This window comes from Abramis brama (assembly GCF_963993115.1).
Source record: "Abramis brama genome assembly, chromosome: 19".
Lineage (NCBI taxonomy): Eukaryota > Metazoa > Chordata > Actinopteri > Cypriniformes > Leuciscidae > Abramis > Abramis brama.
The window spans coordinates 9,708,706-9,852,884 of NC_139981.1; the positions used below are offsets into that span (position 1 = coordinate 9,708,706).

Genomic DNA, 144,179 nt, shown 5'->3' on the forward strand with positions numbered 1-144,179 from the left:
GATATTTTTTGAAAAATGTTTTTCTGCTTCATACAGTGTTGTTTTGGATATTTTTCTTTTGTGTTCCACAGAGGTAACAACTGTGTTTCATCACTTCAAATGATGAAATGGAAATTATTCAGTAAGCCTATTTTTTTTTATATAAAATGTATAAAAAATGCAATACGTCAGGTCAGAAGTCACTCTTCAGCTGGGACTCGACTTGTGTACGGCCGCTACCGAAAGAAAGTCAATGATTATAGTCGATAAAGTTATAAATATGGACATTGTTCTTACAAAAACACTTTGCAGAAAGCCTTTATTAACCCCTTAGAGCCATATGGATTAGGCTACTTTTATTATGGATGGATGTGCTTTTTCTGGGCTTCAAAATCTCAGGTGCTACTCACTATATATTATTATTATAAAGCTTGGAAGAGCCAAGATATGTTTTAATATAACTCCGATTGTGTTTGGCTGACTGAAGAAAGCACATAGGATGGCTTGAGGGTGAGTAGCCTAAATTATGGGATAATTTTTATTTTTGGGTGAATTGAGAGATTAAATCAGTTACAGCACATCTTATGAAGGATATCAAGTACCAGAGCAATAGATAAAGGTAGGATGGAGGATGGTGCACAGTGGTTTTTATTGTTTAAATTTTTAAATCATTTTGAAAATCTCTAAATCATTCGTATGTCCTTTCTGGAGTGAGGATTGGGTCAAACCATCCATGTGCAATGACTTGAAAGCTGACGGCCACAATAAGGGAATCTACTTTCAGAGCAAATTCTTTCTGCTGGTGGGATAAGTTGCAATTGACATTTTGCACAGACTTCAGAAACAGACCTGGCTTTCATGCTGCTGTTTGAACACAGGGGAAATTGGCTGCAAAGGTCACTGAGCCCATTTCCTCTCCCCCTTGCTCACAGAGACTCAGACCTTTACTGCACCCACTGCTTTTTACCTGCACTGTATTTTAATAGTTACCATTCTAAAACGCTCAGTGCGTGTGCTCTCCTTAGGTCAAGGTTATCCGAGGTCAGTGTTCGGTGTCTCTGGTGGTGTGATGATGCCTTCCCAAAAACTGATGTCACAGTTGAGACTCATGACTAAGAAGAAAGCGACGATTACTGAAATTAGCAGAAGTGGACCTTGCCTTTATTTCCTGTAAACTACTTGTGCAAAATCAGTTAGGTTTATGCGGTAGCGGAAATTCTCTTTTTTAATTTTACTAGTGGTCAGCCCATAACTCATATTAGCATCCTCTTTTAAAATTCTTTCATGAGTTCTTACAATTTCTAATGCCATTTGTAGCAAGAATGATGTACGATGTTCAATACTTCAGTTTACTTTATTTGCCCATTTTATATTTTATTGTAATTCTTAATTTTATGTACATACTCTATTTTCACTATAATCATACTTATTTTTGGCAAATTTCCAATTACACAATGCGTTTGGAAATGCCAGTATGCTGTCTTAATTTAAAAATAATACAACTGAAATTAAAAAATTGGGGAACATTGGAAATGTTAAGGTGACAATAAGGACAACTTCACAAGGGTTTTAGCAAATTATTAGATGTAAATTAATATACGCTGTCTTCAGTTGTTGGTTGAAAGAATAAAAGTGATGTGTAGATGAATGATTGAATAGTTTTTTTAAGCCTTTAAATATTTGCTTGGTTATGACTAAAGCTCTCATGAATTTGTTCTAGACCATTACACATGGCACTATGGCGCTTAAAAATGCAGGCAGTGCAGTAGATAAATGAAACAATGTTACAGCAGACAATAGTACACGCAGACTCCAGTTCTACCAGTCAGAAACAAATGAGGATATACTGTTGAAAATTCTTAAATAAGCCAAATTATATTTATATATGTATATTACATCAAAGAAATGTAGACGAATGTTTTTTGTGCTTTACATTTCATGTGAGTGGAGGGGAATGAGGAAGCAGACGTTGCAAAACAAGTATAGTTGACATTTCATAAATATCACATAGCAGATCATGATCTCTGCAGAGATTAAATCAATAATTTAAAAAAATACATTAGAATCAGAGGATTATTGGAACAAAGAAAAAATGGTAGATATTTATATTCAATACAACCAAAAGTTAATAAATGAAGGCTTTATGATGGGAGCAGGAGAGATTAAATGAAATGGGTTCTAAACAGTGCTATATTTGGATTCTTCAGCTTTTAACAGTAGCAGAACCCTTTTCACGCCAAATAGAATCCTTTCATAAGGTTCTAAAGAACCATGCTTTGAAAGTGCTATAGAATAGTGTTTTAAATTATACCTTTTAAATTATAGTTTATGTTCATTAATATTAGAATTTTTGTTATTTATTAATATTATGCTTTTTACCGCTGTCTTATAATAACCTCTATTAGGGTTTTAATAACTTTTATTTTTTATTGACACTGGAAACTGTAGCAAAAATCACAGTGCCTAACAGTTGAATAGCTACATTAATAAATGATAAATAACATTGAACATTAATAATTGCATAAAGAAATATAACACAAAAAAAGATGTAAAATATATTCACAATCCTGATGCATACTACTTTCATTGTTATGTGTGTATTTTGATGTAATTAAGTAGCAATTTCTCTCTGCAGATGATGAGCGTTTTTAAATAGTAATTTAAAAGCAAGTACGTTTGTGAAGGCTAAAATGGACAGCCATTCACAATGCTAAAAGGAAAAAGTGATACAAAGTCATGGGACAGCTTTAATGTTTTTGTGGCTGGCCTAATAGGCTAATTGAAGACTCTGATATAATATGATTTGGATCAGTATAAAATACAATTTGAAAGTTACATTTATAGGCTTTTTAAGAAGGATATTATAAGTAGGCCTACATATTGTGAGTGTGACAGTCTGTGGAGTTAGATGGTTGGGCTCAGAAAATAAATAGGATGAGGTGGTTTTGGATTTTTTGACAGTTAGATAAAAAAAGGTGAGATATGAGTATGAGAATATGACATATATGGAGGTATGGATGATGCATCTATATAAATGTAGATTTTCTGGGCTGTGACGGACTCAAAGTGGTCTCTGGTCTCTGGTCGGCGGCGGTATTGTAAACAGTAGATGGCGGTAATGCAATAGTGTAGTTTTTCATCCACTGTTTAAAAAATAAAGAAGAAGGGAAAGGGGGAAAGGAAGTCGTATATTTGCAGTTGACGGTACAACCAGTGTGTGGTTGTGACAGGTGTGGGAACTGTTTATTTTTCGAGGATGAATTGTGTCGAAGCTCTTTTGTTTTGAGACGAAAGACCGCGAGCTGCCATGCTGCTATAACACACACACTGGAGGTGGGAGGCAACCGTCTTTAAAAATACATTGAAATATGAAAAAAGTGACAGTTTGTGTTATTTCCCATCAGATTACTTTAAAGCATGATTGAATAACACCATGTATTAAGAAGTTTTGCTAGTTTAAGATGGTGTCCTGGCTGCTAGTCTTGTCTTCAGCTGTTCTAGATTGTCTCCCTGCCTGGCTATAGCTGTAAACTTCCCAATACCCATTTAAACCCGTCCGAGTAGGCCCTGGAGAGCAGCTAAGACTGGTTTAAGATGTTTTTGTATCAGCATTTTGCATGAAGTCTTTTTGCTGAGCTCAGAAAATAACCCGGAAGGATTGTTGTGTCTTGCGAGCAATCAAAGACGCTGTGTCTTATATGTCATCGTTTCTCTTCCCACAGTTTTCACATGGGATCTACTGATTAACCACACTGAGAGATGGCTTTAACGTTTTCAAGAGTTCAGCCAAACCGAAGCAGAATACAAGATCTGGATCTTATGAAAACGTCATAATGTGACAGTCTTCCTACATGGTGCAGGTGGTTATTTTGTCAGTGTTAAGATGCCACGACTAGAAGAGGTAGCTAATGTTGTCCTCAGGGTGCCCAGTATCTTGGTGTTGGACATGCTGTATAAATGTGACATTGACAGCTTCACGGATCATCTCAAAGCGAGGACTGAAGACATGCTCTTCAAGTACAAATATGTCATCTGGAACATATATTACTTGGGTAAATATTATGTGATAATTATGAGTCAACATTATTGCAGTATTAGCTTAAAATGCAATGTATTGTTGGGTTTGTCCTGCAGGTCACATAGTAAGTGCTGTGGTTCTGCTGTTGCCACTTGGACATATTATCCAGCTCTATCTGCATGTTCTCTGTGCCCTGCTACTTTACATGGGTCATCAGATTGTCAGGTAAAAATATGAACGTGATTTTGGTCATTGCACATTTCTGAAGGGTTGAAATAAATATGGTAGAGTTATTTGTTTGACGATTTTCAAAGGGTTTTATTTTGTTGACAGAGATTATGTAAGAGGTGAAGCTCAGTATGGGTATGATGGGGCAATCTTTTTGGACTCTCCAGCATTGAACCGTTTCGTGACTGCACTCACCAGTAAGTTACGAGTATCACAACCCTTACGGTGATGCCTTAAAGCACTTGGACCTTTAAACTACTCTTAAATATGTATTAGTTCAGTTGCATTAGATTACACAATATGATACAGTGAGACTCAATAAAGTTTGGACACTTAAGTTACGCTTAAAAATGTCTGAATTTTATTGCATTAAATACAAAATATCAGACCAAGTAGCATTTGAAAACAAATTATGCTAGATCCCTTCTCAAAACAAATTTTTCTTGGCTGTGTAAAGTCAGTGAATAAACATATTTATATTTAAACATATACGTTTGACAACCAGAAATCGTCTAAGACTTTCTGTTTTTGTCTTCATTTTGAACAGTTTCTCTATTGCTTATTATGGAACCTTGAAACATGACAAACTTTATTTTGTGAAATATTTTGATTAAAAAGTGTGTTTGTGCTATGTAATATGTAATAAATGCCCCTGATTTCTAACATTCTTAATTGTGGCTTAAGTGTCCAAATACTATTTTGTTTATAGCCACTACATATAACCATTTTTTAAATTACTTGCTGTAATAACCAACCAGACCACAAATCGCAATTAATCACATCTAACATAAAAGTTTGTAAATATGTGTGTGTACACATATATATGCGTGTGTATATATGTAATATATAATATATATATATATATATATATATATATATATATATATATATATATATATATATATATATGTGTGTATATGTATTTTTGTGTGGTTTGTGCAATGGCCCAGTTATCTTTGAAATATTTGTGGATATCAGTATTGATTATTGTCTTTTACTGTATGCATCTGTGTGTGATCACCTGCAGGTCAGATAATTATCAGTACGCTGTGCGCGTTCCTTATGCGGACTCAACGTGTGTGGCTGTTCTCAGCACACTTGCTCCCTCTTCTGGCACGTGTGGTTTCTGTCCCTCTGGACTGGCTCCTCACGCTCTCCTCTGTGTCCATGATGATCACAGGGGCCGAGGTTGCCGTCTTTCTCCTCGCCAACCTCTTTGTGCCATACAGACTGGCCAGAGCCACTTACAGAGAAATAATGGAAATAGAGGTAAAACACTAACACACCTGCATCTCTGCACATGCATCGTCTCGGCTCTTCTTTTCTCAAACTCTGTTGTTTCTGTAGGTGACTGAGTTATACAGACTGATGGCAGTCGGAGTGTCTCTCTGGCATGGCTTTGCTGTGCCTGTATTGTTTAGTGTCTTCTGGTTTGTGCTGTTCGGAGTGCAACTTATCACCAATTTTGGCAGTATCGCTACTGTCCAACAGGGGCCGCTTCTCTACCTCCTGACCAGGTAAACTGCAGGGTGCTCAATCTGCCATATGTAATGTGAATTGAATCTGACGTGTGTGTGTTTTACAGTGTATCTGAATGCTGTGCTAGCCCATACTCCCTGCTTGGCCTAACATTCGTGGTGTCTTATACGGCTCTGGGACTCCTGAGTCTCTGTAAGTTCTACCTCGGAGGATTCAACGCTCTCCAGAACCATAATGTCATGCACAGGTAAGAGAAGATAGTGTACATTTATTGTGTGCATGTGTTTGCTCAGTTCAAATGTGTATGTTTCTAATATATTATAGGGGTGTGACAGAGGGGGTGACTCTGCTGCTGCTGGCCCTGCAGACTGGGTTGTTGGACATGGCAGCTCTACAGCGCTGCTTTCTGCTCTTCATCATCCTCTTCATCGTTCTCACATCTACTTTACAAAGCATGAGTGAGATCACAGAGCCTGTTGTGTTGGGGCTTGGAGCCAGTAGAAACAGGTATGTAATTAGGGCCCAAGCCCTAACGGGCGGTAAAAAAAAAAATTCTACCTTTCGTGCGCTTTTGGGGCCCTTAACATGCTCATAAAACTCTTGAAACTTTGCACACACGTTGGAATCGTCCATTTAATTCATGTATTTAATTCACTGGAGTATCAAAATACGTAGCTATAACTTTGTTATACATTGTGATTTGTGAAATATTACTTCAATGAATTTTCAGCAGCCATTACTCCAGTCTTCAATGTCACATGATCTTCAGAAATGCTGATTTTATGCTCAAGAAACACCAAATGTTATATCAATGTTGAGTGATTTTGCTGTCTAATATTTTTGTTTGATGAATAGAAAGTACAGCATTTATTTTAAATAGAAATATTTTGCAACCATATAAATATCAGTCACTTTACATTCACTTTTAAGCAATTTAATGCATATTTTTTATGTATATCTTACTGACCCCAAACTTTTAAACCGTATTATATAAAACACTTTGGGTTTTTTTTCTTTCTGTGATTTTAACATTTCTTGTCCAGTATTATACTGTATATTATTTATTGATTGATTAATTTAGTTATTTTAGTACTATTCTGTGTTTATTTTGAGTGTCTGTTTTATTTGAGAATTTAACATTGTTTTTTTGTGATTTCAGGTTTTTCAATGCTTGATCAAATCTAAATCGTTCAATATGGTCTTTCTCTCTCCACAGGAGTGTGTGGAAGCACTTGCGTGGTTTATCTATGTGTGGGTTTCTGCTGCTGTTTCCAGGATTCATGGCCTATAAGATCTCCCAGTTTTTCAACATGGATTTCTGGCTGCTGATTTTGGTCTCTAGCTGTATGCTCACATCACTGCAGGTATGCTCTGTTTTATGAATTTGTGATTCAAATTAAAAAATTAATTTAATTTTCAATTCATTTTATTTTAGTGAGATCCCAGCATGCATTGCTGGATAATGATCTTTTATATGTCTCTTAGGTGACAGGCACTCTGCTGATCTACAGCCTGTTCATGGTGGAAGTGTGGCGCGGTTCAGCCCTGCCCGGTTTGGATGAGATTGTTTATTACGTGAACGGAGTGTGTCGAGTGCTGGAGTTTGTGGTGGCTGTGTGTGTGGTGGCTTATGGGGCGTGGGAGTCACTGTGGGGAGAATGGAGCTGGATGGGAGCGTCGGTCATTATCATCCACTCCTACTGCAATGTGTGGCTACGCGCCCAGGCTGGCTGGAAAAGCTTCTTGCTTAGACAGGAAGCCGCTCGCAAAATCAATGTATTGCCAAGGGCCAGCGCAGAGCAGCTACGGGATCACAATGATGTCTGTGCCATCTGCTTCCAGGTCAGAACAAGCATAAGGCAGGCTTTCTGCATGCATCAAGTTTTGTCCTCATGGTTGACTTGCAACATATTCAAATGTGCTAGTAGAAGTTGTGAGAATATATTGTTACACCCCTAACAAAAACATCGCAATACAAAAATCCAACATTATGTATTGTGGATAGCGACAATATGCATCATGTATCGTTTAGACATTTTATTTAGCATCAGATGCAATACAATGCAAGCACATGTTTAACATAATTCTGCAGAATCATGAATATTCTGGTGTCACCATTGCCCTTTGCTTGGTGTTGAAGGACCAAATCTAAGGTTATTCAAGTCCATTTCTGATGTAATGCCTTTCTGATGTAATACCAAATTTAGCATTTTAATAAACAGTACTTTTTAAGTGCCCCTATTATTCTATTTTAAACTTCCTTATTTTGTTTTGTAGGTCACCTATAATAGGTTTACATGCATCCAAGGTCAAGAAACACTCTAATTTTCTCATAATATACATAGCATCACCTCATTTCTCAGTGTCTGAAACGAATCGATCAAGTATTCTGTCTCTCTAAACCCCTCCTTTCACAGGCTCTGTTTACACCTGTTATTAAGATGCATCTTAGTCGATCGGATCACAAGTGGACGACGCTTCCAGAGGTGGTCGAAAACTAAATGCATTCGAACAACCACAAAAGACGCCTACTCTCCAACTACTGACCTGAGGCATAAACATTATGGGAAGCGTGGTTGCCATTTAACCTTCATCGACTGAAGACCTAAGTTTGAAAATTACGTGAGCTTTTTTCGTCCATTAGATCGATAGATCTGAAAAAGCATGTACATTTTCCCACCCATAGATCCTCCCCTTGAAGAAATCAGGACAGAAGTAGTTGAAAGTGGACAAAAGAGACCAGGTGTAATCGGGAATGTGTCTCCCTCGTCTTCTTGTGATCCGATTGACCAAAACACATTTTAATACCAGGTTTAAACGGCCTTAGAGCCTACTTTGCTCTGATTGGTCAGATGGCCCAGTCTGTTGTGATTGGTCTACCACTTACAGCGCATGTCTGAAACGAAATCTGAATTTCAGCTCCGGAGGCTTCCTCCACGCTTGTAAACGCAGTGATACAAACAGTTAGCATGGCATTGTTATCTGCAGCGACCAATGAAGACCATAGGCTGGAATTATGCAAATTTGTTACAAACTTAAGTAGGTTTGAGCAGGATGTAAGACTGGAATTACTGACGACTCGTTTCAGGCAGTTTAGAATCGCTTCTTTCTTTTGGGAGACAATAACTCCATTTGTCGTGCACTGATAGTTAAAACTATCAGAACTTTTACACTCACAAACAGCCAAATAACACACTGCATGAAAGGTAATATCTTAAAAAGCATAATAGGGGCTCTTTAATGGCTTACCATATGTGTTAGAAGTAATAATTTTAAAAACTAACCACTTTAACTTTATTTTGGCTGTGTTCAAAGTATTGTGAGAGTGTTGGACTGTGAGATCTGTAGCGTGTATGAAACTGAATCGTGACATGAGTGTATTGTTGCATACCTAGTTTTTATACTTTAAAGGTAGCATAACATAAATGATAACAGAATAGGATCCTAGGGAATATCTTCTAAGTAATCGACTTAAACTTTGCATCATAATGATGATAAAATCCATTTTAACCTTTTTTTTCCCCTTTTTGTCCCTGCAGGACATGACATCAGCAGTGATAACATACTGTGGTCATTTCTTCCATGGCAACTGTTTGAGAAAGTGGCTTTATGTGCAAGAGACATGTCCCATGTGCCATGCCTCCATCAAACCGACGGCTACGGCAGGTGAAGCTCAGCCGACACACCAAAACCCACCTCCATCAGAGCAACACCCTCGTCCTGAGGAGGAGGAGGAGGAGGAGCAGGAGGAGCAGGGAGATGATGTTTGCTCTCCAGAGAGGAACTGTGACGAGTCTGACAGGAAATACCCTAACTCTGAGAGGAATTGTAGCACAGAGAGTCTCCAACACTTGCACTGTGGTGCTAATGGTGATTCCCAAAGCGTGGCAAATCCTGTACCAGGCTGCTCATCAGATGGGGATCCTAAAGTGGCTTCGCAGGAGCTGAGGGAAGCGGACTGAAACATAAGCTCAGCCGGAGAAGCGTAACACAGAGAAACTGCCGTTGGAACAAGACAGACTGACAGTGGCAGAAATCATCATCCTTAGGAAAGCTCAAAGAAAGTGGGACATAGCAAAGGAAGCCATAACAGCAGAGGGTTACAAATAACTGACAGAAATGCAGGAAAAAACTGCAGGTATATGATTTACTCAGAAGACGTCCTGCTGATTGTGTGCTTGGACTGATCCTATCACAGCACCTCAGCAGTGTTAGTTTAATAGATACCAAATGATATTCATTTTGAAAAATCTTTTCTTGACATTTGTTAAGATGTGTAATGTTGGATGATTCAATGATGATTGTCCAATCAGGGGAAGACTTGAAAGATGTTACACACACAAACAAATTCATGTTGCAGTTAACTAAGTCTTTGGTTTGTATGTGGTGTTTGGGCATCTAAAGGACTTTTCTGTTTGAGTTATTTCAGAGACCGATTATGGTACGTGAGTGATGCAGAACTGTTAATATCTGTGCCTCTGACTTTTCTGAATCACTCCATTGTGTGTTTTTATTTGAACTGAAATTATGTGGTTGTAATGAAGGTGTCCAAGTCATGGTGACTATTCTCTCAATTACAATATGGTTTGTGGATGAGTTCTGCCAGAATGAAGGGAGACAATAGTAGACAGAAAATAATAGACAGTCAGTAAAGTTGTGTTCACTGCATAAAGCAAAGGTCATTGTTAATTGGGAGATTCCAGTTGAGACTACGTTTCACAGAGCAGAGAATAAAGATGAAATGCTTATACAATCGCACTCATTAAAAAATTGTTTCCGTTTAAAACCAGTATCAGTGTGATTTGGAGACTGTTCTATGTCCAGTTTAGCATTTCTTCAATTGCCTTAATGGTTATGATGATTAAAACTATTGAAGTTATTGCTAGATGTTTCTTTTTGGATTTTTTTTTAAAGAACTCACAGTGACTTGCAGATTCTTGAAAGTTCATATATTGCATTGCCTTCTTTTATGGAAGCTTGTTTCTGCTACAGAATAAATAAAAGAAATGTCCTCACAATTCAAGCTTTAAAACACAATTGCGAATTTATATCTCACATTTTTGAGAAGTAATGTCAGAGTTGCGAGTTGTGAGAACTAAAGTCAGAAGTGTGAGATAAAAAGTCACAATTACCTTTTTTATTTTTAATTCTGTGGCATAAACGAGCATCAATAATTCTTAACACTTCACAATATTGGGAATAATTTATCAATCTGGCAAACATGGTGTTTAAAATCTGGTAATATGTTATTTTTTGTGTAAATTCATCATTGTAATACTATATTTTTTGTACCTTGAGGTAGCATGTGATTACCATGAATATGGTGTTCGTTGAATACCAGTACATCATCAACAACAAAAAATCGCATAGAGCAGTGGTTCTCAACCAAAGGACCCCAACATGATTTAAAACCAGCACTAAAAAGTCAAAACAACTAAAAAATTAAGACTTCTTATTGTAATTTTATATTTCTTAATATAGATTATTTTAATTCACCCCCTCAAAACTAAATAAGGCTGAGCCTAATTCAATTGTAAATTAATAAAATCATAAAACTACATGGGCATTTTTATAATGAATACACATTATAAAAATAATAATTTTGTAGTTATGCCTAGGCTAGCTAAAATATTTTATGGGGTAGAAATTGTAATTATTGTAAAAAATCCTCATCCTTAATCATTATCCAGTTAATCAAGAACAACTAGAAAATATTGAAATCAAAATGCCATGGAGAACCTTAGTAATCTCCCTTCATCCCAAATGACCACAGGCCTTCCATGATATCACAAATACAATGTAATTTTTATTTCATACCACAGTTGTAATTTAAGTATTTTTTCTTCAAAGCTCAATGGTGAAGTCACCTCCCTTTCACAAATTTCCTCTCTGTGTGTTTTAACCATAGACTGTAAAAAAAGAAGGTTTGAACCTATAATTGTCTAGGTTCAACTGTGCCAGGACCATTATCTTTGCATTTCATATAGAAATATTTAAGTTCCAAGGAATAACATACACATGATTCAGGATAATCCCTTTACAATTCTCCTTGACAATAACAGTTGAAAACCTTGGCACCGTTAAAAATTGTTTATATTTAACGCTGCCAAGTTTTTCATCCAGCGCTCACGGTGGCGCTCGGCTCATAATTGCGCTTTGATTCGCCATTTAATCCGCACGATTAGAAGAAGCAGCTAGAAGTGCTAACAACAAGCTCACGGACATCTTGTGTCAGCACTGACAAACTGAAAGAGAACGAAGTGTACACACATCAGCATTACAGTCATCGACAGGGATCAGGGCCTGTCTGTATTCACACGTTTGATTGCCTTATGATTTTTAGACATTGAATGTAAGCTAGATTCTTGACATCCTGCCATATTTAATGTTAGTTTGAATCTAGTTAGCTGGCTAGCTCTCAGGTTAGCTCACATATTGAGAAAGAGAGCGAGATTTAGGGCGCTAGTTATTCAGGAGCCACTACACCCAGTGGGAAGATGGCGCTTAAACGAATCCAAAAGGTAAGTGAGAAATTATATGGAGTAAGTTATAAATATATATGCCAGATATATTATAAACCAGTGTATCTTTAATTATTTCAGTCATCTAGCAGCGTGTTGTGTTGGCGTATTGCTTATAAAGCGAGTGTGTGCTTATTATTAGTACAAACGATGAACGAGTTATTTGTATGAGTATTTATAAGGATATCAAATATGTTGTTTTATTTATTATCCCCCCCTGAAGTCTGTATATATACAATTATAACATGCCACTGTCAGGGAGTGTGAATACAGGGCTTGACGGCTAATAGTCTCGAAGTCGTACGTCGTATTATAAAATATTTAATTAATAGTACAGATGACAAATCTCACACAATATTGATATTGAAACAAATAACAATTATACAAATTATTATTATTATCGCGCTTTGTCTCGTGATGTTACCATAGGTTGTCTATACGAAACAAAAACTAAACGTCAAACTGCCCCTTTTTATTTGACCTTTAGGGACTGCAAGGTTTCATTTGGGATCCTAAACCGTTTTGAATCCATATTATGAAGTAAACCTATCATGTTCCTGTGTTTCAGTGTGTTGGGAAATTCAAACCTGTCTGTGGTTGTGCAATTGAAAAGCTCTAGAATGATGACCGTTAGCAACCCTCCTGTCATTAAAAAACCCTTAGGTGTCTTCCCACCCAACAGACATGTTGAAATAAAAATAAACGTAGTGCTCTTAAAGTGGAGAGCGCAGACGGACATGCCTGTGGGCTCGCTCAGGTTGTGTTCCAGCTCTTCTCCCTCATGACCCCTTCTCTAGAACTATAAATACACTGTGCTGCTAAACATTCTATCTGCTGGTTTCATCTTGCTGTCACTATAGTGATAAAAGAGGCCAGCGCCATTATTGACCCTTCATTATGGAGAGTCTACATCTTTTCAGCAGTTCTGCATGCTTGTTTCACTCATTCTGACTCTTCCCTGTAGGAATTGACTGATTTGGCACGTGATCCTCCTGCACAGTGTTCAGCAGGTCCAGTGGGGGATGATGGTGAGATCCTGGACTTTACATATATTGTGGTGTTTATGGTTGTAATGTATTTGCTGTAAACTGACGTTGTACGTGTGATCTCTTCTGTAGTGTTCCACTGGCAGGCAACAATCATGGGACCGGTGAGTACAATAAAAAGCATTGCTGTAAAAGCATGTTACTAAATAGCATAATACTGGCAGAAAATGTACACTACCATTCAAAGGTTTGGGGTTCGAGAGATTTTTTTTATGTTTTTGAAAGTCTCTTATGCTCGCCAATCTTACCAGTTATTTGATCAAGAATACAGGGGGGAAAAAAAGTGATTTTGTGAAATAAAAATAAATCATTTTCTATTTGAATATGTTTTGAAATGTAATTTTATTCATGTGATGCAAAGATGAATTTTCAGCATTATTAATCCAGTCTTCAGTGTCACATGATCCTTCAGAAATCATTCTAATATGATGATTTGGTGCTCAAGAAACTTTGTTGAAAACAGTTGTTCTGCTTAATATTTTTTGAGTAAACATGATACATTTTTTTCAGGATTCTTTAATGACTAGAACGTTCAAGAGTTCAGCATTTATTTAAAAAGGAATCTTTTGTAACATTTAAATATCTTCACTGTAAAAATTTTTTTGTTATCAATTTAATGCGTCCTTTCTGTGATTTCTGTGAAAACAAAAAAGAAAATCTGACCCCAAACTTTTGAACAGAATTGTATTTTTTTTTCCTTTTTTATATAAATACAGAATGAAAGTCCATATCAGGGTGGCGTTTTTTTCCTAACCATACACTTCCCAACAGATTACCCCTTTAAACCACCTAAGGTGAGAACTTTGGTAAAAATGTTTTTTTCCCCTTTATGTATTTGTTTGTAGGTGTGTATAACATTGTTTTCTCTTTGTTAGGTTGCTTTTACTACAAGAATCTACCATCCTAACATAAACAGTAATGGCAGCATCTGTCTGGATATCCTCAGGTCCCAGTGGTCACCTGCACTTACTATTTCTAAAGGTACATGCACAATAATAGATGATGCTTTATTAGAAAATGGTCAGATAGGTTCGAATGAAATATTAACGCAACACGGACTAAAGGCATGTAAACAAACCAAAAACAGGACATGATGTCACAAGATGCGACCCTAAAAAGGAAATGCTTCGTTCAAGCATACTGTTTTATCTCATCATAGTTGCGATGTTGCCTATCACAGTTCGTTACAGACATCAGAACCGCGTCTCCTCGCAGCAGATCTTCGTTTGTGTGTGTGACGGAATGATTCCTGCCGCTGTTTTGATTCCTTTACACATTTTATAAGCTCTTCACGAGTTGTCAGTGCCATCATATACCATCATATGTACGCACATACAGCAAGCACATTTAGCTCGGCACACAGCATTGCTTTGGATGTTCGACAAGTTCCATCGCTAATTATGTATATTTTTTTTTTTTTTTTTTTTATCTTTAAAAAATTACAGTGTGAATGCTAAACGAACCAGGACTAAATGTATAATTTTCACAGGACAGAGACCATCTCTTGTCTCTTGTCCCTTTGTCTTTTCCCGAAGTTCCAAAGCAACTGACACTTGTTGTAAAAGGTCTACAGAGCAAATTTTATCTAGACATTTAGCCTATATTTGATGTTACACTACCAGCGAAAGTGAAACTAAATTACCGGCGTGTACAAAATGCACTATACAAATAAACTTGATGTGCCTTAGCAAGTCTAACAAGCACAAACTCTGTTAAATGGAATTTGATGTGCAAGTAAAAAGGTATTTGTCCTACAGCATTTTTCTACTTTACCACAGTAAAGGGTGCAAATATAGTAATTAAAAGTGAACAAAAGGAGGAAACTTTATTATCTCCTGCTAAAGTGACTTGAGTGAAGATTTGGGAAAAGAAACAAGATTCCAAGATTCCTTGTCAAGTAGAGCAACTCATGGAATATTGTGTTCTATGTGTCCTCTCTGTAGTTCTCCTGTCCATCTGCTCACTCTTATGTGACCCCAATCCAGACGACCCTCTTGTGCCAGAGATTGCCAGAATCTATAAAACAGACACAGAGAAGTACGTACAGACTGAAGCACACAAGTATTTTTACACGCATGCGCATATATTGTTTTTAAATTGTACAGTATTTGCTATTTTTAACATTTTGTTCTTAAATATTTTTTTCATGTTTTTTCTTAACTTTTTTTAAAATTGTTTTATCATTTTTTACTGTTTATTTGTTATCTCCCATCTCCCATTATTTCATTTAAACTGAAAACTGATTTGACTGTCAGAAAAACAAATTTTGTATGCAGTCAGATGAGCTTGCTACACAAACTACAGCAGTTTATCACATTTAATATCAGCATCAAACCTTCATTTAACAACATTTTGCAGTTGTAAAAGAAAAAAGGGCACCTTATGTCAGTCTTTTCTTCGAAGTGACATAGCTGTGGGTATCATTTTAAGACACTACTAGGTTTATTTTAAAAGAAAAGGCTGTAAGAACAGCAAGGACTACAACAGTCATTCAAACAGTTCGACAAAAAGCATGTAAATATAATAGAAGTGAATAGACCTCTCCTTCTCTAACACACCATGCTCTATCAGGTATAATAGAATGGCAAGGGAATGGACAGAGAAATATGCCATGCTGTAGGTGAAGGGCAACTCTGCACAGTGAACATTAGAGGTACTGTAGAGAGAGTGAAGCACTCCGCTTCCGGTGTGGTGCAGCATGAGCGTGTGGCTACAGCAGGTGTGCATCACTAATACATGCTATCACGTCTCTTCTGAAATGACTGAAAAATGCACAAGAAAGTCAGATTTGCTTTATCTTTCTCAAATGCAGCAGTGTCTTCTGATTTGTTAGGGTTTATTCAGTCCTGCATTAAACCTTACTGTAAGCATGGCTTTTAATCAGCCATAAAGTCTTACAGTAGCATGATGTTTTTGTTAGATATGTAAAAAATTGTTAGCTGTAAATTGTAGTGGCTGAGCATTTTTGGTTTGTGACAGCATGCAAAGCTTCAGAATGCTAGCAGAAATATAGTATACATTTAAACTATAAGCATCTGAAAAATAAGATTTTGTTAATGAAAATGGGCAAGTAAAAAAGTGATAAACTGAAATACATCATTATTAAAGGTGCAGTAAGCGATTTCTGAGAAACGCTGTTAAAAATGTAAATCAATGCCTAAACAAACGTTTTTGCCAATATTTTCTAGATAATATTCTCTGTTCTGTGAGTGTACTGAAAAAATCATGAAACGTGTTCATTTTGTGAATTTTTTTTTTTCTTCCAATTTAACTCACTAAAAATATTAAACGCAGTTTGTGCAACAACCATTTTTTCGGTCATCCTTTGGCTGCACTACAGTATATGATCATGCTATAATTAATTCAAGTGCTATTAAAACATTCAAGTACGATGAACAAACACCCGTAATGCATTCAAGAATGCCGCTTTAGACAACGTGCCAGCAGCCCAATAAACCTGCTCATTAATGTTAATAAAACAAAAAATCACTACTCTTTACTGAATAACTTTTGTAGCTTTAATAAGGATTAACTTTATTCAATTTATAACTTATGCAGTGAATACTATGCAGTGTTTGATTATTCAATTTCTGTATTTTTACCTGTTAGACCTACAAGTTTATATAGGTCAAAAACAATGAAAACAATAACTTTTTTTTGGTGCATTTTAGCAGGGCAGGTAAAAGTACTGGTATCAGTGATACTGGACTTCATTCATAGTGCATAGTAAAAGATGCCATTAAACAAGTATTTAAAATATGCCATCTTTAATATGTTGTTTCTACATTATTTTGCAGATTCAATGTGTAAGTATTACAATATAAAATCTATTAAAAACTTTAATGTTAGATGCGATTAATCACGATTAATTGCAGAAAAATGTGAGATTAATACATTTTTATATTGATTGGCAGCACTACTTTGTACATAGTCCTGTCTGTGTAAATAGGAGAAAAAAGTGGATTGCACGGATTCATCTAGACTTGCGTGAGCTGTCTGATGTGCCAGTTGTTAGTGGTTGCCTGTGTTGCATAGCGTATTCGTTATTTTGGCTGTCGACGGTGTTTCTAAAGAAATCGCTTACAGCACCTTTAAAGGGGCAATTACATACATACTTGAGTCATCAGAAAACTGCTTTTTGGAAGCAATGGCTGCATGAAGGATCACTGGATTTCAAATGCTTAATGTTTTTTTTCCCTTTTTGCAGATACAACAGAATAGCACGGGAATGGACTCAGAAATATGCCATGTGATGTTGGCTGGACACATTAACAAACTGTTTGTTCTCTCATGTTTTGGACACTGTTGCAAGACCATTTTTCTCCATCTGTCTCTTATGGAGGCATAACCCCAGTTTTATGCTCAAACATGAATGCAGGCCTGCTTCTGGCCTTTCCACACTACAAAGTCTTGAGATGGACCTCGTCAATCTGACGGAAGCTCATCCACACTCAGCTCTGCCTATCTTTGAGCTCTACCAATCAACTCCTCACTTCACAACACGTCATGCCTGTATGACCACAGTGTATTTTCTCTGAGCCGCTCGGAGAGAGAATGTCTTTAGGTTGTTCTGCTTTTTTTGGGGCCTTACTCCTGGAGTGCATGCAATCACAGGAGAAAAGGTCAGATGTTGTACATCAGTGGGAGATTGGGACCGATTCCTATATTGTGCTTGATTGTAAAGATTTGCAACATTCGGATCAGCTCTTGGCCCAACCTTACACAGCTGTGATACTGAAATACAACTCACTCGATTGGCTTAAATATCTATTTAAAGTCCCACTACTTTTTCCCTTCAATAAAGATGAATAACTCGTTATACTGTGTGGCTCTGTTTTTCTGGTAGAAATTTTTACTTTTCACTATTTGTATTTAAATTAATGTAGATGAATGTGTTTTTCCACATGAAAGTGGCTATGGTTTATCACTTGAAGGGTCATGAATCATTCAGAATTAAAAGCAACTGATGATTTGGTGTTCTTGATAAGGTTTGGTATGGACAAAAATATTTTTTATATTTATCTTGGATGCCAAGAAATTTAGTATTGTAAGATATAAAAAATAATCTTAATTGTCTTTTTCATTTTTGCAAGCCAGTGATATAATTCAGAAATATTTTATAATGAAACGTGCTCTTAAATGAGCGATTTTTAAACTGCATTTCTATTGGTGTTTCGTTACTGAACGAATTGGTGTTTTTGAAGATATTTAAGTGATTGAATCTTTTCACTTCCTCTGACAGACTCATCATTTTTGTTGTAAAGCGTTTTGTGAATGCTTTTTCACCTTCAAATACACAAAAAAGCCACTTACTGGTGTAACGATGTAAGTAGCAACAAGAAGACCTGAACCAATCATTGAATGAATCTTGTGAACGGATTTAAGATTCTTGTTATACAAAGATGAACCAAAATCCAAACCACGTAGCAGTGCAGGCATAATAAAATCCCTCATAATTTCACTTCGAATATATATAAATATATATGTATTTTTTATACACTTTTACAACCACATACCTTTAACTTAAAGGTATAGTTCACCCAAAAATGAAAATTCTGTCATTAATTACTCACCCCCAATTACTCGTTCCAAACCTGCAAGACTTTCGTTCATTTTCGGAATCTTTTTGATGAAATCTGAGAACTTTATGTCCATTCTTTGGCAGCTATGCAACTACCACTTTGATGTAAGTATGATGATGAACACTGCTAAAAGCTGAGCCACTTTCATTATGCCTAAAACATGCCTTGGCACAAACTAAACTGAAACATACCTGGCTATCCACCTAAACCTGCTTCATGGTATAGGCCCCAGTTGTGGTAAAGGGAAGCTCAAGCATGTTCGCTTGGTGTGCGAGAACCAATGAGGTTCCTTCTCGTGTTACGCTACAGTTTGAGCTTCCACAAGAACCAATGAGGTTCCTTCTCGTGTTACGCTACAGTTTGAGCTTCCGCAAGAACCAATGAGGTTCCTTCTCGTGTTACGCTGCAGTTTGAGCTTCCGCAAGAACCAATGAGGTTTGTTCTCGCGGATCAAGCAGGTTCGGTTGAGCTTTTGTTTAGGTTCGCTGATCAATGTTTAAATGTGAATAAAAGCCTAAATTAAATCTGTTCATCATATAAAGTGATTGTGGTTTTTTTTTTAGAAAATTTGGACTAAACCGCATATAGATTAGTTTTACGATCTCTTTATGAACTTTTTGAAGCGTCAAATTGGTAGTTGCGGAGCTGCCAATGGAGGGAAAGAAAGCTCTCAGATTTCATCAAAAAGATCTTCATTTGGGTTCCGATGATGAACGAATGCGTATGGCAAGCCGTTTTAGCTTAAATTGTACCCAGTGTTACTCGTCGTAATTGCATTTTTACTAGTAAGAATTAAATTTGAGAGGTCTACAATTCAATTCTTACTAGTAGCAATTACAATTAGAGAGCTCTCTAATTGAATTATTACTAGTAAAAATTACAATTAGAGAGCTCTCTAATTCAATTATTACTAGTAAGAATTACATTTACAGAGCTCTCTAATTCAATTCTTACTAGTAACAATTCCAATTAGAGAGCTCTACAAATGAATTTTTACTAGTCATATGTCTCCATTGACTTCCATTCATTTTTAATTACGGAGCTCTACAATTGAATTGTTACTAGTAAATATTCCAATTACAGAGCTCTCTATTTCAAATGTTACTAGTAAGAATGCAATTGCAGAGCTCTTTAATTCAATTCTTACTAGTAAAAATTCCAATTAGAGAGCTCTCTAATTGTAATTGCTACTAGTAAGAATTGAATTGTAGAGCTCTCTAATTGAATTCTTACTAGTAAAAATGCAATTACGACGAGTAACGCTGGGTACAATTTAAGCTAAAATGCGGATTTGAAACGACATGAGGGTGAGTTATTAATGACAGATTGTTCATTTTTGGGTGAACTATCCCTTTAAACGCTACCGGATGTTTTGCTTTCACGTGAGAGAGCAGCTGATCGTCCTTGTGCTTTTGATTTCAACCGGGAAGTGCAGCAGAAAACACCAAGAGGGTGGTGTGTTTATGACTTTACGTCCCGTGGTTCAACAACGTAATATAAAGATGACTTTGGTAGTGTACATTTTGCCATGATCAATAGACATGAATCATGCGGTATGGTCTTTTGCGTACTTTTATCTTTTAGAGGCCCTTTTTCTTGACAGCGCATTTGCGTCTGAAGTGAAAAGTCCCAGTCTGGGAGTTGATCTCATCTCTCTGAACGGGAAATGGCAGTTGCTGAACTCAAACTCATCTGTTTCTCTCAGTGCCGAGGTACCAGGATGTGTTCATACTGCTCTGCAGCGTCAGGGATTCATCTCGGTACATTTCAGACAGACACATACATTGTTTCATTCAAAGTCAATATTAAGATTCCAAACACTGTGAAATTAATGTTCATAAAAACTTTATTCTGTGTCAACAGGATCCATATTATAGGTTTAATGACCTGGCCTACAGATGGATTTCACTTGACAACTGGACTTACACTACATCATTCTCAGCACCTACTCATGTTAGGCAAGTCAGAAAACCTCCAGGTTCAACTAAACCTGCCCTCTGATTTGTACCATACACCTAGAGCTAGAATGTCAAGAATACTATAATTATGGTTATATTTAGACAAGACCACAAATACTACATGCTCTTTACAGAGAGAAAGAGAAAGCCGTCCTGGTGTTTGAAGGAGTCGACACAATCTCTACCATTTCACTCAATGGAGTCACCATCGGAAAGACAGACAACATGTTTCGCAGATATGTAAATGAATAACTAACTATTTGTGTGCAAGCACAAGTTTTTACAATTGTTCTTTGTATGTATGTTTATAGACTCTAATAATAATGGCTCACCTTAAAAAGTGCTTTATAATAAATCATATTTTGTCTTCAGGATTTTGAAGTTACTGGATTGCTCAAGGATCAAGAGAATATTCTTCAAGTGTGGATTATGTCAGCTGTGACATATGCATCTCAGAAGAGTCATGCCCACACTGAATACAGGGTACCACCTGATTGTCCTCCTCCTGTACAGAAAGGAGAGTGTCATGTTAACTTTATCCGAAAGGTAAGAACCATGTCACATTCACAAACACAAATGGACCATTAGATACAGTATGTACCATGTGATACATTTGCATAATGCTACCTGCTGGATAGTCTGGCTCATCCTCAAACAAAAGCACTTGTAAGGCCAGGAAGAGTTTATAGCTATGTCAAGGATTTTTTTTTTTCACTGCAAAGAAAAAACATTACATGGAGTAATTGAAGAATCAGTGGTTAAAATTTATTCTTCACACTATTCACACATTATACACACAACCTTTTGTTGAGTTCTTATCATTTTTCCAACAACTGCTTCCTGAACTGTGCTGTTTGATGCAGGTCGGTTATATGGACATATAGTTTTTGCCGTGATGCAGAGAAATGACACGACTGTTATAACATCACATCTGAAATGTGAGATTTGTAATAACCTTTTTGTTATTGATTTCCTGATTGTGATTAAGTTTTTGGTCTTTTGGTGTTTTGAGGCTCAAAGCTCATTTAGCTGGGACTGGGGTCCATCTTTCCCCACTCTGGGCATCTGGAAGGGAGTTCAGCTGGAAGTCTTCAACACTTTAAGGGTTCTAAGTTTTACCACAGTTCCAAAATATGGTACACACATATTTCGCATATAAATGAGAAGGGGTTTTAGACATTAATATAATAGCAAAACAAATCAACATAGAAAGCAAATTCCCTCTTTTTCCCAATATTCTTCTCCATATGTCTTTCTGTCTATCCCTGTATCCAGACTCTGCACATTCAAGCTGGAATGTTGAAGTGGAATTGTTCTTCGATGTTGTTGTTGCATCTAAGGGTCTTGTCCTTCTGTCCATACCGTTATTACATTCAGAGGAATTTCAACTGTCTCTTACACCTGGGCAGAGTAGAAAGTCCTTTGTCTTCCAGGTCAACCAGGTAAAATCAGTTCTAGTTTGCTTGATGATGACCATCATATGTCATATCATCCCTTATTCCTCATTTCAGAGGTGATGTTGATAAATAATGTGTTCACTTCAAGAGTGTCAGTTTGTGGTGGCCATTTGGACATGGAGAGCAGCCTCTCTATGACCTGAAGATGGATATCAACTTGGAGGGTGGAGAGACATTTAATGCACAGCGAAAGGTAACATCTTTCACTGTTCTTCTCATTTTCGAAGTCTTGCTTCAGTCTGCATCGTTTCACTCTTGCGTTGTGGTGTTCTGTTTCAGGTTGCTTTCCGCACAGTGGAGTTGATCCAGGAGCCCATACCCTCCTCCCCTGGCCTCAGCTTCTACTTCCGGATTAATGGGAAACCAATTTTCCTGAAAGGTTCAAACTGGATTCCTGTACATGCATTTCAGGACCAGGTTACCACTGACATGTGAGAAGATTAACAGCCTAACTACACTAAAACAAACTAGTTCAGTGACCAGATTAATTGTGTTTAATGTGGAATCACTTTCAAACTTTAACCGTCTTGTCATGTTTCTGGATTGGCATTTCAGGATCACAATCCTGCTCCGGTCTGCACAGAAGGCGAATATGAATGCTTTAAGGGTCTGGGGTGGTGGAGTTTATGAGCAAGGCATCTTCTACAGCCTGTGTGATATGTATGGAATCATGGTAAGCTTGTCATTTGAAATCCTCCACCTGCGATATGATTTAAATGCAATTGATTTGGTTATTTGTTTGCCCTTATGTCAGATTTGGCAGGACTTCATGTTTGCCTGTGCGCTGTACCCTACAGAGAAGGATTTTATACAGACAGTGAGGGAGGAGGTCACACAGCAGGTTTGCATACACAGTACTCTCATAAATTCTGTGTTCACCTCAAATAAATGACCAATAAAAGGGCCAATGACCTATAAGAGTGTTTGGAAAAACTTTAATAACATTTTTTAAGAAAAGTTCAAATGGAATGATTCTAAAATATCATAATACAATATATTTTCCTTACATCTTGAATACATTTGAGTGTACAAAAAAAGTTTTTTTATTACAAATATGAATTATTAATTCATGAATATCATGCCGTTTCTGGTGTGTCGCACCACATGACATTTTACAACCTGAGGTAACCTTGCATTTTCAAAAAGTCTTGACATAGTCATGAAGGTCTTGTTAACTAAAAAATTTTTTTTTTAAATTTAAAAATGTTAAATAAAAATAAATCTGAAACTACATAAAATATGACCATTTATTTATTATATAAATAAAAAAGAAATAAGTTAAAAAACTTAAATGTTGCCTTGTCAAGTAACTGTAATAAAATACCTTGTAACGTAATAATTTGAAGTACTAAAATGACTGACTAAAACTAAATGAAAGGTAAATAGAAATATTTATTCATTATGATAGCATGACAGTTTGATTGTTATTCCCTTCAAAAATATATAAAAATTTAATTTAGTTCAGGAGTTTAAAAGAAGCTCATCGTAGAAGAAATTCTTAATGCTCGTCATAGAAGAGGTTTATCATAAATTAGCCTTAAATTAGACCTACCAGTCATTGTTTGTACTTTTATGGACATTTATTGTTGTTCAGGTGCGGCGGTTGAAATCGCACCCCTCTGTGGTCATCTGGAGCGGGAACAATGAGAATGAAGCTGCCATAGCAACTGACTGGTTCAAAATACCTGTTGCTGAGCGCCCACTGTACGTGAAAGATTATGTCAAACTGTATGTTGAGAACATCAGAGACATTGTGCTGCAGGTGAGACTGAGATACATGCACACAGACTTACATCAAAGTACTATCTTAAGTCTTATTAATGGATGATGTGCTTTAATTAAGGAGGACAGCACTCGTCCTTTTCTAGTGTCCAGCCCAACCAATGGGGTTGAGTCTGAGAAGGAAGGCGGGGTGGCTCAGGACCCCTATGACCCCCACTATGGAGACACTCACTATTATAGCTATTACAACGATTGCTGGGACTGGACTGCTTTCCCTCGCACACGCTTTGCCTCAGAGTATGGCTTCCAGTCCTGGCCTTCATTGTCCACACTTAGTAAGGTACTACACTTAATACAAGTCTACCTGCTTTCTGAGATTTTTAGAATGTGTAGTTTGGAACACCAAGTACCAAGTTAGGCCTGACTAATGTCTCTACTGAACTGAATTGCGCAAGTAATGACTTTCCACCTTCAATTGTTTGGACAAACAGGTAGTCCCACCCCAAACGCATGTCATTGGTTGAGCCAATTTCAACAATTTATCAGAGCACATAAGTGCAGTAAAAAATGGCCTTCGTAATCTTTCATTGAAACCTTTGTAAAAAAAGAAAAACACTTTTTTTTTAAAGAATACTTATGGAAATAATATACTTAAAACGTATATACTTTAAGTGCAAACTGATTATAATGTTTTCAGACATTTGCATGTTAATTGGAATTAAATGAAAATATATTATAGCTTAAATTTATATCAAATGCCAGTAGCTGAACTTTAGAGTGTTTTCCCCCCAGTTAAGTAGGATGTAAGTACATCTTTATAATAATTTCAGTAATTACTTACAATTACTACTAATTACCTTTTTTAATTCTATTGTCTTTGAAATATGGTAATTATACATTAATGTAATTTCTATTGAAACTTGTGTCATGTATTTAAATATATTTGTAATCACACATTTGAATTGAAGTTGCAATGTAGTACATTTAAAATATATTGACTTTTAAATATCAAATTTCGCAATACATTTAAAAATATAATAAAGTTCTTGTACATGTTTTTTATGCAAAATAAGTGTATTTCTTTAACACACAGCAAAAGATTACTTAACATGATGGTTTAAAATGTACAGTAAAACTTTTAATTTGTACACTTTTTAAAAGTGTACTTGAGTGTGTTAAGAAACATAGTCGGGCAAATGTACTCTTTAAGTACACTAAAATGGCCCTTTATTTCATTAATATATTATCTGCAAGTACAGTTTTTTTTTTTATGTACAATTAAAGATTTGAAGTACACTAGAAGTGCACATTCAATAAAATTAAGCGCACTTCATTCTTAACAAGGGAATGAACCTGAAAAATAAGCCCTCTTATTTTTCAACTTCTCCCCTCCAACCAGGTTTCAGTGTCTTCAGACTGGGATTTCAGCAGCAATTTCTCATCTCATCGGCAGCATCATGAAGACGGAAACCAGCAGATGCTAAAGCAAGCAGAACTACATTACATTCTCCCCAACAGCACAGACCCAGTGCAGAAATACAGAGACACTATTTACATCACTCAGGTGAACATTCTATAAATGCACTACAAGTTTTGCCATCTTGGCAATAAATGACATTTTAAAATACAATAACACAGAAAACAGTTATTTTAAATTGTAATAACATTTCACAATTTTACTGTTTCACTGCATTTTTGATCAAATAAATGCAGCTTTGGTGAGAGACTTTTTTCAAAAACATTTAAAAAAATTGTACAGACCCCAAACTTTTGAATGGTAATGTACAGTATATGTCAAATGTATTTTTTTTGGACATGTGCCTGATATCACTCTCTTTGGTTTGAACAGGTAATGCAGGCACAGTGTGTGAAGATTCAAACAGAATTCTACCGCCGTAGCTGTAGTGACATTGTCGAGGGCAAAGGTCATACAATGGGCACTCTTTACTGGCAGCTCAATGATATCTGGCAGGGGCCATCCTGGTCCTCTGTAGGTAAATGAATAATGAATAAGGACTATTGCTGTTCATCACTATATAGAGGAAAGCCTTAATGGTAATTTATTTGTTACTGTGAGTGTGCAAAGTTAAAGTATGCTTCTTGACTGGGAAATCTCTCACACATTCAGAGTTTGGTGGTAAATGGAAAATGCTGCACTACTGGGCTACAGATTTTTATGCTCCTATACTGTCAGTGGGGGTTGAGGATAAGGGAGACCTGCTGATGTATGCCGTCTCTGACAGTCACTCTGAGCTGCAGAATGTCAAAGCCAAGGTAGGAGAACAGTGCTTTGTGGTTATTTTACAATATCATTGAAACAAAATTGTGACATATTAATTTATACTTGCAATATAGAAGCTGGGTTAGCACCACTTTTTACCCGGACTTATGAAACCCTGCTCTGGAGCAGAGTTAGCACTGTTTTTTTTTTTTTTTGTAAACGATCCAGTGTTAAGGGGCGTTCACACTACACTTTTCTTTCCATTGACTTCCATTTATACGCATGTGAATGAGTCAGACCAGAAACGCAAGCTTGTGTGAAATGTTTTGCATTTTGCTGCATTTCTAAGTTCAAGTTTGGTGAACTCTGACCTGCGAATTCGCATTACGTGAAGACGTGTGACCAGCAGAAGATTGATACGTCACGGTGTGACCTCTTTTTGACACATTTTGTGTGCCAAGTCTAGTGTGACTTGTCTAGCTTTAGAATGTTATGTCTCAGTGCTTCGCAAACCGATACCCAATGGCGTGCCTCATATTCACATGTTTTGGACAGTCATAAAAACACAGTGTGATGTATAAACGGTATATTCAGCGTTTGAAGGCAATATTTATTGAGTGGTGATGGAAAACGTGTCAACTGGAGTGAGGAACAGACCAGAAAGTCCATTCAGGAAAAACTTAATTGTACAGTCAGCAATATATAATATGAGGATGTGCAATGCCACAGCCCTTATGTTAACATATTGCATGCAGAATTCATCCAGTCAATGACATTGACAAGATGTCATTGAATAAGAACGTTTACCCAGGGTTTAGGAATGTACAGAGTGAAACCTCGGTTTATATTTAACCAGGATTAATCTGTTAATTCATTGTTAACCTCATGATTGTTAATTATGAGCAGTGTGAAACGCAAGAAAACCCAGGATTCTTTTTACCAAGGGTTTGGAATGACTATTTCAAGTGTGAAAAACCCTATACTTCATCCTTGAGTTTTAAGAAAGTAAAATAGTAAATCATTCATATTTTTAAAATAGCATGTTTCCAGTTCTTTGTTTTGGGCAAACCACATCTAGTACTAAAAGGCTTACTAGTGCTATAGCGTGAACATGCTTTTATTTTTGTCATATTTGTCATGTTCTATGTACTGTATGTTTATGTTTGCACAGGTGAAATTATACAGCTGGAGCAGCTTTGATGCTGTGTGTTCTTTAGAGTCTAATGTGACTACAGTAAAAGCAGGAGGGAGCACCCTTGTGTTTCAGCGTCCTATATCTGCTCTCCTGACGCAATGTGGGAACTGCACACGGCGCTCCTGCATCGTCACCTTTCATCTCAGTAGCCCGGAAGGTCAAATGATCAGCCCTCACAATCACATCTTCCTCAGCTCTCCACGACATGCAGAAGGTTTGCAGAAACCCAACATCACGGTGAGAAAGACACATTCTCAACACACACCGTTTACTAATGCACTCACTTCAGCTTTGCTAAAATGGGTTTCTTTACAAACGGAGGTGTTACTGAAAGTAAATAACATTTGGTGCTTTTTCTTAGGAAACAAATCCCTCAAATGACTGACAGGTTGTTGTTTTTGTGTGTGTGTGTTTGTGTATTGCAGTTTACTGTAAAGGATGCTGGAATTATGCAGAACTTTGTCGTGACTTTGTACTGCTCCTTTCCTGCTGTGTATGTTTGGCTGGATGTAGATGACATTCCTGGTGACTTTAATGTCAATGGCTTCCTGATGCTGTCTAAAAACTCCACAGTTACTTTTGGAGCATGGAGACCCACCACTGCCAAAGAAATCACTGCAAATCTTCATATCACGTCTCTCAGAGATGTCTACTGATTTTATGATGCATCTAGTTGTCTGACTGACAGCTTCTTTACAATCTTCTATACAAATGAAATTCATAAAAATATTGTGGGGCCCTTTGTTCTCTACCCAGGATGGCCTTGTTAATTACTACTTAAATGTTTTGGTAACAATTTACAACAAGGTTCTATTTGTTAACGTTAGTTACCTGCATTAGTTAATGATTAATTGTAATGTTAATTTCAACATTTACATTATTAAAATCAAAAGTAGTATCTGTTAATATTATTTCATTGATTTGAGCTTACATGACAAACAATGAATAGTTATTTTTATTAACTCATTTTTAAATGGGATTAATAAATGCTTTAACAAATGTTTTGCTCATTGTTCATTTTTGTTAATGAATTAACTAATGGAACCTTATTGTAAAGTGTTTCCTTCTTTACTTTTAATGTCATATGTGACCCTGGACCACAAAACCAGTCATAAGTCGCACGGGTATATTTGTGGCAATAGCCAACAATACATTGTATGGGTCAAAATTATTGATTTTTCTTTTATGCCAAAAATCATTAGGATATTAAGTAAAGATCATGGTCCATGAAGATATTTTGTACATTTCCTTACGTAAATATATAAAACATTTATTTTTGTGAGTGAATGCAGCACAGTCGTGGACATAAATGAACAACTTTAAAGGTGATTTTCTCAATGTTTCGATTTTTTTGCACCCTCAGATTCCAGATTTTCAATAGTTGTATCTCGACCAAATATTGTCCTATCTTAACAAACCATACATCAACGGTAAGTTTATTTCAGCTTTCAGATGATGTATAAATCTCAGTTTCAAAAATTGAATGACCATGTGACTGGTTTTGTGGTCACGGGTCACATTGTTTCTAACAATATAAAAACAAAGTGCATAGTTCATTTTTGTGGAATACTTGAATCGATTGAAATAAATGGGTTGCAATAATATAAAGTGTGTGTGTGTGTGCATTTCTTTTTACTTAATGTGACTGTTTTTGAAAACACAAAGTCATGGTTGATCAGTAAAATAGGCTTCATTGAGAAATGTGTGCAAATATTGGGATTCTTTTCAATGGTTGTAACTTCCTTCTACCATGAGATTGCAGACCTGAACACGTTGCAAGAGAGTCTGGAAAATGATAAACAAAGACTTCATTGACACAGGGAGCGAGTGAGGGCCGCTCGCAGGCTGGTAGAAGCAGTGTTTGGGCAGCAGTTGCTGTTCTGTGACCTTCGGTGCAGAGGAGCTCTGGCGAGGAATGGAAGAAGGCGTGTCAGGTGTGTATTCCACTATCACTGATTGCCTCTGATTAGTAAAGCTGAAGAAATATTTGTTACTCCCACGTCCACGAGATTGCAAATCATTTCTGAAAAGGAAATGAAAGAATTGGGATTCTCCTTTATTAACCTGCTGCTTCTGTTATTAGCTCTTGTCTGGTTTCCCTCCGTCTTGGCCGTCGACTGCATTAAACTTGCTCTCGGTAATATTATTCATATCGAAAGGATATAAATATGGAGGAAAGTTTTCTTCGAAATGTTTTGCGCTTCTACAGTGAAGAAAACACGCTGTCCACGGGGAACCTGGAGAACTTTCTGCACCTCATTACCAGCCGCCGCGCGGCATCTGTCGATGGTGACGCCAATCCGCTGAAGGACACAGAGGTGAGAATGTGTCCCATCTCAGACATTTACCTCTTCATTTCACTGTTTCGGCTACGTTTCCCCCCCATTATAATAATAACAAGACAAGTGCAATTTTTTTTTTGCCATACAATACATTTTTACTAGAACAAGCAACAAAAGTGAAAAGGAGTATCCTAGTAAAAGGAATATTTTAGATGAATCAAAACGTGTTTAGTTGTCACCTGTTTAGTGCGTCTTCTGCTTCCATTGTGATTTAGTACCTGACAGCATAGGCTGGTCGGGTTTTTTGGAGAGCATCAGCCCGAATGGACAGTTTACTATTTAATATGGAATTCAAGCTGAGAAAATTATTTTTAGTTTGTTGAAGAAGAGTACAAGGCCTCTAATTTCTGCTTGGTTTTTATTTTTTAAACTTTTTGTGTGTGTGAAAATAAGAATAAAAACATTTAAAAATATATTTATTAGAATGTTGTAAAATATAGCATCCATTTCATAGCATCCAAAGAGTATGACTATGAAGAGAAGAACATGTATAAGCGAACTAGGCTATGTATAATGTTTAACTTTGGGATAATTAATTATCTGTTAAGCCTTATTTTATGTAATTTATTCATTATTTATACATTATTATAATTATAATAATAATGTTCTTATTGAAAGTAGGGGTTCCCTGTTTCTATAGAGGTTGAAAACCCTCAATAAATGATCTGAAACTCTGATTGTTTTTAATGATTTTCAGATATGGAATACCAAATCATTTACTGAACTTTGCATATCAGACTTTATACTTGTTTATCTGGCGTTGCTAACTAGTAATAGGAGCTACTTAGAATGAGACCTGTTTTGTCTTATGTCCTTTTGCTCTTTTCTTGGTAGTGCTCATCTTTGTCAGAGCTGTTGTCTGTCTTTGGATTGGGTAATGCTTCTGTGGTCAGTCTCAATGATCTGGAGATGATGTGTCCAGCTATTCTCAATCAGGTCCTGCTCCCAGCCTGTCCTTACACCTTCCCCTCAAACCTTAATGAATCTACTTCTTTATCTGATCTTAAAGGTGAGTCTGATTACCACAAACCCCTTCAGTTTAGTGATAGTGCCAAAATCCTGGAAAATGTTTTGAGCAATGAGGAAATATGCGATATGAGAAAATAGTCTGTTATCATCCGTTGGGAGTTACAGATTGATTTTGTAATGTTTATTGTGGGATTAAAGTGTATTTATAGTACAGTACATTTTCTTGTCTGTGGTTTGAAACTACCAAGTATTACACACTTTTGTGTAATCTTGGGTTTTTAACTTTTTTGTTTATGAATCATGATGGTTAAAGTTAATATTCTTATCACATACATCTGATCACATGCAAAGATTCTTTTAGAGAGGAAGTAGGATATCCATGACCCATCATCACATTATTGATTCACTCAATGTGAATCAGACCTTATTTTGTTAAAGGATCTGAACTTTACAGCATCAGTTTCTCATTTCATGTCCTCACTAATAAATTGTACAAGAGATAGTATTTTACCAATAGATAAATAATTCACTTCCCACTTTAGGTTTCCGTATTGGGATGCAGCAAAGTAGAACAAGTACAATTGTTTTTTCTCACTTCTTGAATTGACCTGATAAAAAAAAAAAAAAAATCAGTATGCCTTAATATGTGTGTAAATTAATTCTTCAACTCTTTTTCCACTTTCCTGTAGTTTGGGGTTATGGGTTCCTGGCTGTGACCGTGATAAACTTGGCAGCTCTGATGGGTTTATTTCTGGTGCCTTTGACGAAAAAAACATATTTTCCAAAAGTCTTGACGTACTTTATTGGACTGGCCATTGGGACACTGTTTTCAAATGCTGTACTGCAACTTATCCCAGAGGTAAGAATGAGTAACAGTGAGATTATTAAATGATATATGACCAGTACGATGGCTTACAAAGGTTACAAAAACAGTCATAAAACAATTACTCATAATCTTCATGCATGCTGTCCTAATTCACTACTTTTTTGCCAGGCCCTTGGCTTAGATCCCAGAGATGATAACTATTTGCTCGACGTAGTTGGTATTTTTGGTGGATTTTACATTTTGTTCTTCACTGAACGAGTTTTAAAGATAGTACTGAAAGCAGATACAGAGGTAAGAGCTTAGACGTGTTTGGACATTGTTCACTGGAACAGATTGAGCTGGTTTCTGGCCTAACCCAATGGTTCACCTCCCCTGCAGCTCGGACACAGTCATTTCCCTCCTCTGCAGTCATCAGATGTCACCATCTCCACCTTCAGCAATGACATCGTCATAAGCAACATCAGCGGTGACATCATTACAAATGACACTAATCTTGAAATGAACTCTATTAATGAAAAGTCCAACAATTCAAGTGAGAGTCCAGCTGTTGAACAGGTAACACAAAATTCATACATTTATAATTATAACATACATAATTAACTTGTACTGTGATGAAAATCCTTTACCTAATTGGGTGATTCTGGCCAAAATTATCTGCCTTTCTAATTGCTTGTAAATCTCTCATCATGCTATATTATCACCAAATATTGGATTCAGTCTTTAGTTAGCTTGTTTTCATTTCAGGTGTTGCATTTCAGGTTTTGTATTTCTTTTTTTGGTCAGTCATTTTTTTTAGTCCAGTGCGATAACATTAACTAGCATTTTCAGGAAAAAGAAAATCCTCTCCAGGTCAAAATGACTGGAACACAACATGATGAGGGTTAAACAAAAATAAACATGTACAATTATAAATCATTATTGCTACACTAGTATTTCCCTGTTAGTACTTAGAGATGTTTACCAGATTCTCCAGATAATGTGCATGATTTTCTGATGCTGTAAAAGTACAACAAATATTAGACTATAAAGGTTATTGATTTGCAGAAGCACATTATTGATCTGGCAAGCAGGAATGCTCACATAGAGTTTTTGCATTTAAAAAGTGAGCACAGTGGAATGAAAAAAACAGCACTGGCCAAATACGCCCATGAAAAAGCAGCTCTTGCGTCTTTTGCAGCGTCCCACGCATGACGCAGCGCTCCAAAATGCAATTCCAAGTTTAGATATAAACTTGCTATTTTGAGAAAAAAAAAAGTCAGAATTGTTAGATAAAAAGTCGTAAAACACGTTCTGTGTGAATAGCTTCTAAGTATGTATTTTGTGTGAATGGCCTCTAACAAAGTCTATTTTGTGTTACTTTTGTTCAGAATGCTTGCGCTTTGCTAGCTTGTCGCTGGCTTAAAGGCGATGGAATGTCTAATATAAAGACTGTGGCGTGGATGATCACTGTCAGTGACGCCGTACATAACTTCATAGACGGTCTGGCCATCGGAGCGTCCTTCACAGTCTCCCTACTCACCGGCTTTAGCACCTCTATTGCCATCTTCTGTGAAGAGTTTCCTCATGAGCTGGGTAAAACACAGGCATAGAGACCTATCATCAAAAGATCATTTCAATTAGATTTTTTAAGTCTCTCTTTTCATTTTCTTCCTGTCTCTCTGTAGGTGATTTTGTGATTCTGTTGAACTCGGGCATGAGTGTTGGTCAGGCTCTGTGTTTTAACTTGCTGTCATCGATGAGCTGTTATCTGGGTCTTGCATTAGGGATCCTGCTGGGTACGAGATTTGCTCCAAATGCTATCTTTGCTATTGCTGGAGGAATGTTCCTCTACATCTCCCTTGCAGACATGGTGAGACATCTTACTTCTAACTGTGGAAAATGTTCAAATGAATTACAATAACGACTGCCCGACTGTACATCATCCCACTTATTAAAACTCAGCATAAAACATGGCCATGAAGTATTGATTTGAATTGAAATCATTTTATAATCTTATCCCCAACTACAATATACAAAACAGCTTGGCTGCGTCTGAAATCGCATACTCTCATCAGAAGGTACTTATTTTGAATACTTGATTCACAACCGCTAAAAAAAGTATGTTCTTTCATAGTATGAATGTACTCTGGGTGGTACTACATTTGTCATGTTGTCATTATCATGTGACCACTTAATGTCACTCGCATTGCTTCACTGCCATTCACAAATCCTCTCCCATGGCCTCATGTGATAGTTAAGTGTCCATCAAATGCACACTTCAGAATCTCGCCAGAAGTAGTAGGTCATCCGGGTACTTTTTGCCTACCCTTTTATGAGTACTGTGAATTCAGACATGCTTCTTTTGTCACATACTGCTTTTCGCTTACTATATAGTAGGGAAGTATGCGATTTCAGAAGCAGCCCTGGAGTCAGGACAAATCAGGTGTCCACTAGGGGAGCATGTCTATGTTCCCACAGCCCTATGTTCCCACAGGGAATTGGGCTTGATTGTTTGACATACCTAAAACCTACCCCTCACAGGAGGGAGACTTGTAACTGGGCTATCCCTGTAGCAGCACAAGCACTAAAACTTCATAGGGGACATAGTTAAATGAGAGAACATAGGACTGTGGGAACATAGGGCCTAATTTTCAAAATTTTCAGTAAAAAAAAAATTCTTCGAAATGTGGGAACATAGGGCCGTGAGAACATAGGGCTGTGGGAACATAGGGCTGACCCCTCCACGGGGACCAAACTCAAAGAACTTTTAATGGGAACTCTCTTTAGTGCCTAATTACAATTCCTACAAAATCACGTTATGATATATGTAGTTTGAACTGTTATAATGACCATTAAATGTCAGTTTTAGTTAGCTTTACTACTACCATAAATACCCGATTAGCCTTTGAACTTAGCTTACACTGCAACAATATTATGGTGATATTAATACTTAAGTCCTCTGAGATAATTTTCACTACAGACAATAACTGAAATGCAAGATGGTTCCAAGAGTGAGCAAGTCTGTGGTGTGATACAAGAGACATGAAAGTGAACAAATAGTGTTAAAAATTGCCCAAAAATGCTCCGATTGATCAGAATCAAGTATTCCAGAAAGTCTAATCACAGTGTTGTTTTTCCAGTTCCCAGAGATGAACAGTATCATGGCAGCACATACCAAAGGCTATCGAGGAAAGGTCGTGTTCTTCCTGATCCAAAATGCTGGGCTGCTCACCGGATTCGCTATAATTCTGCTCATTACCCTGTTTGCTGGAGATATCAATCTGGGGTAGAAAGAAAGAATCGAATGAAAACAAAGCAAAACAAAGAACAATTGTTTTCAGTGCCAGAAACCAAAAACTTGAAACAGACACTGTTGGTTGTTTTGTTTGTATATTAGACTTGTACTGTATATGCTGTTGGGACAAATGTAACACAATCTTCCTGGAAGACATGATTTTTGTAATATTGTTTAAAGAGATTTTTTGTCGATGTGAGTGTTAGTGTCTGATGTGAGCTGGCAACAATACCCCGCTGTGTGTGGAGGAATTCCTCAGTGGCAGTGGCAGCCTAGCACAGGGTATCTGAGCAGCTTTGTAGTCCAAATGCCAATGCTGCAGCACCTTTTGACTGAGACTCTGTATCATGTTAATCACAGTCTTTAACTAAAGGATATGAAGGGGAAGATTGTTGATGTTTGTCTTTTCTACAGCTTGTTTCAGTAGGGGAAAAAGTGGTTATGTATGTATTTAAACCTTGTTTCCATCTACTGTATGTGTATGAGTTAGAACAGGGGCTTTCAAACTGGGTTCAGGGGTAGAAAATGTATTTTGCTAATTATATTTTAAATATAAAAATTAAAAGCCACATATTTTTTTGAAAAAAGTATTTTTATAAATACTAAAAATATTTCTCTTAAATTGTAATATTGTGTCAAAAGTTTAGCTGTTAACACAAAGGGCATATTTTTTCCAGATAATATTTCAATATTTTTGATATATTCATATATTATTGTTTATATAATATGTGTGTACACACACACACAAATATATGTATGCATGTATGTATACGTATATATACTGTATAAGTATAAATATATTTGTGTGTATGTATACAAAAGGGATTGACAATCATTTAAATATAGAACAATAGTGTGCTGAAAGTAAAACTAATTGATACAGATCACAAAATCAATAATTAATACCAAATGTGATGGGGCTTTTTCTGTAACTGCCCCCACATTGTGGAATTACTTTCCATTATATATTAGATGATCTTTCTTATTGTTTAATCTAATCTGAGACCCATTTTTATTCTTTGGCTTTTGATATTATTTGAAATATAAAGTGATGTTGTGTAACTATTATATTTTCTTATTATTGTAGCCTACTATATGTTGGCAAAAAAAAAAAGTTGCATCAATCAGTTATGACAACTTCGAAAGAAATTATGTTCAACCAACAAATTATATTGAGTTAGAGGAACTTAATTTTTAACATTAACACAAATCTTTGAGTTGATTACTTTAAAAAAAAAAAATCCATCTAAAGCCCTGGAACTAATTAATCTTATGTTAAAATCCACAGCTATCATAGCACACTTATTTAGCATATATATTTAATGAAGAAATAAGATATAACTTGTCGCTGAAATTGGGATTATCGTTGCTTATTGAATCAGTAGTGTTTATATTCATGAAGTATCCTCAGCAGAATGGTAACCACAAAAACCTCACCATAACAGAAACTTTTAAATGTCAAACATAACAGCAATAAACACTAACAGGTCTTTCAGTTCACTGAAAAACAAATAATTTTTTCTTGAGATGCGTTTTTTACCATTAAAAAGTATCATTTGAAATATACAAATATACTTTTTTGTAAGACTTTAAATTTGAGAGCAATTCAGATTTGTTTTTTGTTTTTATCTATTACATATCTCCCATATTTTTTTTTGTGTCCAGTAAATGGCGCTAGTGTTCATATTATCAGAGACTGCAGACTTTCGACGCTGTCATCTAGTGAATTTGTGACTGATTTAAAAAAATGGATAAGGTGTTTTATATTTGACAGGCCTACACAATCGGGTTTTGATTACAAAACGAACCAAGATGTGCTATATCACACTGACTGAACACTGGCTCGAAAATTTCCATTTATTTAATTGGACTTTTAATCAAAACCTATAAGAAAGAAAGGACAGTAATTAATTAGTGGAAGGGTAATTACAGGGATAGTTCACCCACAAAGTTAAAATTCTGTCAAAAAGATATTTTGAAGGTAACTAAACAGTTGTTGGACCCCAATGATTGTATGAAAAAAATAATAATAAATCCAAATGTTATGAGAAAAAAAGGACTGAAAATGTTTAGAATATAAAAAAAAATATTATAGATTCTCGATTTGAGCTATAATGCACATATGTGCTCTTTTTTATGTTTATTAGAGGTTGAAATCAAATCAAATACTGCCAAAACACCCATACTATTTCTGAATAGGATGTATACTTAATAAATTGTATGAAATTATTGAAAGACATGGTTCAGATCTCCATCTAGTGAAAAAGTTTGGTACTGTGCCCAAATAAAATCTTACTGAAAGCTCATTTTTTGAGATATCAACCTAAAATTTGGAACACAACTTGTTTAGATCTTTGGCTTTAATTTTCTAGCAGTTTTAGAGTAAAATATATTTTATAATATATATTTTTTATATAAAATATAAATAATTATATTTTTACATTCTATATTTTCATAAACTCAAACTTATATAACTTTTTTCTGTTTCACTTTCATAATTTATTTCACTTATACAATAATCTTCTTAAAAACAAGACCAACCATATGTCTATATTCCAAAGCATTCTTGAATTACAACCATTTAAGTTTGTTTTTTGATTGCTAGTACTATGTCCTCACATGAGGACATCATATGGTAAATCATAGACCCACTGTCCTCACATGAGGACATCATTTTCTGCAAAAACTACTTCCTGTACAAAAACAAATTTTAGTTATTATACTTATTAGGTCCTACTTATCCCAAATAGCAAGAACAATTATAAAATGCACACCAGGCAAACTCTCGGGTCTCAAATGTTGGGTATACTGTCCCTTTAATAACCCTTTATCGTACTTATAATTCCTTCTCTCCAGTAGATGGCGGTAGTGCTACTCCCTCTCAAGTTCCCATCGAAAGAGAAGAAGAACCGTTGGAACAAAGTAAAGCCTCTGGTAAAGCATTAATTTCTGTAGGATCATTTACAGTACAGGTATGTCTCTATAATTTCTATAAAAAAATACGAAAATCCAGAAGGAATGTCACTTTCGTTTCCCATAATTGAATTGCATGTTGTTACAGTTAATATTCATTGCAACTGACATTGTAAATCTCTCTGAACACTTCCGTAAACACACAAATGCCTTATATTTCTTCACTAGCTGCCGACAGTCATCGAGTAAAGGTCAATAACCTGGAAATCTCATCTTATCAGGATCAAGGCATTCTTTTGATCGAGTAATTTGTGAGTATCTGTGCCACTATATAATGCTGTGTCTTATGATGTTGATACAAATACAAACACTTAAGGCTGGAAAAGTGATATTAAATGCTGTTTTTTTTAAATGTTTTTTAATGAAAAAAATTCTTGAATCATTTATCAATTATCGATATCTAGATGACATGTAGCTGTGAAATGTTGTTCACTTACAAGACAAGATTATAATAAGACAGGTGTAATAGGATTTGATATACCCAGTCTTAAGCTTTCTGTGTTATTATTTCTGGCGTCATGCTTGATTTGAAGGTCATGGCTGAGGTGCAGTATCGTCGCTACCGAGAAGAAGATCATGAAGAAGTAAAGGAGGTTTTTAGTGTTGGAATGAGTGAGCACATCCCACCTTCCTGCATGCACATTCTCAAACAGCCCCTAGCGCAGATGTTTCTGGGATGCGTGTTTTGCGCTTTACTGACCAGCTCAAAGTCCATCCTTTTGCCTGTGCTAGCAGTCACGCTGCTTTTGGCCGCAGGCCGTCAGTGTGTAAGTTACATGTTCACCAAGTACATTCAGACTTCCCTTGATCAAGATCTCAACCACATTCAGCAGACCTACCTGGATCCACCTAACGCCTGCTTCTGGGTGGCTGAGAGTCAAGGTCGTGTTGTGGGTACAGTAGCGTGTTTACCGGCAGGGAAAGATGAGAACTTCCTGGAACTCAAGCGGATGTCGGTTAAAAAGAGTCACCGTGGACAAGGCATTGCCAAAGCGCTGTGCCGTATGGTGGCAGACTTCGCTCGCGAACGAGGTTATCTAGGAGTGATGCTTCACACCTCTGTGGTCCAGACAGATGCACAGAAGCTCTATGAGCACATGGGCTACCAGAAGGTCAGTGAATTTAATGCTCCAGATGTGATTGCCAAGCTGACTAATTTCACATTGATAGAGTACCAACTCATCATAAAACACCATCACAACTGAGACTGAGAGCTGCAGTTTCACTAAGACCAGCATTTTATTAATGAACAGGCTTGTTAACACTGGTTCAGACCACTAAAGAAGCACACCACAATCAGCATTTGTCTATTTCTTAATCATTAAAAAGGGAATTCTTCTTTTATAAGAAACTGTTCATATAGGGGGAAAATCAATTTCTTATACGAGTTCAAATTATTGTTTTAAAAATCTGAATAGAAGCAAAACACAATGTTCAGATCTTGTCTAAGCATCATTAATGTACCTGTGCCAATGAATGAGAATGAATATTTGAACATTCGGATGTAGCTTGTGTTGCTTAAGATAATTTCAATTTCATTTATACTGTACATAGCCTGTTCTCTTCTATGAAAAAAAAAATACAGTGCAGTTTTCTATAAATTTAAGTATATGTATTTGGTCAATGAGAGGCATGAGATGTAAATGCCTTGAAACTGACAGATGCTGTTCAACAGAAGCTGCGTGCAATGCAAATTATGTCACATTTCCACCTCCGTAGCATTGATGTTGATTACAATGGCAGTTAGAATGTGACAATTACATATCTGTATTAATAGTTTATGCTTATTAACATAATAACATAATCATCTCTCCAATATTATCAGATGACCTATATAGTTGACTTTTTACTGTTTTGTATTTTTAATTTACGAAAGAATGGAAAAACTGTGATTGTCCTGTGACTGAATGATTAAATGACTCTAAACATGCAATGCAACATTAATTTGGATAAAGTGATTTGTTCTATTGAGACCAAATGTAATTTCTTATAACAACATGAATCAATAAAAACTTTTTGAAATGTACTGTTTTAACATTTTTATTTGAAATGTCAGTAATGCAAAGAACAGCTATTTTCAGTTGAATTTATCATCCTGACCTGATTTTTATTTAGGTTTGATTAGCTCTGTGAGCAACATCAGTGGTCTAAAGTTGCAAAGATCATGTGATTTCTTAGAGGAAGTTTTACTCCCAATCGTCTGAAATGAAAAAAGCACAGAGCTCAAATGTTTAATTGTACATCTCATGTAATACTATAATAACCGTTTTAATTGAATCAGCAACATTTTTGGACAATATTTTGCATAGATACCATCTATTTGTAATTGCACCTATAACGTTTGGTCGCTTTAACGTCTGATAGGTCGGATCTATGAATGGAGAAGCTTAACTAGTACTCATGACATTTACACACTCTAGGCTACTTGACAAAAAGTTGTGCTTTATCATGCATTTAGGGTGATTTAAAAAAAGCTAATACCTTTTTAAAACCTTCACAGACTGAGAAGGCACATGCCTTTCTTGTAATATTTTGTCTTTTCCACTGATCTCACTCCTAAAGTCTAGATGTTGTGGTATCAGATCCGTGAGTTTTGGGATGCAGATTACTCAGCTGTGAGGACCTTATACTCCACTGGGTTCAGAGAGCATGTTGGAACTGTGTATCTTCTGTCCCTGAAGCAGCCATGGACTCAAGCTGTGCTGTGTGGGGTCTTCCTTCTCATCTATATCCTCTCCAGCTCATTTCTGACCTGCATTATGGGTGTCTGTAGGGTCATGCTTGCTGGTCGGATGACAGTACAGTATATTTTTGAGCTGGGTATTCTGCTTGGGCTCAGTGAGGATCTGTTGGACATCAGGAACTCCTACATGCAGATTGACAACAGGAGCTGCTTTTGGGTGGCAGAACTAAAAGGGTCTATTGTCGGGACTGTGGGCATTTTGCCCTGTGTGGAGGAGACAGAAGGGAGTTTCGGGGTCGTGGCCTTGCAAAAGCTCTTTGTAAAACAGCCCTGTTGATGTGGATAAGAGGGTGGTGCTTTTCACCTCTATGGTCCAAACTGATGCTCATAAGCTGTATGACAGCATTGGGTTTAAAAAGGGAGTTTGCGTGGCCATCACTTCCTGGCAGGTTGTTCAATTTCATGGTGTTTAAATACGCACACAGCAGGACTGGTGGTTTCATGTCATGCTAAAATAAGAAAAGAAGACAAAAAAAAGAAAAGTTGTATTCATATCTGTCAAGATCTCTTCGGTGGAAAAAAACATTTGCCTAAAATGTTTAATTTGATATCAAATAAGCATAATAAAAAAAAATAATAAAAAAAGATTCACAAAACAGCAGAATCTGTTTAATTATAAAAATAAATTACAAGAATACAGTGCACGTTGATATCCCATTATTTATCAAATTTAAGTATTAGAGGCACAAATCCCACGTGTCTGATAAATCATCTAACTTAAAATGAATCATTAAGTCCAAGGCTCATTCCAAACAGGATATCAACAATAGCTTTACTCCCAAATTTATTTAGACTAAATTAACTACAAACCAATATTAACTTAATATAGGGTAAATGTAATAAATTGAAACCCTGTTGCCTTTCTAGCGTTTTTTTTTTTTTTTTTGTCTATTTAATCGGGATTTTAAACTGTATTTATATGTCCGTATGTTCAAGCAATTTCTTTCACTGAGCCTGTTAAAAAAAAAGAAAAAAAAGCGGATGTCATTAGAATGGATTTTCGACCATTTGAATGAGCTTCAGACCCTATTTTGTACCTTTTGTCGAGGTAAGTGCCAAAACTCCCATTCGAAGCAGTGGCGCTCCGCTCCCGCTGTGTGTGACGTAGCGCTCCTCAGGAAGTAGCTGTCACATCCACATTGTACGGGAATAGACACAACACGCTTAGTAAGAACAGCACCACAAACATCACGGTAAGTTCAAATGCATGGTTAGAAATAAAGAACATGAAAGAACCGTTTAATGGCCACACATCCTCCATCTGTTTTTGCGATTGTAACTACTAATCATTCTCAGTTGCGGGATGTAGCGGCTGTAGTATATTATAAATAGGCGGTGGCTGATCGATGGAAGAATTGATGGGCTGCTGGCGATGCGTTCAACCTACCATTCAATTTACTGTTGTTACTATTCACTGCTACAGCTTTTACGTAAATTACAATTAAGATTGTAGTATTCTGTAATATTTATTTATTTATTTGTTTGTTTATTAATGGGGGAGGGAACAGACGGACCAGGCAGGTTCTTGATCAGTTTATCATGACTGCACAGCACAGAAAATAAGCCAAGTGTACGCAATCACACTGCTTTCATACTTATTTTATACAATAGTTTCAATAAATTTAATTCCAAATAGTCATTAAGAGAATCTTAAGAGAATGCTATTTAAGAAATGATATAATCTATTGATATAATAATACTATTTATCTGTGAAATGTATACACCTTTATGAATAAATGTGTGTGTGTGTGTGTATAGCCTGTATAAATATATTATACATACACACACACTGTATAATTGTATAATTACAACAATTAGTTTTAATTTTTATCGTAAGATTTTATTTATTTATTAATCATCAAAGTATAGTAAATCTCCATACACATTATAATAATACCATGCACAGTCATGTTAATACATGACATTTATGTTCTTATCAGACACATTTTTACAATAAAATGTTCCAGAAAGTCTCACGCCATTGTTAAGGGATAATTAAAGGGATAGTTCACGCAAAAATGAAAATTCTCTCATCATTTACTCACCTGAATGCTGGTAACCAAAAAGTTGACGGTAGGCATTGACGTCCATAGTATGGAAAAAAATACTAGGGCAGTCAATTGCTATACCGTCAACTGTATTATTCAAAATATATTATTTTGTCTTCAACAGAAGAAACTCATACAGGTTTGGAACAACTTGAGGCAAGGCAAGTTTATTTATATAGCACATTTCATACACTATGGCAATTCAAAGTGCTTTACAGAAAGGAATTAAAATAATCACAAAATAAAAGCTAGGAAAATTAAAAGAGTTATAAAAGAAATTAAAAGAGATATACAGTTATAAAATGAATTAAAAGAGTAAAAAGATGATACATGGATAAACTTCTCATCTGGCAAAACACCGGCGGTGTATCATTTTTCACAACTCATAGGGGGAGTAAATGATGACAGAATTTATTTTTTTTGATGAACTATCCCTTTAAGCTGTTTATAAGTGAACGCTCTCGTGTCAGATGCAGTTTTTTCGTTGTCCTCCTTATATTGTTATTCTTTATATCCTCTCTGTCCCTATGTAGTGTATCTTCTGCTTTTCCTATCAATCAAACCTCATTCCCACCCCTGCTTATAGAGTGCAACAGTGCCTGCCCACTTTTTCGTTGGTTTGAGAAGTATTTTTTCTATACTAAAAAGTTTGCAATAAAGCATTATAAGCCATGAACCAACCAGCTACAATGTGAATCACAACATTACAAACTTTTATTTGAAGCAAAAAATATTTGAAAATTGGACAAAAAGACAAAGGTACAAGACTGCGTACACGGCTTTAATGAGGGAAAGAACTACAATCCCATAAAGCATTGCGAATGGCATAATCAGATTAAAAACGATGATGGAATATAAAACTATTCATTTTTGATCTTATATATATTTAGAAAGAATATATTTGAACCTTACCTGATTAACTCGAGTATGTCATTTGCGGTGCTTCGTGAGAGTGCAGCATTTGTAGTGTGATTTGTTCCCCACGACTCCCTGATTTGTGGAATTTTTTGTACAGCATCATGGGTAATGTAGTTTTTCACCAGGAATTCCACTGTTAAACTTTCTTTTCTTTTTTTTAAGTAGAAATAATGCAAACAGATGGCTTTAACAAAAGCATATACCATTGACTGACTCACAGTAGCTGTCTTTAAATGTAGTTAAGTTTTTGTTATAAATCAATCTCCCTATGGAGAAACAAATAGTTTTCACTTCCAGAACTCGACTGTTGCACTCAATTCCTATAACCTGATAGAGCACTGTCTGTCACTGATACAGATGAGAGGCTCTGTTTCATAGAGTGTTCAGAGAAGAGAAGCTCTCATTGTGTGATTTATGCATTGTTTGCATTTCTCCAATTGCTGTTTGGACTCACAATTGCTTACTGGTTTTTGTGAGCACAATGTTTTCAGCTGTGCACCTGTCCCTTCTAACTGTATAACATGTTGCGAACATCAGCATTTGCTTTCTGTGCAGAATGTGTAATACAGAAATAAGCCCACAGGGATTCAGTGCAGTTGTCGTTCATAAAGAGCATTAATCCTGTCAGTGTGCGTTTGTGTGTTGTTTGTCAGTCTGCTGAGGTTGTGCACACCTCTCCTGACTGAACTCACTCTTCTGTGTTTGGCTTTATATCGGATGCTGCCTGCGTCACATTTGAATAGGGCTGGAGAGGAACAGAGAGGCTGAATAGAGAGCCGGTCTTAAAGAGACCTGCTGCCTTAAACAGTCTTATTTGCTAAGTGTGTGAACAGTTGTGTATGAATGGATTCCATAGTAGAGAACCATAGTAGAAAAGAGTGCCGTTAAAGCCAGTGATCACCTCCGTACAAAGTCATGCATGACCTTTAGTAATCCAGTGATTAATATGTAAAGGATAATGTACCGTCAGCTAGTCATTATCACAAAATAAATTCCAATAGAGTAATCAGGACTTTTGTATCACCCTGAAGGAGCTTATTTTGCATGAATGAAGTACATTATCCTAGGTTTTACATTGTTACTTACCAAATAAATAAACTGACATAAATATTTAAGTTTAAGTTATTCAGTCTGTCGTGGCGCCCACGACGTGACGAGATTCTTGACGTGGAGGCCATGATGGCTGGAGGCTCTGGCGTGGCAGCCATGACGGCTGGAGACTCTGCGGCGTGGCGGCCATGACGGCTGGAGACTCTGGCGTGGCGGCCATGACGGCTGGAGACTCTGGCGTGGCGGCCATGACGGCTGGAGACTCTGGCGTGGCGGCCATGACGGCTGGAGACTCTGGCGTGGCGGCCATGACGGCTGGAGGCTCTGGCGTGGCGGCCATGACGGCTGGAGACTCTGGCGTGGCGGCCATGACAGCTGGAGACTCTGGCGTGGCGGCCATGACGGCTGGAGACTCTGGCGTGGCGGCCATGATGGCTGGGTCCCAGCTGTGAATCTCAATGAATCAATGAATCTCCCTCGAGGATCATAAATGGAAAAAGGAATCTTGATTTTAAAGGGTTAGTTCACCCAAAAATTCAGTCATTATTTACTCACCCTCATGTCGTTCCAAATCCGTAAGACTTTTGTTCATCTTCGGAACACAAATGAAGATATTTTTAATGAAATCTGAGAGCTTTATGTTCCTCTATTGACAGCCAACGCAACTTCCACTTTCAAGGCTCAGAAAGGTAGTAAAGACATCAGAAAAGTAATCCATGTGACTCATTTACACTGTACATTTACATTTATGCATTTGGCAGACGCTTTTATCCAAAGCGACTTACATTGCATTTCAAGGTACACATTAACATTCTTATCAGTTCTTGCTTTCCCTGGGAATCAAACCCATGACCTCGGTGGTGCAAGCAGGAAAGCATGCTCCAGTGATTTAACCAAAAAATTTTATGAAGCAACGTGAGTGCTTTGCGCAAAAAAAATGTATTTACCATTTTATTTAAAAAATATCATGAGAGCACTACGACGCATGCGTGTTGTGTTGACGTGAGAGCAGACATTGCATGCGTGTTGGAGATAAATATTTTGCAAATAAGGAGGTAAATTATTTTTTGCACAAACAAAGCAATCGTGTCGCTTCATAGAATTGGGGTTAAACCACTGGAGTCACATGGATTACTTTCATGATTGGGGCTTAGAAGTGGTAGTTAGGTTGTCAATAGAGGGACAGGAAATACTCTAATTTCATTAAAAAGATCTTCATTTGAGTTCCAAAGATGAACGAATCTTTCGGGTTTGGAACGACATGAGGGTAAGTAATTGACAGAATTTACATTTTTGGGTGAACTATCCCTTTAACTGGTCATTGAGTCTAGCATAATAAAAGGAAATGAAAGCACTGTCATGGTAGGGAGTCTGATGAGCAAGGTCCAAAACCTCACTAGAATGGTCCTCGAGGGAGCAATCATCCGGAGTAAGGAGGGGGAGGTATTTTGCTGCTAGATCCATACTAATGGTTGGTTGGTCGTTCTGTCACTGGTGTAGCAGGGACAAGGAGAGGTGAGGATATTTAACAAGCAGTCTTTTTTCAAGAACGCATAACACAAAGGTAGTCCAAACCAGCCGATGGCAATAATCCAAACAAGATAACATAAGCAACACAGGAGACTCATCAGCTTTACATTGAGGTTTAAAGACAACAACCGACAACTACAGACTGAAACACAAGGGTATAAATATACTGCGTAACAAGATAATGAGGAACAGGTGTGTGTGATGAGTAACCATAGAGACTGATAAGACCAAGGGTAACTATAGAAACAAGGTACTACAGAAATTAAACACATGAAAACCAGACACAGTTAGACAGAAGATAATAAAATAAAAGTCCTAGAATAAAAGAAGCAGGGGAATGGTGAACCTGTTCTTTTTAGTTTGCATTTTACAACACTTTTTGAATAGCTGCACCAGTGTTATTTTAGTATCATTTATATAGTATTTAATAATATTTTGAATTAGCATTTATTCAGTTGTCATTTTAATTTTAGTTTGTCAGTTTGTCTTTTTTAAATATTTTATTTAGCTTTATTTATTATTTTAGATTTAGTTTGAGTTATCAGTAATAACACTACACTGTAAATCATACACTATAAATAATAACTTTGGTCATCCTCTGTTATTAGGCCTCATTGTAAAGTATGTAAAGTGAGAAGACCGGTGGAATGGGTTCTCTGTTTTTTGATCACTCAAAAGAGTACATTTACATATTAAATATGTAAGTTTGATCATTATTTGGTGTCGGAGGGCTTTAGGACCCAGTTCTGCCTCTTTTGCTCTCCTGCAGAAGGCAGCACAGACATTAGCGCAGTTGCACTGCTCTCACACACTCACCTAGCAGCACAGATCAGTCAGCCAGACTTACACACACACACCTCACATTCTAACTCAGTTTAATGCTGGGATCATTCTGACATTTCACATGCTAGCTGGATCATCTGAGCTCAGACATCCAGCTGGACCTCCACTGGTGTCTCTCCTGTGTCCTCTCTGGGGTTCAGTCTGTGTCTCTGCTGGAGCTGAACCAAACCCTCTCAGACACTCATCGTATGGACAAAGGTTTGAGTGATGAGAGTTAGGTGGAGATAGAAAGGCAGACAGAGAGATAGGGAGACAGTGGGTTGGGGGATTGAATAGACTGCGCTGGTTGCTGAAGCAAGGAACCGTTGTCAACAGCGACGCAGGAGCAGCATGTCTCAGATGAAAAGATACCCTTACAGCAGGGTGAGTGACATACAGTGGACACTCTTTTTGTCAACACATACTGTCTGCCTCAAAAACCTACTAATTGTATTAAAGTAGAATTAGTATGTGCTGTGCAGTGATGAGCAGGTGTACAGTATATATTTGCTCTCAATGTGGACATGCAGGTGTTTTAGCATGTGTCAGACAAGAGCATGCGTGGGCTCAGTCAGTGTTCTGGAATTTGTAAGGCTCAGCTTTTAGCTAAAATGCATTTGCTTGTGTACAAAATGCTATGCAATCAATTGCAGTGTGTTTGTTTTAATGTATGAGGCAGTGTTTACTGCAGGCCATTAATGGAGCAGTGCAATTTTTGGCACATTTGCTGAGTAACACAGCAACAACATAAAAAATACTTTTTTGGCAAAAAAAAAAGAGCATTTTGTCATCATATTTAATTAGATTATTTTAACTTGATTCCAGCCCAAATCCTAATATTAAAACTGAACCAAAGCCTTTACTGTAGCTCAACTTCATTATCTCAAGCTGACATGGTTAAATGTAGTAATAACTTCCGGTCTAGATCTCCAGACATAAATCTTATGCCCTTTTCCTGTATAAAACATTAGACAGCACTATGAACATTAAACCCCAGTTTAAATGGATTGTTAGGGAATAGTAATGCATCCCCACAAAGATAGGAAAACCTGAAATCATTTACATTATGGGGAGCAGCCAGCGAACACATTAATAAACTTACCAGACATCTTAATTACAACCTAAAAATGCAAAAAGGTTTGCGTGAGGAATGGTTTAGGTTTAAGGTTAGAAGATAGAAAATCATTAGTTCAATATAAAAACAATAGAGGTCAATAAGTCCCCACCATGATAGAAAGGCAAATGTGCGTGTTTATTTATTCCTGTGAATTTATTCTCTGAAACCTTGCTGTGGATTATTAGAGGTTCTATAATACAAGAGGTTAGTTACTCAAATATAGGCCTATATTTAATATTTACACACTTTCACATTTTAATAAATACATGTGGAGAAAGAATTGATGGACAACATATAACTGATTCAGAAACAGAAAATGACACTTATCTTAAACACTTACATATGGAAAAGCTCCACTGCTTAAGCTTCATAAGGAACTTAAAATTCAAATTCTTTGGCTTTTACTTAAAGCTTTTTTTTAACAAGCTTCACAAGATCTATTCCAAAAATTACATTCCTTAACCCATAGTTTTCAACCCTTACTGACACAGTTAGTGACTTATTTCTGCTGAGTCACAAGTCAGTTTTCCGTAACTCCTGTCCTGTGCCCACAATGTATTATTCAGCTTAACCTTTCAACATTAGTCAGCAACGTCATTATATTAAATCTGTCTGTGTCATGAATGAATATGTCACCTTGCAGTGATCTGCTGCCAGTCCTTGCACAGGTCTGAGTTTTCAAGTTACGAAGAGGTCACATCTATCATTTGTGTTCTCTTTCTATTGTTACATTGTAACCTAATGTCCCCACCTCTTTAGAGTTTACAATTAGAGTCAGCAAGAATAATAAAACACTGCAAATATTGTGCCTTAGCTTGTTACCTTTATGTGTCTGGTGCTTATTTCTAGTTTCTGAAATCAAACTAATTTTGGACCCCAGCCTCTGTGTGATTAGAGGGAGTTGAAATGACTTAATAGAAGTGAAATGGAGCAGGTCTCTCAGGATCAGCTGGTGTTTGTGTGTGTGTGTGTGTGTGTGTGTGTGTGTGTGTGTGTGTGTGTGTGTGTGTGTGTGTGTGTGTGTGTGTGTGTGTGTGTGTGTGTGTGTGTGTGCACTGTGACTGCAGGTAACAGTGCTTCTGCTTCATCTGGATTCTTCTGCAGTAAAGATAAAGGCTGCGTCACAAACGTTTTTTCAGCCATGAGCTCGGGTCTGAGTGCTCCTAAATAACCACCAATTGTCCTCTCAGACATGCAATCTGGAGGGCATGAGAGACTAGTTCAGATACCTAGGAGTTTGCAAATGGACTCAACTCCCCCAGATCATCTATTCAGTTGAATCTGATTGGCTGAGCTGCCATTTTACAAATCTGATTGGCTGGAGGAGTGCCAATATACGTTCCAACAGCACTGTGACTTTACACTGTGTGTGTCACTCCACTTGTCTGTGTTTGTGCGTTCAAGAATCCAGACGGACTGTCGAGTTTTAGTGATGGTTTTTTTTTTTTGACTGCATGCTACATTGTTACACCAGTAATTCATTCGTTCATTCAAACGATTAATTAAAAAATGCTGATTCATTCTAGAACGAAACAAATAAATTGCCTTTATTAGTCATTGAATGATTAATTCAACTAATTTGTTTGTTTTTTTAAAAACACAATATCAAAAAGGATCTGCTGTGACTTCGTTTGGAACTATTTTCATTGGCACAGCAAAAACAGTCAAAGAAACTGACAGTGTTGTGTATTAAAGGTAGGGCAGACAATGTTTTACATAAACACCTTTTGTTATACTGGTTAAAACTCTCTTCACATCCTGATAGCAATCAATAATAGAATTGGTCTAAATATTAAAACATTTACATATATCTTCTATGAAAGTCTCAGGGCCAAAAATGTTTTTCCAATCATTGCATTAGGTCCAAACGCAGTGATAGGATGTCCTATCTGCCTGTCAGCCTATGTATTTCCATACCTCCGCACAGTCTGCTCTCGCATACATCACACGTCATCAGTGTGTTCTATGAGGCTGTGCAGAGTTATAGATAGACAGTCACAGAGCGCCGCAAACAAACAGCCGCATTTTACAGTTCCTCCTGAACCAAAACAACAAGCTTTCGCTGCTTTCACGCCATGTTGTCGTAATTACCGTAATTTAGAGTTGGCAACCCGTGGCTCTCTACCCAGAGCTGTTCACGCCCTCAGACTTGGAAGTATGTGTTTCTATGGCAACACTATCAATGCCGAAATTAATCTGCAGCAGTCAGGTGGTACAAGTCAGTGGTGTGGTCTTTAGCCTCCTTGTTAGAGCGTCCACCTCCTACACCGGAGACCCCGGCTCGAATCCCGCTCAAAGCGGGTTGAGTAGGCCCGGTTACACGTTGAGACATGAGGTAATTTAACGCTGTCTCTCTTGACGCTTTGCAGACTCTGCTGTGTGCGTTGCGTTCATGTGTTTTGAACGAGGCGTGGCTTTGGAGACACTCTGAAGGGAGGGTGGGATCTTATGCTTTCAAACTAAGCTATACAGCTTTACTGCTAGCCTCTCCAAAGCTGCCTACCCTACTTTTAAATGTACATTTCTGAACATGAACTTCTTGTTTATTGATCTGTTGTATAAAAGCAGTATCACACAGTTTATGTTGCTTCCTACTCTAATGACTTCTCAGAAATGTCCCAGCCATCGTTCCTAGTTTGTGACGTTAAGTAACAGAATTAGTAATGGACGCTTGGATACATCTTATCAATGGCCACCCTTTGGTATGCTTTAATATTACTTTAATATCAAACCAAGTGACAAAAATATCAAACAAAGTTATAGTTTCAAATAAAAAAAATGATGTTAGAGATGTTCTCAGAACTAATGCCCTTTTCCCTAGCCATTTTTGCACTGATTTTTAACTGGCTGGTCTCAAAGGGGATTTTTAGTGGATGTACAGTATGAAGTCAGTTCTCCTCATGTGTCCTGGCAAAGTGAACATGATCCACTAATGTTTGACAACCAGAAAGAGTCCAAATTCTTTTAAAACCTAAAAACTTCCTTTAAAAAATCCCATAGGTTTAATATATTGGATCTAATGCAATGGCATTCAGACATTTTAAGTGTGACTAAAGTGTTCAAATATACCCTAACCCTAACCTAACAGTCTACTATTACTCTACTGAGAGTTAGTTGACATGAAGTTGCAAATAAATGAGAGTTAGTTGACATGTAGCCGCAAAGTTACTTATAGTTTTCAAAGCATAATGTCTATAGGGGTCTATCAAAATAAAGTGTAGCCAAATGTATTTTAGGGGCACTGTAAGCAAGAACATCTGGTCAGTTCTGGTCATCTGGTCTACCATTTTCTTTGATTTAATCAAAATCTCTTTTTGTCATTCAAGGTTTTTTCTCTCTCTCATCTTCAGACCACCAGCAGCGGCAGCAGCAGAATGAGTTCAGATGGAGGCGGGCGGCCTGTTAAGGTGGGCTCTCTAGTTGAGGTCATCGGTAAAGGTCATCGAGGTACCGTGGCATATATTGGAAACACCCTCTTTGCCTCTGGAAAATGGGTGGGAGTCATTCTAGAGGAACCTAAAGGGAAGAATGATGGGACTGTGCAGGGCAAACGATATTTCACCTGTCAGGAGAACCATGGTATATTTGTACGCCAATCACAGGTACTCCCACACATGCTTGCTGCATATAAACACTAACGGGTGTGACGGGTGAAAACATGTACAGTAAATGTTCTTGGAAACTGCTGTGACCTCTTGCAGATTCAGTTAGTTGAAGATTTGGCTGACACAACATCTCCTGACACGCCAGAAGCTGCCACCTCCAAAATGCTGAAACGAGGTAGGAAATCAGTTTCATGCACATCTGCTTTTTTTTTTTACCATGAAATTGTAATCATCTCATTTTATCTTTTCTTCTCAGAGATAATTGAAGGTCCAAGGTCAAACAAAATGGTGAGTGAGGAAAGGGATCTAAACATATGTTCATATATTGTTTCTCATACAAACTCCAGTGGTCTTTTGAACAGGTGTTTAGTCTTGCTTAGCCAGACTTTTACAGTTTATTCTGGCCAAGAACTGCCCACTCAGACAGGAAAGGACTACCTGACCCATCTCAAAAAGCCACCAATTATAGTCTGACTTTTTAAATGCCAGGCGAGTTTAACTGAAATTGTTGATACCACAATAATAGTCTAGTCTGTCACTGGCTCTACCAAAAGGAAATCAGCAGAAATTTTCATAGTTACCTCTGATGACCTTGAAAGTTGCATATAGTGCCAACCAATCAGATTAGAGCTCACCATTTCAGGTACTGTAGCTCTTGCCATGTTTATGTGTAATATACATTAGATGGTCTGTGAATAGCCTGTGGTGTGTCATTGTCTGAGGCGGACTACTTTATGTTAAAAGCAGTACGAATGACCTGTTCTCTCCAGCAGAGGGGGATATAGTAACACTCTCTGGCCACAAACTATTGCTCATCCTGTATCTGTGTCTGTAAAAGTGAACCATGTTTCTGAGTCCCTTCTTATTTTCACGGGCCACGGCTAACATTAATTTAACAAGCATGTCTTTGCACATTGTAACTCTTCCCAGTCCCAGCCAAAAAAATACACAAACACATATATAGTCCTTCTCTTTATCTCATCTCTTGTTAAAAAGAAGTGTGCTTAATTCTACTGAATGTAGTGCATTTCAAATCTTACTATGACATACTACAACACAAGTGTAGTACTTGATTTTAATTTTAACTGTGTTATTCGATATTACATTTAAAATGAATATATTTTAAATGTAACAAACTGCAACTTAATCATTACAAATTTGTGATTACAAATATATTTAAATACATGACATACAAGTTTCAATAGAAATGACATTAAAGTAAATTTTAGTTTACCATAAATGTTTGTCACTACATTCGGCAGTACACTTTAATCATATTTCATAGATAGAATAAAATAAATACTACATTTTCATTTAATTGTGAATAATATGAAATCAAGTGTTTGGAAACATTACATTCAGTTCACACTTAAAGTCCGCGTGAACCGGAAGTTGCAAACGACTTTTCTCCAGTGTTGTGACGTATTTCCCAGTGAAAAGGAATATTGAACAGAGGGCAGGGTTTTACTCTAGCGCTCCTCCTCTCCATCTCTCGCTCATAACAGACTAACGGTTTGAGGGGAGTGGTTAAGCGTTTCCCAACCCAAGTCCTCAAACCTACGTCATCAGGGAAGGTCCTCCAATGCAAAGGGGAGGGGCATTTTCAGATTTTGATTAAAGATTACGAAGCCAAAAAATTTTTTTGTGTGGATTGACTTGCATGGATGAATTGTTCACCACAAAACGATCAATTTAGGCAAACAAAGTAAATATTCTCAATTTTGATTTCATGTGGACTTTAAGCATATTATTTATCCTTTTTTTTATTTAAATATGCTAAATACTTCTTTTTCACAAAGGGTCCTAAACCTGACCTCACTAATACAAACATGCATGAACGCAACCTGTCTATTTTTTTTTCATAGACTTTTTACAAGGTTTCTGTCTAAGATACAAAAAGATTATTGCACTGTTTGTGTGGAAATCTTGGTGTGTTTGTATGTGAGAGACATTCATGCTCATTACAAACACACTGACTGATCAAACTTTAATCTGTCACCTCTTCCTCCTCCATCTGAGTGTGCAGAGAGGAACCAAACCAAAAAAGGTGCTGCATGTTTCTCTAACCTCTGTTTCAGCAATGATAATACAGCTCTGCAGTGTGTGTGTGTGTGTGTATGTGTGATGCGTCATGCGTGTTTGTTACTACATTGTTTATACTCATTTTATGTACATTTATTCATGTGTGCAAGTGCTTTGCTAGCTGGATGGCAGTGTTATTTGGCAAATGGATGGTTTTGAATGGATTATATGAATAAGCATGCTGAGTACAATGTGTTTATGTGTGTGAGACAGACCTAGTGATCATGTCAGTGAACAAATTTAACTTGCTTTTGGTGTGTTAGTGCAGATATTCACAATTACTTTGTCGCTGAGACTGCACACTTCTTAAAAGTAATTTTAAGAATGAGTTGTGTCAGTGTGAATTTAAATAATATGCATTATTTTCTACATACTTAAAGTTTTTAATGCACACTTAATGTGAAAGCTGCACATCTACATGTACCATAAAAGACCTCTACATAAATTTAACCTCGACATACATATTTATCTTGATTCATCCTCACTTAAACACATTTCAAAACAAATATGAACAGCAGTATTTTCTATCGATATATTATCATTAAAAAATAGTCAAATATATGCAAATAAAATGCATAAAAAACATAAAGCTCACAGGAAAAGGCATATATTTACTACAATATAATCGTTTGTTCTTTCTTGTTTTTGCATGTATTCAGAAAATTATGTCAGCACAATTTGGCATGTTTCATTGCGTTATCATAAATTAAACAATTGACTCCAAGCACAACTACGCAATATGCTTACAAAATAAAAAAATAAATTAATAAAGGGTGAAGATCACCACGAAATTATGCTAAAATATATTTTTTTACTGTATTTTTTGTTTTATTTTTTACTGTCATTTTTTAAGGATTGTGTTCTTTGTAGAAGAATCATTTTGGGTTCCCCAAAGAAATTCAGCAAACAGTTCTTGAATAACCATTTTTAGTGTGAAGAACAATTTTATAATCTAAAGAACCTTTTTCCACTAAAAAGCTTATTTAAGAGTGTATGATATAAACTATGTTTGTTGAAAGACCGAGAGATTGATTCCCCCTGAGCCAAACCTTGTACGGCATCCTGGCTTGGCATTAGCTGTCTTGTCATTAGGCCACCAATGAAACATTGAACTTGAAAGCCCTGTGTGCGCATCCCTGCGTTTTCAATGTTTGAGGGTAATGGTATTTAGGAGGATATCTGGTTCAGGCTGTCAGGATTGTTTGGAGCTCTTGCTATGAGGACATTAATAGAGAAAAGGGCCTGTACTTAACTGGCTTATAACCTTCACTTCTTTAAAGGGTTAGTTCACCCAAAAATGAAAATTCTGTCAGTAATTACTCACCCTCATGTTGTTCCAACCGCGTAAGACCTTCGTTCATCTTCGGAACATAAATTAAGATATTTTTGATGAAATCTGAGAGCTGATCACTTCTCCATTGGCTGCTAGGTGACCGAAACTTGCTGGCCCAGAAAAGTTATAAAAGAGATCGTTAATATAGTCCAAGTGACTACAGTGGCTTAATCTTAAGTATATCAAGTGACGAGAATACTTTTTGTGCGCAAAAACAAACAAAAATAACGACTTTATTCCACTATTCATTTCCTTCTCTCTGGGCCTCGTAGTGTTTTTGCGCAGCGCGTCTGTGTTACACGTCATCACGCATCACACACATGACCAGCGTCGGCCAATAGTGAGCCTACGTGGTGACGTGTAACACAGACGCGCAGCGCAAAAACACTACGTGAACCAACTAGAGGCCCAGAGAGAAGGAAATGAATAGTGGAATAAAGTCGTTATTTTTGTTTGTTTGTGCGCACAAAAAGTATTTTCGTCGCTTGATATACTTAAGATTGAGCCACTGTAGTCACTTGGACTATATTAACGATCTCTTTAATAACTTTTCTGGGCCAGCAAGTTTCGGTCACCTAGCAGCCTATGGAGAAGTGATCAGCACTCAGATTTCATCAAAAATATCTTAATTTGTGTTCCGAAGATGAACGAAGGTCTTACGCGGTTGGAACAACATGAGGGTGAGTAATTACTGACAGAATTTTCATTTTTGGGTGAACTAACCCTTTAACATTAGAAAACAGTGGTAACATCAATGAATACAGCATGACTTATGTAATAGAAACAAAGCTTGTTCAATATGGGGTTTATTTGTTTATATTCGTAATTAAAGCTAAACCACGGTGTTAACCTTTAGTGATTTTCTTTACCAATTTTACAGCACCCACCAAAGTTACTTGATCTTAAGGATAGTCAGTGATAGTGAAATGGTCATCTTGGTGGAATTATAAATGACTAAAGAAACTCACAAAAGCTGTGTAAGTGTTTTGAAACCCCATCCAAAAGCAAACAATAGTGCAGGAGTTGGCATCACCAGTTTCATTATATTGTGTTAACATTATATATAAAATTATTATATCATATTATTATATCATTATATTATGATATCATTATATTACATATATATACAAGAATATCTTGAGTACGGTGAATAAACAAATTAACTACACACTGTAAGTAGACAGGTTCTGTGATGTATTCAAAATTTTGCAACAATTACTTTATTACAGGAAATCTGGAATGTTGTTAAGTGTTTTTAGTTTTAGTTAGTACTAACTTACAACTAGTAAGTATCATGTAAGTAGAGATGCAGGCCTTATATATGGCACGACAAATGAATGGAATGGGATGCAGAGAGGAAACAGTGAAAGGCCTATTATTCACTTTTGTTCATCCCCCTCTCTGTTTTCTACTACACATCACTTTTCTCTCTTGCAGAGCTGTAATGTGATACATCAATCTGTCTCCATCCTTCTCTACTCTGTTCCTTAATGGATCTGCAAATCATGCTCTAACAAACCACAGTAATGCATTTTTAAACATATAGAAACACATTTCAAATCTTTGTTTTATATTGAATTAGGGGTAACACTTTACAATAAGGTTTAATTTTTTAACAGTTAACTATATTAGTTAACATGAACTAACAATGAACAATACTTTTACAGCATTTATTAAACTTAGTAAAATGTGAACAAATAGAACTTGGGATTTTAAAAAATGTATTAGTAAATGCTGAAATTGCCATTAACTAAGAATAAAAAAAATGTAGAAGTATTTTTCAATAGTTCATGTTGCGTAAACAAAACCAACAAAGACCTCCGATGACTTTTTTCTTTTTCTGGCTAACCAAACTCAAGCCGGAAAAAAAGATGCCTTTTGTTTCTTTTTGTAGGCCAGACAAAAGCCAGAGCTCAGACTAATTCTGTTTTACACAAGACACTAATTGTGTTTGACACCAGAATCAAGCCAGAAGTGCAGAATGTAAGCCAGATTTGGCACAGACTCTGTTGCTATCTGGGTACCTCGTTAACTGTAGTTAACTGTTTGGTGGCTGGGTACCTGTAGCTAACTAATGGATACCTGTATTTAACTAATGGGAGGCTGGGTACCTGTAGTAAACTAATGGTTACCTGTAGTTTACTAATGGGTGGCTGGGTACCTGTAGTTGACTAATTGGTACCTGTAGTTAACTAATGGGTGGCTGGGTACCTGTAGTTAACTAATGGGTGGCTGGGTACCTGTAGTTAACTAATGGGTGGTTGGGTACCTGTAGTAGTTAACTAATGGCTGGTTGGGTACACGTAGTTAACTAATGGGTACCTGTAGTAGTTAACTAATGGGTGGCTGGGTACCTGTAGTTTACTAATGGGTGGCTGGGTACCTGTAGTTAACTAATTGGTACCTGTAGTTAACTAATGGGTGGCTGGGTACCTGTAGTTAACTAATGGGTGGTTGGGTACCTGTAGTAGTTAACTAATGGGTGGTTGGGTACACGTAGTTAACTAATGGGTACCTGTAGTAGTTAACTAATGGGTGGCTGGGTACCTGTAGTTTACTAATGGGTGGCTGGGTACCTGTAGTTAACTAATTGGTACCTGTAGTTAACTAATGGGTGGCTGGGTATCTGTAGTTAACTAATGGGTGGTTGGGTACCTGTAGTTAACTAATGGGTGGCTGGGTACCTGTAGTTAACTAATGGGTACCTGTAGTAGTTAACTAATGTGTGGTTGGGTACCTGTAGTTAACTAATGGGTGGCTGGGTACCTGTAGTTAACTAATTGGTACCTGTAGTTAACTAATGGGTGTATGGGTACCTGTAGTTAACTAATGGGTGTATGGGTACCTGTAGTTAACTACTGGGTGGCTAGGTACCTGTAGTTCACTAATGGGTACCTGTATTTAACTAATGGAGGCTGGGTACCTGTAGTTAACTAATAGGTGGCTCGGTACCTGTAGTAAACAAATAGAACCTTATTGTAGATTGTTTCTGAATTAGGATTAGACAGTGTTTTTGGGTGTGCATAACTGTTGAACTTGTGTAGATATATCATCAATTTAAACCATTACTTGGTAAAACAGGTAGAGTAAAACATGGTCTGCCTGCACTTATACTCAGACATGTTCCTGCCGCTACACTGGCCTGAAGAGCCCATAGAGATACTAATGGAGTGTTGCTAGGATACAGGCTAGACTCCCATCAGTCCCTTCCTTTCTCCCTCTTTCCCCTTTTGTTACAGGCTGTCTCTCTCTCTCTCTCTGTCTGTCTGGAGGGAGGGGTGTATGTGTAGTGATGTAATGTACTTGCTAAGCAGCCGTTGGCACAGCCGAGCGGCACTGAGAGCTTATGAGTGGAAAGAGCAGGAGAGCGAGAGATGGATGCAGACAGAGAGAGACGGCTACTGTTTAGCAGAACCTCAAGGACAGCATTATAATCAGTGCTTAGTGCTTAGAAAAGGGCTCGGTTCTGTTCTTGTTGGAGAAAAAGGATTAAAATTGCTGCAGTGCAAGAGAGGAGAGTCATTTCAGCTGCAGCAGAGACAACCTGCAACACCGTCGCTGTGTGTGTGTGTGTGTGTTTGTGTGTCTAGCACTTGCCAACTGCTGTATGAGTGTTTGTGGCTTTGCTGTGGGCTTGGCCTGCTCTCATCTCGATCTGCTGCTAATGTGACTCAATCCTTTTTCCTGCTCTTTTTCTGCACCTGGTGTGTGTGTGTGTGCACCTGTCTGTGTCTTTTTTCTCTTCAATCGCCAATATGATGAGACAGGCACCTACGACTCGTAAGGTACAGATTGTTTACTACCTCTGTGGCATGCAAAACTCTCAGTGGTTTATTGCCTTACTAGGGTGTTTGTGATTCTGGAGACAATTTTCCTTTTGTTTTTCTCTGATCATTGGTATGTTAGCGCAGGTTCTTATTCTCAGCATTGTATTCATTGCTAAAAAGTTCATTTTAATTCATTTGTTTGATTAGTACATTTTGTTCTCTTAATAGACAAGCATAACTAAAAAGATCTGATGATATACAATGGCCAATAAAAGTATTTAACTTGAAAATGTATGAATGTTTTTGCATTTTAAAACAAAATAACAAAACGTGTGGTATTAATTTAAATGAATAAAGTTTGGGGTCAGTGAGATGTTTTTTTTTTAAAAAGAAATTAATACTTTTTTCAAGGATGCATTGAATTGATCAAATTTGACAGTCGACATTTATAATGTTACAAATGATTTCTATTTCAAATAGATCTTTTTATTAATCAAAGAATCCTAAAAAAAGTATCAGTTTCCACAAAAATATTAAGCAGCACAACTGATAATAAAAAGAAATGTTTCTTCAGCATCAAATCAGCATATTAGAATGATTTCTGAAGGATCATGTGACACTGAGGAAGGATGCTGAAAATTCAGCTTTGCCATGAATAAATTACATTTTTAAAATATATTAAAAATAGTAAACAGGTATGTTAAATTGTAATAATACTTCATAATATTATTATTTTCACTTTGTTTTTGATCAAATAAATGCAGCCTTGGTGAGCATAAGAGACTTCTTTTAAAAACATTAAAACATCTTAATGACCACAAATATTTGTACGGTAGTGTAAACTTATGTAACTGGCATATAGATTTAGAATATTTCAATATTATGTGTATGTACAACAGGTTTGTCTGAGTTGTAACTATCAGATGATCTGTATAACAATACAAACATGTGCTGACCATCTGTGTGTGTGCATGCTTGTATGTAAACGAGTGTACTTGTTTGACCCAGTTGGTGCCAGGCACTCTGCTTTGTGGGCAGACAGACAGCTTCATAGAGTGGGTTAGTGTTTGACTCTTTATGTGCTAAAAGAGTATTTTTGATGTTAGGGATACGAGACAGACAGCAGAGCTTGTCAACATGTGATGAGATAAACGTGTGAAGGTTACTGAGGCTCACACAGACACTTGGAGTTCTTGTTTAATGCATGTGCCTTACTAATCTTTACTATATGTGTGTTTTCTCCTATTTTTTCTTTGATTCTCCTTTCTTCATCTTTCTACTAACCCGTGGTTGTTTGTCCTCTCCTCAGACCACGGCCAGAAGGCCCAAGGTGAGCTCAGTCCTGCAGGTCACATGCATAATTTGAGAGTTATTGTTAGAAGTTGAGCGTCAGTGATCTCTGCGTCTCTCTTTCAGCAAACGCGGGCTGGAGTGGGTGTGAAGGTGGGCTCTGGATCAGCGTCTGCTGGAGAGATGAGCAGCAGTGAACCCAGCACACCTGCCCAAACACCACTGGCTGCTCCAGTTATACCTTCACCTGTGGGAAAACTGCCCTCTCCTGGTGCTCCTCCCTTCCCGGGCCCCAGCAAGGTCAGATGCTTTTAGTCACACATGGTTACAGACACAAATTAACCACTGTTTTTTTTTTGTTTTTTTTTGTTTTTTTTACTAGAATTTGCCAGTGTGTTGCCAACTTGCCATGTATTCACTTTTGCATTATTTGCAATGTGAAAATGTCTGTAAAGGTTTTCAGTTGTCAAGGTCACAGATGTTGTGAAAGATGTTGTGTCACTCAAAGGCTACTGATCGGTTGTCACGCGTTGCTGCAATGAAGAGCACGACTCAGGAGAATATGACAAAAACTTTGATAGTCTTTAATCCAATAATCCAAAACAAGAATACTCAGGAGATCTAGTAACAATGTAAAACTCAGATGATGAATAATGAACAGAGAGAAATCAAGGCTTAAATACTCAGGGATGTAATCAACTGAACAGAAACAGGTGCATGAAACTAATTAACAACAAAGGAAACTAACTAAGAAACACAGGCAGGCGAATCAGGGACAGAAGGCTTTCATTTTCACTGGCCCTGTTTTGCCTGCCTGTGAGACATGTGATGTGGGAGAAACACCAAATGAGGGGAAAATAATTGTAAAACAAAATATGACATGTTAGCAAAATACTTTTATTGTGTCATTTCCAATCAAGCTGTAAATTTACATTTATAAAAAGTTGGCTATGAAATTTTCCAAATGCTATTAAACATATTTTGAGATGTGATGGAAATGAATGAATTCTCCTGTGATGTATCATGTATGTACTGTATGTACAAATCAAATATACTAGTTACTAGAGTGAAAAAAGTGTGTTGTAGGAGATTTATTTTCTAAAAGTACACAGGGCCAAAAGTGACAGTAGTTGAATAAACACCTAAATCATTTAGAAGGTTCTTAACTATTGAGCAACAAAATACAGAACATAGCATTTCTCCTCCATTCATGTAAATGTGAGAGTTCTTCTTGTTTCTCTCACAATCTCTGCACTCTGCTTGCAGGAAGAGGAGTCACTGCGTGCCCAGGTGAAGGATCTGGAGGAGAAGTTGGAGACACTGAAGATGAAGAGGATGGAGGACAAGATAAAGCTGAAGGAGCTTGAGAAGCACAAGATTCAGCTGGAGCAGCTGCAGGAGTGGAAGAGTAAGATGCAGGAACAACAAAACGAATTGCAGAAACAACTCAAAGAGGCCAAGAAGGTATCGACTATATTTTTACTACACATTAATAGTCCAGAATACTGTATATCGTGATAAGTGTCATTGTGTGGATAATGAAGCTAACTCATATTAATGTAGGAAGCTAAGGAAGCTCTTGAAGCTAAAGAGCACTACATGGAAGAGATGGCAGATACAGCAGATGCCATTGAGATGGCCACCCTGGATAAGGAAATGGCTGAAGAACGGGCCGAATCACTGCAACTGGAGGCTGACGCTCTAAAAGAGAGAGTGGATGAACTGACCATGGACTTGGAGATACTCAAACATGAGATTGAGGAAAAAGGTACAAATACATTCTCTTATGCTCACCAAGGCTGCATTTATTTGATTTAAAATACAGTAAAAACAGTTATATTGTGAAATATTATTACAAATTAAAAGAACTGTTTATCATCTTAATATATTTTAAAGTGCAATTTATTCCTTAGATCCAGAGTTGAATTTTCAGCATCATTACTCCAGTCTTCAGTGTCACATGATCCTTAAGGAATTCTTCTAATATGCTGATTTGGTGCTTTAAGAAACAATTTTGAAAACAAAATAGTGCGGTTTCATATTTTTATACATATGGTTTCATATTTGAGGTTTTTTTTCAGAATTCTTTGATGAATAGACATTTCAAAAGAACAGCATCTATTTGGAATTGAAATCTTGTAAATAATAAATGTCTGTACTGTCTGTATTGATCAATTTAATGAACCCTTGCTAAAATAAAAAAGTAAATCACCACACATATTAATCTATGAAAATTCAGGTTCGGATGGAGCAGCGTCTAGTTACCATGTAAAGCAGTTAGAGGAGCAGAATGCTCGACTGAAGGAGGCTTTGGTGAGGTGAGTCTGTGTTCAGTCCCATTGTTCAATGATGTTGTTTGATTTGATGTTGCTCTGTGAAGATTATAATATCAATTGCTCTGTGCATTAGGATGCGTGACTTGTCAGCATCAGAGAAACAAGAGTATGGAAAGCAACAGAAACAAATGGAGAAGAAAAATTTTGAGCTGGATACACTTAGATGCCAGAAAGAAAAACAACAGGAGGAAATGAAGATGGCTGAGAAAACTATTGATGAGCTCAAAGAGCAAGTGAGTTGTGCCAGTACTAAAACTATGATGTAGTGACAGCTTGGTAACACTTTACTTGAAGGGGTGTGCATAAGACTGACATGACACCTTCATAATCATGACATGGCAAATGTCATAAATATGAAGGAGGTCTTATGCATGTTTATAACAACTGTCATTAAGTGTCATTCGCTCAATTATGACATTTTTAATGCAAATATGACATTGTTTGAGATGTCTTTGTTATGACAACTTGACATAAACCAATACATCATAACCTGTCAGTGTCTTTGTCATGACAACTTGACATTACCAAGACAACATAAATATGTCATAAACAATGACATAGCAGATTAACTATCAAACTTAAGAAACCACTTAGCTTTATGGGTTAACATTTCATTAAACTGTCAGGTGGTTGGTTTTGACATTGGCTGTCATGAGGCCATTATAACTGTGTCATGAATGTTTTTCTTGACCTCAACTACAGTGGTACAAATTTAATTTGTCATTAAAATGTTATAATGGCTTCATGACAGCCAATGTCAAAACCAACCACATGACAGTATAACGTTGTGTTGTCTTAGTAAAGTCAAGTTGCCATAACAAAGACATCTCACACAATGTCATATTTGCATTAAAAATGTCATAATTGAGCGAATGACACTTAATGACATTTGTCATAAACATGCATAAAACCTCCTTCATATTCATGACATGTGTCATGTCATGATTATGACGGTGTCATGTCAGTCTTATGCACACCCCTTCAAGTAAAGTGTTACCCAGCTTTTTATATCTCTGTGTGTTCTTCAAAACTTTTATAACTTTGGACACTCAACTTTGCTATATGTATGGTACTAAATTAATATCATATTCATATACCAAGGTACCATTTCCAAAAATGCATGGCAATACCATAAGGTACTCCAAATTTAACCGTTCCTACTTGGTCCTACTCTGAGTGGGATTCGAACTGTTGTGCTAGCGCGCCTCTTGAGGCCAGGGGATTGAGGTTTACACGCACAGCTCTTACTGGCCTGTATTACACTCACTCCCCTAAACCTCACTCCCATCTGGGTCACGGCACCAAATTAAACCTAAAGTCTTATTTGACCGCCTTCGAGTGGGATTCGAACTGTGGTCTCCGGCCTGAGAGGTGGCCACGCTAACAAGGATGCTAAAGGCTGTGGTTGCAAGCATGCCTCTTGAGCCTAGGGGAGTGAGGTTTACACGCACAGCTCTTACTTCAAACACAATGGTCCAAATGTACATAATTTACATAACTATATTGTTTTGCCAAAAATCATGTCCAAAAATCAACTTTATGTACCGTGGTAGTGAATGAATATCATATTTATGTACCATGGTACCATATCCAATAAAATGTGGTAATATCATATGGTACTTCAAGCCATTTCAAAGAATACTATGGTACATGTTTTTTTCCATTGCATGTTCAAAGGAAAATAATAAAAAGTAATGTAATATATTTATATTTAATCTAAAAAATAATGTAAAGTTATTGTCAGCGTAATACCATGGTACATTTTTGGTGCTTTTCCTTATTGTGGGTATATGGTAATAGTCTCTATAATATGTATGTGCTCGTGTGTGTCAGGTGGATGCTGCTCTCGGGGCAGAGGAGATGGTGGAGATGTTGACGGAGCGTAATCTGGACCTGGAGGAGAAAGTACGGGAGCTCAAAGAAACTGTTGCAGATCTGGTGAGTCATCGAAGAGAGTGTGATGTACAGGATTTTGAGGATGGGATGTGTATGTGTATGTGGTTCAGTTGAGTATGTTGAGCAGTATTTGTGTGTATGTGCTGATGTAGGAAGCCATAAATGAGATGAATGACGAGCTGCAGGAGAACGCCAGAGAGACGGAGCTGGAGTTGAGAGAGCAGTTGGATCTGGGTGGTGCCAGCGTCAGGGAGGCGGAGAAGCGTGTGGAAGCGGCACAAGAAACAGTGGCAGACTACCAGCAGACCATCCAGAAATACAGAGAGCTCACTGCACACCTACAGGTTCTGCTGTACTTCACAACATACAAACTACACCACATTAATGCTGATTAAAATATCACATAATTTGTGTGTGTGTGGAGCAGGAGGTGAACAGGGAGCTGATGAGCCAACAGGAAGCCAACGCTGAGCAGCAGCAACAGCCTGCGGAGATCTTCGATTTCAAGATTAAATTTGCTGAAACCAAAGCCTATGCCAAGGTCAATCCAGAGAACACATAAACAGTCTTTCTAACACTGCTATTCAGAATCCAATTCACAAATGAATGAATTAGTCAAACTGATTGGTAAATCAGACTTGAACACAGAAGTCATTGGTTTGAATTATGAACTGAATTGTCAGATGATTCATTTCTTCATTGAACTGCAGATTGTGTCAAACTCAAAAATGGGCAATGCGTCTCTCATATGAAAATGTATGTCTATTTGTAATTCTAGACCATAGAAATGGAGCTGCGTAAAATGGAGGTCACTCAGGCTAACAGACAGGTGTCACTGTTGATTTCCTTCATGCCTGACTCCTTCCTGAAACACGGAGGAGACCATGACTGCATCCTGGCTCTACTGCTCATCCCACGACTCATCTGCAAGGTGAATGCTCTGAAGTGTGTGTGTTTTACATTCCAGGGAGTGTACACAGCATTTGCAAATGACTAATGTGTGTCATATCAATAGCTTTTACTATTTTCATAACATGTTATTGCATTGCTGTTGGCGATTAGTAGAGGGGAGTAAGGGGTCAGTGGTTTGGCTGGTTAGCTTAGCCCCAGCTGGTATATGTCATAACTACACCATTCTGCTGTCAAAACATGTATATAATTTTCCCTGTTTTCACGTTTGAAAACTCAAATGTTAACACCAAGGCTTAACCCAGGCCTTTTCAGATGCCATTGACTCCCAAATATGATCACCTTTGTGTGAGGAACCCCATCCTAAAATTTAAAAGACATATATATATATATATTATATATATATATATATATATATATATATATATATATATATATATATATATATATATATAGTTTCTTGCATAAAGACTCAATTTATTTCAAATCAATATTTTTTTTTTTTTTTTTTTAATCTTATTGTTTTTATTTATGTATTGTTTATTTATTTACGTATTTATAAAAAATAAATAGATTTTTTTAACTGAAAAAATATGGCTTAACTTGTTTTCAGCATGTGCACTAACCACTAAGCCACAGTTCCCATTCAAGATTCCTTTTTGCGAGTTTTGGTTGAATGTGTTTGTGTGTGTATATGTTGCAGGCAGAGCTGATCAGTAAGCAGGCTCAGGAGAAGTTTGAGTTGACTGAGACGTGCTCTCAGAGGGCCGGGATGAGAGGAGCCGTCGGAGAGCGGCTGAGCTTTGCTGCTGGACTCATCTATTCTCTCACACTGCTACAGGCAGCACTGCACAAATATGAACAGTAGGTCTACCTGAACTTGCACTTTCTGAAGCATTAACATCCTCAACACCACATGAAATGTCAATAAGTTATTTTTTATGGTGGCATTATTTCCTGTTGAAGCAGGAAGTTAGGGTAGAGCACCTCAAAAGGCTTGTTTTTTTTTTTAAATGTCTCCCTCTATCTCTCTCATGCAGTGCTCTGAGTCAGTGCAGTGTGGACGTGTACAAGCGTGTGGGTTCTCTGTACTCTGAGATGAGCGTCCATGAGCGTTCCCTGGATTTCCTCATAGACCTCTTGTACAAAGACCTGCTGGATGAAACTGTCAATGTGGAACCTCTAACCAAAGCTATTAAATACTATCAGGTATCATAGCATAATGTCATTTTTTAACACGTGAGTAACACATACACATTTATATATATATATATATATATATATATATATATATATATATATATATGTGTGTGTGTGTGTGTGTGTGTGTGTGTGTGTGTGTGTGTGTGTGTGTGTGTTTGTTTGTGTGATTATGTGTGTGTGTGTGTGTGTGTATATGTATATGTATATATATACAGTATGTTACTGACCCCAAACTGTTATGTGTTGATTCTCATTCCCAACTGAAGCGTATCATGATAGCAGCAAAGCATCTCAAATGCCACATTTACAAACCTAAACCTGAAGCCTAAACTTACCTAAGACACTACTATTGTTCGCCTGGTGTTTTTTTCAGAAAGTGCAAGTCTAATTAACTATTGACATATATTTCTTTTTATTGCAGCACCTTTACAGTATTCACCTCGCTGAACAGTCTGAGGACTGTACTGTGCAGCTAGCGGACCACATCAAAGTAAGAACATCACTTAGGCCTCGTTTACACTGTCAGTGAAATGTGACCCAATTCCGATTTTTTGCTCATATGCGATACAGATCGGATGTGCTGTAAACAGGAAAAAAACGCATGCATTCGGATATTTCGAGATCGGTATCAGGCCTCATCCATATGTGGAAATAAATCAGCTATAAATCAGATATGTGCCAATGCGACTGTCATGTAAACAGGCAGATCGGATTTTCCGAGGCATTAGGCAACGTCTCCGCAGTTTAATTACGAGAGAAACCCCGATGCGATTCTGCAAAGGGACGGATGGCCCGACGAAACTTTTGTGTTGTCGTAGGAGAGGAATGTGGACAAACGTTGACACAACATATCAAAGGTTGGCTTGCTCATCCTAAAATTTCGGACCCACTGCTCCTCGTTAAAGCCCGTCACAATACGCTCCCACCAGTCCTGAGATATGCACAGGCTGCAATGATTAGCCTACTGCTGATTAAATTAACAGGACACTGCACCTAACCTTATTTTATTTCATTTTTATTTGATAGACTCGATTTAGTCTTTAATGCAAAATAATAAAAATAAATAAATAAAACATTTTATTTTGAAATTTGGTATTTCATTATTTTGATTAGGGTTACACATACTGACCCTGTTAAGCTGTTAACTAAATGACATTTGAATAGCACTATAACATCATAAATAAATTTTAAAAAGATAATATTTTATACCTAACATTGTGTGTGCAAAGAATCTTTTATATGCAAACAAAGGAGGTCATAATTTAGCAAATTGTTTAGAATAGCACAGCAACACAATCATAAGACATTAATTTCAGCTGCTCATGACAGCTGAAAAAGAAAGGCAGGCCAAAAAGGCAAGAATGCTGAAAGCAAGGGTGCGATTGATCTGGCACTGATCGTTATCAGCCGATGGGAGTTAAAAGCAAAAAAAAATCCACATTCCACAGCCTGTCACACACCCAGTTTAAGAGCAGTTTTTTCTTCTTGTAATTAGGAGTATAGTGAGTACATGCTTTACCTTCACAAATGAAATACTCAAAAAACATTTGCATTTAAAGAAAGCACTTTTCGTCCTCCTCCGCCTCATAATCATGGTGATGTTTGGCGAACTTCGCATATATTGCAGAGCTAGCATCAATCATATTTTGCATTTGTCCATCTGTGCAAGATAATTTAACCCTTTAAACATGCGTGATGTTTCAGATAGTATGGCAAGTGTAAACGCATGAATCGGATATGGGTCACAATTGAAAGAACGTGTAAACGGACGGTCAAAAAAATCAGATATAGGCAACAAATCAGAATTGGGCATCAAGACCTGCAGTGTAAACGAGGCCTTAGACACACACGCCGAGTCTGTTGCACACATCTATAACACATGTGTCTGTAGTTTACCCAGAGTGCCCTGGACTGTATGGCAGTGGAGGTGGGGCGTCTGAGGGCCTTCATACAAACGGGACAGGACGAGGAAGGGTTTTGTGTGCTGCTGAAAGATCTGGACACTTCCTGTAGTGACATACGACAGTTCTGCAAGAAGATCCGCCGTCGTATGCCAGGCACAGATGCACCGGGCATCCCAGCTGCCCTCAGCTTCGGGCCACAGGTGCTCTTATTCATGTACTTGATATGTTAAATTCTAGACATATCTTGGATATCTCAGCCTTCCATTGATGGGGTTTATGTGTGTGTGTAGGTGTGTGAGACCCTGGCAGAGAGCAGAAGGCAGCTGGCCTGGGTGAATGCTGTGCTCCAGGAAGTGGCAGCAGCAGCCGCTCAGCTCATCGCCCCTCTCAGCGAACATGAGGGACTTCCAGCCCTCAAACTGGAAGACATGGCCTTTAAAGCAGCTGAACAGGTATGTTTGGGTGAATCCTGTGAAAACATGGCTGGGTCACCACAAAATCAAAATAATAATAACATACACTACTGGGGTCAGTAAGATTTTTTTAAGAGGTCTCTTATGCTCACCAAGGCTGCATTATTTGGTCAAAAATACAATACAAACAGCAATGTTGTGAAATATTATTACGATTTAGAATAGCTGTTTCGAATAAATATAATACATATTTAATAATGTACTTTATTCTTAAGATGTAAAGCGGAATTTTCAGCAGTAATTAATCCAGTCTTCAGTGTCACTCAATCCTTCATAAATCATTCTCTTATGCTGACTCGCTGCTCAAGAAACATTTCTTATTATTATCAATGTTGACAACAGTTGCTGCTTAATATTTTTGAAGAAACTGATACTTTTTTTCAGGATTCTTTGAAATCTTTCAAAACATAAATCTCTTTCCTGTAACATTTGATCAATTTAATGCATCCTTGCTGAATAAAAGTATTAATTTCTTAAATATAATAATAATTAAATATATAAATATATATGCTTAATACTTTATGCTAGATGCGATTACTTGCAATCACGATTAATCAAGTTGACAGCACTAATTATATTATATATTATATATTACTAATCAAATCTAACATAAAAGTTTGCAAATATACACACACACACACACATACAGTATACTGTATATATATATATATTTACAAACTTTTATGTTAGATGCTATTAATCGATTTGACAGCACTAAATATAATATAATATCATATAATATCATATAAATGACAATGTGGGGATGTAATTTAATCTCTTTGGATCTTTTTTTCAGATCTATGGGTCACAGGGTATAAACGCCCAAGAGTGTCTGCGGCAGTCATGCAGTGTTGTCATAGCAACCATGAACAAGATGGCTACCGCTATGCAGGAGGGAGAATATGACTCTGACAGACCACAGAATGGAGTGAGTCTGGGCCCTCTTTTAGTGTGTCCATCTGCCTGTATAACAATGGCTATGAATGTTTGTTGTGTATCTATTGTATAGATATCTCCTGTTGAAGTCCGAGGAGCGGCGCTAAGGGCAGAAATCACTGATGCTGAAGGACTCGGTCTTAAACTTGAGGACAGAGAAACTGTCATTAAAGAGCTTAAGAAATCCCTTAAAATAAAGGTAGAAACACTCACACTCAGACATACTATTATTTACACAAGATGACAAAATATCAAAATGTGAGAATGCTGAGTGAAAACTGGTGTCGTTCATAGGGAGAGGAACTGAGTGAGGCCAGTGTGCGTCTCAGTTTGCTGGAGAAAAAGCTGGACAGTTCGTCTAAAGATGCGGATGAGCGAGTGGAAAAGATTCAGACGATCCTAGATGAGACGCATTCACTCCTGAAAAAGAAAGAGAAGTAAGAGATGATGGGGTTTCTTGCACATATTTAGGCTGCAGCTTGTCACCCTAACTCCTAATGTGGGTCTTAATGGCCCAGGATAGTGATAGGGATACTATACTGTAAAAAAGGCAATTAATATGGGTATTATAATCCGTAGGGAGTTTGAGGAGACCATGGATGCTCTCCAGGCTGACATAGACCAACTAGAAGCAGATAAAGCAGAGCTTAAGTATAGAATCAACAGCCAATCAAAGATGACCATTGAAGGCCTGAGAGGAAGTCAAGCTTCTGGCATCGCCTCCATTGTGAATTGTGGCATCACTGCTGGTAAGATAAGGGAATCAAACTAGTTCAAATGTCTTTCTTAAGTCTTAATTTTAAACTGTCTAATATGTCTTCCATTGTTTGTATTCCTTGTAGAAGAACAAAAAGGTAAATCTGTTGTCAGTGTGACATTTAAATATCTCCAGTTCTCCACTCATGGTCTCTCTGTGCACTGCGTGTGTGCATGCAAGTTATCCTTGCCTATGTTACTAGATATAATATTTAGTTTGTGCTTTACAAATATTTCATCATGCTTCCCTTTCATAATTTGCATGTGCTGTAATTTAGGCTTAATTAGATGCACGTCTCTTGATCACTGTCCTTTATTGCACAGAATGCTTGATTCTGATTGGTCAACGTGACATTCTGCTCAAATAATTAAAAAAATGCTAAACTGTTTGATTGACTGATTTCCCATTCAACTGTTTAGTTTCCTTTCTTATAGCTTTCTGCATGGTATTTCATGTCTCCCATAAACTCTGTGGTCTCTTTCTCCTCATCTAATATATTTAGTCAATGAAACATTATGACAAAAATAAACTTTTTAGGGAAAAAAAACCTACTTTGAGTTTATTTTTTTGATAATGTGCATTATCACTTACATATATGCTTTATAAGCCTATCTAATATTTGAATTATAATATTTGAAATCTCAATTATTATGATCTCCATTTGGTGGACTATTGAGAAAATCCTGAATGGATTTTGTTGAATCCACCTAGAAGATCCTCCCTTTGAGATGTCACTGTTTTATTATAATAGTTTAATAAACACTGGTAAGAAACTGTAATATTGTGTAATATAATTAAAATAAATTAAAATAACTATTTATTATTTTAGAATATATTTTAAAATGATCCTTCCGAAATCATTCTATTGTGCTGATTTTGGTAGTCAGCTCTTCGGCTCTTTATTAGTGTTGAAAACAGTTGTGCTGCTTAATATTTTTGCGTGATACATTTTTTCAGGATGCTTTGATGAACAGAAAGTTCAAACGAACAGCATTTATTTGAAATATAATCTTTTGTAACATTATAAATGTCTTTACTTTCACTTTTTAATTTTCACAATGTAATGAGTCCTTGCATGAATTTCTTTTTGAAAAAAATCTTACTGACCCCAAACTTTTTAATGGTAGTCTATATAATTTTTTATATATATATCATTATTTACACACCCTCAAGTTGATGAGTTTCTTTGTTTTGTTGAACACAAAAGAAGATATTTTGAAGAATGTTGGTAACAAGACGGTAGCCATAGTATTTTTAACTGTCTTGTTACCAACATTCTTCAAAATATCTTCTTTTGTGTTCAACAGAAGAAAAAAACTCTTCTGTTTGGAACAAAATAAGGGTGAGTAAATGATGACAGAAGTATCATTTTTTGGGTGAACTAACCCTTTAATGTAATTCAGTAGGTGTGTGTGCAGCTTCAGGAGTGCAAGTGATGGATTCTCCACTGCTGACTCAGCAGATTGAAGCTCAGCGACTCAGCATAAAGCATTTGAAGAACGAGAACAACAGACTGAAGGTCTCTCCTACTTCCCCACAAGCACATTTCCCCAATGCAGGCACCAAGGATTTAGTCTCACTTTTGTTTTTGTGCGTGTGTATGTGTGTGTGTGGACTGCAGGCAGAAAAGATGCGTGCTCAGCTGGCGTCTCTCACTCCTCTGAACGTGCCAAAGCTGGGCTGGAGAGAGGGCTGCAGGCCGGAGGTGTTGTCTAGTGCCCTCTACCGAAAAACAGACCAACTACTGGACACTCTGCTCCAGATGAGTGCCAATGTGAAAGTGGTGGACATCACAGGGAAATCTCCAGGTCTGTCATAATTAGACTTAACAACACAGATTTCTGTTGTTTTTACATGAATTGTTCAAGCGCATATGTGTTTTGGTTAACAGTGAGTCCCAGTGCGCAGCTTCTAGAGCAAACTGCAAGACTGCAGTCGCTCAGTGACACCCTCGATAGGCTTAAGGTAAAACAAAAATGCTTCAAAACCATAGACATCATTTACATGTCTCTTGTACTTACTTAAGCAACCTATTTCTTTGAAGGATGAGGTTGCTGAACATGTAGTGACTCATAGGCCTGGTGCTCAAGTCTCGTCCGATTTTGCCACTTTTCCCTGCACTTCCTTTGTGAAGGTAAGACAGATGCATAAAATGACATTGATCCACATCGTTTGGGTCTGTATAAATCTCTCATTCTTTCTCTTTCCGCTCTCAGGCAAAGGAGGAGAAGAAAGGAGATGCTGTGTTAGTCGGCCGTGTGATGATGCCTTGCGCCCAAGGGCAGGAACAGGTGCATCGTCTGGTGCTTTCACAGACACAGTTACAGAGAGTTCACCGCCTTCTCCAGACTTAAAATGACCTGTCGCCTCTTTACAAAAACCTAAACTTATTCAAAGTCCATCTCCAAAACCCCAAAATTTGAAACAACAGATATCCCAGCTAACAAGGAACATTCTCAGAACTTTGGTTAATGTTTTTCGTCTGAAATGTTTTAGTTGGATGTTTGTCTAACGTTCTCTCAAAGTTATTAACAAGCGTTCTTCCAGTAACATTAATAGAATGTTCAAAGTTACCTGGTCTTTAATAATGTTCTCAAAATGTTAGCACAAAAATGTTATTCATACATTGTTCATGGAACTTTTTTTTTTCTGAAACGTTTTATTTGGACATTTGTATAATGTTTGTAAATGTTATTCTTGTTTCAGAACATTCAGAGAACATTTCATTTTTAGTTACGTTCGCATAATGTTTGCAAAATTATAAAGTGGAAACATTCAGGAAGTTTTGAACATTCAGGGAATGATCAGAAATAGCGCTTTCATAACTTAATGGGAACGTTAGCAAAATGTTCTTAGAATATATTTTTTGTTAGCTGGGATTATGGAGAATGTATTTATGGCCACAAACCAGATTTGAAACATGAGACATGCTGAGGATGTTTTATTAACAAGGCATGAAATAGATGATTCAGCATGACCCCCGCATGAACCCTTTCCTGATTTGGATTTCCAATGACCCATGTTTACAAGTATTTAGCTAACAAGATTTCAATTTCAACCATGTATGTGTTTAATTAGTGGTGCTTTCCAAGTGATTAGACTTATGATTTTCAACGGACGGACGATAAAACAGGGAAAAATCCAATAAAATAGGGGTAGAGACCAGAGCCATGTGATTCGACCAGTAAACAACCACCAAATACCCTGGCAACCACCTAGCAATTGCATCGCAACACATTAAAAACCAATGAAAACCTTATAGCAACGCTCTGGCAACTACCTGAAGCAAGCACTGCTTACATTTTCGTGGCTTTGGAGACGCTCTGAAGGGAGGGTGGGATCTAATGCTTTCAAAGCTAGCTTGCTATTGCTAGCCGCTAAATTGCCTACCCTACCTTTAATAATTAGGTGTTTCAGGTATAAAGGTGAGTATCAAACATTTGATTTTAATCATTTGATACATGTAGTGCATTTAGAACATTCTGAATCGGGAGGCCAAAGATGGACAAATTCCCAATTTTAGGGCTCTATTTATTCAGCGTAACTGTGCTAATGCAACTTTGAACCAGTACATTTTTCTCTTTAAAACACATTAAATGCAGTGATTGCCTGGCACAGCCCTCTTAATACTCAAAATACTTATCCAGGTGTCAGAAAGACAGGAAAGAGAGTATGCTTTTCAAATAAATAATAAGTCAAATATTTAACAGCTCTGTGTGCTCGACTGTGATGCCTGAATGTGCCATGCAAATGTGCTTCTGTAAAGAAAATACAATTGTTCTTTTAAGTGAATGATCAGATTCAGTGCCAAGCAAGGGCGAGATAAAAACATCAGGTGAATGAAGCTGTGGGCTCAAATAAAAAGAGGACATTAGACAACAATATTTATTAACTGTTGTATATTTGCTCCAAGAGCTTGTCAGTATTCAAGTGGTCTTAAATTAGCAATGGTTTGCTTTGTTACTATTAATTTATTAACCTATTAACTGTACAAAATGCATACTGTTGCTTACAGTATTGTTGAATGTGTTGGCATCTTGTGAATTAATTTAAATAAATTATTATGCCATTAATTGCATATTGTTTGGCTTTATCTTTTAATACAAAGATTGCCTCATTAGTATAGCATTAGTCCTGTTCATTTGAAGGGTTCGCTTCATAAGAATTATCCACACACACACATTGGATTTGGCACAGGTTTTATGCCGGATGCCCCTCCTGACACATCAGAGCTTGCATAGATAAAACTAATGTGAATACATGGGACATACAGTATTTGCATTGACTAACCAGCAATGAAAGAGCTTATAAAAAAACAGTTTGCATAAGAACCATAAAAGGGGTGATAGCTAAAACTGTTGGAAAAATGTGTCCTCTTTATGTTGCTCTTACAAAAACAGGTCTGTTTACCACAGTAAAGAGCAACACACAGCTCTGCATCACTTACTGGAACTGAAGAATATGTTCTTCTTAACATGGCATCAGATGGGATATATTAATCACGATTGAACTACAAACTACCAGTGTGATTTTGCAACATATGGATACCACCACAATATTGGACGGTAATAACACGGCTCCTCACAGCAATGGCACCAGCAGAGTAGACCAGATCCAAGAGATCATTAGATGGATCACATTTGCTGTTGGGCTTCCAGGAATCGGCGTCTCTATCTACCTCATGGGCATGCAGGCAAAAACTGGTAAGGCTGCTCCTGTCTACCTCATCAGCCTGCTCGCATCCGACATCTTCAACATCCTTGGGCGGCCGAAGGCGTCTGCGGAGGACACCAAGAATACCAGTATGCCGAGTATGGATATATCCTCCCTGATATTCTACTTTGGCATTATTTCCAACATCGTGTTCATGGTCTGCATTGCTCAGGAGCGATATCTGTTGGTAACCTGTCCACAATATAATGCCTTCTGCATGAAAATCAAGCAGTCGAGCATGATTTCATTGGGTGTGTGGGCAGCTCCGTTTGCAATACTCTTCCTGGCTTACCAAGGATATTTCGTCTTGTTTTCCATAGCACTTCTTATCCCACTACCACTCCTAGTGTTTTTCTTTTTGGATTCTTTCAGAGTCATATGGTGTACAAAACGGCTAGCACCTGTGACTGACAGAAAAAAGATTCTGGGTATGCAGGTGGCCATCTTGAGTAATTACAGTATGCTTTACCTCCCCTTTGTCCTAAATACACTGCTCAAGGCATTGTCTCTAAGCTCCTATGTTTACTACTTGGGACTTGTAGCTGATCTTCTTCTCTATCTTGGCCCACTTGTGGACCCATTCCTCTCAATCCTTCTTACCAATGGAATTGGTGACATTTTGAAGGCCTTTCCCTGCTGTGCGAGGACGAACACAGAGGAGAATATGGAGATTGTGAATACAGACACTGTGGAAACAGTGTCTGGTATAGTAACTATGCTCTGAGAAAAATTGATAATCAAAAAATCTTACTAATAATTGTTCATTTTGATTGTTACATTTTTACAGCTTAGTTTAAAGGGTTTTCACCCAAAAATGAATATTCTGTCAGAATGTCTGTGTTTTTTTGTCCATGCAATGATAGTCAATGGTCAACAAAACATTCTTCATAATATCTTCTTTTATGGTCTACTTAAAGTCATACAGGTTTGAAACAACATGAGGGTGAGTAAATTATGACAGAATTTTCATCTTTGTTTGAACTATCCTTTTACGATGATTCAATGCCAGAAAGTTCAATGTTCAATGTTATGCCAAAAAGACTGCATAAGAAGACAAAGCAAACAGCTAAAATTGTTCAAATTTGCCATTATAATAAACTTAATTGATATTGGTAACTCTTGAGTTCTACTAACAGGTTCACTCATTTGAAAAATATTCGGCTTGACACAAAGGGTGAAATAAATGTTTTATGACACAGATGTGCTACTGAATGCCCTTTAGCTGTAATGTGTAAAATATTGATGATATACAGTAATTTAGTGCACTGTAATAACCCGTTTAGATATTTAAAGAACAGTTCACCCCCCAAAAAATATTGTTCTCCCCCCATTTACTCACCCTCATAACTAATCCTTTATTCTATGGACCACAAACGGAGATGTTCAGTAGAAAATCCAAGCTGCTGTTTTTCACATATATTATGATAATGATTTAAATTTCAGTCCGTTCCTCACACAAATCTAAGCTATATCTTATAGCTCCAGATGACTAAGAATATAGTGCACGAGTTGTATGGACCACTTTAATGGCGCTTGTCAGTATTGGACACTAGTAACCTTTCACATCTCTTTTTATGTTTGATTAATGAAAGAAACTCATATGGATTTCAAACTAAATGAGAGTTATGTAAATAATGTGAATTATGAATAAAGGTGAATTATCATATATATTTAACAACATTCTTCTTACATGTTACCATTGAGTTGTCAAAATGAACTCTTGTTCGAGAACTTGTATACTTTCTTTAATATTCATAAAATGGAATACAAATGTTGTCCCAAGTACATAGAAGACTCTAAAAACTAAAAAGGTGTAAAACATCTGAGGAAGGACTCATAGGATATTAAGTCTGCCACTAAAACCGAACAGGTAGAGAAAGAGTGCAGAGCTCTCGGAGCATGTAACGGTAAAAATCTTCAGGCACAGTCACCAAAGTGTGGGAGTCATTACAAAAGTGAGGAGATTTGGCTTTTGTAATCCGCACACAACAACACAATCATATACGGATTGGAACACAAGAAATCTGTAAACAAATGTTCTCCATAAAAAAGGTCTCTGACTAGGCGCTTTCTTTTGGAATAAGGGGGAAAAGGCTTGCGAGCATCTCCAGCGTAAGAAAAGCATTAAAAATAAAATAAAAATAAAAATAAAAACGGTGATTGAAAAGAGCCATTGTATTTAAGTCCTGAGTTTTTTAAAACAAAACATAAAAGGCCAAAAAAAATTAAAAAAATTCAAAACACTGTCGAACCCATGGAAAGTTTTACAGTAAACAAGATTGATAGTTTCCAGGCCCGTAACGGTCACTTGAGCGCACTGAAACAAATCAGTGAAAACAGAAGGTGGGCTTCATCCAGTCCGCTGGTGGATTGCTAGTCTCTCAGGAGAAGGGCGAGGGGTCTATTGGCAGCAGAAGCTGTGGTCCAGCTCTAACCAGCGGTGGCCTGTCAGTCAAGGCAGCGGGGTTCATCGGCGCGGTTGGTGTCGGGTAGGTCTGGGAGCGGGTGCCACGGCGCAGGAAGGCGTTGAGGCAGAAGCCGCAGCATCCTCGGCCTCCTCCAGCTCTCCCTGGAGCTCCTGACTAACACTGGACTGCAGTGCCGCCGGCGTCAACCACTCCTTTGGCAGACAGCTCTGAAGGAAGGGCACACAAGAGCTGAAGTAGGCCAGTCGGTTCACCCAGCGTGGGATTTCTCGACCACAGAGGATCTGGGGCAGACGTGAGGAGGATATGGTGAGATTTTTGGCTCTTTATGGCAACAACTAGATTAATATATCTACTTCCCTCTGCTTACCTCTGATAGTGCTGAGGAAAAGTGATTGCAGTTCTTGTGCATGAGGTGGTAGGCATTACCCTTATATTCCTTCCCCATTTCCTCCACAATTCTCTCCACATCCTCTTCTGCGAAGTCTGTGCTCCCTAAAACAATGGCCTCTCTGAGAAAGCAAGTAGAAAGTTAAGAGGGTGTGAGAGAGGAAGATGGTTTTACAAACATATACTTTCAGTCTGATCGCTGTGGAGATAAATATTCTGACTCACTTGAATTTGAATGTCTCTCCGAGCTCTGTGGCTTCACCAGGTGTTATCTCAAATATACCTGAAAAAGGATAAGGATGTCCTCCATAGGCAAACTCTGCAACACAAGAGAAAGTACGAGTTAGGGGTGTGCGATATGACTTAGAACCATTAAAATGCCTTTACAGAGAGATCGTTAGTATTGTGCTACAGTGCACATTTTATGATTTGCAAGCATTAAAGCCTTGCCAAATCATTTCAAATCATTTTACACGCACACTGTTCTGATATACGGGTTTCAGAAAGCACACACCCGAAGCGTGCAAACAGGAAGCCAGCTGTCACAGCACATGAGTACTGGACCAAGTTCTTTTTTTCTTGTTGTCTCTGTCAAATACATACAAGGTTATGTCAAAATAATTCAAATAAAAGTAGTCAGTTATACTGTATCTTAAGTGAATGTAATTTGTTTGAGATTACATTAGATCTATACATTCTGTCTTAAAGTGACAGCAGCCCAATAAACCTGCTGCTGTCTGTGACAATGTTAATCAAACAACAAAGGAAAAAACAATTCAAGTCGACATGAAATCAAAATTGACCCTATTTACTTTGTTTGCGCATATTACTAGTCTTGTGGTGAACAATTAATCCGTGCAAGTTAATACACAGAAAAAAATTGTTTGCCGTCGTAATCTTTATTCAAAATCTGAAAAGTTACTTCCTGTCTGGAATGGCGTTCCTTTTCTGATGATGTCAGTTTGACGGCTTGGGTTGAAAACGCTAAACCACTCCCCTCAAACCGTTTGCTATGAGCAGAGATGCAGAGGAGGAGCGCTAAAGTAAAACCCTGTCCTCTGTTCAATATTCCGGTTCACTGGGAAATACGTCACAACACTGGAGAAAAGTCGTTTGCAACTTCCGGTTCACGGGAACTTTAACTAACTGCTCTTGACTGAAGAAATTTAATTTAATTAGCTTTAATAAGAATCAGTGAATATTTTATTCATACAGTGAAGACTATGCAGCGTTGTTTATTTTTGTTATTTTGATTATTAAATTACTAACTAGAATGCTGCTATAAAATAGACCTATTGTTCCTGAAAATGTTTAAGCACTGTTCATGTTTCATTTGTATTTATCGTATATTGTATTTGTCCTTTTAGTAGTTTGCATCCTTATTTTTACAAAGATACAAAAAACATTTTTTGAAATAAAATAAAGTGAAATAAGATTTTGGCCCATCCCTACTTTGGCCTAAATGGCCCAATAGGTTTGTTATTCCTTTTTTTTTTTTTTTTTATGTTTTGTTCCCTTGTAAGGTTTTTTTTTTATAGGGAAATTAGTCTGGCTGTAGGCTACTACTCAGTAACTTGCACTAACCAATTTTATGTTTTTGTCATTTTTATTATTACTATTTTATTTCAGTGAGTTGACAAGGAAACATTTTTAATTTTAATTCAGTTTGAGATTTAACAATCTAATACATACATTATATTTTAATTAATGAACATGTATTTTAATAGTTTTTAAATAGTAAAAGTTTTACATACACATTGCAGTGTAGATGCCTGCTATGTTAATGTGCTATAGGTTATATATTTATCTGTCTAATTGGGGTTGCTAAAAACACCTTAGTTTGTGTCCTTAGTTTGAAACATAACCTGTAAAGCTGTGGGCTCTTATTTGTCATTTTGATCACACAGAAAATATTCAAGAATGCCAATGCAAAATAGATGCCAAACAAAACAACTTTTCTTCTGAATGAACTGGAAGCCTTTGTAGACAGAAACCATACAAGATGTCAAGGTCTTTTCCTGTTGCATCAACATATCATCTATGATGTGAGGTTTAGTCACACGTTTAGACACCCCCTTCTTTCTTTGTAGAAGTCATGATGCAAGATCTTCTGATTAACTGGACATTTGAGTAGCTTGACTCATTTGTGTCTGAGTCATATCGTGAGCCTTACCTCTGCCATAGATCTCAATTCCTGAGTGAAAGACTCCAATTCCCAGAGAGGTAGTGAATTCATTGATCCAGTACTATAAGGAAACATAACAAGTCTGAGTGACATACTGCCAAATGGTAAATGTTTTTCAAGGACAACTGGAATGATTTGCAATGTTAAATCTGAAAAGAATGTAAAAATGTGTCTTTATATACTCAATAAAACAGATTCTCAATTTCCATAATAAACCACTCTAAATTATGGACATTCAAGTGTACAGTACTACCATATTTTTAAGGCATCTTAAAGCACTATGAAACCAAAATATTGAATAAACACAAAAGGGATGGGGGATTTGTGGAACTAAATCAGCGTTACAATTCTGTGGAAATCTGTTCATCTTTTTGAAATTTTCCGTGGGTGGCCCAAATATATGAAGTGTTTATTCAAGAGCTAGCTATAAACATCAAAAATATATTCAAAATATTGAATAAACACACAAGGGATGGGGGATGTGTAGAACTGAATGAGCGTTAAAATTATGTGAAAACCTGTTCATCTTTTTGAAATTTTCTGTGGGTAGTCCAAATATTTGAAGTGAATATACATGAGACAGCTATAAACATCTCACAAAACATTCACAATATAGCCTATATTTGGACCAAATTAAATTAATGGTTTTCTTATGCACATTATCTCTACAATTACTATACTACTCCATTATGAACTGCTGTGCAACCATTAAAGTATGCTGATTTCAAAACGATTGCTGCGTTCAAAATGAGCAAACATGCATTGCAGAGTAACGTGTGGATATGTACAGACAGGCAAAGTGACTGAGCACTTGACAAACCTTTACACCCATATCCATCCTATTAACAAGTCGTCTGTTAAGTTGTAAATTGCAAGGAAGTACCTGACAGCTGCCCCCAATTGATTATGTCATCAGAAAATAAGATGACCAACGCTTTTCAGCATTAAGTGTGCAGCAGTAAATGATCTAGCCTATACTTGTAATACATTCATGCATATACCTAAAAGTAGCCAAGATGCATATTGCTCCAAAATATACACTAAGGATTTTGGCACAGTGTAAAATGATTTGTTTTGTTGAAACAATTTAAAATAATAAGAAAAAAAAATAAGTGTAAGGGATGAGAGAAATTAAGCAACTAGACAGTTCTCCAACTCCACCTCATTCAGTGTTGTGAAATAAGATACTTATCCCCATGGCCTCAATTATGTCAAAGCCTATTATACATATCCTTCATCACAAAACTGGGGATTAGTCTCTCTGTGATCAGCAACTAGCTTCTAAGTGTGATTTTCAACAAGAGTACTCCCATGCCAATAGAGATGGGATTAGAAAATAAAATCTACAAGCTCATACTTGAACTATGTGGTAGATCTCACATTGATAATTTTCTGGGAACGGCTGTAAGGGGACTTTTCATTTCAGTAAAAAACCTTATAGTAATGCAATGTTTAAGGGATCATGGGTTTATGATACTTTAACATTTATAATGAATTGGCCCCGAAATTACAAACTACACATTAGAAATCACAGGCCACTAGTCGGTCAAAAACATTAGCACCCATCTCTAGCTAAATGGGCTGTATAAATCTCCTACATTGTTTATACGCTTAAGTTAACAGCTTGTAAAGCGATTCCCATCCAAATTACAATTACTTGACAACTTCAAAAAACTCTGGCGCAGCTCAAATTTCTAGTCTTAATCTTTATGTGAGAACAGAAGCTTAAAATAGCCCAACATAAGTGAGGAGGCCTAAGGAAAGTATACATTTCCATGACCCTGTTTCAAAGGGTCAATGAGACACATGAGACAGACTAAATCTTTAAACGGCGACTATTCACGTTACTTAGGGATCAATGACACTTGGAGGGTATGTCAATATTACCAGTCAATTTTTTATAGTCTCCTTTCGGCCCACAATGCATTTGTGCATTTGGGGTAAAATGAATGTGTTATAATGTAGTACATGAATAATAGGCCTTCCACAACACTATTTTAATTGCTACATAAAGTGGTTTACTTTACATTATGTAAAATATTATAAGATAGATAGATTAAAAAATTAAATCAACGAAAACCTCTTTCAAGATAGATAGATAGATAGATAGATAGATATAGATAGAATTCCACTGTTGAACATGATTTTAAAAAGTTGTTGAAATAATGTGGACTGATGGCTTCAACAAAAACATATACCATCGTTTAACAACCTCGTAGCTCACAGTAGGTCTGTCTTTCACGGTTTATAATTTACCCGTTACAAATCAATTCCCCCATGGAGAAAATGACTGAGATATGTACTTCTGTAACGGACTATTTCCGCTCGGTGCCTCGCTCTGAAACTCGGGCGGGGAATGGAAAACTTGAAGTGGAGTTCTACTCGAGTGATTACAGAACGCTTTGAGCAAAGATCTCCCTGTCGCTCCTCTCCACTTATATACGATATTCCAGTCCGGAATATAGTCTGTTCCGTGCTTGTTGACACGCAAAGCTTGACGCTTGTAAAATATTTGAAACGTTCTGAAACGCAACTTACTTGATATTAATTAGTTATTTATTATTGGACTATAAAATAAATGTTACTCGCAATTTTGCTTGTAGTGTTATGTATAGTCTGATTTAGAGTCCAGAAGCTCTCTTATTCGCGTGATACTGATCAATTGAGCAGTTTTCGAAAGCAGAGAGAATAGTGTTTAGCATGACTTATAAACAGCTGTCTCAGATCACACAGGTGGATTCAAATTACAGTTGAATTAACTGGGTCGCAGCTTTCAGATACATCGTCGTATACAATTCTACAGCTGATACACTTGATGACCTTTACTGCAGAAATGTGGTTAGACTTGAATATTGTTTAAGGAAATAAAGGATGAATCATCTGGTAAGCTGCCAATGAAATTTTGCACACATTTCCTCATACCATAAAACTTTATCTCCATCTCAAAGCATGCTGACATGGCTGTGCTTCAAACCCTAGTAAGCCGACTACGTACGCGTTCAAACGTGTCCAAAATACTGCCTAAGTAGGCAGCTCGCTTTGTTTTAGGACACAGCCATTACATGTGTTGAAGTAATGCCAATACTAGACACCTCTGTCACAGGAGTGAGTTATCAGTATTTGTTTTAAAGGCACCTACCATATCATAAACGTTCAGAATAACCGGCTCGTTTGCCATCACAGGTGTGTAACGTTATGTGTTTTTCTTTCACTTTAGCTGCCGACCAGCTGCTGCTGCGGTCCTCCTCCTCCGTTTTTCTTTTCACTCTATTTCTCAGCACCCGGAATAATGTTTTTCCCCTTGTAAGCACCGCTGCTGCGTCCTCTTGACTTTTGCAGGATTAAAACAGTTTAGAGACATCTAAGAGCTGGTCCTGAAAGGGGTTTTCATTGATTGAATTTTTAGGCCACTTCTATTTAGTCCAGCTACAGGGAGTAGCGACGCTGCTAGGCTAACTGCCATTTAGCTCCTTGACCAGCGGAGGCAAAAACGAACGGCACACAAAAGATAAAAATATTCGTGAAGTCTCAGCCATTCAGACGACGAAGTGATATTTACAGTGAACGGAAATGAAAGCAGATGCACTTCTGAAAAAAAGGAAGACGTTTAGCACCCGCGATGTGAGCAGCCTCCCCCGTTTTATGTGTCTGATGATAGTGCGGGTTCACTGAATGCGCGTGCCTGATGATGCTGCCCAACCTCACAGCAGTACATTACTGCCACTCTGATGCTTTTATAGAACAAAACACCCTCCTCACACATCATTACATTAATATATCGTATCGATACACAGCCTTACAATGTTAAAACCAAATATATGTCAACATTTTACTAATAAATATTTACTGATAAAGTTTTTTTTTTTGTGGAATAGAGGAAAAACTATATGTGCTATGTGCTTTGTGTTTGGGGAAGGAATGAGAATGATAATTAACACTTGATTATAAATGCTCAGTACATTATGCAAATTAGGCCCAAATGGTTATAATAAGTAGCCAATGTCTGTTTTGAATCCGAGAACATAAACAAACATTAATTTGGTTGTGTGATTTAATAATGAAACAAAGGGCCACAGTTAATTTAATCAAACAATTTACATGAACGGTTTGGTATAAGATAATTCGTTCTGCTTGTGTTTAAGTAAGTAGTGACAGGAGCCTACCTAAACTATATGAGAATTGAAATAATAAGGTTTTTTAAAAATATAAAACATATGCTGTGTAAATCATGTCCATTATTAGGCTACACAAATTGTCCCAGTGAACTACATGCAACAATCTACTCCGAAAATGTAATTCTACTTGTGTTTAGTGAAACTAGGCCCATTGGTAGTAAAGTGACAGTATCTGAACTACATACACACACCCATGAACTATTGTAGTTACTAATATATGTAGAAGATGGAGCAAAGTATGATGTGTAAAATAAAGGCCTGGATCAAAACCATAAAGACAAGCGCTGGTCACACCTGTGAAGAAAGCAGATAGTTTTATTGATTATTAAATATCTGTTATTTTCAGGAATAACAGGAGAAATTAATAGCTTACATTCTGATTCCGTTTGGACTGCAAATACAGCATGAAGATAGCAAAAGCTGAGTAAAAAAACAAAAGGTTTCTGCCATCAAGTGGTCAAAATCATCAACTACAAATATTAAACTGAAAACTATCTACGAATTATTAGCATCCCAAAATCAGCTTCTGTATATGACTTATTAATATTAATAAGTAACATAATTCTTGGAACTCCTATTCATAATTTCATAGGCTTGGTCAAGGTTACCCAGTTTTTCAGAGAGACATGAAATACATTCCATTTTCTTTCATTGCTAATAAACCACATGACTGCTCATATCGCCTGAGATAAAGCCATGTTCTGAAAACTAAACTGAGATAAAACTGCACCTACATGTGATCCCCAGGCCTCTTCTGACGCTTCTCATCAACTAGCATAGATTTCCATGTTTGGGCCTCATGAAGGCAGGCTCCCTACAGAGCCAAAGGAAAGTTTTGTTTCTACAACAACACACTGCCAAACACACACACATCTGATGCATATTACCTGATGCATGGTTGCATTGAAGTAGTCTTTTCGATTAAAGTTCTCTTGCACTATAAGTTTGCATCAACACTGCGCACAGATTTGTCTCCATCATATCTAAAGAAAATAAAAATATCAAAACAGTTGCACAGTACATCCACAATATAACAGTCTTCTTCCTCAAAACATTGTATGTGTGGCTCATATTGCTAATTGTTTCTTGGTAGCTGTGAGACTTCAAGAGAACTCATGACTATCATCAGTTACCTCACATGTATTTCACTGGGAGAAAAACGGATCTTGTTTTTTATAGAAACACAGTTGCTTTGTAGTTGTTGTTTTCAAAAATATGTTACGTAACTCCATGACAAAAACAACACAGTGCTTCTCATATTTATCTCAAATGCTGATAAAATTACAGCATCAGTATCTAAAAAATACACAGGCCTATAGGACAGATTCTCACCAGATCCTTTGATGGATTATTAAGCACAAACCTGCAAACGATACATTGAGAAAATGATTAAGTACTACATGGTTATAGGATATGATTTCTAAATTATATTGTTACATAATCAGACAACACTTCGTTGGGCAGCCCACAATAAACTGGGAAAACTATAGACAATGTATGCTGTAGTATCTATATAGTTTTCTTATAAAAATTTTCACATGTTTTTACAAATAAGAAAAGGGAGAATCATCACCAACCACAGTAGCCAAACAACTTACCTGACTTTTTAGTGAATTGCATGAATTACCAATCTTGGTTGGTAGCAGCACTGTAGAGACTATACCACTTGATTTTGGGCTGGATGACCTGGATGCCTTGATACGGTTGAATTTGTCAGTACAATAATCTTTCAATGATATGCCATTTAAAGCACTCACAACAGATCAGTGTTGTTAGTCCTTTCTCTGTAGTCTGGCATCCTCATAAATGCTAAAGGTCTGAAAGAAAAGATACTCTCAATAAATACTGTATGACAGTGTAATACCAGTAATATATATATATTTAAATACTTGGCTTATATGAGCATCACAAACAACTCACTCCCTAAATGCTATTTTAAACACAGCTCATAAAGACTGGCTTTTCTAAAAGACCCTTCTTGTCCAGACCTTGTTTGCAGTATCCAGATGGTGCACACTCTGGGTCATTTCTGTGATCTGCAAAACATGGTCATTGGTTACATTCATGTTTTTACCTTCATGGTAAACTAAATAAACAAGAAGTGTCTCACTTTCTTATCCTAGACTTAATAAAAGTACTTTATTGGCATCTATGGTGAAGAACCTTTCCATTAAACCGCTCTAGAGTGAGTAAAGGGCACCATGTGTCAAAATGATTGATTGATGACCCTCATAAAAATTCCTCAAATCCAGAAATGTAAAAAACAAAGTTAGAGAGAGTTTTTTCCTTCACATACATCATTTAAAAAAAAAAAAAAAAAACGTGAAAAACAAAAAGTCAATTTAAAATGTTTCAGAAAAAAAGTAAAACAAGTTAGAGAATGTCTTTCACGTTCGATTTGTAAAAGACACCAGAAAAAAGGGTAAAATGCATTTCTAAAAAACAAAGTTTTCAAACATGCACCAGTATTACAACATATCAAACAACGTGCGTTAAAATTACATAAAACAAATATATTGCAAATGTATATGTAAAATACATTTGAAGAAAGTTGTCCCTTTACAATCATATAGCATTTAAAGACATTAAAAACCCTGTATAGCCTACTGTTAAAATACAAAGGCTTGGCCATAAGAAAACTATAACAACCAAGAGAAATATGTCTACTACCTTAGATTTAACGTTTTTTCTGTACATCAGCATCGGTCTTTAATAAAGACCTTTCTTTAATAAAAATATCTCTTGATCTTATGCTTGTCACTGTTACCCAATACATTGCTTCACAGTTAAAACATTTAAAGCACATTGTTTTTTACTAATTTTCAGACATTTACACTTCAAAACACACAAACATCCCTAAACTCACCCACAACCACATGATGAATACCACTGGCTTCTTGGCTTAAGTTAGAGGAATCCATTATTCGCAGGTAATCCCATTCAATATCATTACACTATCTTTAAAACTATAAGCATGGCTTTCCAAAGCTGAGCTGACAAAGAGCATCTGAAATGGGCCTTGGAGAACATCCTTACTCAAGAAAGTTCAGGTTCTCCAGATACGTAGTCGTAGTCTTTAGTGTCCGTGTACATCACCAGTGTGCTGAATGAGACAAACACAGCAGAAAGGATGGTAGCGATTTTGGGAAGACTCAAAACCTTTAACATGTAGCTGCTAGTCTTCCAATCCAGAGTTTCCCTACTTTTATAAAGCTTGTGGTCTGTCCATGCAAGAACTGAAGCAAGTTCAAAGTCTTACAAGTGAAGCTGAATCCACACGTTTTGAATCACACGACAATCCACGTTTTTGTAACCGATTAAGAAAACAACTTTGTTTTTGTTTTTTACAAATGGAGACACTCATTTGCTGTGCATTTGCAATCTGTGCACCGAGTCCTAAAATTCAGGCCTTTAGCGCCTTCGACTACCAGTTTAATTGGATTCATCCTCAATATTATATCCTTGTTGTCTCTCCAGAAAATAACATCTCCTATGTGGAAATCAAGCCATTTTACAACAAGACGGTTTAAAAAAAAATAGTGTAATAACCTTCAGCTGGCATAAGCAATTTGCTGGGATCAACCTTTATCTCAGACAGGAAAGCATTCTTTTTGTCAGACATGAGCAAATATATTTTGAGACATAGGTCTTTATTAATGATTTTTAGTTTTGTTAAAGGTAAATAAACAGCTGGCTGACTTTTCCATTTGTTGACGTGACATGGTAAGAATCAGATGGTAAATATCATAGATTAAGTTGGGTGTTGACCTTAGAGATAATCACCATATTTATAATGAAACCATCATATTAAAAAATATACATATATTAATCATATCATAAAATATAATTTATTGTTACTACTGTAAATCTATATTAAATTGGGATTTCTTTCAATGCTTTCAGAATCTTTACTTTTTAAAATAATTTTGTTTTTGTATTTTTATAATATATTTTTATATGAACATATTTTAATGACAGTATATTTACTGAACAAAAATAATTATTTGATTTATAAGCAGAAAATAGTGCAAACTTTGCTAAAGTGATTGTTTTGAACAAGTATTAACTTAAAGTATTTGTATCAATACTGTGTGCCTTTTGCCCTTTTGCCTTGTGTGGGGTAAAAGGCCCCACTCGCCACCTCATACATTTCTAAGATAAAAAATAAAAATAAAAAAATGTATGTTTTATTTTCACACAAAATCTGTTGCTCCATAAATGTTCAATACAAACATAATATTTTTTCAGTAATCATACACTATGAAAAGCATTTTCCTTAAGGTGTGCCTTTAGCACCGTTGTACCAAATGTACAGTACAATTACAACTATTTATCAGGGGCTCAAAACAACCTATACATTACCAAAATGTTGCATAGGTTTTTTTTTTTAAGAAGACTTGATCTTACTACAGACAGAGAGAATCATTGTAGAGTTGTTGATTTCTGGATCAATTATCCATATTCTGACAGCCTACAGCACACAGAACAGCATCATAAACCACATTATCTTGACAGGGAACAATGCAACTTGCATGCAACAAAGATTACTTATTAAAGTAAAAGTCTCACCTGGGAGCCATTTTCAGATGCATTTCATATGGACATGAGGGGAATTGGGGATTTTTTTTTTTTTTTTTGCAAATATTTTTCTAAAGTATTTTGTAGTGTAATTAAAAAGTGAAAGAAAATGAGCTGTTTAATACCTGAGCAAATGGTTTTGCCATAACTCGATCCCTCCACCCATTAGATCCACAGAGTAAATGCTGGACTAGATCGTGGACGTCCAGAGAGGGGGGACTGGACGTCATTTGGCTCTGCAGTGAGACGCTTGTACGCAAGCGGTGCTCACTGCTCCGCCCTCGGTGTCTCGCTCAGGTGCGCGACTGTTCGTGTGTTGGAGGAGCATTGCGGAGCTGCAGGGAGAGCAGAGGGGATACAGTCATGTCAGACAGCGGGAACGCAGTCGCACAGTCACAGGACGAAGGATCCCGCGGCGAGGACAGTACGAGCCGGGTGACGAGCCCAAGTGTGGGCAACAGAGTGACCGTGGTGCTCGGAGCGCAGTGGGGCGATGAAGGGAAAGGAAAGGTGGTGGACCTGCTGGCTCAGGACGCTGACATGGTCTGCAGATGTCAGGTTAGTTTATGAGCACTACTCAGTAACTTACTCACTCTGAATATGCGAATATATCTCCGGTGGGTTGTGTAGTTGTGATGCGCTGTGTAACGTCCATCATCAACAAGCGTGTACGGAAATATTTATGGCATCATTGAGCAGCCTGTGTAGCAGTGAAATGAATGTTAAGTGCTGTGAGTGTCCGTGTAGCATGTGATTATAGGACTTGTTTGCTGGCCAATTCTTGTGAAGCAGTTAGCTGCTGTTTTATTATAGCGGAAATAAAAATTACAGCGCGCTTCCATTGTTATCGACTACGCTGTCTCTGCACGCGAGCGACGTAAAATAAAATAAAATGCAGCGCTTCCTGCGTACTGTTTTAGCTCCGCTAGCAGTGCACTATGTAGGGTGTTTGCTAATGTCACCTTGACTGAATAATGTGATATCGAAGCGCTGTCTGCCAATTGGAGGCCTAAAATCTTACTAGATGTTATTTAGTACATATTTGTTTATCCGGGGTGTTGTACAGATGTAAACACAGACTGGTTTGTTCACATGAGCGCAGGACTCCTTTGAAGTCTATGACGTTCGAATGTGTGGTATATATGAGTATTACACTCAAACCAGATGTTGTAATTGTTAATAATTATAGTAATAGTTATTCAACATTAACCTCCAACTATTTGATTTTCTGCAGTTGTCTCGTGTTATAAATGTTTCAGCTCACTAATTCTTCAGACATGATGTTCTACAACTTTACCTGCCTTTAGCAACATTTATACTTTCAATCATTAGAATAGATTTGTGTTTAAAAGTAACAATTAAATTGGGTTTATATTTTATACAAAATATAACATCAATCAACCACCTGTTCCCAGAACTCAATACTTCATATAGCCTATAATAGCCTATACACATTTGAAGGAAACATTTCTTTGTGTTTAGAGAGGGAAGTCAGAGGTAAAAAAAAAAGTAGATCTTTGCTTTGCTAATACGTTTTATTAGCTTTCATCACTGTATTTTTAGTTTGTAAAAACACTTGACAAGTGTTTTTGGCCATCTGATGGTGTTGTTGACCCATATTACTCAATATACCTCAACTTCTCACCACTCAAGAAACAGTGACCTCTTAATACAAGGTTACTACCATGGTCAAGAAAAACATGGTAATATTAGAGAATTTTAAAATGGTTGTTTCCATCAATTAAAAATACATATCTATTGCTAAGCAGTTGGTTCAGGTAATAAAGTAAAGTTTACATAGCATATTGCTCCATCATGTGTCAACATATCTCCCATTGCACGTCAGAAAGAAACAGGTGTCACTATAATAGCCTTATGAAATTTGGACACTGCTGTGCTCTCACTTAACCACACACACACACACACACACACACACACACACACACACACACACACACACACACACACACACTCTCACATATACATCTGTTCTATTATTTGATTTTCTTTTTTCTTTTTTTCTTTTCTTTTTTATGTACACTAGTTGATTTAAAAAAAATAGATTTATGAAGAAAGGACTTTTAGGGACAACTGGGCAAATTGTTGTGGTATGCTTGCCCCAGTGGTTGGTTTGCCCCCCCCACCCCCACCCCCCTGTCGCTATGCTTGGAATTGATAACAGGCTCACATTGCAAGGATTCTCTCCTAAGAAGTTAGTATTCTGCCAAGGTTGTGACTGCATTTAAATAAGACACTCCATGGCACACTATGCAAACCGTCATGTGTGTGCTGTGCAAACGGATGGAACAGAAATCAGATAGTGTTCGTCTTTTTATAAAAACACTGCACTCAGCAGTCTGACTGGTTTTCCTTACGGGCAGATGCAATGAAAGAAAGGCCATCGTGCTGTTCTGTGTCACACCAGTTTGATATGTCGGTCTGGAAACTAGAGGATCAAATATGAAGCAGTCTGAACAGCCATTGCATGCTGTTCCTCTTTTTGTGATATCCATTTTATTTGCAGATTAAACTCTTTTCATGTAAGCCTAGTTTGAGTGGTTAAATCTGTTTTATAAGTTCATTATTGGGAAAAACAAATCAAGTTGTTTTTTGTGGCTCTCTTATTTATGGTTTTCCAGGCATATGTGGGCTTGTTAAATGTTTTAGATTTGAAATGGTCACTGTTTTATAACTCTTTCAGTATAATGAATTACAGATCTATGATGCCGCAAACAGACGCTATCTTTAGCCCAGCCTGTTATACAGGAATTTACTGAAATCTTTGTGAGCTAGGCCTATAACTGTCTATAGAAGTGTTTATGAATATCATTTAGTCAAGCTACACTTTTGGTATCACATTTCTTTCTTGATCTGCCACTGTAAGACCAAGTCTGACGAGAATGAACGGCCATCTGTTGCTCTGACAGATAAGATATATCGATAAGATTTGCTGGATTGACTCTGTAATTGACACAATTTGTTTCAGACAATATATCGGTCACTTATTATTTTAACCTATTTTAAACATAAATCACAGGCATGTCTGAATCCTTGGGGTCAGCTTGATAATTCAGTCTCTGTGGAGATCTCTTGACTGCAGTGAGTGTTGTGGTGGTCAAGCATGTTAACTGTGTAATGTGCAGCTGTTTTTATCAGTGAGTCCAAGTATGCTGCCTGCTGATAATTATGCTGCCGATTTAAACCTAGTGTTAATCAATTAGGCCCCAAATACTTTTTTTTTTTTTTTTTTTTTTTACATACTCTAGTCCTTGCTGATTTTTCTTGTTTGAACAACCAGAAATGAATCAGCTTATAAAAATGTAATCATACATACAGGCCTACTTCCTGTATACTAACAAACCAAGCCAGAAAGAACGCAACATTATAATCTCACCAGAGTCAACATACAAAACCATATTCAATCAAACTAGTTTTTGGTATTACTTACTCAACCCCTTGTTCCTCTTTAAACAGACATTGGAGCAGATCACTCATTCTAGCCACTTTTAGTCTGCTAGGTTAGGAGCACTGGATGTCATCCAACACAGCCTAAAACCCCAGAGACAGTCATGAGAGCAAATGTGACAAACATCATATGAAAGTAATTTTCCATGTTTATTGACTCAGCTATTCTGAGTTTTCTCTGAAACAAACTCTACTGTAAATATTTTCCCTACAAGCCACATCTTATAATACGGTGTAGTATGGATACAAAATTTGCTTTAAAGTCAACATGAAATCGAATTGATCCTATTTATTATCTTTATACAACGTGCACTGGTTGTAGCAATTGTGCAGAATATTCCAAAGAAAAAAATCCAATTATATTTGCTGACGTTACCAAACTGTATAGGGGTCAGTTTTCACAATCCATTCTCTTCCCAATGGAGTCAAATCCCGGGCTACATGTTCTTTCCTCATGAAATGATATTCCACTTGGAAATTATGAAAACAAAATGGATTATGAATGTTTGTTCACTCTAATTGCATAAATAACTGTTAAACCTGTTTATTACACTTTTTACAATATAGAACAGATTAATCCTTTAGTACTATGCTGTCATTTTGCTTACAGAAGCACCACATTCATTACATGAATCCAATGCTTCTCAAGTTTCTAAAGTGTCTGCATGCTGCTAATAACAATATGATGTATCTTGTAAAGTTTAAAAGCAACCTTGTAATAGGAGTCCATAATAGTAATGCTAAAGCAAGCAACGCTTTTGGTCACCATGGGTATGAGAACATCGTAAATGGATCTGAAAAGGAGAGGCATCCACACACATGCACTACTAAACTGGTCAAATGAGACCTGTCTGGAAATAGCTCTGCACTGTTCCTTGCTGGATTAAAGACTGATTTATTGAGCACACTTTGTGGGAACTCCCTCAGACATGAGCTGATTGACGCCATGTTGAAAACCGACAAATGTGAGGACTCTTGATGATTCTTAAGGATGGTTACAGCAGTTGGCGTACCAAGTGTGCTCTGTAATCTGTGGTTTCCCTGCTCTTTAGTCATGTGTCAAGTTCAACAAGGACGGAATCTAGTAATGACAATTCAAATTAAAATAAATGAAACAACTGAAACTGCAGAACTGGAAGTGATTGACTGAAATGTGTGCATCTCAATTCCTTCTTGTATGTTGTCTAATGGAGCAGTAGAGCTACAGTATTCTCACATTAAATCCACACCCAACAACCAAAATCAGTATTTACATGCTTCAAATTTTCCATTTCACAACTGCTTGTCTAAGCATGTCTGTACCATACCATATAATGCTTGATGTTAGCTATACTGATAGTTCAACCAAAAGCTTTCTTTCTTTTGTGGAACAAAAGAACTTTGAGGTACAAAAAAATAATAATAAATAAATACATTTTATGTTCTTCAGAAGAAATAAAGTCAAGATGTTCTGGAATGACATGAGGGTACTAAATGATGACAGAACTTACATTTTAGGGGTGAACTATCCCAAGTTTGTATTATTTCTTCTCAAGGATTGAAAAGTCTTTGTGTTCTTCTCTCCTGTAGGGGGGCAACAATGCAGGACACACGGTTGTGGTTGATTCAGTGGAATATGATTTCCACCTTCTACCCAGTGGGATTATCAACCCTAAGGTCACTGCCTTCATTGGTGAGTATGTCAAATTACCCCCCTCTTTTTGTGTAGAGTGGCTTGTATGCAACCAATACAGCATAAAGATCTGTATTGGTGGTCCTTACTTTGAGGATGCCACCCTCTCCTCTTAGAGTGTCTGGATGCTGGCCAGCTTATCCAGACTAATATAGCTGAGTGCATTCAATGCAGTTTATTTGCAAAGATCCAATTTAGCTAATGGCCACCATTGTGTTCTGGCTTTCTGATTCATATGTCAGCACTGTATATTAGTATGATCTATAGGAAATGCTTGATGTTCCTTGTACAAAGCACTTTACCACTTAAAGGGGACATATCATGCTAAATCCACTTTTTTAGCCCTTAAATGCATTTAGTTGTGTATTTGGAGTGTTTAGAAGTACAGAAAATTTGAAATTATTCTCTTCAGGTGCTTCGTTGATATCTTTATATTCTGTTTTGGTCCTATTTTTCAACCTGTTCTGATTTTTCTGTTCTCTATGACGTTTTTTGAACTATTACGTCACAGTATTTGCAGCGGAACTGCCAAATAAGGACATTGACTTCCGGCCCACCACTTCGAGCAATCCGCCATTTTTATTTCTCGCTGTGATTGGTCTGCTAGGACCGCTCCCTCGGGTTTCACATGCTCCCTCTGCGCGCGTGAACGCGGACAACGACGCAGAAGTATAAATGAAAACCAACGCGTTGCCTACAGTGTAGAGGCTCCGGCGTAGGTCCGACGCAGAAGTATAAATTGGCCTTCTCTCTTCAGAGCCAGGCGAAAGTGTAAACAAGACATCACCGTCTCCAAACTAGATGCTGTCTTGCTCTCTCTCCCTCGCACATATTAATCAAAATAAATCGACACGGTGGTAAAAGGTCGGAAGACCAAAGTTTCATGTGTAAATACAGTAACACACCATTGCGATACATCCATATTAAGACGTTGTTCTGCAGGTTCGTCGTCTTCATTTTTATCTCGCTCCGGCTCCGACTCTGGCTCGAACATGTAAGGCTGGCTGGACATTTTAAGTAAGTAAAATCCGTTGTTGTAATAAAGTCTTCCGTTGTTGACATTTTGTTAATAACGTGTGAATAAAACGTTTCTGTGCCGCTAGATAATCGTATCTCTGCTATCAAACTACAAAAATGGCCGAAAGGGGTGGAGTTGAAACGAGTGTCACCTCTGCAACCTGGAGAGGGGGCGGGGTATGAAGTGTCTCAATTGTATTTAAAGAGACCGCACCAAAACGAGTTGCTCTCAGACGCACATCAGAAAAGGGGTAGAAAAGGGGCCTGTGGAGCTATAATAATGAGGAATTCAGACCCAAGCATTGCAGTTCCGCTTTATATAGACTACAAATGTATGATTTATATGTAAAAAGGAACAATTTAAAAGCATGATATGTCTCCTTTAATGCAAGCATACTCAGCTTGTACAGGTTTAATATTTCTTGCCAGTATTCCTACCTTTCCTGTCCATTCCAACTCCTGAAATTACACATTTGGGCTTTTTAGATCCAGGGTAATTCTTAACCTCTTGTTCCAAGTTTCAAGATGTCACACTGTACAATTTTAAAGCCTGCTAATGTTTTATAAAATTAAATTTCTATATTATACAGTGTAATAACAAAACCAAGAGAGCAACATTACAACACTAATTTAATTTGGTAACAATTGTAGTGACTAAAGAAATCTAGGCTGAACATTAATTTTTTTAAACTAATTCGACACATCCAGGAGACAGGTAAACTGTTCCACCTTTTTAAGGGTTAATGTTCTTATTTGCATATATACAAAGTTAATAATGTTCATTGGACAATAATTGCATGTCCATCTGTGGAAGTGTTGCCACTGAAACTGAACACAGCCTGACACAAGAAACAAGTTTCTGTGCATGAATATTAATGAGGTAAGTTGTCTGTTGCTAAACAACTCACTGTAACATTCTAGCACCACATTATTTAACACTCCAGGGTTAAAATTGGCCTTTTTCCCAGGGTAAAGATGCAGTTAAATCAGGGTTAAGTGTAGTGTGAAAGCCTTGATATTTGACCGTGTGACTGACAGCTGCTCATTTGATTACAGGTAATGGTGTAGTCATTCACCTGCCGGGCCTCTTCGAGGAGGCCGAGAAGAATTTGCGGAAAGGAAAAGGTTTGTGTTTATCTGTTTGTGCCCTTGTGCTTTATATCTGAGTTTCAGTGAGTTCTGACAGGAGTCTAACAGTGATTTTGCTCGCAGGTCTGGAAGGCTGGGAGAAAAGGCTCATCATCTCTGATCGTGCACACATCGGTAGGCTGATGGCTCCCATGATATATAAACACTATCAGATCCCTGAATTACATTCAGAGCTACAGGCAAAATGTGGCTTTGTAGGGTCGTAAACAATTTGATTTGATTACAGTGTCATTACTAAATAATGTGATCATGCAATTTGGTCAGAATATGATTTGATTATTTTGTATTCATAGTTATTTTTAAATATGTGCTGAATACACTTGCACTATCATTCAAAAGTTTGTTTTTTGAAAGAAGTCTCTTGTGTACAGAGCCCCTAAAGGGACATGGTGATGGAAACTATATGAGATGGGAGGGGAAAAAATGACAATGCTCTTGCATTCCCCCAAGAAACTTTGGGTTCCTTCACAAAATCTTTTGCTTTTCTCTGGGAAACGTAAACATTTGCGAGAAATCCCCCCCCACCACCACCATGTTCCTTTAGGGGCGCCATACTTATGTTCATTGTCTGCATTTATTTGCTCAAAATGCAGTGAAAACTGTAATATTATGAAATTGATTGCAATTTAAAATAATGGTTTTCTATTTCAAATGTGCCTCAGTGACATCTTTTGTACCTTTTCTTCTGAGAGTGTACTTTGATGAATAGAAAAGATCAATCTGAATGATCCCAAACATTTGAATGGTAGTGTATGTAACTTAAAGGGATACTCCACTTTTTTTGGAAATAGGCCAATTTTACAACTCCCCCAGAGTTAAACATTTGAGTTTTACCGTTTTCGAATCCATTCAGCCGAACTCCGGGTCTGGCGGTACCACTTTTAGCATAGCTTAGCATAGATCATTGAATCGGACAGGACCATTAGCATCTCTCTCAAAAAAATGACCAAAGAGTTTCGATATTTTTCCTATTTAAAACTTGACTCTTCTGTTTCTTGATTATTACGCATGAATGAGAGTATAGTTCCTAGCCATATCAGCCTAGAAAATCACAACTTTTCATTTTCCGTCAGTCTTAGTACACGATGTAACTACATAAGAGTCAAGTTTTCACAATGTAACTACAGAAGAGTCAAGTTTTCATGAAATTGTCATAATATTTGCATATTTATAACACTCTGCACTTTGAAATATTTCTGAAAGAAAGAATGTAAAAAAAGATGTAATGAAAGCCAAAATTAAACCCAAATCTTTAACACCGTTCTTTTGATGCCTTTGCAAACACTGGCATTTCCTTCAGGAACTGCAAATCTGCAAATCAATGATCTATGCTAAGCTATGCTAAAAGTGGTACCGCCAGACCCGGAGTTCGGCTGAATGGATTCGAAAACGGTAAAACTCAACTGTTTAACTCTGGGGGAGTTGTAAAATGAGCCTATTTCCAAAAAAAGTGGAGTATCCCTTTAAGCCAAATGAATGCGTTTATGTACATGAAGTACATTGGGGGTTTTGGATTTTGAACAACAAAAACGTTGTACTTGATCAAGAAATTTAAGATTACATTGTGAAAGCCACCGTTTATCTCCACATTCAAAGTGTAACTGATGCCCATGAGATTGTCATAATATTTGCATTATACTTTACATATACAAACCATTTATAACACTCTGCACTGTGAAATATTTCTGAAAGAAAGAATGTAAAAAAAGATGTAATGAAAGCCAAAATTAAACCCAAGTCTTTAACACCGTTCTTTTGATGCCTTTGCAAACACTGGCATTTCCTTCAGGAACTGCAAATCTGGCTAGCTATCTAAAATTCTCTAATTAATGCGTTGAAATTTTATTTGATTCTTCAATACATTTTTACTCTCCTGCTTTTTTGTGTTTGTTATTTTGTTTATAGTTTTGTGGATTTGAATTGGGCAGATACCGCTCTCAAATGTCACATAATCAAAGAGTCCTTTAAAACTTAATAGAATAGCATATCCAGTTAAATTAATGGTGTGTTTGAATTATTATGCCTTTAGTGTATTGTTGTAATTCAAGATTTTCAGCAGGAGCCGTTATAATGAAAGGACACTGGGATCCATTGTAGTCAACACAAGTGTTGTTATGGTGACCTGCTTTGGCATGTTGGGTTCAGGGCTCCGAGAGATGAGTTCCAGCACAGTAGTGCTCTGTCTCACTGTAATGTATACACTCTCCTGCCTCTAGTGTTTGATTTCCATCAAGCTGTGGATGGAGTCCAGGAACAGGAGAGGCAACAGCAAGCTGGCAAAAAGTAAAAACCCTGCTTTATGCACACGCATACAACACGCTAGCAACATGTTATGACAAGAGTTCATAACAAAAGAAAAACTGCTTTGAGAGATGTAGTTGAGGCTTTTCTAACTTCTCTGGTTGATGTTAGTAGCTGACTGGTTTATATGTATTTTTGCATTTGTTTTATAATGGACAAATGAGACGTTCCTATGTTTTTTTTTAATGTGAAATAAATTATATGTAATTATAAATAATTATGTCTAAAAATATTTTTCAATCTTAATACCATCTAATATTTAATATTAAATATAATATTGGCTAAATCTGGCACATTTATATCAATGTGATGTTAGTTAATGTGGATTTTCCCTGACAAACACAAGTTATCTTCAATCAAAACTAAGTAAAGAAGCTGAAGTTCAGCAGAATATTTCATAGTCCCTCTTACATTAAAACATGTAGACTTAAATTAAAATGTACATCAATAATGATTCACTCAATGTCTTCTAATGCAAGAATCATAAGAAGGAAATAGTCTCTTACTCTTACATTCAATTTGTTAACATGAAGAGAACCCTTTAGAAAAATCGAAATAAAGTAAAAACAGTAATATTGTGACATTTTATGACATTATTAATGTACTCCTGTGATGACAAAGCATCATTTCTCCTGTTTTCAGTATCACATGATCCTTCATAAATCATTCTAATGTGCTGATTTTCTGCTCAAGAAACATTTCTTATTATTATCAATGTTGAAAACTTTATCTTGAATGAAGTCTTTTTTATCATGGTCTTAAAATGTCTTAAATTTACCTTCATAAAACCTGCAGAAACCCTGAATGTAACAGAGTGTCCCTGCTCTGTGTCTCTATCTACTTAGGGGTCCCTGAAAAGGTCGCAGACCCCTGTTTTAAAGCATACACATACACCCAACATGGAAAGACAGTCTTATCTATCTAATGCACATGAATATCACTCATGAGTCTCACCTTGTTTTTGTATCACCGTCTAGTTTGGGAACAACTAAGAAGGGAATCGGCCCCGTGTATTCAGCAAAAGCGGCTCGCAGTGGCCTGAGGATATGTGACCTTCTGGCTGACTTTAAGGATTTCTCAGAGAGGTATGGGTGTGCTTACCTGTCAACTGAACTTGACAAGTCAACTATTTTACCTATTCATGTCACATTCCATAGACGTGTTAAACCTCACCCACTGTAAAAACACTTAATCCAGTTCTTAATCCATACCAGAAACAATGGAAGAGCAACTGATCACGCTACTAGCCTATCACAGTGTAAACTGAGCAGTCTCGTGTCTCTTTTCACAGATTTAAAAATTTGGCCTCGCATTATAAGTCTATGTACCCTTCACTGGAGATCGATGTGGATGGGGAACTTGCGAAACTCAAGGTGAGAAGCTTAGACCAGTTCACACCAGTTAATACTGTTGGTTAAGTTTTTATAGGACTTATAGGATACGAGTTAAGAGTTCAGATTATTGTAAAGGAGGTAGAGATGCACAACATATCAGTATCATATCGGTTATGACACTCTTTCTGACATTGACTTTTTTTCCAGACATATGTAGATAGGATAAAGCACATGGTGAGAGATGGAGTCTTCTTCATGTATGAGGCGCTACATGGACCTCCAAAAAAAATCCTGGTGGAAGGTGCCAATGCTGCCTTGCTGGACATTGACTTTGGTGAGTAATGGATACAGCGAAACACACAGCCATGTGTAAAACGTAAGATTATGCAACAAGTAGTTGCAAAGTCACTTATTGTCAGTTGAATGTCTGTTGGCAGAGCATCAAAATAAAGTGTTAGCGGATGTTAAGCAGACAGTCTACTAATACTCTGATGAGATCTAGTTGACATGTAGTTGTAAAGTTACTTATAGTTAGTAGAATGTCTAAAGTGGACCATCGAAATAAAGTGTTACCCATTTCATTGACACACAGCGTTGATGTGATGCTCTTTTTTTAGGGACATATCCTTTCGTGACTTCCTCAAACTGCACTGTGGGAGGGGTGTGTACGGGTCTGGGCATGCCACCCCAGAACGTTGGTGAAGTCTATGGAGTAGTCAAAGCCTACACCACGAGAGTTGGGATTGGGGCTTTCCCTACTGAACTGAGCAACGTAAGCAGCTCTTTTATTTCTTGCAGTGTTTGGTTACTTAATGAGCTCTCACTACTGTTCATATTCCCTTGCATTCGAGTGTTTTTCTGACTTTACTCGAGCACAATTATTGTTTTAAAGTTTTAAACAGGAATAATGAGTCCGGAGGAACAGCAGTCAGTAATCTATAACGCTACACATGACAATGAATATATTATGAATGAGACATTTAGGTAACACTTTGGTTTGGGGACCAATTCTCGCTATTAATTAGTTGATTTTTAGCTTGCATATTGGCTGTTTATTAGTACTTATAAAGCACATATTAATGCATTATTCTGCATGACCATATTCTACATCTCTTAAACCTACTTCATACCTAAACTTAACCACTACAACAACTAACTTACTAACTATTAAGCAGTGAATTAGTAGTTCATTGAGGCAAAAGTCGTAGTTAATAATGAATGTGCTCCCCAAACTAAAGTGTGACTGACATTTATGATATCCTGTTCCTTATTACATTTCATTACAATGACTTAATATGTGCTTGCTTATAAATAATAGCAGGGTTCACAAGGTCATGGAAAACCCAGAAATATTAGGATTCTACAATCATAAAGCCATGGGATAGACATGGAAAAGTCTAAATGGTCTTGTTTTTAGTTACTCTTTCTCTCTAATGAAATATACGACTTAATATTGTGTGTCTTGTCTATAACTGTTGGGTATAATGTACTTACTTTGCATTGCAAATCACTTTAGCTGCCATTGAGGTGGATTATGGGTGAAGTTAGGGACATGACTAGTGGTATGGTTAGGTTTAAGGGTGGGTTAAGGGGTAAGGGAAGGGTCAACAGTTTTGTAGACTTCATAATTCAAACTGTCAAATAATTCTGTCAATACAATAGATCAATTTAGCATTTTAACATTTTATTATTTTTGCATATAGCTTTTTGTGTATTTAGCAGAGACAGTGCACAGTAATAAATATTACTTTAAATAAATGTTTCTTCTGTAGTCACTGAAAAGAATGTTACAGGGTCACCCTAAAAACTAAATATGAAATTGAAATGACTATTAATTGAAATTGTATCTATTAATATTATTTAATGGACCTAAGCTAACACAAACTAACAATGAACAGTTGTATTTTTATTAATAAATGTTAACAAAGATAAATAAATACTGTTAAAAAAAAAATGTATTGCTCATTGCTTAATAAAATAACTAGCGTTAACTAATGGAACCTTTTAAAAGCTTGACTTTTTAACTTCTTTATAATAAGTTTTCAGATATCTGTACACACAAATACACAAAATAATTAAATGTTGCACTTTAGTCATACTGTACTTGTTCGTAGGAAACTGGAGAGCTCTTACAGACGAGAGGCAAGGAAGTGGGCGTGACCACAGGTCGCAAAAGGAGATGTGGTTGGCTGGATCTGGTGCTTATCAAATATGCCCACATGATTAATGGCTTCACAGCGTGAGTGTTCAGTGATGTCTCCTTTGTTTTTTGTTTTTATTTGTGTTCTATAAAATACAGTTTTCTTATATGCATCTCTATATGCCCCTCTAGCATAGCTCTCACCAAACTAGACATCTTAGATGTGCTTCCTGAGATCAACGTTTGTGTGGGATACAAATTAGATGGTGAAACCATCCCACATTTCCCAGGTAAGCAGCACATTTTTCACATCACATACAGATTTGATCAAATCTAGTGTAGTTAAATATCATACATTTTCCCCAGCAAACCAAGAAGTGCTACAGAAGGTTGAAGTCCAGTATGAGACTCTGCCAGGCTGGAATACGGACACGTCTGCTGTCCGGACCTTTGATGAGCTTCCAGAAAATGCCAAAAAATATGTCTGCTACATCGAAAATCAGTTGTGTGTGCCTGGTAAGACTTTTACCATCGCTAGGACACATTTCTCAGAAGTCACTTTTTTTAAAAGTTCAGCTTGGCACTGCAGTTAATTTCACATTCAAAATGCACTAAAACTACCAAAACACTTGATATACAGTGTCTCAAATCAAGTAACTTTTCCATAACTCTAGCAAAGATTGTCACGCAACAAACACACTCACTGATCTAAGGGGGTTTTCACACCTGGCTCATTCGGAGCATTTATTTCGGAACATAGTGCGTTTTTCGGTTCGTTTAGGCATATGTAAACATAGCAATCGCGCTCGGATCCGCACCAAAAATAATTGGTCCGAGATCTCCTGAACAAGGCGGTCTCGGCATGATTGCAAACGAACTCTGGAGCGGTTCCCTTGTGGTGAGAAAGCAATCCGACCCAACAGACCAAAGAACCAGGCTGTATCACAATACATGCCATGATAGATGTTGCATGAATAGATGTTGCAGTGTTTGTTTTTCTAAAATGCCTCTCAAAATGAATCGTGGTTTAACCTGGAGCAAAGATGATGTGAAATGCCTCACTGAAATTTGGTCGACAAACATATTTCAGAACAACTGTCCAAAACATAAAAATACAGACGAAGCCTTGATTCTTGCTAAAAATGATAAAGTAATATAATGACAGCTAAAAAGAAAGCCACAATCTGACTGTTGACCGCGATGAGCCGAATCCTGGAACATAAATGGGACCAATGAGAGGAGAGTTTACTCATACTTGACTCGTATTAACTAATTTTTGGTCCATGTTGCCTTGTGAAAGCAAACCGAACCAAGAAGAAATTGTAACATTATAACAATTTTAATCCCTGTTTCTGAACAAAGTAAATGATAACGCCCTAAAACACTATCAACAAGTCAAGTCACCATTATATATAGTGCTTATACAAAACAGATTGTTTCAAAGCAGCTTCACATGATAAACAGGAAAATAATGATCACTGATGCAAATTTCATTAAATATGAAACTAATTTAATTCTGCTGTAAAGCAGCTCCACAGAAGACAATAGTGTCATTTATTCTGCTGAAGTCACTTCAGTGTTGATTCCATTCAGTTCAGAAAGTTTTCTTTTGTAAAATGTAAATCAACACCAGAAAATTTATACAGTATCTGTGCCAATTTGGAATATAGATTTGGAATATATTTCAGTATGGTATTACTATAGAAATGTAGCAGATTTTTGTCTTATTCAGTTTTGTATTATGTTAGGTTTCGAACTTAAGTTTAACTGTTTTGAAAAGAGTATGTAAACGTGCAAATTGGACTGTAGTTTTGCTGGTGGTTCAATGTAATTGTAAAACAATTCATGCAATTTGAAAGATGTAGTCATTGAAAGCATTTTGTGCCAAAGCAGTGATAAATAATCTACAGTTTAGCTCACGTAGACTGCTGTTATGCTCTCTGCGAGAAGAGTTTTGGAATGAGTGCGCATGCGTATTACGTGTTCAGTCTATAGGTATGTGTGAGTACTTGACAACCAAAACAACAAAATGGCCTGGCTTGCATAATACAGCGTTTTAGAAGTTTTTGCGATCCGTGTGAACGGGATCGTTTTGACAACGGTGTTGTCTGTATGAAAAACTTTTCCATTTTTAGCACATTGTTGTCATGTAAACGTACTGTAAAGTATGAATGTGTACAATGCAATTGGGTTGTTTTACTGCAGTAATCCATATGACTTCCTCCATGTTTTCTTTAGTGAAGTGGATTGGTGTTGGGAAGTCAAGGGAATCAATGATCCAGCTCTTTTAAGAGGCTGCTTGGCCTGCACGTAGCACTGGCCGGATTATGCTCTGGACTCGGGGACTCGGTGCCGGAGACGGGAAGTTGCCTTACAGCCCGTTTAAATAGAATATTTCCCAAGATTTTGGCATCATGTAACTGTTTTTCATCTGTTCTCCTCTGGTATTTTTAACCCTTGTAAGCTCAGTATCTCCATCTTAAGTTCATACGCTGTACATGTGCTAAAACAGTCAGGGATCAGAAGTTGTTAGATATACATTTTTAAAACAAGTACTTAAACATATTTAATGTTTTTGTTTCTTTTATCATACAAAAATGGTTATGCGATGTGTATTACCACATTTTGTCCTTGTTTTAAATGAACTGTGTGATTGACTTGTTCTAGTCAACTTCATTTAAACATATAGTTTTTAAAAGACAGTTTAAATGTTTCTTTACCAGATGCATAAAAGTGAATCTTTGTGACTCATGTGATTTCATAATTCAGAAATATGCATAGATATAGCAGTAGAACGTCTTATTGAGACGTTTTCAAATTTGAATCGGTTTTAATTTGCTCCAAAAAATAGTATATAGCAAACAATATAATTATAATGTGCCTCAAGATACAGAAACATGCAAGAGTTTAGGGATATACAATTATACAGGCTAGGCTCTTGATTCCACTGAATGTATGTAAACGTTTGCACAGTCCTCAGATGTTTATTGTTCAACTGTACAACTTTATGCCACAGGCATATCAAAGCCACTTTAATTATCAGTACTGAGATATCAGGATACTGATGCCTTTCAGTAAATATTGTCAAAGTATAGACATTTATGTGCATTCAGACGCCACCTCAGGACGTACAATTGTTTAGCCAGTAAAACGCACTGATGATTAAACTTCTTCTATGGTTGCTAGCTGCTGCAGGAGGTCATCTGGTTTTCTGACCTCCAGTAGTACATTTATCTATAAACCTTTGAATGTTAGAAGTGTCCCAAACAGTCGAATGTAAGAGTCACTAGAGCTTGTCTGTTTAATTATGACTGGGTTGTTTCATAAACCCAGAGTTGCTTCTTTATTCTGTTTCGTCTCACCTTCAGTACCGCACCTTCCAATAAACAAGTAATATAGAATAAAGTGTGCCTTGTTAATACAGATGAACAATGAAACTTGAAAACTACTCTGATTGAGCTTTTATGGATTTTAATTGATTCAATATTTTAGCTTTTCGAGGGCATTAGTGTAATTGCCATTTGCCAAAAGTGTACATGCATCCAAAGTTGTATCTTAATGGATAAATGAATGCTGTGATAAAAAGAGCCTTTGTAAATAACCCAGAATGATAACTCTTTCTTTTTCAGATTGATGATGGTTTGATCCTTTGCATTTTTTGTTGCTCACAGCTGCTGAATAAATGATATAACCTGTTTATTGTTCACTAGCATCTATTTCACATCAGTTATCTTGTATTATCACAACATTTCCTCTGAACAAACCAAATCTAGCCGGCGCGAGAATAGGACAGCCGAAACATTCAGCAACCGTATGTTTGCACATTAACATGTTTTTTTGTTTTTGAAAGCCTTGAATTCTGTGTTGTGTTGCTGCTGATTGGATTTTCATGTATGTATGTATGTATGTATACAGAACACAAAGCCATATTCTCTTGAATTTACTGTTATTGTACACTTTGCTGGTGATGGATACTGATGGGCGTGCATGTTCATCTGGGATTTGCTCAAAAACTCACTCACTTTGTAATTTATCTTGGCAGACAACTGTAATGACACTTCAGTTAATAAAGTAATATAGTCGGAAACATTTTCCTTTTTGTGTTTGTTTATTTTTTAGCGATATTTTGTGGCATTGTAATCGATAACGAGTCGAGTCACCTTTATTTATAGAGCACTTTATACAATACAGATTGTTTCAAAGCAGCTTTACGTTGATAACAGGAAAATTGGCATTTCAGCTGAGGTAGATATGTTGCCAAATGTTGAGGTAGATTTGTAGGTGTTGCCATTTCCTCTGCCATGGAAATTTAAGGCTCAACATCTCGCCACTAGAGGGAGACATTTACCTTGAAATTGGCGTTCAAAGGCGACAATTTTAGTCTTGTGCCAATCGTCTGCTTTTAACGAAAAACCCAGAGCTCTGTAATTACGTTTAACAAAAACGTGTGATGTATAGAATTACTCTGAGAAGAAAATACTGTGTTCTTAGACTATTTCCCCCCTTTATTTCTGACGTGTTAATTGAAGGTGATCATATGCGAGGCCTGGTTGAGATTACATTTAGCTGTAAGCTGTTTGTTGATTAAAACTTGAATTTAAACGTTTTTATTAGCACAAAAAATTAGGTTGCACTGCACATTAGATATGGGAAAGTATATTTTTAGGTGCTCGTTTTTAGGTCATTTTATTCTCGTCACCACTTTTCCCTTTTCACCTTTTAAAAAGGTCAAGCAATTTGTTTTCATATTATCTCTTCATGTTAGTGCTCTTTATAGGCTATTGCTTTAGAAAGGTCTGAATGAAAAATAAAGAGAGCTGTATGGATAATTAAAGTAGGCTATCTTCAAGTTGTATTACTGAAGATATTGGAACAGAAATGTTTTGCTTTCACATCCAGATCTATATGTTAGAGGTATGTGTGTTGGCTTGTTTGGCTGGTGAAGGTGTCTGGATATAAATGTACACATATGTGCGATGTAGTAGGAGGTGACGACTGTGGTGAGAATGATGAGATCTCTCATACTGTACACTGGAGAATGAAGGAGTCTTCCTGCACTCATTAGATATTCAGTGCACTCATGTCTATAAACCATAGCAGCCATAACCGGATTATCGTTTCTTATTATTGATGCTGATTATATATTATGGGTGTTGAGTTCTGATATAATCATTTAGAAATATTTCGATTTAGTGTTTTATCTTTTAATTTGATCATTATAATGTTATTGTTAATATTTAGTGTCACACACACACACACACACACACATATATCATTTATTTATTTATTTTTGATTTGACTGATTTATTAACTATGGCAACAACAAGAAGTCTTTCACACACAAAAAAATCTTTACAAACTATTGTTTATTGTATTAAAAGGTATTTCGTTTACAGGAAAAAAAAACTATTTTTTTGTAGTTTGCAGGGTCACGCTAAGAAAATAATTGTTTGGTAACTTTACAATAAGGATTCATTTGTTAACACTAGTTAATGTATTAACTAACATGAAATAACAATGAGCAATACATTTCTTACTGCATTTGTTCATCTTTGTTAACGTTAGTTAATAAAATGCAGCCTTTCATTGTTTATGTTAGTTCACAGTGCATTACTGTTAACAAATATAACTTTTGCTTTTAATAATGTTTTAGTAAATGTTGAAATTAACATTAACAAAAATGAATAAGCGCTGTAGAAGGGCAGTTCATTATTAGTTCATAATGTAGTTAACTGACTATATTCTAACGTGTTACCAATTGTTCTTTTAAAAGAACCTTCCACTGAAAGGTTCTTCTAGGGAACTGAAAATGATTCTTCTGGCATCACAGTGAAACCCCCATTGTATCAAATGATTCATTTAAATCTTAGTAGTAGTTAAAGACTAATATAAAGTGGGTCCAATTATGTTTGCATGATAGATAGATAGATAAATAGATAGATAGATAGATAGACAGACAGACAGACAGACAGACAGACAGACAGACAGACAGACAGACAGACAGACAGACAGACAGATAGATAGATAGATAGATAGATAGATAGATAGATAGATAGATAGATAGATAGATAGATAGATAGATAGATAGATAGATAGATAGATAGATAGATAGATAGACAGACAGATAGTGTGTGTGTGTTTGTTTGTGTGTTTGTTTGTGTGTTTTCATGAATTTAAATGTCTTTGTGGTTCTTCCTCTTGTCACAGCTGACTCATTACACAACACAGCTCTGAACCTTTCACCAAACACCGCACACAAACACACTGTCACACAAAGGGTTCCATTCTGGTCTGATGGTGTGTTGAGTGTGTGAAGAGAAGGTCAGGGGAGGGCCAGATCTGTGTGTGTGTCTGTGTGTCAGTGCATTAGTGGCTTTGACACACTCATTAGAGCAGATGTGCTGCTGCTGCAGTGGCGGCTGCCACTTCCTCCTCCTGGCTTGTGAAGACGGGCAGCTGTTGAGCAAAGGGCCAACGTCTGCCTGATCCCTGACCTCAGCTCCACCCCGGCGGGGGCAGGGCCAGGGGACCGCCAGATGGGGGCTGCCTAGCTGTGTGTGCAGGGGGGCGTTTATGAGTTTAGAGTACTGGCTTTTGCTTTTTGGGGGGAAACTTGTGGAGTTTGTGTTTGTATGTGGGGCATAAGGGCTGGGGGTTGGGTTATGGAGGGAGGTTATAGACGCAACACATGGCTCAGAAAAACAGTAGCCCGAGAGGGGTGTCAGAAGTGCTTCGGAAAAGTGGCGTGCAGCCGTTTGTTGACTGTTTTAGACAGGAAGTACATTTTCTATTAGAATTATAGTGCAGTGCGGTTCAAAGGAAGTGAACACGTGTTTCATTGAGAGCACTTGTGGCATAATGGTGATTGCTACAAAAATAAATTCTTAATAATTCTTAAAAAAGCAAACAAAAATCTGGGTTAGAATGAGACACTTAGAATAGGGCCAATTCATAAACATTAAAATACTCACGTTTTCAATAGTTCTGTCCGATGACATAAACAATATTTGCATTAACAAGATTTTAACGTGAAAAAAATCGCGGTAACACTTTACAATAAAGTTTCATTAATGTATTAACTAACATGAACTAACCATGAGCAACACATTTGTTACTGTATTTGTTAATCTTTGTTAATGTTAGATAATAAAAATCCAGCTGTTCATTGTTTGTTCATGTTAGTTCACAGTGCATTAACAACTTTTGTTTTTAATAATGTATTAGTAAATGTTGAAATTAACATCAACTAAGATGAATAAGTGTTGTAGAAGTGCAGTTCATTATTAGTTCATGTTAACTATTGTACAGTAGTTAACTAATGTTACTAATGAAACATTATTGTAAAGTTTTACCAAAATTGCTTAAACTGACACAAACAACTTTACAGCTCAAATAATACAGAAGTTTTAACAGAAGATCTAATTTTATAAAATTATATGCTTCACATTTCTGCTTTCAAATCTTCCAAAAATGTGGCCCCATTTAAGTGCCTCACCATAACCTCAATTTTGCTTCAAAAAAAGACGCTGCACTTTATTTGGTAACGCTTTATTTTAATGTCCTTGTTATATATGTTACATGTACTTAACATAGTAATAACAGTAAATTATGCATAATTACATGCAACTAACCCTCAACCAAATCCTAATCCTACCCTAACCCTATAGTAATTACATGTATTTGCTTAATATTACTCAGTACTTTGACATATAATTATTATATTAAAATATTTGAAGGTGATGTTGTTACAGTGTAATTACTCAAATAAGTATTGAGTAATATTAATTAACTACATGTACTTAGTATAGGGTTATGGTTTGGGTTAGAGCTTGGTTTTATGGTTAGTTACTTGTAATTATGCATAATTTACTGTTTCTACTATAGTAAATACATGTAACGTGTAACTAGTTCACCTTAAAATAAAGTGTTACAAAGTGTTACAGTCAAAGCTTTTTTGTAACACTTTTTTAAAGTGTTACAATTGAGCTTAACTCATATTGAACTCTGAATATTCCTTTAAATTGTATCCATTGTTGAAGTAAAAATGACTGTAACTTAATATTAGTTGGCACACGAGCCACACATATGCACAATGGTGATCATTGCTGGAAAAGGCATCACTTTGAAGCGTGGCCCTCTTTAAGTTCATCCTCCACCCTGTGGTTGGACAGCAGTGGGAGTCAGTGGCCAGCTCTGCCTGGACATTTGCTTCTCCATGTCTCCAGAGCGGACAGGTGTTGGCGTCAGCAGCGTCCAGACTCGTTTCAGCAGCTGCTGCGCTTGTCCACACACACGCATGCCCTCTCGTACACACCTCCCCCAAATGACAGATGTAGACACACCACCCATCTAGCTTTATGGAGCCAGAGCTGTTTTGACTTTATTTGCCCAGGAGGGATTGCCCTGTTTGGGTAAGGCTGCACGGCTGGCTGTAATAGGACGAGAACAACACGGACTGGCCAACAAAGAGGCACGGCCTGTACAAACACATAAACCTGCCGGCAGAACTGGATGTCTGGAGGAGTGTGAAGTCTTTAAGTTACGTTCAGATGTTCACCAATTGTTTTACAGTGGCTCCAAAATGTATTTGGACACTGCTGGATACTTAAGTGGCACTTGAAAATGTCTGATGAATGTTATTGCATTAGAAACACAATAATAAAGCAAGTGGCAACTGCAAACAAATGATTCACTTTAAGATGATCTCTGAGTCAACATTTTGTAAGTAATGTTAACCAACTGTTGTCAAGGTGGTTTTAGAAGTTGCATAAAGTCAGTTCACACAGGTGTCCTACAGAGTATGAATGTGTCCCACTAGCATTTGATAACCACAACATCTATCTATCTGAAAACCTTAGATCTTACAGTATACATGTCTGTCTGTCCCGTTCATCCATCCATCCATCCATCCATCCATCATCATATCCACCATCTATCCATCCATCCATCATCTATCCATCGACCCATCCATCCATCCATCCATTATCATATCCACCATCCATCGACCCATCTATCTATCGACCCATCCATCCATCCATCATCATATCCACCATGTATCCATCCATCGACCCATCATCATATCCACCATCTATCCATCCATCCATCATCTATCCATCGACCCATCCATCCATCCATCCATCCATCCATCCATCCATCATCATATCCACCATCCATCGACCCATCTATCGACCCATCCATCCATCTATCTATCGACCCATCCATCCATCTATCTATCGACCCATCCATCCATCCATCCATCATCATATCCACCATCTATCCATCCATCGACCCATCTATCCATCGACCCATCCATCCATCCATCCATCCGTCCATCTATCTGTTTTTAATATTTTATATATTATATAAAATAATATAGCACATATCTATTGATTTATATATGTATATGTATATGTATATATATATATATATATTTTTTTTTTACCACACAGTAGGCAGAAGTGTGACTGATATTCATTATATATATTCACAATATATATATTTTAAATTATTTATGTATTTATAATTATTTGTATTTTTATATTTGTTATATTTATACAAATAACATATTATATTGATGTGTGTATATTATTTTTTATATTTTGATTTGTTTATTATATATAGATATTTACGTATATAATATTTGTATGTTTTTTCTTTATATCAAATGTTTTGCTTGTTTGTTTGCATTTGATATTTTATAATATGCAAATACTTCTATTTTTAAGTGTGATTTAACTGTTGAGACACTTTTTGCGGCCACTGAATATGAAAGTCCCTCTATCAGTAACGCTACTCGCTTTTTGCAACTTTTAACAAACTGGGAAAAAAATGATACTAAAAATGAATGCTAAAGAATACTGTTTGATTTATTTGATGTCATTTGATAAAACCGAAGTGTGAGAAATTTCAAAGCTTGTGCTGAAAGAGAAAGGTAATCCAGCATGATGCATCGACTCAGAAGAAGCCTGGAAGAGAAGCACTTTGTCTCACCATCTGGGTCTGCACTCGCCCATCCCATTAGGACGCCACATTAGAGCAGAGCAGAGCAGAGCAGGTACAGTAATTGCAAGAGCCGGCCGACAAGAGCACAACCTGCAATACTTTCCCTTGTCCAAAGAGAGAGGGAGGCAGAGGGAAAAACTTTCCTCACACAGCAGATTCATCTCGCAACAGCTTCTAAGGACTGCCAAACAGATGCCAGTACAATTGCTTGTCTTTTTTCCTCTTCCCCTGCAATCTAAGTATGGCGCCCATATGGCTGCAGCTGAAGGGAGTGATTGTTGGTATTGTTCATTTTGTCAGTGATCCTGGGAGATGCGGGAGCACTAATGATAATGCTGTGTGCAGATGTGTGTTGGGCGACTCTTTACTCCTTCACTGTCTGCGGCCCGCTTGATCTCAGGCTGGGACGGGGATGTACGCCACACAGACGCAGCTAATGACGTCGAGAAGAAGAGGCAGATGTTTTTGTTTGTGGGATGCTCTCGACAAATTTACACCAAGAATATGTGGGTAAAACGAAACTAGTCACTAGTCATTCAGAACGAGGAAGTCAAATACAGACATGAAGCTGAGATCAGGACCTTCTGGATTTGATTTAATTAAATGTTAGTCAGTTCTGGCCCTCAGATTTTCAAACCAAATGGATTTTAATTGCATCTTCCAAAAAAGTGTCTTTATTAATTAAGTTGAATGATTATCGCAAGGTTAAAAAGTATATAAAACACTGTGGAAGTGTTTTATCGCATGCCACTTTCACAAATCATTTGCTTTAAACGGAACATTCTGTCATTATCATCTCAGTAATGATTGCTTATGTCACCAAACAGATGCTAACAAACAGAAGCCATGTTTGCCAGAGGAGGTGCCATATTATGTGGCAACTTTGCCAAGAAAGACATGTTCCTGGATCAACATATTTTATTGATCCTGGAACAATATTCCTTTCTGAAAATGTTGTCCTACCCCTAAACCTAACCCTATCCATAAGTTATCCCTAAAATCAGAGGGAAATGATAGATTAATAACACTGATGTAGAAGCACCTATCCCTGGTTGTAAGCCTAAACTTGACATAAACTGTAAACTTGTCCCTCAAATCTGATTAGTTGATTGGAATGTTGTTCCAGTTGATCCAGGAACATGCTGTACTTGAAATCATGTTCATCGTGATGACAGTATGCCAACTAAAATGATTTCAACTGCAACTGGCAGGTATATGTTAATAAAACAAAACAAATACTGTCATTATGAAAGATATAGTAATTCACAAATATATCATTAAACTGGTGTTTTTGTTTCAAAAAGGTTTTAGATAATTGATGCTAATTGTGCAAGTGATGGCAAATTACAATTTGTGATGTGTGCAAAGAATTCCTGAAAATGACCTTTACATTTTGTATTTAATAATTTTGAAGCAGTATTATTTCGTTATTATTAATATGCTATTATTGCATTTTTTTCAATTGCCTTTTGTTTTGATTTAAATTTTAGTTTATATTTTAGTATTTTTTTGTGCTTTTTTCATTTTTAAAAAAGATATTTATTTAGTTTAGTTTATTTATTTATCTATTTAGCTTTAATTTATTTTTATTTCAGTTTTAGTCATTTTAGTACTTCAACTTAAAATAATTTGGTAACACTTTAGTTTAGGGTCAAATTCTCACTATTAACTAGTTGCTTAATAATCATGCATATTACAATGATATTGGCTGTTTATTATAAAGCACATATTAATGCCTTATTCTTTATGACCATATTCTACATCCTTTCATCCTACCCAATTCCTACCCAATACCTAAACTTAACAACTACCTTACAAACTGTTAATAAGCAGAAATTGGGAGTTTATTGAGGCAAAAGTCGTAGTTAATAGTGAGAATTTGACCCTAATCTAAAGTGTGACCATTCATTTTATTTCAGTTGCCAAGGCAACATTTCTAATTTTCATTTAACTTTAAGTTTTTACTTGAGTTTTTACTTCTGTTTTATTTCATTTAACGATAATTTTAACTACAAGAACTAGTTCACGATAACAACACCGTTTAGAAGACCCCTAAAGTTTTCTTTATGTCTTAAGTACCAAGTGAGCCAAAACTGCCACTTATGCCCCCTGCTAGTAGGTGCCTGTAGTGTTTACTTGGTTGTATATTACATCTTGCTTGTCAAAGTTTACATACAGTGTCATCAGCAAGAGATCTGATACTCAGAAGCCATTCAGCAGCCGTGTCTCTCGTCACAAACGCCTCATAACCTGTGAACACAGAAGCAGCTACTGCAAAAATAAATGCTAAATGCACGAATATAATGAAGAGGCCTTTTTGGAGGACGCATCAATGTTAAAAGTACCAGTATCGCATCCGTCCTCCTTCAGGATTTCTTTTCAGCTCCCTGCCAAGGTTGCTGTGCGGTGGTGGATAATGCAGCATTGTGAGAGGGAATGTGGCACGTTGGCTGTGCCAGGTCCCACAGGCTGAGCCCACGTTCCCTCTCCCTAACCCAGTTCAGGATGTGCGCATTAATCCTGCGAGTCGGCCTCGGGCCACTCTGGGTTGCTGCAGGTTGGTGGAGGCGACAGATGGGACCCGCGCTGCCGGACCTCACAGTGAGTGGAGAGGTTGGCATCTCCGGCTGAAACGACAACGCTCGTCTTTGTACGCAAACTATGATTCGGAAATGACGAGGCTCAAGAGGTTTCTGCGCTCTTGATTCGTAATGTTTTATGTTGAACAGTGAGCAAAAGGTATTTCACATCATTTATGTTGGTTGATGTTCATTTACACGCACAATACGTTTCACTGTAAGTTAATGTTAACGCATACAACTTCTATAATCAAAAATGTATTGATTTTTAACCTTATTGTAAGTGAGTGATTCTGTCTATGAATGTGAGGTCTGTATTGGCATGGCCATATCTGTAAGGTGTTGGAGTGTGATATTCTGCTCTAACAGTGTGTGTGATCTTCATGTGGAGTTCCTGCCACATGTGTAAAGAGTGTGTGAGCCCTGCTGAGTCACACGTTCGGGGCGGACAGGTGTTGGGTCTCTTTAGTGATGACTATTGCAGGCACTGTGCTGCAGACACCACACACACCACTGAAAGTGTCTTTTGTAAAGCATTCATTGACCTTATTAAGGCATCCACACACTAAAGATAATCAGGCTGATTTTGGGCCCAGTTCTCCCCTTTCGACAATTCAGTTCTGATTATCTTGATGGTTCTACAGATTATCTTATCAGATTTTCCTGTGGTGTGATGTGTGTTAAGAGTGACTGAATGTGCTTGGAAGAACATCAGGGCCGCAGTGATCTCAAATCGTAAATATCTAACATGTTGAATATTTACGATCATAAATCCTGTAGTGTGGGGCCCTGAGGACAAACATGTACGCACTCTGTAGATTGTCACATGGAACAAAATGATACCCATTCAGAAAGTGAGCTGACGGAAGATGGAAACATATCACGACTTCATCCAAACTTTGCGAATTTTCTGTAAAAAGCAGTCTGAACACTATTATCGCCATTTCTTCTTGCCCGTCGTCCGCCATGTTTGTTTACTCTAAAGTCACGTTTGACCACAAGAGATTTTGCAAGATTTCTCGTGTTCATAGTCAGGACTTGTTTGTGAATTTAATTTGTTAGTGTGTGGTGTGCTGTCTTGGTCACATCATGACACTTCACACATTATAGGAACAAAACTGTTAAGTCTATGATCTCTCACAAATCTGATCATATTTTAAAAATCTTTTAGCCTGGGCCAGATAAATAGTTCAGCCATGAAACTCTATTCATGCTCAGGGGTGTGTTTCTCAAAAGGATTGTTAGCCAATATGGTCCCAAGTTCCATTGAACTCTATTGGTAATGACAGAACTTGCGACCATAGTTCATTTTCGGGAAACGCACCCCTGATTGGTTATTTCAATGTAACATCCACAGCCAATCGATTTCACATATCCACCACTACATCACTTTATAACCACCACGCGTCCAAACGAACACACTAACTCATGCTCACAATGCAAATTCTTGTTCTATCCCTCCACCTCCCCAGCACCACCTGCCTAGATCTGCTATGGGGGGGGGGGGGGGGGGGTTCCCTCTCTCTAGCAGCAGCAGCAAGTTTCCATTCATTGTATGTTCTGAGGATTTAGCATAAGCAAGTCATACTTGCTCTGCATCAGCAGAAGAAACCATAGCTCCAGCAGCAGCGTAGCAGATATTATTATAATATAACAATTTAAAATAATTTTTTTGAATATAATTAATTTTCAGCATCATTACTCCAGTTTTCAGTGTCACATTATCCTTCAGAAATCATTCTTATACTGTATTTTGTTTTGGTGCTCAAGAAACATTTCTGATTATTATCAATGTTGACAACAGTTCTTTTTTTGTTGAAACCATGATACATTTCTTTCATGATTTTTAAATGTCAACATTTTAAATGTCTTTACTTTCACTTTTGATCAATTGAATGCATCCTTGCTGAATACAAGTTTTAATTTCTTTTTAAAAAATTTTACTGACCCCACACTTTTGAACAGCAGTGTATATTTAAATATACTATTTTTTTCCTGCAAGATATGGACACCTTTGTTATAAACAGATGCATATATGCAATGCCTATCTGACCCCCATAAGGTCACAGCACTGCACCCTGGAAAAGTGCTGACTTGCTGCTGACTAAATCCTGCCAAGAAGCCCTATCAACATCCCACACCCTGCTGCCCACTTATCTACAGTGGGCAGAAGTGTGACCAACAGCTGGTTCAGAGAGAAAGAAACAGCCGACCAAACAAGTCACATTAAAATGTTTTGCTATTCCTTCAACATAAATAGCAGTAAGACAGGGAAATGCAGGAGTCCTGATTTATTTTAATATAATTTCTGATTGAAGTGCTAAATTGTATTGGCTAATATATGTTAGGAATAATGTAAAGTCAACCTGTAATTATTGCACAATAAGTCTCAGATGCATGGTGCTGACTGTACATTATAGCACCAATTGAATGGACACGAAATATTGATTTGAGTAGAAATTATTATTTTTATTTGAGTAGAAAAAGTGAAAGAGAGGCATGACAGAAACCCAACTATGTAGAAAATATGTGGTTTGGGATAGTTGTCAGTTATACAGTGTCATTAGAAAAGTTAATACTTAATAAAAGTTAATAAAAGTTAATTTATTTTAATGATAATTATTTTTATTTTTTTATTCCGCAAAGAGGCATTAAATTGATCAAAAGTGACAGTAAGGAAATGTATAATGATACAAAAGATATCTATTTTAAATAAATGCTGTTCTTTTGAACATTCTATTTATCAAAGGATCCTGAAAAAAAATTACCACAGTTACCACAAAAAATATTAAGCAGCCACTGCTTTCAATATTGAATATAAGAAATATTTCCTGAGCAGCAAATTAGGGGTGCACCGATCCGATATTAGGATCGGATATCGGCCGCGATACTGATAAAATAGCTGGATCGGGGATCGGAAAAAATAACAGATCCACGGGCCGATCCAGGTTTTTTTTTTTTTTTGTCGTCGCAGCAGAACCTACGTCATTCAGCTTCACGTGTGTCGCATGCTAGAAGCAACATGGAGCGAGCCAGAGGCCGTTTCTCAATACCAAGTACGCAAACTTCGGACTTGCGTCCGTCCTTGGTAGTTCGGACTTGCCAAGTTCGACTTTGGAGAACGAACTCCCGAGGACGAGAGGATGCGAGTCCGGTTATTCTGCAAATGGAACAGCAGCGTTCTTGATCGCGTCACTCAGCTCGCTCTGGCTAATCCGGTCATCTCTTTATGTATATTTTAGCCAACAATAAAACGAAGTATGTTATAAAACACCACTCTGCCTCTTTTCATTTAAAAAAAAAAAAATTAAACATATTAATGGCCACATAAATGTGGTTCAGGCAAACGCGTACATTGATTATCTTTACTGCATATATTTATAACAACACGAAATATAAAACACAACCCTGCTTCTTTTTGTTTTCATTTTTAAAAATATGAAACATAATGATAATTAAAACTGACATTTAAATTTGCCATTGCTAATTAGGTGAGCATTCACAGGTCATGTTTGTGATGGTGGTGTGACACTGCACTACATTACAATGTTTGGTTATTATTATTTGTATGTGTGATCAAGTTGTTGTTCGACCAACTTTTTATTTTTTTATTCTCAGGTACAGCTGCTATGTTGCATTTTAAATTCCTGTTTGCAGGACTTTGCACTTTATATTTTTACATGTTTACAATTTTTGGAAACTGTCAGATTACTATTGTATGTTTGACCAATACACTGTTTTTTTGTTTCCACTGCTACATTTTTTTTTTTTTACATTTATTTAAAGAAGTTTGATTATATTCTATTTTCGATTTGAATGCACAATTGTTTTTTAAATAAATAAGAATTCAACACATTACATACATCTGTTATTTTGTCTTAGTTATGTTTAGTTAGTAAAGTCTGGTGCCTTTAGTCTCTTCAAGGAAGGTATAAGGTGGAAGGTATACAGTTTATTATTAATTCAACTATAGTATCGGATCGGTATCGGGTATCGACAGATACACAAAGCCCAGGCATCGGTATCGGTATCGGGACTGAAAAAGTCGGATCGGTGCACCCCTACAGCAAATCAGAATGATTTCTGAAGGATGATTTGACAATGAAGACTGGAGTAAAACATTACCTTCACTGGAATATAAATACATTTTAAAATGTATTAAAATGGTTAATTTACATTGTAATAATATTTCACAATATTGTTTTTACTGTATTTTTGATCGCAGAAATGCCTCCTTGGTGAGCATAAGAGACTTCTTTCAAAACGGTTATTTGAATGGTATAATATAATATAATATAATATAATATAATATAATATAATATAATATAATATAATATAATAATTTAGAATAGTTTTCAAAAACAATCACTAATTAATTAAAATATAATATAATATAATATAATATAATATAATATAATATAATATAATAATTTAGAATAGTTTTCAAAAACAATCACTAATTAATTAAAATATAATATAATATAATATAATTAATATAATATAATATAATATAATATAATATAATATAATATAATATAATATAATATAATATAATATGATATAATATAAAATAATATAATATAATATAATATAATATAATATAATATAATATAATAATTTAGAATAGTTTTCAAAAACAATCACTAATTAATTAAAATATAATATAATATAATATAATATAATATAATATAATATAATATAATATAATATAATATAATATAATATATTTTAGAATAGAGTGTTCAAAAACAATCACTAATTAATCGCAATTAATTGAACTTCTTCCATAGTACAAATATTAAGCATTTAAGGAGTTGTAGTGTTTTACCAGGAAATTAACGTCTCCTTCAAACATTTCAATGTCAGTTGAATTCTGGGTTTGGAAATGTTCATATAAAAACTGCCACTCAAGAAACACTTTAAGCTCTCAATTCAGACAACCACTCCCTTTGCTGTGGAAGAATCACACACAAAAGAGATGTTGTGTTTTATCAGTGCTCAAGAGAGCTCCACAGACCCCCCGAGTGTGCTTGTGTGGATGGAGTGGAGAACCTGGTCTGCGCCTCTCACTCCTCAACAGACAGCGCCACAACTTACACACACACACACACACACACACTGGCATTTAAGTTGGGGTTGCGTCTTCTTTTGTTGGGGGACGCAGGGTGCTTGGCGCACCCCTCCCTAAAGCAAAAATATTCCCCCACGCAGACACCTCTCCCCCACCCCTGACAGGCTGTAGCACCACTGCATTGTCTGAAGGGCCAAGACAGGCCGCTTGTTGCTTGCCTTCTGTCTGTGCCCAGGACGCTTGACAATGGCTGCCTTTTAAATGAGGCAGACAACTGAAAGAAAGAAGACGTCGTTCCTCCTGCCTGCTTTTCTCACCTTTTATCTGCTGAGCCCTTGTACTTTTTTCCCTCTTTTCCTTTCTCTTTCATGTAGGACTTAATGCTTCTTTCATTCCCTCAAATTCCTTACATCTTAACTACTGGCCGCCGCTGAATTTTCAACAGATTTTGACTCATTGAGAAGTGGAAATGTACTGAATTTTTTGTTATAGAATTATGGTGTGTAAAAGCTTAAATTAAATGAAATATGATCATATTTAAGTCAAGAATATTATTTATATATACATTAGTGCTGGGCAACGATTAATCGCATCCAAAATCAAAGTTTGTGTTTACATAATATATGTGTGTGTACTGTGTATTATTATTTTGTATATATAAATACACACACATGCATGTATATATTTAAGAAAAATGTGTTATTAATATATAAAATAGTTTTATTTATATATAATATAAATTATGTAAAAATATATACAGTATATACATGCAAATATTTCTTAATATATACATGCATGTGTGTGTATTTATATATAAAAATAATTATAATTAATTAAAATAATAAATTAACTTAATTTTGCCTTTAAATTATTTTAATATTCTCCTCTGGCTTAATCAAAACCTACACTCTTAAAAAGAAAGGCTCCAAAAGAAGGTTTTCACACATTTTTTTCTTAGTGTGAAAAAGATTTTAATATTCTAGTCTTTTTCCAATATAAAGAACCTTTTGTGCAATGGAAAGATTCCATGGTTCCTCACAGAACCATTGATGCAACAAATATGATGCAATTATAGAAAAAAATTTTTTTTTTTTTTTTTTTTTTTTAACCACACAGCAGACAGAAGTGTCACTGATATTCATTATAGTAACATATCTGTTTGAGGTCAATTTGACATGAGCACAAAACACATTGTAGGGGGAAAAAAAAGAGTTAAAAAGAAATCAAAATAACAGGCATCTGTAGAGTAGCCTATCATAGCATATGAAAATTCATTTCTTTCTTTTTTTCTTTGAGGGTCTAAACATAATGTAACATGTAGGGCAAAAGTGAAAAGTCATGAAGAATCAATCCGGATACTTCACTGTTATATATTTTTTTTAATAAGCTATTAAAATGGCCAAACTGAACACAGGGGTTAATAACATTCGATAAATTCAAGAACTTGTCGAATGCAAACAGAAAGGCCTCTTCCTGTCTGCGCCCCTCTAATGTACATTATATTTGGAGCTGGTCACAGAGAGGGGTGAAGCTCTCAGCAGCTACAGTTATCTGTGTGGGCAGAACCAGTCATACCTCAGTGCAACGGCTGCTCTATGATGCCATGCATGTGCGCCACTCTCCCCCAGTACACTGGCACGCAGCTCCCTCGAACTTCTGTGGTGGAGCTACATATAGAAGACCCAAGCTGGTAATACACTCGTCACGTCGAGCCCACTACCCTTCGGCACAGCCAAATGTTTCCACAGCTGCCCCTTTGTCTCTGCTCCTTGAGTAAACAAAGGACAGATACAAATTAATGACCTAAATTCATAGTAAAAAAGCAGAGAGAAAACCATTATGCCTCGGCGAAGCATCAACTGTCCGTTCCAACCAGATGTTAGGTGCAGATTTGTGTGTGAATGTAGCCACAAATCAAATTTCATCTCTCAGAAAAACAGTGAAAGTGTGCACAATATTGTCTAGAACACACTGAAAAGAATTAAGAAACCATTAATACATTTACATAAAATGTACATAAAACTGTATATTTCATTAACTGATATAATGTTATAGCAACTACTGAAGTACTAAATTCTGTTTTGTACTTTTATAATACACTGACAACCACCAGGTAGTGAAAAATCCACGATGAATCAAACTCACTATAGCTTTTCCACAAGCTGAGGTAAATGCTAATATTTAGAAGTTCAAGATCATACACATAAAACACCATCACGGTAATACACGACACTAAAATGTGATGTTAATAAAAAATTGTATTTAACAGCATTAGATGTACTTAACTAATGAAAAGAAACCAAGAAGGAGCAGTGAAAAACCATCAAATGTGAAGTGTCACAGAGAACTCTGGGAATGTCAGTTTACAGTTTTTCACTGTAAATTATAAGATAACTTTTTCACTTCCAAAAACTGTAACTTTAAGGGAACTTGCAATTAACCAATTAACATGATTTTACCAAAGCATTTTTACAGTCTTTTACTGTTAATATTACAATAATTTTTTTAAGTCTACAATTTCATACTTCCACGATAATAAAGGCGCAAAGGGATCTTAAATCCAAAAAGTGATCAAAAACTAAATCTCGTACCAATTAGATGGAGGAGGCGTGTGTATGGGGGGGGGGGGGGGGGGGCAGGCTTACAGCACGGGACCATCTGTGGCAGTGGCCTGTTGAGTAACGCTCGCTGACTTAAAAGTGGTCAGCCTTTAGTGCATCTGTAGGCCAGGTTTGCCGAACAGCGAGACATTAGATAAAGCTGATTTGTTTTCTGGAAAACTGTACTTGAGGAGCTTTGGAAGCAGCCTGTGACTGAGTGTGTGTGTGTGTGTGTGTGTGTGTGTGTGTGTGTGAGGCAGGGGGAGGGGATGGTCTTCGTACAAGCTGCTGCACATTTTCCCAGGTCCAACCCACGCCTTTACTGGAGCACCAGCCAGACATTAAAGCAGCATATACACATGAGCCATGTAAGACCACATACATACACACACACACACACTCACACTCGGACAGTATACTCAATCCACAGACCTCACGCACTGGAAAACATGTTTCCACCCACACAAGCATCTACAGTAAATAAGATTATTGAACTGAATGCAAAAACACAAACACCGTCTCACCAATCTGCACATCGTCATTGCACTGGCAATCCCGCCAGAAGTTTCTGACAGAAAAATGGCACGGAGAGGTTAAGGTTCTTATAATTTATTGCAGTTTGCACACAATTTAAAAATTTCACCAACAGCACACCAAAAGTACAAAACTAAACAGCCTCATAATTTACTTCCCTTGAGAAAATGAAACATACTATGATTGTCAAAGCTAAATGTCTAAATCCATAAAAAGAACAATGTCAACATAGCAAAAAATCTCAGAAGGGAAGCAATTACATGTGAAGTCAAATCATCTTCTTCTTTTTTTTTTTTTTTTTTAAATCCAGACAGCGATTGTCCTTGAATTCAGCAGATATTTATTTTTCTTTCCCATACTCATTAGCCACCAAGTTTGAATTTGACAGAGTTGTTCTTCACACTGGGGTTCCCGGGTTTCAAGTAAACTAAAGGGGTGTCCAATTTATGGATATGCTTCATAGGCCATTTCACAGCTTAATTTCCATTGAACAAAAGTCAAAGAAAGACATCCAGTATTCCAGCAACAGTTTCCAGTTTTCAACCTCTGAGTTATAAGCTGATAACAGTAGTTTAAGGCGGTCAAGTACAATAGAAGCAAACAAAAAACGTAAAGAAAAAGAAAGCATAGAAAACAAATCAATCCTACAGTTGATATTTTTTTTCGGTCACATTTTAGAGTGCAAAAGGTAAAAGTACCACCGTGCAAAACGCCATGAGGAGCGTGCGCTGTTGGCAAAGCTCAACCTTTTCACTAGCCGTTGCACCAGCCAAATATATGGAAGGACCATTCCTGAGGCCTGCAGAGGCCCGTGTACCGCACACTCCTGTCCCGCTCGAAACATGTGCGGAGCCCCCGGCCCTCTCTAACTAAAGTAGTTCAAGCATTTCAGCCCTGTGTAAGTGACTGATCTATGTCTACAGCGCTAAGCCATATGTTTCTCATTTTTCTTTGCTTTTTATTTCTCTGGATTTGACAATGAAAGTGTTTTTTTTTGTTAAACAAACCAACCAACAAACAGATAAAACAAACAAAATTAATAGAATTTTCACAATCTAAAAAAAAAAAGAAACCTTAATATAATTTTGCAAATTAAAAGAATTTAAAGAAGAAAAAAAAAACATTTTTCAAAATCACAAATGCTGCAAAAGTTAACAATTGAACTTTTTTAACCATCACAAATTTATAGATCTTTTCTTCAGTGTAACAAAGTCAAATCAATTAGGTTAATAATTAGGTGTAGACATTTCATAAAGGCCTCTTTTGCACATCATTCTAATTTCATTAAGCTTCAAAAGGTGCAGCCAACCTTGCCAAACATCTTCAAGTGGCGAAAAAAAAAGACTTATGTATCGAACAAACACACGCACACAAACCACTCAGATCAGAGTGTGTCGAGCTTTATGCTGTTTAAAGATCCTTCAGCTTTCTCCAAATAGATGTGCGCTGCTGAGGACACCCATAAAGAAGAGCTGTACCATCAGCCACGCAAATGTGTCTTCATGGCAATCGAATCTGAAGCAAGTGCCAATTGAAAAGATAAATAAATAAATTACAAACAGAGCTGACATGATTCAAATGACAACAGCCAGTAAACAGGACACTGAGACAAACAGCAGTTGAGGACCCAGCACTGGGAAGAGCAGCGCGTGAGGAGACGCTAGCAGGAGCAACGCTAGCCTTCTGAACAATAAACGTAGCGATTCAGCTTCTGCTGACACCTGGCCCCTCGTTAACCTCCGAATTCTACAGCGAGCCCAGACCGAATCGCTTCCCATGTGTAGATACTGCAGCCTAATGTCAGTGCATTTCCACAATCTTCACAGCCCAGAATAAACATCTCACCAAAACCCCCGATTCATTCTCTAATGAGAGGAAAAAAAACTCAAATCTACCAAGGAATCAAATTAGTTAATTAAAAAATACACTCTCTGATGCAAAACAACAACAAAAAAAAAAGTTAAATAAAATTCATGCAATTTCTACAGCGGTAATATTAAAGGTACTTTTTTTTTCTCAACAGACAGGTGCCCTGACTGTAATGAATCAGTCAATTACAGTGTACAGCAATACAGCAAGTCACATCTTTTTCAATATACAGGTCAGACATCATGCAACAACAGATTCCGTTTTAAAAACGAAAAATCTTAATAAAACACTACAGAAATCTCTAGAAATGCAGCCGATGTAAAAACCAACTTCAGTAGCAAACGAGTGATGTAGAGAGACTGCAACTAAAATGTGAAAATGACTTCAAATCATATTAAGAAAGGATAGAGGAAATGCAGCAACTGATATGAAAAGGGAAAATGTACATTGCATGAGTGCCTTGTTTGTCTTCCATCAGTCAAGTTTCCTATAACGAGTCAAAAATGTACAAGAGCTTAAGTAACGCGAGCTTAGAGCTTGCTCGTGGGATTTAAAGGACTGACCTGCTCACACACTACGTGTGTACATGTAGTACATGAATACACATGCACCGCAACCACAGTCACACATAAGGTATGCAAATATATATATATATATATATATATAAATATATATATATATATAGAGGCAAGTGTGTACAGGTAAATATATGACCATTGTACCCGTTTAGTGTGTCCTTAGTTTTAAACTCCTCCGTCTATTACCTGAAATCTTCATATGCTTTTCATGGCAGATGTTCCTTGAAATTTAGGAGCGTATACAAATATTGTAAATTATATACAGTTGAAAATCCCAATGAATAATTTTTCTGTCAAAGTTGGTTACTGAGACCAGCACCCATGTTTTATAAAAACCCAAGGAGAACAGGAAAAAAAAAAAGAGACCCTAAACAAACCAGAAAATATAATAAAAGAAAAAATCAGTAGTAACATTTTCATGTGCTAGTAAAGTGCAATTCAACAAGATTTGCAATGTACATACAAGAAAAATGACTGATTCAGACCCTTCGGCCGTCACTCTGCCCCACTCTTACCTTCACCACTCTGCCCCAAAAAATGTCACTCAGATCTCTCTCATCAATTCAACAAGCAGTTCAAACAGTCTGCTATCATTTTAGCGTTCATTTCCACAGTTCTTGAGAACTATCTTCCAGTGCCCAGTCTCTGACCGTGGGTAGATTGAGCGCCTCGCTCTTGACTGAGAGCGAGTTGACCAGTTCGCAGTGGAACTTGCGGATGTGTCGGTACAGGTCCCCTGACTGCGTGAAGCGCCGCTCGCACCACTTACAGGCGTGCGGCTTCTCGCGTGTGTGCACGACAGCGTGTCGGCTCAGGTTGTGCGAGTACTGGAAGCTCTTGCCGCAAGTAGTGCATGTGTAGGGCTTCTCGCCCGAGTGTGTCCGCTCGTGGCGCTTTAACGTGTACATGCAGGAGAAGGTTTTGCCACAGATGGAGCAGGTGGGGACGTTAACGTCGCTGGCCGGCTTGGCCCGTACACCTTCCTGCTCGCGAAAATGTGTGCTGAGGTGGATCTGCAGGATGTGGGGGCTGGGGAAGACCTTGTTGCATAAGGGGCACATGAAGATCTGGGTATGTGGAGCCCCCAGCATGCTGGAGACGTAAGGCAACAGGGCGCTTTCGACCCCTGCGACCTCCTGAGCTCGCTCACTGTCCCCTCCTAGGACGTCCGTGTCATCTCCTTTGTCGTCCCGCTCCAGCTCGCTGGCCAGTGAGGCCTCACGCAAGGCCGAAAGGTGAGCCTCCAGGCCCAGCCTCCGTTGCGCAACAAGGCTGATGTGAGTCCCGTTGGTGCTGGGCGGCTCCTTCACACCGCTGTGCTCCATCTCGTAGTCGCCGCTCACCAGCTCATCGTCGTCCGAGCCCGTGTCCTTCTCCACCTTGACTTGAACCAGGGCACTCTGAAGGCTGTCTGGGGTGACAGAGCTGCAGAAGTAATGATTGCCTGCCATGGTCTCCCCAGGACCACTGCCCAGGCTGGACTTCACAGAGAGATCAAGCACACAATCTGTATCTGCGGAGACTCTCCGAGACGCTGCAGAGCGACGGGACCGGGAGCCGGTGGAGCTGCTGGGGCTGCCGGCAGGGGATTTGCCAGTGTCGGGGCCGTGCGTTTCTGCTTCCCTGGGGCTGGTGGTGGGAGACGTGGTCCGGTCGGAAGGCAGTCTCATCCACATGCTCCCCGGCTCCTGAGGGCTGTCCCGTTTGTTCTCCATGTCCTCGTCATCACTCTGCAGCAGGTCAGCGGTGGCCGGCCGGCCCGTGCTTCCACCTTCCGAGAAGCTCTCCACCTTGTCCGAACAGCTGGATGCATCCTCCTCCCGTTTGGTGCTGTCGGCCTCAGTCGTGGCCTTCTGCTTGAGCTTCTTCTTGCACACCTTGACAATGTCGTACATGTGGAGGTAGCTGGCAGCAGCCAGCACATCCTCCACTGGAAGCGATTTAAACAGGAGCTTTCCCTCGTACATGAACTCAAGCAGGAGAGCGAAGGCCGGGGCCGTGACAATGTCGCTGTTCAGATGAACAATGTCCCTTTTGTCTAGCTGGTCCTTGTAAAAGAGGTGGAAGTACATGCTGCATGAAGCCAGCACTGCACGATGGGCTCGGAACTGGGCATCACCGACCAGCACAGTGGAGTCACAAAGGAATCCCTGATGTCTCTGCTCGCTCAGACACTGTAGCAAATGTCTGCTGTGGTCTGGAAACTCCATGCTGTCTTCATAACCTGCAAAAGACCACAGATGTTAGTGAGGCTCTCTAGAACAACAATTGTTTTGTCTGTGCTCTGTGTGGAACTTCTCTTTCCCACCCGCTCCGTCCCTCTCTCTCGCTTCATGCACACAGACATACTCTCACACTCTAATTCTCTCTCCTTCCCTCCTCCCCTGTGGGAACACTGGAAAAATGTTCACCACAGTCTTGACATAAAAGGATTACAAAAAAGCACATGCAAAAAGTATAACATCACATTAAGCTAATTGTATTTTTCTCACTTGTGCACTTTAAAGTAAGCAGTGATGTGTTAACTATTAAATTTCGAACTAAACCTTTTAATTAAAAGTTTAAACCTGGGAAATTAACACTAAAATGTAAATAAAAAAGATATTTATTGCAAGTTACATTAAAGGAAAATATCCGTGAGCATCCCATCAGAATCATTTGAGTTTAATCAGATGCCGTGATGTAAGAAGCTGAAGTCCTGATTCTACAGATGCCTGCGCGAGAGAATCTTTCCTGTTTTTACTCTCTGCGCTCCTGGAGCAGTTATTTATAATAACCCACTTTGGCCAGGACGCCAAGTATAGGTAACAGGCTTACAGGTACACAAACAGCTCACCATCATGGGCATACTGCATAAGTATACTAAGTACCATGATCTCAAAGGTTGCGACAACTGAAGTAGCAGAACATCAGTATGACGTGCGTAATCAAAGACGGACAATGTGCAAATAAAATACGATAAAAAACTAGAAATATACACTGTATTAAAAAAAGGTTACACAAACTATTTACAAATTAAAAAAATGCTAATTTAAAAAAAAAAAACTAAAAAATATGAAATCACACCTGTTACCCGCGGAGATCGTTCCCATCTAAAAAAATGCACCAGCGTCATGTTCAACCAGCGGACTTAAATGAACTCATTTGAATCTTCATTTAAATCTGATTGGGATAGCAAGCCAAAGCCCCCCACCCCACCCCAAACAGCGTACAGACCTTCATTAATGAGGGGCTTATAGGGGGACAGGGGGATAACAAACCTCTCGCCAACCCTCTCCTCCCCTTTTCCCCCTCCCCAAATCTTTGGAGAAATGGAACATCCTCCCCAAAGAGGCGGTCCACAGCAGATTTACAATACAATCACTTTAAGTGCCCCGTAGTCCACATCAATCCTAATCCTTAAGATGGCTAAAAATAAAGATTGCAGGACAGCTCACAAGGTAGCAGCGATCAAATTAGGAGACTGGGAGGACAGAGAGGGACGGAGAAGGAGGCTTATGAACATCTGATCCAGCTGACTGAGACCATATGGCAGCTGCTGCCCAGATAAAGAGATTAAGACTAGGAGGAGTGCGATTACAGCTGTCTAGCCAATTCAGGCAGCTCAAATCTGCAAGTTCTAAATTAGTCCTTACAAACAGAAAAAAAGACAGAAAGAGATGAGCAAAAGCCTAAAGACGGGACATTTTGAAGAACGCATGTGATTATATAAAGTTGCAGATTTATCTCCCTAAAAGCATTTATGTATTTTCGGTTGCTTTAGCAGATTAGGAATTTTGTTCAGTTGGACTGAAAATCTCGTTATTTAAAAGAAAAACAGATTTTGACAGATTAACAGCATATAAACACATAAGAGTTTCTTGTTTTAATTCAATGATACTATAATAAACTAACCTATCAACCACACCACTGTATAACGTCACAACAGAGCAACAATTTGCCATTGAGAACAAAGTGGCTGAAAAGAAGACCTGTAAACAAACAGAATAATGAAACGCTTGCCTGGAAACCCTCTTCATGGCAACAAAAAGTGTCACTTGTCCCCAGCCTGGTTACGCTACACCAGCTCAAAATCCTTTACTTCCCATTTCCCACACTCTGATAGCTGATGGCAGACGCGCAAAAAAAGACTTAACGAGAGCTCCCTATTCAGAACACATCCCTGTTGCCCGGACCCCCCGGTACAGTACCTGCAGTACGCATCAACTTGATTAAGTCCACTGTTGTGGTAGCGCCGGCTGTAACTCCCTCCGCCGAATCAATGAAAGGGTAGAGACGCGAGAGAAAGAGAGAGAAAATCAAACTGTGAGGGACAGATGCAAAGTGGAGGAGATGTTGGAGGGGAATGCGATGCCTCCTCCTGCACACAGATCCGCACACACACTAACTCCCAGTCTGTGCGTTAGAAGAAAAGACTGGGGGATGGCAGCCTGTCAGCTGCTCTGACATCATGTTCAGATGGAAATGCTACCTCCAGCTGTGCTCCTTTTAGTGCCATATGCTACTCCTCTACACTCTTGCCACCAGCCTCTCCTTTATACAACTTTGTTTCTCTTTCCCCCCTTTAAAAACGGGAGGAAGGGAAGTGTTGTGAGGTGATTCTGTAGAAAACTAGCCAATTCCCCCCTTTAGTTGTAATCTCTCAGCAAAGAACAACTTGGAACTGGGTCCGTCTGAAAGCCGACACTTTTTTCTAACCTAGTTTCCTGCACTGAGAATTTAAATACCCTCAAGTTTTTCCCCCCTCTCCTTCCAGTAACCATAAACAAAGGCCAGCACAGCACATTTGCAACTGACAGATCCACGCAGCTGATATTGTTTTCGACTTCTTTATGGTTCACTGACTGCGCCATTACCGTCATTCATTTTACTAACCCTTTGGACAACTGACAGAGGAGGGTGGTGGGGTGGGGGGGGAAGAAATAAGAAACAATGGGAACAATCATACAGGCTTTATAAGTACGGTTCAAACAAAAGACACTGTATTCCGCATTAGGTCTTACATACCTCCTTTCTTCTGAAGTATCCCACTTATAATTGTGTTAATTTTCAGAAACTTCTTTGGTACAAGCCAAACAACAGTTTCCTGTTTACCACTAAAAGCAGCAAAACAAAGATACCAAACTACAATCTGAAGGTCTCTTCTGAAGGATGCCACACTAATGAATATGTACAGAATAGTTAGGTTTTTTTTAAACTCATTGACATGCAAAAATATTTGTAAATGCATAAAACAGCACAAGAATGAAGAGTTTGCTGCATCTGTCACGAACATTACACTTGATCTCAGGGGGTTTTAAACAACTAATAGGAGCTTTTAATTCCATGGAAAATACGTACGATTAGCCTTGCTTAAGCACAATGTTATATATTTTGGTTTACAAAGCAACTGGTCAGCATGAAGGTAAAAGAAAAAAACTAAGCCAACACACTGTTTTTATACTGTGCTATTTCAAAGTAAACTTGTTTTCAAACCTGGCAAGTTCTCCAGAAAGACGGAATTGTGCCAAGTTAGCCCTTCTTGAACTTAAAAGCTACGCTACAAAATAAATATACACTGAAATAAAATAAACTACGAGTCCACCTAGGTAGGAAATGGTATTATAGCAGGCTACTCCTACACAAACACACACACACAGCACTGCCGACGGTCTTTCTCTGGATCCTGACCCCGTACGTTCAGGAAAAGCTAGCTAGTGTGGCTAACAAATAAAAAGTAAGCATTCAACCTGCAGTGTTACAGTTTTGCGACAGGCCCCGATGCCACGCGCTCGAGCAACTCGTTCTACGCGTAAAGACCAACAGTCGCGTGAAAAAGATCGTTACTTTTCCCCATAACAATCCAGCCCGTGCCTCCAACCCCCCTTTCATCTCCTTAAAGAGCACCTAGTATCACAGGCACTTACAGACAACCAGGTCCAACGTCTTCCTGCTTCCTCCGTCTAATCCTCTCAGCGAGAAAAACAACTCGATTGACTTTCAACAGCTTTCCATAACAACCTGCAGTGGCAGGAAAGACAGAGCAGGCGAGCGGAGCGACGAGAGCTGCGGCAGCCAGATGTTTCCGAGCTGTTGCTACTCAACTCTCCTGTAAAGAGGAAGCGCTTGACTGGCAGCGCGCAAGCCAATGGAAGAGGCGAAAAGAAAAGCGAAGGCAAATTGGAAGCTGCCGCTGAGGGGGGAAGAGGGAGGGATGTTTCTTTCTCGGCGTAGGTTGACACCAGGCAACAGTGAGAAAGCAGAAAAAAAGGCCGAGCGAGCGAGAGAACGGACGGACTGGTTCCTCGAGCAGACTGGCGCAGCGCGCGGATCGAGGGACATTGCGCAATGTTACGTGGGAACTGTAGTCACTGGCCGAGCAGCGGTGAAGAACAGGTGCACTGCAACTTCCTCCAGCGCTGCGGAGAGACGGCGAGAGAGAGTCACAGGGTTAGTGGACATTAACATGGCCACTTAAAAATCTAGTGAGCTGAGAGTCTGATGAAATAACAATAAACAATAAATTAAAAAGTAACATGGTCCAAAAATTCAAAAAAGGGCTTCTAATTTCCAAATATTTAGCGTACAAAATCGGTTTCCAAACGGATGAAGAAATATTAATGCTATTGTGATTATACTGTTATTATTGGTCAATGGTCATTATTATTATTATTTATTATTATTATTGGTGTTGTTGTCATCATCATCTGAAATACTACCAAGGGGTTTCCTTTGGTGGCAGCTTTAATTCCGAGATTAGGCCTATTAATAAATGTATTCATATTTCATCCGGCATTACACTATTGAAGTTACGAGAGCAATGGGACCATTCTAAAATCTTATTTATTATGTATTTATTTATTCAATTACATGAATTTTGGTTAAATTATATATTCATACAGAAATTGTGCTGTCGTTATGGCGATAACATTTTGTCCACAAACTGCAATTTCTTTCTTTGGTGAATGAATGGGAACTTTTTAAATGGATCAGTTGATAAGTAATTACACTAAATAAAAACAAAGTTAGCAGTATGCAATTGTATAAAATGTCAAGAAAAGAAAACTACTCTATGTTCAGTTCATAAGCAATTAACTGAAAGGGATAGTTCACCCAAAAATTTAAATTTTGTCATTAATTAGCCTACTCTCCCTCAAGTTGTTCCAAACCTGAATGAGTTTTTTTTCTTTTCTATTGTTGAACACAAAATAAGATATTTTGAAGAACGTTTGTATCCAGACAGTTGATGGAACCCAAAATTATACTATTGAAGTCAATGGGTGCTGTCAACTGTCTGGATACCAACGTTCTTTAAAATATCTTCGTTTGTGTTCAGCAGAAGAAAGAAACTCATACAGGTTTGGAACAACATGAGGTGGGTGAGTAAATGATGACAACATTTTCCCTTTTTGGGTGAACCATCCCTTGAAGGCTAGAGATTCCCGTGCTTACACTCCATACAGGTAGGCCATAGTTTGTGTGTGAGATCGTCAACAGGTAAACGTTTGCAATGCTAAGTACTGCATGTGCAATGGTCCACAGATGCGCTAAGTTCACTCAGGACCTTGTGAACACAGTCACGTGTTTGTCATATTTGGCTGCTGAACGCACCCGCCCATAATCATCCACGCTCCCACACTCATGCGTCCCAGTAAACTAATTGGCGTTACTAATACATTTCAAAACAAACCACTGTCCTACTGGTACTGGAATCTTGACATAATAACATTATAATTTAATGCAAATAATGGCCTCATTAAGCTGATGTGGCAAATGAGTCCAGGCATGTGATGTGTTGGTGTTTTCCATGCCTTCACCCAACAATCTATTCCTTGTTCTGTACAAGAGTTATCCAGGACTATTATCATTCACAACAGATCACATCAATATAATATGAAATAAAATGAAATGTTTTGCTTCCAAGTTTTCATTTCACTGAACTTTTCATTAATTTATGGTTCTGTCACTAAAAACACAAGTGTAATTTAGTTTTAGATTTTATTAAGCATTTAGTCAGTATACTAATGTTTCAGTTTAGAACAAAAGATACATTTCACCAAACAATCCCCACAATCCTCAAACTGTTTTTACACCAAAAAAAAGTGTGCTTCACGTATAGTTCCAACTATTAGCATAACTGCTGTTAGTTCTCTGCTCCAGTATGATAATCAACAAGCCTTTTTGATCCCAAATTTTTTTTTGGAGATGACAGTCCCTTGAATACGGCTGTGCCATCAGCAAAGCACGGCTGATGTTTGAAATGATATTTACTGGAGTTCTCTCCATCTGTTCAGACTGAAGTCAAAGATGTGAGGCCTCGCTTCTGTGCAACTAAGAGAAATGTTCAGAAGAGCGATAGAGGACTAGTAAAAGTCATTTTATTTTACTATTGCTATTAGAGTTATAGTTTTATCAATGAGTAATTGTTACATGCATCTTTTACAGTAGTTATAATTTATTGACATTGATATAATGATTTAAATTTGGCATATAATTACATTACAGCTCCCTCCAGATAAAGAAGGGGTTTTTGCCATACAACAGTTCTATGAAAACACAAAAGCAGAATTTGTAAGAGGTTTTTCATGTGTTTGTGTATTCTTATGCTAGAAAATTCAATGTATGCTTAACAAGAAAAAGTGCATAAACAAAATAAAACTATTTTCTGTAATCCTGTGTATATATACAGGCTATAATGCTGGTAGAACCACTGAATACACATTTGACAGTTTATTAATCAGGTACTTCTGCATTCCCACCTCTTGAGGTCACTGTGGAATCCATGTTTGTGGATGGCTAAAGGATTCACTCAACTTGCACCAACATAACGTTTCTTATGCATTCTTACATGCACAAGATTATACATACTTCACACATTAAGAGTATATGATATTATAAGTAAAATTAGGAATATAAATAAGTTACTTGCTCATCCAAATTATGAGGAATTTCATGTGGACGTGAGCTATTAGACAGACATAAGCAGATGTTTATACAGCACTCTGACCTTTTTGATAGGATTAAACATGCAACAAAGCCTATGAACAATGTACAGCTACAAACGCAAATGCAAGCATTGAGTAAAGTCACCTCTCACAGCAGTTAAATTATGCATGGGACACAGTAATGTCATCTTAGCCGTGAACCCTGCATTAAATTTAACATAGAAGACAATGAAGCAATGAATGATAGACATCTTTACAATGTCGCACACTTACAAAAGTCCTAGATCACATAATTTTCACAACTCACAACTTTTAAAACTCCTAGTTTTGTCACCTGAAAGACATTTCATCAGCTGAACTGTCAGTATGTTTAAACATCTACAATCCATTGAACAGACTGTATATTCTATCCTTCACAGCCTCGTTTTAATTCCTGTCAACAAATCAAATATGGCCCTGACTAAGGTTTATACTGCTGGTTTTCTATCCTGACCTTAAACAAATTTATTGTCTTTGACATGTAGACGGCAAAAGTCTGGCTTCTGGTACTTAACATCTGGACTGGAGCACTTTCTCTGTTTCAAAGTACTTTATTGGGATGATTGTTTATATATATAATATTGCAAAGCATCAACACATTGGCTACACAAACACTGATGCCATGCTAAAATAAATATTAACAATATATTTAACAAAATATTTTTAGTTTAACATTCCTAAATTTTAGTATTGTTTTTACATTACATTTTACATTTACTATAATATAACATCATCTTTAATCTTTAAACAATAATCATTTTATAACACTGTTAAAGAAATCTTTAGCGAATTTCAAAATGAATCTATTTTTCATACTGTACATTATAATGTTGGGATGCCTAAATTTGTGTCACTTAAAAGAACTGCATTTAGTTTTTTAATCTTTTATTTTTATTTAGACTTTTTATATTCAAAATTTTATGGAATTTATTCATTTTTACATGTTTATAGAATTATACTTCATTAGTCCATGTGTTTGTAGCCATATGTGTGTGTCTATGATTGAATAGTGTTTTACATCAAATAGGCTACTATATCAAGAAGAGTTTATATTACATGCCGTCACCCAACAATCAATTCCTTGTTCTGCACAAGAGTTATCCAGGACTATTATCATTCACAACATGTCACATCAATATAATATGAAATAAAATGAAATGTTTTGCTTCCAAGTTTTCATTTGACTGAACTTTTTCAAAGTATTTTGTTGTTACAGCACTGTAAAAAGTTGTTACAGAACTGTAAATAAACCATGCGTAACTGAAAAAAATTAAGTTATGTGAACTTGACAATTCCACATAACTTATTTTTTTTTAAATTACGCTTGAAGTTTATTTACTTGATAATTTTAAGGCAACGGGTTTCCTCACTTTTTTAAGTTAAGTCAACTGATAACTTTTTACAGTTGCTGTGCATTTAGAGGGAGTTTTTCTCACACAGTTACTAATTTATTTTCTTATGTATCCATGTTAATAGCAGATGTTCGAGAGAGGTATGATGATAAAGAGCTGGACAGCAACAGCATTATTTGATCCATACCTACTCAGTACTACTCACAACAACATAGGTGTCCAACCTATACTGGCAGAAGGTGGGATGGTGATATGTATGATAAAACCAGAGAAAGTGCCCAACTATCAACTGAGGACATCTTTGATGACCTTCATCAAACTCAATCAAGAGAGGCCAACTTTAAAATAACTGCATGGGGGCCTTACTGTATCACAGTAAACTAAGCTCTTAGCACCAGATTCAGAGAAACAAGTATGTACAAAATCAGAAAAGACCCAATGTGGATGCAAGAAACCCGCTGAATCAACACAGCAACCAATAGCAGTAAGCATAATACAGGCAAGAACAGCATATATTATCTGAGGCAGTACAGAAACTATAAGAAAATGTTTCTTAAAAATCGAGGTTTGGAAAGAGCAGAGTATAAATATACACACATACAAATATAAATCTATATGAAATCTGCAGTGCTGACACAATGAAACATCAGCAGGGCAATGTCACCCTTACTTCACACCCAGCAACAGAGAGACAGGCTCCCAGGAGAGAGGACGAGCTGGAGAGAAGCGGACATATCATCAGATGGGCGATCACACAGTCTCGGGAGAACAGTAGGATTGTTTATCTGGATCTCAGTCTATTTCCTCCTCTCTTGGGACACTGCAGCAGCACGTCACCCAGTGCACACAGCAGCCTCACAATTATTATACCTCATAATAATTAGCATTTCATGAAGCACCCAGCCATATGGAGAAATCTGACTTTAACTGGTGAAGGCATGCTGATAAATGTAGGTTAATGCTGGGTGATAAATAACACAGCTGGAAAAAGGATTAAATGGGCAAAATTTATTATAATTTATAATGTATTTTTTATAACAGTCATTCGGGTCGGATATGCATTTCCATTTAAAACAACACTTTTTAAGCAACATGACACAAGGAAGGAAAGAAGTTTATAAATATACAAAAAAATGTTTTAAGGACAAGCAATATAGTGTACTCATACATCCAATAATGATGTTGTATAAAGAGGGTTTTTTATATTAATGATTGTATTATTTATTTAATAAAAACTTTATATCATATAAGCTTTGAAGTAAGAAAATTAGCAAATGACCAATTTTATCCTCATAAATTGCAAAAACATTCTGTATTAGTATATCCATATCAGCAATATTGACATTCATAGTGGTATCACCAATCCCTTGTAAAATATATGAAAACGAAAGCAATCATAATTCAGTATGTAAATAATTGTAAGAAAAAATACCAATCGCAAACTAGTATATGCAAATATGACAATGACGTCATGACAGCATTTTGAATTCTGAACATTTTGTGAGTCAGTTAACGATATTCCAAACATACAAACAAAATGTCTTAAGTATTAAGTTTACAACAACACTTTAGCGTGCCTAAGACAAACAATGTCTTTAAAACACTATTTGAATGTTGACGCTTCAGGCTAAATCAGAAAAATTGCATTAAAATTATTATTTTTTTTTTAATGCATTTTTATTAGCTCTGTGGCATCGATACATTAATGTCCTCCTAAAAATGTAAAAGTTTAGCAGATTACACATTTAAAATGTACAGTCTTTCTCTTAAAAAAGCAGACCAAAAATCTGATGACTCATCTTGAACTAAACCGATATCTGTCCAATCAAATGCAGGTAGCAAATCATGTTCATGGTTGTGTCATATAAGTCTTACTGGCTATTAAAAAAAAAAAAAAAATTATGAATTAAAAAGAAAAAGAAAACATGGTGAGATGAACCCTTCGATATGTCCTGGCCTAACTTCACATTTACATTTCTGCATTAGCGAATCGCTTATATCCAAAGTCATTCACATTACAGCAAAGATATCTTTCAATCAGTTTTAATAGGAAACAAGTCAAAACTGCACTTGTTAAGATAATTTATGTAACCTCTTCACAGCGTATGGTTAAGTCTAGTGAACATATCCTAAAAATCACTTCCTACAGATCAGAGGATATGGTGACATTTTGAACAGAAGCTAAAAACAATAACATTTCAAGTAAATAATTCATGACCTACCTGTCTCACTTGCAGACCTCTTATTAGGCAAGAGAACAGCTGTTCTTTCCCTCAGCACACCCAAAGCCTCTGGAGGTGCTGCATCTGTTTGGGGGGAGGGCACATCCTCTAGGGTTCAGGCGTCAGGGGAAACTGCTGTGTGTTTAACTTGTTTATCCACAGATGGTGGAGATCAGGCCAAAAAAAAGAGGAAGCTTTAGTTTAATTTCACAATGCTTCTTCTGTCTGTCAAGCAATTACATGAATTACATACACAAGTTGTGATTGTAATGCTCTTTGAATGGATCATTTGTGAAACCAGTGTTCCAAATATTACTGTAGGTCCAGGATATTAATGTGTTGTGTTATGATTTCAAGGTCTAATACACATTCACATCTGCTTGCCTAATCAACACTGCCTATAATTGAATCTGGAGCAGTGTGGGGTGCGATGTGCCATTGGTACTCCAGCACTTCCAGCAACCCTGAACAACTCGTTGAAATTCAAATGTTCAGTATAGTTGACTACATTGTTATATTATAATGGTGACACCTTACTGTAAGGCTTCGTTTGTCAACATTAGCTGATCCATTAGTTAACATGAGCAATATGTTTGTACAGTATTTATCAATCTTTGTTAATAAAAATACAATTGTTCATTGTTCTTGTTATTCAACTTTCATTTTTAAAAATGTATTAATAGATGTAGAAATGAACAATTAAAAAGATTAATAAATGCTGTCAAAGTATTGTTGTTATTTCATGTTAACTAATGTAGTTATGTAATAATAAATAATGATTGCAACTGAAACCTCACAGTGTTAACATTATAGTTTATTGTATGTGCTGCACATTCCTGCTGATATTGCGAGTGATATATTCATTTTATTCAACAGTTAAATAAATAAGTTGATACTGAGTTACTTACATTTAGTTTTGCAAGTTACTTTATGTAATGACTCAGCTTTTTTTTTTAACAAATCGATTAAGTAAATGATTCAGTGACTCACTTTTTTTTTTGGTCCTTAATAGGAATTAGCACTTTTGAACAAATCGGTTGAATGAACGATTCAATTCTTGTCACCACCTACTGGTGTAACAATGTAACCTGCAGAAGAAGTCACTGCAAATAAACCATAATAATAATAATAATATATATATAGCTGCAATTCTAAAAAACAGCATACACAGTCGTCTTAAAACCCGCATCATGACATGTTGCCCTCCAGACAGAGACCTGGTTTGGACTAAGCACTACTCCTCTCTCCTTTTCCAGTCTTTCCTCAGGCCTGTATACAGGGGGATGTTTTCCTGGGATAGGTGGAACACAGATGCGCGGCAGTCCTTGCATTGCTGGGAGAGGAGATGGCTGACTACCTTTTGGCTTGGAGGCACCATTAACCAATTTGCTATCCAGATGTCCATCAGTGAGCAGTGGCCAGCTTTGTGCCAGTCTGAGCAGTCCAGACACATACATCTGGGCAAGACCATTCTATTCACAGTCTCAGTCTCAACCCCCACACACAATCTGTTATTTTTCGTCTGTAAATCCAAAAGCATGCCTGAGTATGACTGAGGGACTTTTTTTGTGCATGTGTTGCCTATAGTGTGAAGTGTGTTTTTTATTTTAATTTAGTTGCTTTAGAAGTGTAGCAATCTACATAGAATGGAGAATCTTTGTAGCATTTTTTTTCTAAAAAGAACATCTTTCCCAACCATTATACTGTGTATGTTTTCATATAACTGTTTTAGTTCCGTTCCTCGATTCTGATTGGCTGAGCAGCATTCCAGGAGCGCTCAAGGGGCGGTTACAATGCATTTTCCGCTTCATTCAAACAAATGCAGGGTCGTCCAAGGCTATCTCAATCGTAAAATCCTTCCAGTGCCAAGGACATTGCAACAAAAAAGAAAATCCACCGCAAAAAACAGGAAGCATTGATAATACGTCACATTTGCTATTGCCGCTTTGCTGTTGTTGATAACCTTTTATAGCGCGAGTATGCGGTCATGGTGCCAGAAATGGAGTCATCAATGTGTAGTGAGCCAGGGTTCTTACCAGTGCCCGAATTCGTCACGATATACAGGTTAACTATGTAGGGAGCCAACTTTCTTCATGACGGGAATCACAGAATCATTCACTCAACCAATTTGTTCCAAAAAAGTGACCGCATTTATGTCACGGTTCATCGATCCGTGTGTTCATTTTGTGTATCTGTTGATTGTTGTGGGTGTGGGGTCTGAGTGTGTAGTGCTTGTTTGTTGCTTAGTAACCAGCTGATCACTTAATCAGCCCGCAGCTAGTTACTTCTGTTGTTAGCTGCCTATATCTAGCGGGAGTGATTATTGCTTGGTGTCGGTTTGTCACTCTTGTTTGTGCTCTCTTACCCAGTTCCGGTGCCCAGTTTCCTTACAGAGTTATTTCCTGGATCTCGTCTGTGTTTCCAGACTTCTGGAGATCGTTTGGAGTTCTCTTCATCCAGTTCCAGTTTGGCATACGCGCTGGATTTATTCATATCACTCATCCTCTCCTGTGAATTTGTATCCTGGTCACCCGCCTGCTATACGTGGTGTTTTGAGTATAATCACTGTTTCAACCTGTCTTCAATAAACTGCTTGCTTGCATTTGGATCTACGACTCTCAATTTATTCAGTCATTGAATCATTTATTTACCGATTTGTTAAAAAAACTGTGATTCATTCAGGAACATAACCTCACTACTTTGTATAGCTCAGAGACATGCAGTGGTTTATTTAGCAGTGGCTTTGTTTGGAACTATTTTCATTGCCGGAGCGAAAAATTTACACTATTGTGTTTGTAAAGCAATTAAGTCACTTAATATCAAATTCTTGTTTACTGAGCTAAGGCTTTTAGCTTCTTTAAATACAACAATTGATTATACATAGATTTACCCTGTTAATTGGTTTACTATAAATAGATTTGCAGATGAAATAAATCACATCAACAGAAGCAAAGATGAACAATTTTCATATTGTCATTCAGTCCCACCGTCCGCCTGATTGATGATACCTGTACGAACAGTGTGTGTATGTCCCACAACCACAACCTCTGCCAGTGCGAACATTTGCCTTGTGGCACCAATTCCCAGGAATGCCTAACCTGTGCCAGCTGTTGGAGACAAGCTACCTGTGCCAACGGTGGCGGGAGCTGCCCACCACATCATCTGTTCCAGCGTTTCCATCTGTAGCATTTGTACGGATCCTCCTCTCTCTGCATCTGGACCCTCTAAAGAAAGCTTTCCAATAGTGCTGGCCTTGACTATGACTGCCAACCAGGCCAGATGTTCGAGCTGTAAGCCCCGGGCTAAATCAATGTAGCTCTCCGCTCATTATTCCGGGCCTGATGAATTGCAAGTGGCTGATTTTTTTTCAGCATACACTACAACAAACCATCCATCACAGAGAGCGAGATGTGAAGAGATGCAGTGGTGAGGCTGTCTAAGGAGGGGCTTGCAGATGTGTCTTTCAAGACATTTGGCAGATTATGGGATAGCTTTTTGAAAAGATAGCCTCTTTAAACAGTCAAATAGACCACAAAACAGTTGACATGGATGTCTATTTTTTACTTGAATAAAAAAGATGTACTGTATGCATTATGCTAGTTATCTAGGAAGCCACCTGAGCTGAACCGGATCAGTTTCATAATCAAATGATTCAGAATTGTGAAATGAATCAAATGATTCCCAAAAAATATCCGACTTAAAAACATTTAAAAAACAACAACGATTTGTTCCATAATCAGACATTGTTATTTCTCTCATACACCTACCAAGGAAACATAGCCTACTGTTAAACGTATTATGTTTTAAACATAAAAGCTCATTTGTAGCATTCATTTTGTCGATCAGCCCTATACGCACACTACGTAAGTTGCGTAGGGCCCCGCAAATTACTCAAGGCCCCGCCTCCCCCTCATGGCAAAGCGCGTCAATCAAAGTTTACAACATCGATGAGAAAATTAAGCGGAACTATCCTTCTGGTCACAAAAAGAGAGGGAAAAAAAAAAAAAAAAAAAAAAAAAAAAAAAAAAACACACACACACACACACACACAGACAGTGAGAGTGAATTGCGGGAACAGCAATCAGGTAGACTTGTGTTCTCTCCTCTCCAAGTTTGATGTCAGCAAAGAACAGTAAAGTTAAGTTGATGTGGGCAGTGCATATTTTGGTCTTTCTGTGCCTTGCTTGCTAATGCCGGCCACTTCCAGGGCTGTATTCTGTGACTTTGTGCCTGACAAAAAAAGTGAGAGTGAAATACATTACGTTTGATAAAACGACCAGAGGCAACGGTGTTTGTTTATAAACTGCAACTCGGAAAAGGTAACCGCGTCGCGCGTTAACATGCTTTCATATGCGCGTGCACGAAATGAAACGCGCACTTTCCAGCAAAACATCTGTGGGGACCAGTACAATATGGGCGTGATGGCACCCCTCATTATAGACGCACATACTTTTAAAACAAGACAATGATTATCTAGTCTCCAAGTCAGTTTAGTTACAACTCTGCAATAAAGCAATGTATTGACATTGACTATTGATTTATAGGCTACTGCATTTAAAATGTTGATTAGCTGGACATACAGGTCAATATGGATGCACACCCCTCAGTAAATAATAACCATCAAGTATCAAGTATTGCTTTTATCATTTAAAACACAGTGACATGCTATGGCAAGCCAATTATAGCTTTTATTCATTCACATGATGCATTTTTGATATCAATAATTAAATTTGTACTATTTAAAATGTAAATTCTTGATATTAAGAATGTACTTTTTCTAGTAAGAAATGTTTGTCAATTTGTGAACATATGCAGATAGAGTACAAAGGAGAGGAAACAGTCAATGACTTTATAACATCAGATTGATCAGAGATGCATCCAACTATTTCTGATATCAGGAATAAAATTTTCATTAGTATTAGTTAAAGGAGGGAGGATTGTAGTGGGAGCACTGGGGTGTCAGGTGTGACTGTGTGGCGTTGGCAAATGGTTTACATGGCTCATGGGTCAGGTAGGAGGGCCCCTTAACAGAATTTTGCTTAGGGCCCCAGGGAGGTCATGGTCAGCGCTAGGTGTCAAACCAAAGTCCCTTTACTTATATGATTTTGTGTGTATAAATAACAACCATAAGAATACTTGGCCAAAATAATTAATCTATTTTGTGTTAGACTGTGTTTTTAGGTGTTTCAAAATTTGATCTGATTTGACTTTGATTTATCCTTGGTTTTAGGCACTCATGTTGTTGTTGTAAAGAGCAGCTGTCACAAAAGTTTAACCCTTCCATAATGTCTAAAATATGATATGAATACATTATGAAAAATATAACCCAGTTTAAAAGTTACATTTTTATTATTTAAAGGGGGAATCATGGTAAGTGATAAATATTTCTTTAGACTGAGTTCCCTTAATCATGGCTAATCAATATGAAAACATATATTCATACTGCACACGTATAATTAGTACAATGAGCAAATACACACACACACACACACACACACCCTTTTATGACATGCTCTGTAGATGCAGAGACATAAACAAATATGTTTGACTGAAGATCTGGTGAGACACTTGTTCATTATTAACATTTTAAATGCTTTACACTCTACAGCTTACGCACTGGTGACTAGTTATGCATTTATCATTAAAATTGAAAAACCACTAAGTATTCTGTGGTGCATTAAAGAGTTAAAGATCTTACAGAAACTCTGATGGTAATTTGCTAATTTTTCTCTGTGAAAAATGCATTGCATTACAGTTGGCTGAGTTATGGAACATTTGCCACAATCACAATGCTAAAAAAATAATGAAATATTTTGTTATATTGTGACAAAGCATAACAACCTGTGATTAACTTCCTGTGTGAAAATGCACTTGATAACTCACCAAGATTCAGCTGAAGAATCTTTGCAGAGAAGATTCTCAGCATCCTGGGAGGTTCCATGCGATTATCCCTGTGCCTTGAAGGTGAGCCAAAACAAACATTCTTCAAGATGTGAAGAAAAGAAAAGAGGGGAAGCTATGTCATCCAGTTGTTGTTATGCAAATACAGTCTGCGCTTCCAGATGTGTATTTTTCAGCCCCTTGTCCCCTGTGAAGGCGTGTTGGGCCCTCAGGGAATGTAAAAACCAATAATCGCTAAACTTAGTTGAGTCCAGCTGTTCCCAGTTGTGCTCATCCTGAGGAAGAACTTAGCACAGTGAGTAAAACAAATTTAATATGGCAAACAGTCCATGCAAGAGAGATAGAAATAACATCACCATTTAAAGATTTGCTATAACATCAAACAAATACTCACTGACATTGAATCACTGTATCAAGTATACTTGTATTACTTGTAATAAAATTAAAAGAGTCT

General features: G+C 37.2%; 10 protein-coding genes and 2 long non-coding RNA genes across 25 annotated transcripts; 9 read left to right on the plus strand and 3 right to left on the minus strand.

The window, feature by feature from the left end:
- The first annotated feature begins 3,135 nt into the window (after positions 1–3,135).
- LOC311069754 (RING finger protein 145) lies at positions 3,136–10,583 on the plus strand. Its single transcript, XM_084093169.1, has 11 exons — positions 3,136–3,312; positions 3,702–4,031; positions 4,114–4,222; positions 4,331–4,422; positions 5,253–5,494; positions 5,573–5,742; positions 5,811–5,951; positions 6,029–6,211; positions 6,921–7,068; positions 7,190–7,546; positions 9,244–10,583. Exons 2-11 carry the CDS (start codon positions 3,863–3,865, stop codon positions 9,664–9,666), a joined length of 2,034 nt encoding a protein of 677 aa, XP_083949295.1. The 5' UTR covers positions 3,136–3,312; positions 3,702–3,862; the 3' UTR covers positions 9,667–10,583.
- Positions 10,584–11,874: 1,291 nt separating this feature from the next.
- ube2d3 (ubiquitin-conjugating enzyme E2D 3) lies at positions 11,875–18,090 on the plus strand. Of its 2 annotated transcripts, XM_084093354.1 has the most exons (8): positions 11,875–12,225; positions 13,190–13,253; positions 13,344–13,375; positions 13,988–14,065; positions 14,147–14,252; positions 15,215–15,308; positions 15,843–15,924; positions 17,479–18,090. In XM_084093354.1, exons 1-7 carry the CDS (start codon positions 12,202–12,204, stop codon positions 15,889–15,891), a joined length of 447 nt encoding a protein of 148 aa, XP_083949480.1. In that variant the 5' UTR covers positions 11,875–12,201; the 3' UTR covers positions 15,892–15,924; positions 17,479–18,090. The 2 variants fall into 2 exon arrangements, with proteins under 2 accessions (XP_083949480.1, XP_083949481.1); XM_084093355.1 differs by lacking the exon at positions 15,843–15,924 and having other exon boundaries at positions 11,888–12,225.
- Positions 18,091–20,253: 2,163 nt separating this feature from the next.
- Positions 20,254–29,014, plus strand: manba (mannosidase, beta A, lysosomal). Its single transcript, XM_084092868.1, has 17 exons — positions 20,254–20,613; positions 20,717–20,811; positions 20,946–21,051; positions 21,184–21,357; positions 21,824–21,947; positions 22,087–22,253; positions 22,357–22,461; positions 22,548–22,699; positions 22,824–22,941; positions 23,023–23,109; positions 23,863–24,030; positions 24,112–24,330; positions 25,390–25,554; positions 25,840–25,984; positions 26,119–26,264; positions 27,383–27,643; positions 27,832–29,014. Exons 1-17 carry the CDS (start codon positions 20,395–20,397, stop codon positions 28,060–28,062), a joined length of 2,682 nt encoding a protein of 893 aa, XP_083948994.1. The 5' UTR covers positions 20,254–20,394; the 3' UTR covers positions 28,063–29,014.
- A 192-nt stretch (positions 29,015–29,206) lies between these two features.
- Positions 29,207–35,287, plus strand: slc39a8 (solute carrier family 39 member 8). 3 transcript variants are annotated; one of them, XM_084092872.1, is made up of 9 exons: positions 29,207–29,340; positions 29,616–29,724; positions 30,583–30,757; positions 31,407–31,576; positions 31,712–31,834; positions 31,922–32,098; positions 32,911–33,115; positions 33,208–33,392; positions 34,663–35,287. In XM_084092872.1, exons 3-9 carry the CDS (start codon positions 30,658–30,660, stop codon positions 34,810–34,812), a joined length of 1,110 nt encoding a protein of 369 aa, XP_083948998.1. In that variant the 5' UTR covers positions 29,207–29,340; positions 29,616–29,724; positions 30,583–30,657; the 3' UTR covers positions 34,813–35,287. The 3 variants fall into 3 exon arrangements, with proteins under 3 accessions (XP_083948998.1, XP_083948996.1, XP_083948997.1); XM_084092870.1 differs by having other exon boundaries at positions 29,224–29,340; positions 29,490–29,724; XM_084092871.1 differs by lacking the exon at positions 29,207–29,340 and having other exon boundaries at positions 29,443–29,724.
- A 2,404-nt stretch (positions 35,288–37,691) lies between these two features.
- On the plus strand, positions 37,692–39,816 carry nat8 (N-acetyltransferase 8). Of its 2 annotated transcripts, none has more exons than XM_084092873.1 (3): positions 37,692–37,789; positions 37,959–38,041; positions 38,324–39,816. In XM_084092873.1, exon 3 carries the CDS (start codon positions 38,327–38,329, stop codon positions 38,993–38,995), a length of 669 nt encoding a protein of 222 aa, XP_083948999.1. In that variant the 5' UTR covers positions 37,692–37,789; positions 37,959–38,041; positions 38,324–38,326; the 3' UTR covers positions 38,996–39,816. The 2 variants fall into 2 exon arrangements, with proteins under 2 accessions (XP_083948999.1, XP_083949000.1); XM_084092874.1 differs by having other exon boundaries at positions 37,712–37,789; positions 37,969–38,041.
- A 541-nt stretch (positions 39,817–40,357) lies between these two features.
- LOC311069470 (N-acetyltransferase family 8 member 3) lies at positions 40,358–40,810 on the plus strand (the record flags this gene model as incomplete). Its single annotated transcript, XM_084092649.1, has 1 exon — positions 40,358–40,810. One exon carries the CDS (start codon positions 40,358–40,360, stop codon positions 40,808–40,810), a length of 453 nt encoding a protein of 150 aa, XP_083948775.1.
- Positions 40,811–41,687: 877 nt separating this feature from the next.
- On the plus strand, positions 41,688–74,587 carry dctn1b (dynactin 1b). Of its 6 annotated transcripts, none has more exons than XM_084092865.1 (30): positions 41,688–41,726; positions 51,369–51,620; positions 51,720–51,798; positions 51,880–51,911; positions 53,650–53,670; positions 58,806–58,823; positions 60,115–60,135; positions 60,222–60,395; positions 61,362–61,559; positions 61,659–61,863; positions 62,335–62,413; positions 62,505–62,664; positions 64,265–64,369; positions 64,480–64,671; positions 64,755–64,868; positions 65,106–65,258; positions 65,940–66,100; positions 66,277–66,445; positions 66,861–66,929; positions 68,331–68,543; positions 68,634–68,795; positions 69,613–69,744; positions 69,826–69,951; positions 70,047–70,189; positions 70,332–70,501; positions 71,913–72,028; positions 72,131–72,317; positions 72,401–72,474; positions 72,554–72,643; positions 72,726–74,587. In XM_084092865.1, the coding sequence occupies exons 2-30, from the start codon at positions 51,393–51,395 to the stop codon at positions 72,861–72,863; spliced, it is 3,729 nt and encodes a 1,242-aa protein (XP_083948991.1). In that variant the 5' UTR covers positions 41,688–41,726; positions 51,369–51,392; the 3' UTR covers positions 72,864–74,587. The 6 variants fall into 6 exon arrangements, with proteins under 6 accessions (XP_083948991.1, XP_083948987.1, XP_083948988.1 ...); XM_084092861.1 differs by lacking the exon at positions 41,688–41,726 and adding an exon at positions 46,850–47,285; XM_084092862.1 differs by lacking the exon at positions 41,688–41,726 and adding an exon at positions 46,850–47,285 and having other exon boundaries at positions 71,916–72,028.
- A 2,364-nt stretch (positions 74,588–76,951) lies between these two features.
- desi2 (desumoylating isopeptidase 2) lies at positions 76,952–83,931 on the minus strand. The gene is made up of 5 exons (XM_084092875.1): positions 83,363–83,931; positions 80,212–80,284; positions 78,264–78,357; positions 78,019–78,160; positions 76,952–77,932 (listed from the first exon to the last, which is right to left on the minus strand). The coding sequence occupies exons 1-5, from the start codon at positions 83,399–83,401 to the stop codon at positions 77,690–77,692; spliced, it is 591 nt and encodes a 196-aa protein (XP_083949001.1). The 5' UTR covers positions 83,402–83,931; the 3' UTR covers positions 76,952–77,689.
- A 332-nt stretch (positions 83,932–84,263) lies between these two features.
- Positions 84,264–85,414, minus strand: LOC311069606. The gene is made up of 4 exons (XR_014603540.1): positions 85,286–85,414; positions 85,133–85,212; positions 84,772–84,818; positions 84,264–84,692 (listed from the first exon to the last, which is right to left on the minus strand). It is a non-coding gene; the product is annotated as an uncharacterized lncRNA (long non-coding RNA).
- A 3,811-nt stretch (positions 85,415–89,225) lies between these two features.
- On the plus strand, positions 89,226–106,143 carry adss2 (adenylosuccinate synthase 2). The gene is made up of 13 exons (XM_084092869.1): positions 89,226–89,534; positions 94,011–94,113; positions 96,187–96,255; positions 96,343–96,393; positions 98,496–98,562; positions 99,558–99,665; positions 99,872–99,953; positions 100,122–100,248; positions 100,532–100,686; positions 102,029–102,153; positions 102,247–102,344; positions 102,421–102,570; positions 104,293–106,143. Exons 1-13 carry the CDS (start codon positions 89,340–89,342, stop codon positions 104,343–104,345), a joined length of 1,383 nt encoding a protein of 460 aa, XP_083948995.1. The 5' UTR covers positions 89,226–89,339; the 3' UTR covers positions 104,346–106,143.
- Positions 106,144–122,899: 16,756 nt separating this feature from the next.
- zbtb18 (zinc finger and BTB domain containing 18) lies at positions 122,900–131,423 on the minus strand. Of its 5 annotated transcripts, none has more exons than XM_084092531.1 (2): positions 131,194–131,423; positions 122,900–127,511 (listed from the first exon to the last, which is right to left on the minus strand). In XM_084092531.1, exon 2 carries the CDS (start codon positions 127,495–127,497, stop codon positions 125,890–125,892), a length of 1,608 nt encoding a protein of 535 aa, XP_083948657.1. In that variant the 5' UTR covers positions 127,498–127,511; positions 131,194–131,423; the 3' UTR covers positions 122,900–125,889. The 5 variants fall into 5 exon arrangements, with proteins under 5 accessions (XP_083948657.1, XP_083948656.1, XP_083948658.1 ...); XM_084092530.1 differs by lacking the exon at positions 131,194–131,423 and adding an exon at positions 129,478–131,168; XM_084092532.1 differs by lacking the exon at positions 131,194–131,423 and adding an exon at positions 129,290–129,457.
- Positions 131,424–131,577: 154 nt separating this feature from the next.
- On the plus strand, positions 131,578–140,426 carry LOC311069406. Its single transcript, XR_014603518.1, has 2 exons — positions 131,578–131,716; positions 139,081–140,426. It is a non-coding gene; the product is annotated as an uncharacterized lncRNA (long non-coding RNA).
- Positions 140,427–144,179: the final 3,753 nt, after the last annotated feature.

Bases quoted from the DNA above. Each gene is read 5' to 3' on its own strand.
- adss2 (XM_084092869.1), top strand. From the start codon at position 89,340: ATGTCAGACAGCGGGAACGCAGTCGCACAGTCACAGGACGAAGGATCC. The intron at 98,563-99,557 runs GTAAAAACCCTG...ATCACCGTCTAG, and splicing joins CAACAGCAAGCTGGCAAAAA to TTTGGGAACAACTAAGAAGG. The intron at 102,154-102,246 runs GTGAGTGTTCAG...ATGCCCCTCTAG, and splicing joins ATGATTAATGGCTTCACAGC to CATAGCTCTCACCAAACTAG.
- slc39a8 (XM_084092870.1), top strand. From the start codon at position 29,575: ATGGAGGAAAGTTTTCTTCGAAATGTTTTGCGCTTCTACAGTGAAGAA. The intron at 31,835-31,921 runs GTAAGAGCTTAG...CCTCCCCTGCAG, and splicing joins TACTGAAAGCAGATACAGAG to CTCGGACACAGTCATTTCCC. The intron at 33,116-33,207 runs GTAAAACACAGG...GTCTCTCTGTAG, and splicing joins AGAGTTTCCTCATGAGCTGG to GTGATTTTGTGATTCTGTTG.
- nat8 (XM_084092873.1), top strand. From the start codon at position 38,327: ATGGCTGAGGTGCAGTATCGTCGCTACCGAGAAGAAGATCATGAAGAA.
- LOC311069754 (XM_084093169.1), top strand. From the start codon at position 3,863: ATGCCACGACTAGAAGAGGTAGCTAATGTTGTCCTCAGGGTGCCCAGT. The intron at 5,952-6,028 runs GTAAGAGAAGAT...AATATATTATAG, and splicing joins AACCATAATGTCATGCACAG to GGGTGTGACAGAGGGGGTGA. The intron at 7,547-9,243 runs GTCAGAACAAGC...TTGTCCCTGCAG, and splicing joins TCTGTGCCATCTGCTTCCAG to GACATGACATCAGCAGTGAT.
- dctn1b (XM_084092861.1), top strand. From the start codon at position 47,253: ATGTCTCAGATGAAAAGATACCCTTACAGCAGG. The intron at 47,286-51,368 runs GTGAGTGACATA...TCTCATCTTCAG, and splicing joins AAAGATACCCTTACAGCAGG to ACCACCAGCAGCGGCAGCAG. The intron at 64,370-64,479 runs GTGAGTCATCGA...GTGCTGATGTAG, and splicing joins AAGAAACTGTTGCAGATCTG to GAAGCCATAAATGAGATGAA.
- manba (XM_084092868.1), top strand. From the start codon at position 20,395: ATGAATCATGCGGTATGGTCTTTTGCGTACTTTTATCTTTTAGAGGCC. The intron at 22,700-22,823 runs GTGAGAAGATTA...TTGGCATTTCAG, and splicing joins GACCAGGTTACCACTGACAT to GATCACAATCCTGCTCCGGT. The intron at 27,644-27,831 runs GTGAGAAAGACA...TGTGTATTGCAG, and splicing joins TGCAGAAACCCAACATCACG to TTTACTGTAAAGGATGCTGG.
- ube2d3 (XM_084093354.1), top strand. From the start codon at position 12,202: ATGGCGCTTAAACGAATCCAAAAG. The intron at 12,226-13,189 runs GTAAGTGAGAAA...TCTTCCCTGTAG, and splicing joins CGCTTAAACGAATCCAAAAG to GAATTGACTGATTTGGCACG. The intron at 13,376-13,987 runs GTGAGTACAATA...ATATAAATACAG, and splicing joins AGGCAACAATCATGGGACCG to AATGAAAGTCCATATCAGGG.
- desi2 (XM_084092875.1), bottom strand. From the start codon at position 83,401: ATGGCAAACGAGCCGGTTATTCTGAACGTTTATGATATG. The intron at 78,161-78,263 runs GTGAGTCAGAAT...TTGCTTTCTCAG, and splicing joins GGAGAGACATTCAAATTCAA to AGAGGCCATTGTTTTAGGGA. The intron at 77,933-78,018 runs GTAAGCAGAGGG...CGTCTGCCCCAG, and splicing joins TTTCCTCAGCACTATCAGAG to ATCCTCTGTGGTCGAGAAAT.
- zbtb18 (XM_084092529.1), bottom strand. From the start codon at position 128,402: ATGACGCTGGTGCATTTTTTTAGATGGGAACGATCTCCGCGGGTAACA. The intron at 127,512-128,353 runs GTGTGATTTCAT...GGTCTTTTGCAG, and splicing joins ACGATCTCCGCGGGTAACAG to GTTATGAAGACAGCATGGAG.